General features: G+C 44.9%; 4 protein-coding genes across 6 annotated transcripts in view; all 4 read right to left on the reverse strand.

Annotated features, from left to right (window-relative positions):
* Nucleotides 1–18,048, reverse strand: part of LOC143955198 (uncharacterized) — a 23,630-nt gene extending 5,582 nt beyond the window's left edge. Inside the window, exons 1-7 of the mRNA XM_077465286.1 lie at nt 17,951–18,048; nt 17,165–17,263; nt 16,796–17,054; nt 16,584–16,681; nt 16,305–16,451; nt 16,040–16,181; nt 10,670–12,418 (exon numbers count right to left, since the gene is read on the reverse strand). Coding sequence (XP_077321412.1) covers nt 10,670–12,418; nt 16,040–16,181; nt 16,305–16,451; nt 16,584–16,681; nt 16,796–17,054; nt 17,165–17,230 — 2,461 coding nt within the window. The 5' untranslated portion in view covers nt 17,231–17,263; nt 17,951–18,048. The remainder of the gene's footprint in view (nt 1–10,669; nt 12,419–16,039; nt 16,182–16,304; nt 16,452–16,583; nt 16,682–16,795; nt 17,055–17,164; nt 17,264–17,950) is intronic.
* Nucleotides 18,049–29,390: 11,342 nt separating this feature from the next.
* Nucleotides 29,391–51,073, reverse strand: LOC143956407 (uncharacterized). The gene is made up of 9 exons (XM_077466620.1): nt 50,984–51,073; nt 49,194–49,364; nt 48,984–49,107; nt 48,770–48,867; nt 48,514–48,654; nt 48,256–48,391; nt 45,942–47,406; nt 45,803–45,893; nt 29,391–31,602 (listed from the first exon to the last, which is right to left on the reverse strand). The coding sequence occupies exons 3-9, from the start codon at nt 49,066–49,068 to the stop codon at nt 31,054–31,056; spliced, it is 2,565 nt and encodes an 854-aa protein (XP_077322746.1). The 5' UTR covers nt 49,069–49,107; nt 49,194–49,364; nt 50,984–51,073; the 3' UTR covers nt 29,391–31,053.
* A 6,359-nt stretch (nt 51,074–57,432) lies between these two features.
* On the reverse strand, nt 57,433–109,324 carry LOC143955199 (uncharacterized). Its single transcript, XM_077465287.1, has 19 exons — nt 109,087–109,324; nt 106,311–106,672; nt 106,097–106,194; nt 105,849–105,989; nt 105,587–105,722; nt 103,774–105,185; nt 91,892–92,128; nt 87,059–87,179; nt 86,857–86,942; nt 86,693–86,749; nt 86,433–86,568; nt 84,869–86,028; nt 70,640–70,777; nt 65,092–65,220; nt 64,882–65,005; nt 64,677–64,765; nt 64,430–64,570; nt 59,786–59,921; nt 57,433–59,018 (listed from the first exon to the last, which is right to left on the reverse strand). Exons 2-19 carry the CDS (start codon nt 106,393–106,395, stop codon nt 57,688–57,690), a joined length of 5,757 nt encoding a protein of 1,918 aa, XP_077321413.1. The 5' UTR covers nt 106,396–106,672; nt 109,087–109,324; the 3' UTR covers nt 57,433–57,687.
* A 3,337-nt stretch (nt 109,325–112,661) lies between these two features.
* On the reverse strand, nt 112,662–119,274 carry LOC143956268 (uncharacterized). 3 transcript variants are annotated; one of them, XM_077466475.1, is made up of 7 exons: nt 119,178–119,274; nt 116,241–116,410; nt 116,043–116,154; nt 115,831–115,901; nt 115,583–115,723; nt 115,329–115,458; nt 112,662–114,629 (listed from the first exon to the last, which is right to left on the reverse strand). In XM_077466475.1, exons 3-7 carry the CDS (start codon nt 116,113–116,115, stop codon nt 113,332–113,334), a joined length of 1,713 nt encoding a protein of 570 aa, XP_077322601.1. In that variant the 5' UTR covers nt 116,116–116,154; nt 116,241–116,410; nt 119,178–119,274; the 3' UTR covers nt 112,662–113,331. The 3 variants fall into 3 exon arrangements, with proteins under 3 accessions (XP_077322601.1, XP_077322600.1, XP_077322602.1); XM_077466474.1 differs by having other exon boundaries at nt 115,831–115,928; XM_077466476.1 differs by lacking the exons at nt 116,043–116,154; nt 116,241–116,410; nt 119,178–119,274 and having other exon boundaries at nt 115,583–115,729; nt 115,831–115,928.
* Between the last annotated feature and the right edge of the window lie 2,622 nt (nt 119,275–121,896).

The raw sequence follows: 121,896 nt of genomic DNA on the forward strand, positions 1-121,896 counted from the left end.
TCCTCCCCAGCAGCCGGAGGCATCCGATCGTGAATCGATGCTCCCGATTAGGGATGAGCTTCGTGTTCGAGTCGAACGTACGTTCGACTCGAACATTGGCTGTTCAGGCGTTCGGCGAAATCCGAACTCTTGGTCCGTTCGCGTCAAAATTCGTATGGCGCGCGCGGGCCACAATGCACTGCGATGGCGCAGTGCATTGCTGGCTCATGATTGGCCAAGCATGCACTGTGACCCTGCATGCTTGGCCAATCGCAGCGCCAGCAGCGAGGAGAGCCATGATTGGCCACAGGCATCCTGCCTGTGGCCAATCATAGCTCAGGCTGTGTAGTGCACGCCCCACACTATATAAGACCGCCTTTGAGGCGGCCTCGTGTAGTGTGTTGGCTTTTGAAGCAGTGGGTGTTCTGTGTACCTTCAACACAGTTACACACCAATCGTTTTTGGCTGATTTCCTATCTTGCTCTTGTGTAGTGGTTATTGTCTGTGCCCTGACCGCAGTATACACCACTATATTCACCTCACCTATATAGCTAGTGATCTAGCTTTAATAATAGAGCTTGCAGTCAGTAGTGTTAGGAGATAGTGCGTGCTGTCTGCGTGCTCTGTACCCAGTACATACCGCTATAATCCACCTACATAGCTGTTCTCTATTTGGGCCCAATTGCCATCTGCAGGAGTTATTGGAAGTTGTGTGTGCTTCCAGCACAGCACAGTATACATCTGTATATACCCCTTTAACTCTGCTGTTTTCTGGTTATTGTCTGCGTGCCCTGACCGCAGTATACACCGCAGGGGCGGACTGACCATTTGGCTACTCGGGCACTGCCCGAGGGCCCGGGCCACTAGGGGGCCCCATCAGGGTTGCCAGCCTCAGTAAAACCAGGGACAGCATGTAAAAATTTGTGGGTTTTTTTACATCTGTCTCTGAAATGTCCCTTAACGACATCCTTTTGGTCTAAAAATCCTGAGATTATAGCTGCCACAACTCTCCAGTACCTTCTCAGCCAATAAAAACATGTATTTGTATACTGTGTGATTGTCTACTGTGTGTGTATTCTGTGTGGCCCCATAATCTCTGATTGCCTGGGGGGGCCCATAATCTCCTATTGCCTGGGGGCCCCATAATCTCCTATTGCCCGGGGGCCCCATGAGTTGTCAGTCCGCCCCTGATACACCGTGATATTCACCTCACCTATATAGCTAGTGATCTAGCTTTAATAATAGAGCTTGCAGTCAGTAGTGTCAGGAGATAGTGCGTGCTGTCTGCGTGCTCTGTACCCAGTACATACCGCTATAATCCACCTACATAGCTGTTCTCTATTTGGGCCCAATTGCCATCTGCAGGAGTTATTGGAAGTTGTGTGTGCTTCCAGCACAGCACAGTATACATCTGTATATACCCGTTTAACTCTGCTGTTTTCTGGTTATTGTCTGCGTGCCCTGACCGCAGTATACACCGTGATATTCACCTCACCTATATAGCTAGTGATCTAGCTTTAATAATAGAGCTTGCAGTCAGTAGTGTCAGGAGATAGTGCGTGCTGTCTGCGTGCTCTGTACCCAGTACATACCGCTATAATCCACCTACATAGCTGTTCTCTATTTGGGCCCAATTGTCATCTGCAGGAGTTATTGGAAGTTGAGTGTGCTTCCAGCACAGCACAGTATACATCTGTATATACCCGTTTATCTCTGCTGTTCTATAAAAAAGGCATCTGCATGAGTTAGTGGGTGTTGTGTGCCTCCAGCACAATATAAACTACCCAACTACTGTTTTACCCAACTCCCTTCAGGCCATTACCATGTCTGGAAGGCCAGCAAGGAGAGGCAGACAGGTGCGAGCCGATAAAAGAGGGCAAGCAGGCTCTGTGTCTAGAGACAACAGTGCTGGTCGTGGATGCGGTGCATTGTCATCAGCACGTGGCCATGGGACATGCTTGTCCTTCTTTTCTGCAGCTGGACATGTTGAACCGCAACATGCCAACGACTTGGTAGAGTGGATGACCAAGCCCTCTTCATCCTCCTCATCCTCTCTCACCCAGTCTCAGGGTAGTAGCAAAGCAGCTGCCAACACATCGTCTTCCCTCCTCTCAATGTCATCATCAGTGACTCCTTCCCTAGACCCACCACGTCCTCCTGAGGAGTCTCCTGAACTCTTTGAGCACAGTGTTGGGTACATGCTCCAGGAGGATGCCCAGTGTTTGGTGGGCTCTGATGATGACACTCAGCTAGAGGAAGGCAGTAGCGTGAGCGCAGAGAGAGGGGATGCTCAAGAAGGACAGCAATCTGGCAGTCATGTTCCACAAGCTGCAGCATACTGCCAGGTTTGCTACAGCGATGAAGAGGGAGGGGATGATGAGGGCACTGACTCCACGTGGGTGCCTGGTAGGAGGGAGGAGGAGGCACATGTCCAACGAGGCAGGATGCCCTCCGGGGGCCAGCTTAGGGGCAGCACACCGACTGAATCACACCGCAGAGCTCCGCCTGCGCAGAGCGCTTCCTCTGCGCGTTATTCTAAAAGTTCTTTGGTGTGGGCCTTTTTTGAGACGAGTGCATCAGATCGCACCGCTGCTATTTGCAACATATGTCTCAAGCGTATCTCTCGTGGCCAAAACATCAGCCGCTTGGGCACCACATGCTTGACCAGACATATGTTGACCTGCCATGCAGCTCGTTGGCAAGCGTACCTCAAAGACCCACACCAAAGAACAAAGCGGACCTCTCCTTGCCCCTCATCAGCTGGCATCTCCAACCCCACTAGACCTTCAGTCCTCTCTGAAACCTGCTCTGAGAGGAATGAAGGTGTAGAATTAGGTGTGTCACAGCCAAGTGCTTCCGGGAACTCTGCTAGTGGTACATCCACATCCGATTATAGCAGGCAAATGTCCCTGCCCCAGCTGCTGGACCGGCGGAAGAAGTTTACTCCCAGCCATCCACATGCCCAGCGGTTGAATGCTAGCTTGGCTAAATTGCTAGCACTTCAACTGCTGCCTTTTCAGTTGGTAGACTCGGCCCCCTTCCGTGAGTTTGTACAATGTGCGGTTCCTCAGTGGCAGGTCCCCAAACGCCACTTTTTCTCACGGAAGGCGATTCCGGCTCTCTACCGGCATGTGGAAGGCAATGTCCTTGCCTCGCTAGACAGGGCGGTCAGCGGTAAGGTGCATATTACCGCTGACTCATGGTCCAGCAGGCATGGACAGGGACGTTACCTGTCTTTCACGGCCCATTGGGTCACTCGTCTGGCTGCTGGGAAGGATGCAGGACAAGGTGCAGTAGTGTTGGAGATTGTTCCGCCACCACGCCTCCAAAATGCTACTATTGGTTGTGACACACCTCTCTCCTCCACCCCCTCCTCTTCTTCTTCCTCCATGGCCTCTTCCAGTGCTCTGTCCTCAGAACCAGCGGTGCTCCGTAGGCGTTGCAGGGGCTACGCAAGTACGCAGGCAAAACGATGCCATGCCGTGCTTGCGCTGGTTTGTTTGGGGGACAGGAGCCACACTGGGGCGGATGTTTTGTCAGCTCTGCAGGGGCAGGCCAAGAGGTGGTTGACGCCACGCCAGCTTAAGCCAGGAATGGTGGTTTGCAACAATGGCACCAACCTCCTCTCCGCCCTCCGACAGGGACAACTGACCCATGTGCCCTGTGTAGCTCACGTCCTTAACCTGGTGGTGCAGCGGTTCTTGGGCAGGTACCCCGGCTTACATGATGTCCTGAAGCAGGCCAGGAAAGTCTGTGTGCATTTCCGCCGATCATTTAATGCCTGTGCTCGGCTGGCTGAGCTCCAAAAGGAGTTGAACCTGCCCAAGAACCGCCTTATATGTGACATGCCCACCAGATGGAACTCAACATTGGCCATGCTGCAGCGGCTGCACAAGCAGCAGAGGGCCATCAATGAGTACCTGTGCGACTACGGCACCAGGACAGGGTCAGGGGAGCTTGGTTTTTTCTCACCACGCCAGTGGGGCATGATCAGGGATGCATGCACTGTCCTGTCACCGTTTGAGGAGGCCACAAGGATGGTGAGCAGTGACAGTGCATGCATCAGTGACACTGTACCTCTTGTCCACCTCTTGGAGCATACGCTGCGTGGAATAATGGACAGGGCACTTGAGGCAGAACAGAGGCAGGAAGAGGAGGACTTCCTTGCCTCTCAAGGCCCCCTTTATCCAGACAGTGTTCCTGCTGTGCCACCCATCACACAGGAAGAGGGTGAGGAGGAGGAAGAGGAGGAGGAGGATGATTGTGTCAGCATGGAGGTGGAGGCTGGCACTCAGCATCAGCAGCAGCAGTCTTATAGGGATGATTTACAGTCCCAAGAAACACGTGGACTTGTACGTGGCTGGGAGGAGGTAGCTGCGGATCATGTCGTCCTTAGTGACCCAGAGGACTCCGGACCGAATGCCTCAGCTAACCTACGCTGCATGGCCTCCCTGATCCTGCAAAGCCTGCGGAAGGATCCTCGTATTCTTCGGATCAAGGAGAGGGACCATTACTGGCTGGCCACTCTCCTTGATCCACGGTACAAGGGTAAGGTTGCCGACCTTATCTTGCCATCGCAGAGGGAGCAGAGGATGAGACATCTCCGGGAGGCCTTGCAGAAAGCTCTGTGCAACGCGTTCCCAGAGACTGGGAGGTCACAAACTCCTGGTCCTGGACAACGTGTTGCTGAGGCATCAGTCAGAAGGAGCGGTGGAGAAGGTGGCCGTCTGACTGATGCTTTCAGACAATTTTTTAGTCCGCAGCCCCAAGGTATGATTGGTTCCAGCACCCATCGCCAGCGTCTAATTTACATGGTGCAGGAATACCTAGGGGCAAGATCAGACTTGGACACCTTTCCCACCGAAAATCCTCTGGCTTACTGGGTCTTGAGGATGGATCACTGGCCAGAGCTTGCACAGTATGCAATTGAGCTACTGGCCTGTCCTGCATCCAGCATTCTTTCGGAACGCACCTTCAGTGCTGCTGGTGGCTTTGTTACCGATCACAGGGTGCGCCTGTCCACCAAATCAGTTGATCGACTGACCTTCATCAAGATGAATCAGTCTTGGATCACCCACAGCTACCAAGCACCTGAAGCTGATGTAACCGAATAATTTTTTTTGAAATATCACATCCCTTCAAGACTGCCTATGCTGATGCTGAGTGACTGTCCTGTTATGTTGATTGTCTATCCTCTTCCTCCTCCGCTGATATGTTGGAAGAACATTTTTGGTTCTGGGTGATGCCAGCAGCCCAATTTTTCTGCCCCTGTTTAACAGGGGTGTTTAAATACAATTTTTGATGCAATGCTTTGCAGCAGGGCTAATTCCTGCAATAAAACTAGAGTATATGGCAGAGGTTGCAGTGTGATGGCACCAACACCAGTGCCTAAGGCCCAATTTTTCTGCCCCTGTTTAACAGGGGCGTTTAAGTACAATTTTTGATGCAATGCTTTGCAGCAGGGCTAATTCCTGCAATAAAACTAGAGTATATGGGAGAGGTTGCAGTGTGGTGGCACCAGCACCAGTGCCTAAGGCCCAATTTTTCTGCCCCTGTTTAACAGGGACATGTAATTACAATTCTTGATATAATATTTCACAGGAGGGCCCCTTCCTGTGCCCACCCAGAGTAACGGTGAGGACTTATAGTGTTGTGGCACCAGCACCACAACCACCAAAGGCCCAATTTTTCTACCACTGCTCAACAATGGCATGTAATTACAATTCTTGATATAATCGTTCACAGCAGGGCGCTCCAGCGCCCACCAAGAGTCACTTTCAGGGCTTACAATGTTGTGGCAAAACCAACACCTTGTTCCGCCATTTCTGCAGAGCATATAGGGCAGGCCCCTACTTTCAAACATCCAACTTACAAACATCTCCTACTTGCAAACGCAAGGAGACAGCAGAAAGTGAGATGAAAAAAGATGGACGACAAAACAAATTATACAGGGGTGATAACCCTTCCCTATGTTTTCCAAAAAGCTTAAAAATAGTTTTTTTGACTGGAGCTACACTAAATGTACCAGTTGAAAATTACAAACAGATTCAACTTAACACAACAAACCTACACAGTCCCTGTCTTGTTTGCACCGCCTGTATACTGCTGTTCTGAGTATATAGGGCCTGGGGGCCACACGCATTTCCTTTTTTTAATATGGGTACAGGGTTCCCCTTAATATGCGTACAAGACCCAAATAGGCTGGTAATGGGCAGGGAGGGCTACCCATGCCATTTTTCTGAATGATTTTCAACCATATTGCAGGAACCAGATATAACATTAAAACCGCAAGCAGTTTTAAATGGTGTTATTTCCGTTTAATGTCATTTTGTGCAGGGACTGTTCTAAACACGGGAAACACGTGGCACTTCACAGGCATACTACAGACACCCCCCAGGCACCATATTTAAAGGAATATTTCACTTTTTTTTTTCACTTTAATCGTCATTAAAATCAGTGCTCCCGCCAAAACGGCCGTTTTTAAAACTTTATTTTGCATTGACCCATGTCCCCTGAGGCAGGAGTCAGGTCCCCAAACCCTTTTTAGGACAATATCTTGCATATTAGCCGTTAAAATTAGCACTTTCCATTTCGAACGTTCGAGTCCCATAGACATCAATGGGGTTCTAACGTTCGTAACGAACGCGGGGTCCGTTCGAAAGTTCTGGTGCGAACCGAACCGGGGGGTGTTCGGCTCATCCCTACTCCCGATTGAGCGGGAGCACCGGTAACAATGGCAGGAGGCGGCAGGAAGGGGGGACGTCCACTCCCGCTCCTCCGGCATAACAGCTGAGCGGCTTTTAGCCGCTTCTGTTTTTATGGCTGGATAGCCAATCGTCCGCTGTAAAAAATGGTACCGGGATGATGCCTGCAGGTGCGGGCATCATCCCGGTATACCCCCCAGAAGCCGAGTACGCACATCTGCGTACGCTCGGCGGGAAGGGGATAATAATAATAATAATATACAGTATGTTGGTCTAACACTCTACAGTATCTCAGAGCTCTGGTATGGAATTGGGAATCATAACGTAAAATTTGAATACAAACCAATGAAAGCAAGGGTGCTCAACCTTTTTTGATGTTTGAGGGCCACCGATGTGATTTGATACCCGGTCACGGGCCACAAAAGATATGAAATGGTTCCAAATTTTGGAACTTTTTGTTTTGAAAATGGGAAATGCTCCCCAAAATGTTTTTTTTTTTTTTAGGCAGCAGAAATAGGGATTGAATCAACAGTGTGTAAATAAATCAAGATAGTTTTTATTAGTATGTAAAATAATTAATTAACATAGTAGTTAAAAAATTTGCTCCAGTAGGACAGTAATTATGTACAAAATGCGGATATACAGTTGCAGACCCAAATTTCATACAATTACAACAGAATTGTTCAAAATATGAAAAAAAATAGCTCTAAAGCGTTTCAACCCTCACAACGGGGGTCTTCTTCAGAGGGACAGTCTGCTGGGAAAAATACATCATAAATATATGTGTCAACTATTGTTTGTGCACAATATATGCAATTAGTGATATCATACAGTGCGAACATCTGATATATTTACCCAATGACGTATATCCAAAATGAGAACAGAGGGTTTTTTTGGTCCTGCATGGGGATCCTTTTAAAACAAAGCCTTTTTCAAGGGGTGGGGAGAAAAATGCTTTCCCTGATCATCCAAACCCAAAAGCATTACCCCTTGCATGCATAACCCAAACGACTGGCTGTCTATCCCGCCGCGCCTAACGTTCCACATCTGATATCACCTTGCTCCACCTCAACCCACATACTCTTAGCCAGGGAACACATGCCTCCCTCTTCTAGCTACCCAACTGTCTGCCAACCAGTCTCGCATCTGCTCTCCTGCCCCCCCAACAAACATACAGATGACAAATAAAATCCAGACAAGGCGTATAAGTTCTCCATCTGGACGAAAAAAAAACGCCAAACAAAGGCGGCACCAACTTTAAAGTAAACCAACATACCCCACACCACAAGCAACACAGCTTGTATGTACAGCCTGAGAATGGCATTGTTACGTAAGTGACAGCGTGGTGTGGTGTTGGCCGGTCCTTCGTCACGAGTTAGAAAGGAGGGCAGGGATCTGACACCCGCGCTCGTCACAGATGGCACTGCTGGTGAGTACCCCTGGTGGATGGTACTGCTGGTGAGTATCCCTGGTGGATGGTACTGCTGGTGGGTATCCCTGTTAGGCACTGCTAGCACTGTTGGCAGGTATCCCTGGTGGTTGCCATCCTAGATCATGGGGTTCCCAGCTCAACGAGCATCAGTGTGACAGGAGCTGGTGCTGTAGGGAGCATGCGGCTGCAGTAGAGAGCAGAGCCTATGATTCCTGTATAGCGCCGGCTCCTGTCACAGGCGGAATACATTTGGTATCACTCTGCCTGTGACAGAAATCAGCACTATACAGGAAGCATTGCGTATGCTTCCTCTAGCGCCGCCTCCATTCTTCACACTGATGCTTGGGTATGGTAAGTCGGAAACAACTGGGCTTGCTGACCCACCATCCCAGAGCAGGAGCTGGCAGGCCACATCAATGGTTGGGCACCCCTGAGCTAGATCTGCTGTACCCCCCATCTCCCGGGCCGTCTTTAATATTGATTGGACCCTGGGCAAAAAAATTCTTGGATCCCCCCCATGCAATTTCACTCTCCACCTGCTCTGAGACATACAATAAATAGCAACTAGACTTAAAATCAGTTTACTGTATCAAATCAGACGGCAATTGCGATTGGTTGCCAAAAAAAAAAAAAAAACTCACGGATCGGATCGTTCCTCGGATCAGAGTCACGGATCGGATCAGCAAATAATAATTAAATTTGCAAAAACCTGTGAAAATTCCACCACCATATAGTCCCCACTGTAATATCAACAATCTCCCCCACTGTAATATTGGCTGAGTATGGCTGGGTACGGCTGAGCTTAGCTGAGTATGGCTGGGTACGGCAGAGCATAGCTGAGTATGGCTGGGTATGGCAGAGCATAGCTAAGTATGGCTGGGTACGGCTGAGTATGGCTGGGCACGGCTGAGTATGGCTGGGCACGGTTGAGTATGGCTGGGCACGGTTGAGTAAGGCTGGGCATGGCTGGGTATCGCAGAGTATTGGCAGGCAGGGTATTGCTGAGTATTGGCAGGCAGGGTATTGCTGAGTATTGGCAGGGTATCGCAGAGTATTGGCAGGGTATCGCAGAGTATTGGCAGGGTATCGCAGAGTATCGATAGAGTATTGGCAGGGTATCGCAGAGTATTGCTAGAGTATTGGGGTATTGCAGAGTATTGCTAGAGTATTAGGGTGTTGCAGAGTATTAGGGTATTGCAGAGTATTGCGGTATTGCAGAGTATTGCTAGAGTATTGGGGTACTGCAGAGTATTGGCAGGGTATCGCAGAGTATTGCTAGAGTATTGGGGTACTGCAGAGTATTGGGGTATTGCAGAGTATTGGGGTATTGCAGAGTATTGGGGTATTGCAGAGTATTAGGGTATTGCAGAGTATTGCTAGAGTATTAGGGTATTGCAGAGTATTGGGGTATTGCAGAGTATTGCTAGAGTATTGGGATACTGCAGAGTATTGGCAGGGTATTGCTGGGTACTGCAGGGTATGGAGGGATGGCTGCTTCCATCTCAGCATCTCTCCCCTCCACTGTACAGGTTAGTACAGAGAGGGGAGAGAGGAACCGGCGTCATGACATGACGCCGGTTTGTTTACAAGTGATCGCTCCGTCGGAGCGATCAGTGTAAACAGCCTGGGTGTAGAAAGATGGCCGCCGCTTCGGAGCTAGGCCGAAAGCCGTGGCCTTTCCTAAGGCTGAGACCGCGGAGCGCTCTGCGGATCGCGGCATTTGTGCCAATCCGAGCGGGTTGACCCGTTCGGTTCACGGATCGGTGACGATCCGTTGCAACCCTAGTTGCCAGCAGTTACAGTATATCACTACTGCTTACTGGCTGGTTGCTAGAGGTTACAGCACACATTACGTCTCACTGATGAGTTGCTAGAGGTTACAGCAAATTATTTCTGCTTGTTAATTGGTTGCTAGAGATTACTGTACATCAATACTGCTCCCTGATTGGTTGCTAGAGGTTACAGCACATCATCTCCTCACTGCAGGGTAGCATGATCTACATATGAATGCCGCCTTTATTTACATATGAATGCCGCTGGCCACAGCTATTTACTTAGTAATGCCGCTGCTATTTACATATGAATGCCGGTTATGTACATATAAACACAGGGTCTACAGGTGAGTCATCTGTACACAACAATAGGGCAGAGCTGGGCAGCATTAGTAGCAGCACTTCACACTGAGATATCGGGACACAGCACAGGACTAAAACTTCAAGGGACAAGGGAATTTAAACTTGGATAGTTGGCAAGCATGAGGCAGCTGCTTTGGGCCCCTCAACAAAGACAGGACCCAGGGCAGCTGCCCCTTTTGCCCTGCCTCTATGAGTTGGTCTTATTCTATTCACCAAAAATGATGCTCATTTGTAAAAAGGGGCCTACAGGTAGAACAGAATATTATATGGCAATCAGCCAATAACAACCAATCAGAAGTATGTTTAAGCCAAACATTTTACACATCCTGAATATGAGGAAGGACACACATGATGTTCTCTGGTGGTAATTCTTGCCACATTCTTTATTTGTCTGTATGTCCAAACATAAAATAAGTGTTAGTCCATGTGACCTTTCTGGTGTCGATCAAGGGTACTTTTTTGAGTGAAAGATTTCCCGCACTCTGAACACGAATAAGGCCGCTCACCTGTGTGAACTCTCTGGTGATTAACAAGATCTCTTTTCTTACTGAAACCTTTCCCGCACTCTGAACATGAATGAGGACGCACAGCTATGTGACTTCCCTGGTGTATAAGAAGATTTTCTGCCTGATGGAACGATTTCCCACATTCTAAACATGAATAAGGACGCTCTGTGTGAATTTTCTGGTGGCGAAGGAGGCTTCTTCTATCCTTGAAACATTTCCAGCACTCTGAACATGAGAAAGGACGCTCACCCGTGTGAATTTTCTGGTGTTGACAAAAGTGTTCTTTCCGAACAAAACATTTCACGCACTCTGAACATGAAAAAGGACGCACGGCGTGAGCCTTCTGGTTTTGAAGAAGGAATACTTCATGACGGAAAGATTTTCCACCCTCTGGACATGAGTAAAGGCTCTCACTCTTGTGAGTTCTCTGGTGCTTAACAAGTTGTACTTTCTGAATGAAACCTTTCCCGCACGCTGAACATGAAAAAGGACGCTCACCCGTGTGAATTCTCTGGTGAATAACAAGGTCTCTTTTCACAACAAAACATGTCCCACACTCTGAACATGAAAAGGGACGCTCACCCGTGTGAAATCTGAGGTGTGTATCAAGCTCCCCCTTCTGAATGAATGATTTCCCGCACTCTGAACATGAAAAGGGACGTTCACCCGTGTGAATTCTCTGGTGTCTAAGAAGGTTCCCTCGGTCTCTAAAACATTTACTGCACTCGGAACATGAAAAGGGACGCTCGCCCGTGTGAACTCTCAGGTGTGTATTAAGCTCCCCCTTCTGAATGAATGATTTCCCGCACTCTGAACATGAAAAGGGACGCTCACCCGTGTGAATTCTCTGGTGTTTATGAAGGTTCCTTCGGTCTCTAAAACATTTCCCGCACTGTAAACATGAAAAGGGACGCTCACCTGTGTGAATTCTCAGGTGAATAACAAGGGCTCTTTTCAAAATAAAACATTTCCCGCACTCTGAACATGAAAAGGGACGCTCACCCGTGTGAATACTCAGGTGTTTATCAAGCTCCCTCTTCTGAATGAATGATTTCCCGCACTCTGAACATGAAAAGTGACGCTCGTTCGTGTGAATTCTCTTGTGTTTGAGAAGGTTCCTTCGGTCCCTAAAACATTTACCGCACGCCGAACATAAGAACGGGCGCTCGCCTGTGTGAATTCTCTGGTGATTAACTAGGTGTGCTTTCTGATTGAAACATTTCCCGCACTCTGAACATGAGAAAGGACGTTCACCTGTGTGAATTCTCTGGTGATCAAGACATTTTCCTTTTTGACCGAAACATTTCCCGCAGTCTGGACATGAGAAAGGACGTTTACGAAGTATTTTGGGAGTATTCCCACACACTGTAGATGACAAGGAATGTTCTCCTGTGTGAGATCCTTCATGGTTTAAAGAAGATCCCTCAAGATGAGATGGATCTGTTGATGGATCTATACAGTGAGAGCCCAGATTTGTTTCAGCAGTAATAGTATGTGGATCATCAGAAGATTCCTCGGGATTAGATGGATCCATTGGTCTTTCTGAAAGATAAGGTCTATGAAATATTTGTGTATTGGGGTCTTCTCCTGGAGAACGTTGCGTGGTGGGCTTTTCCTCTTCTTTATATTCTGAAGATACGTTATTCGAGACACAATGTTCACCTGTTGGAAATCAATGCTTAAATATTAGAAGAATTCAGAAAAGAGTATCCGACGGACCAAGTTTTCAAGGGGTGGGGAGAAAAAGGCTTTCTTTTAAAAGGATCCCCATGCAGGACCAAAAAAAACCCTCCCTTCTCATTTTGGATATACATCATTGGGTAAATATATCAGATGTTTAGCACTGTATGATATCACTAATTGCATATATTGTGCACAAACAATAGTTGACACATATATTTATGATGTATTTTTCCCAGCAGACTGTCCCTCTGAAGAAGACCACCGTTGTGAGGGTTGAAACGCGTCAGGGCTATTTTTTCATATTTTGGACAATTCTGTTGTAATTGTTTGTATGAAATTTCAGTCTGCAACTGTATATCCACATTTTGTACATAATTACTGTCCTACTGAAACTCATTTTTTAACTATGTTAATTAATTCTTTTACATACTAATAAAAACAATTTTGATGTATTTACACACTGATTCAATCCATATTTCTGCTGCCTAAAAAAAAACATTTTGGGGGAGCATTTCCCATTTTCTATATCTCGGGGGTGAGCAGCACTCTCTAACCAGTGTTGGTATGTGTCTTCCCTTTGTTGTCTTTTTGTTTTGAATAGCTTAATGAACATTTTCCTCCTGCAGCCGCTGAATTCTGGCGGGAGGCAGAGGAGGAGAAGCCGGCTTTCAGCGGGTTGCAGGAGGAAAATGGAGAGAATCAGTTCACGAATATGCCACCCCACTCTGCCCAAGTGTAAAACAGAATGTGACAGGGAGGCCACATGGGCCCCGGGAGCATGGGCGCAGGGCCGCCATTGTGACCACTGACGCTACACCAGTGGTTGAGGCGTTACCCCAAACCGCAAATTTAAACAAGCCCTTACATACCTTTTAGGTTCTAATATGCCCATTGCAAAAGTGAAAGTATGTGTATGTGATGTTTAACCACTTAAGGACCGCCTCATGCCGATGTACGTCGGCAGAATGGCACAGCTGGGCACAATCACGTAGATGTACGTGATTCTTTAAGTGCCCAGCTGTGGGTCGGGAGCGCGCCGCCGCCGGCGTGCTCCCGACCAGGTCCTGAGCTCTGTGACCGTGGCCGCGGGACCAGTGGACCCGACCGCCGCTGGTGTCCCGCGATCGGGTCACAGAGCTGAAGAACGAGGAGAGGTCTGTGTAAACAAACCTCTCCCTGTGCTTCCCTGTGTGGCTGTCACGATCGTCTCTTCCCTTTTATAGGGAAGGACGATCAGTGACGTCACATGCCAGGCCACGCCCCCTACGATAAAAAAAAACACATAACGTCATACATAACACTTCACTGCCCCCTAGTGGTTAACTCCTTCACTGCCAGTGTCATTTACACAGGAATCAATGCATTTAAATAGCATTGATTTCTGTATATCTGATAATGGTCCCAAAAATGTCTGATGTGTCCGTCATAATGTCGCAGTCACAATAAAAATCACTGATCGCCGCCATTACTAGTAAAAAAAAAAATATTAACAAAAAAGCTATAAAACTATCCCCCTATATTGTAAACGCTATAACTTTTGTGCAAACCAATCAATAATCGTTATTGCGATTTTTTTTTACCAAAAATATGTAGAAGAATACGTATCGGCCTAAACTGAGGGAAAAAATGTTTTTTTATATATTTTTTGGGGGATATTTATTATAGCAAAAAGTTAAAAATAATGTGTTTTTTTTTCAAAATTGCCGCTCTATTTTTGTTTATAGCGCAAAAAATAAAAACCGCAGGGGTGATCAAATACCACCAAAAGAAATCTCTATTTATGGGAAAAAAGGACGTCAATTTTGTTTTGGAGCCACGTTGTACGACCGCGCAATTGTCAGTTAACCACTTCCCGACCAGCGCACGACGATGTACGTCGACAGAATGGCACGGGCAGGCATATTGGCGTACATGTACGTCCAATATTCGTTGCCGCCGTGCCATCGGGAGCGCGCCGCCGGCGGCGCGCTCCCGCGCTGGTCGGGACCCCCGTGAGTCCGGTCGCGGGACCCGCGGACTCGATCGCCGCGGGCATCCCCGCGATCGTCTCACGGAGCGGCCGAATGGAGGAAATGCTGTATAAACAACATTTTCCCATTCTGCCTAGCAACTAGTGACGCTGATCTCTGCTCCATGTGATTGGAGCAGAGATCAGTGTACACTAAATGAAAGCCCAACCCCCCCACAGTTAGTAACACACCCCTAGGAACACTTAACCCCTACACTGCCACCCACTGGTTAACCCTTTCACTGCCAGTGTCATTTACACAGGAATCACTGCATTTATATAGCAGTAATTACTGTATAAATGACAATGGTCCCAAAAATGTGTCAAAAATGTCCGATGGGTCCCCGACAATGTCGCAGTCACAATAAAAATCGCAGATCGCCGCCATTACTAGTAAAAAAATAAATAATAAAAAATTATTAATAAAAATGCTATAAAACTATCCCTATTTTGTAAACGCTATAACTTTTGCGCAAACCAATCAATAATCGCTTATTGCGATTTTTTTTACCAAAAATATGTAGAAGAATACGTATCGGCCTAAATTGAGGGAAAAAAATGTTTTTTTATATATTTTTGGGGGATATTTATTATAACAAAAAGTAAAAAATGCGTTTTTTTCAAAACTGTCGCTCTATTTTTGTTTATAGCGCAAAAAATAAAAACCGCAGGGGTGATCAAATACCACCAAAAGAAAGCTCTATTTGTGGGAAAAAAAGGACGTCAATTTTGTTTGGGAGCCACGTCGCACGACCGCGCAATTGTCAGTTAAAGCGACGCAGTGCCGAATCGCAAAAAGTGGTCTGGTCTTTGACCAGCAAATTGGTCCGGTCTGAAAGTGGTTAAAGCAACGCAGTGCCGAATCGCAAAAAGGGGCCTGGTCCTTTGGCTGCAAAATTGGTCCGGGGCTTAAGTGGTTAATACAGTGACCTTCTTTTCCTCTTCCAGGTTCTGCTGTCATCGCTCTCCAGGATGCAAGAAAGGTCCCTAAAGGCGGGCATTTGGTATCAGTCCGCCTGGGACAGCAGCCAGCTACAGTGAAAACATCCGCTTATGCAGCTCCTGCTTCCTCTATGCTGGCTCGATACACTCTGATGCTCTGGGATGACGGGTCGGCAAGCCTAGATTGGGATCAACAGGTTGCCGACTCTGGACATGTGCTTTCCTGCTTTGATGTCAAAGGCCACATCAGAGTCCTCCAAGGGCCACAGGTTGAGCATCTCTGAGTTAAAGGATACATTACACCCAACTGCACAAGGTAACAGTGTTTTCAGTTGAGCCTTCCTCTATTTCATTTCTTAGAAACATGACAAAGTACTGAGGAACAGAGATTGATCTTTCATATAGTGTACAGTACAGTATCTCCACCTCATTTGTTGGGAACATGACATTATATTGAGGAATGGAGATGGACCTTTCATATGGTGTACAGTATCTCCGCCTCATTTGTGGGGTACATGATGTTATATGGGAAATTAAGGTGGACCTTTTTATATTTTTTTATCTCCACTTTGTAATTATTTAAATATTTTATACTCTTTAATAAAAAATGATAATATGAACTTTTTCTAACTTTACTGTTTATTACTTACTTGTGTCCATATGTAGAGAAGATTCCTCTTGTTTACTTTTCATAATCATCTCCCCCTCCTCCATAGACTGCTGATCTCCACTCACCAACCTCTCTTCTTCTTCCTGTTTAATCTCAGCTTTGATGTCTTTTAGTTCTTCATTCTGAACCACAAAAAATGATAAAATTGATAAAACTGTCAATAATAAAAGAATATACTGTATATGAGAATGTTATCTCATAATTTAGAATATAATATTTGAGTTCTATCTCACAGTCCCCTTTACCTGAATTTTGTGAGAGACGCTGGGAACTTCCTGTGTGAAATTCTGGGAATACAAAGGAATACACTGCTCCATAGAATACTGATCTCCACTAACAAGTATATTTTCTTCCTCTCCAGTTTCAGTTTTGATGTCTTTCAGTTCTTCCCCCTAAATCCCAAAGATGGCAGTAGAGATTTGTAAAAAAAAAAAAAAAAAAAAACGAACAAGAGATTACATAGAAGAATGTCACCTCATACCTTACAATGCATTCTTAAGTCTTCATGCTCAGTCCCCACCTACCTGGTCATGGTGTACATAGTTATGATCTTCCCATGGGGAATCCCGGGAATACAGAGGACGGGGACATCTCTCTGCTGGGTTCCCATTACTGGATCCATCTGTAGGAAACACACACACTGACTGAATACATTGTTTCTATGTGTATCAGATGATGGGGGATCTAGGTGGAGCCTCCGTACTGCTCTCTCCTTTACAATAAAGTCTCCTCTTACCCGGTGATGTGAGGGGCGGCTGATTCTCCATTATGACATCCTTGCAGCGATCCTTGCGTCCTTCTAAATCTGAATTGCCGGCATCCCTCACCTCTCCTGTCAGCAGCTCAATGATCTTGTTGGTCAGTTCCAGGATCTTTTTAACACTGTTTCTCTCAGAAGATATATGGGAAAGTGGAGGCCCTGTGATGGTGATCTGGGCTCTGCTTTGAGCTCCCAAAATTTGGTCCTCACCAGACTTCTTGACCACAACATAATCCTACAGAATAAGAGAAAGAAGAAGTAGTCAAAATTCAGCCAAAGAATGACTGCTAAAAACAGCACAATGATTACGGGTGATGTCATGTGACCTCCCAAAATCCTCCTCACCTCTCCGGTCAGCAGGTAGAGGATCTCCAGGGTGATACCTAATATATTGTTTTTGTTCTTCTCCATCTTAGCACATGCTGATACAACAGAACATCACATCTGAAAAGACAGAAAACCGACACATGTAGTCATGGCTCACCATATGTTTTCTTCGCTCTCCTGTGTAGAGAGAGAAAGCAATAATAGTCATTTCAAATTTCCCAGAATCCTCCTCACCTGTTCAGTCAGCTCTGTGTACCTGGAATGTACTGGGATGAGCTTATGGTTCGGTCCACACACTGAACCTTAATGAGAATTTATTCTGTCAGTGTAACGATTGCTAAATAATTCCCTCACTCTGGATGGACAGTTGGATAAACGGCACAATATTTAGGATGTATCTGGTCTATAAACCAGAGGCTTTGGATGGACAGTTGGATAAATGACTGTATATTTAGGATGTATCTGGTCTATAAATCAGAGGCCCTGGATGGACAGTTGGATAAATGGCACTATATTTAGGATGTATCCGGTCTATAAATCAGAGGCTCTGGATGGACAGTTGGATAAATGGCTCTATATTTAGGATGTATCCGGTCTATAAACCAGAGGCCCTGGATGGACAGTTGGATAAATGGCACTATATTGAGGATGTATCCGGTCTATAAACCAGAGGCTCTGGATGGACAGTTGGATAAATGGTTCTATATTTAGGATGTATCTGGTCTATAAATCAGAGGCCCTTGATGGACAGTTGGATAAATGGCTCTATATTTATGGCTATCAACCAAAATATCATGATATTACCTGATCTACCTCAAGATCCAGTAGCGTCTCCTCTTAATTTCCTACTAAATCACCTTTCATCCAGAACTTCCTGTCGTAACGCTACGTCACTTCCTGTCTGTACATGACATCACTTCCTTCTTTGCGTTCCATGCTTATAAGTGAGATCTCCATCTTGTGGAGAATGTTAGTACTGCAGCCTGTATTCTGTACCTCAGAACCAGGCATCACAGAGCATTTATCGTTTTTGTTGCTCATCCTAATCCTCAAGTACATTTAATGAGTATATTGAAATGTTTTATAGTTCTTTATGAAAGAAACTAGCATAGTGATAGAATACTTTCCAGATGAAAATGTGAGATTTTTGTAGTTCTATAGCCCAGTGCCTGAGTGAACAAATGTAACAAACAGGCACTAATGATTATTGATATAATGTGTACGGTGGACCAATGTGGTTGAGAGAATTAGAAGCATTTGTGTAGAGGGAATAAAACCTGTCAAGAGACAACCATACTAAGAAGATGAGGTTGTAGCAAACATGGTAAATCTTTCTCCATATAAAAAAAAAAAGCATAGTGTCAGGTCTCCAGGTGGTCATCTAATATCATCAACGTATCTCCAATGGCAGATATTTTGTGGCAGACAGATGTTTCTAGATGTGATGTCCATTCTCCTCTATGGAAGCACAAACTAGGAAGGTTGAGGACCAGAAACAGAGGTCAGCCATGGAAACATTGGCAACCACAGCTGCTTCTAGGTAGGTACTCCTTTCGCTACTAGGTAGGTACTCCTTTTCATTCAATTGTATATCGGTATCTTACCCTGCTCCCACTAGCTACACCTTCCCTGCATTTAGCCCATTGAGGGCTCCCTCTACAGTTTCCTTACCTATGACAACCCCTTAGAAATCTTCCTCTGCTACCTTTTCCTCTCTGCTTCTCATTGCTGTCGCTACTTCTCCGCCGGCAGCACGATCTGGTCGGCCCCCTGCAACCACTTCAGCCTGTTTAAATGCCAGCTGTTGCTGTCCTGCCAGTGTCAATCATTCCTGTTGAGTCTGTGCCAGCTACTCCTGTCCTGCCTGTCTCTGTGCCAGCTATCTTAGTTTGGCCAGTCGCAGTATCAATAGTAGGTCAGTCTGCTCCTGACCCAGCTGCAATTCTGACTGTTGCCATTTCATATTTTGGGCACTCAGTACCCCGGTCTCTCTATGGCATTAATACTTGCTCTTGGTTTTCTAAAAGGTTCTATCCATTCTTGAGACAGAATGTCCCACTCAGTCATGTGGGTCTTCCACCACTGTTTAAAGCCACTGTGCACCATGGCCATGTTCTAGCTCTCCTGCTGTTGTCTGATGAGACCGATCCATTGTCTACTGTCCAGCCTGATACCACTGATACATCATCTGCTGTCCAGCCTGATTCCGCCAAACCATTGCTTGCTGTCCAGTCGGACTTGGATGATCCATTAGCCATTGTTTGCTTTACAGCCTGACTCTGCTGGTATGCTACCTGCTATCTAGTCTGATACCACTGACCCAAGGGGCGATCGAGGAGTTAAACGTGTTCCCTTGGAGGTGTTTCTAACTGTGGGGGGATGGGACTGACTGGAAGTAAATAGAGATCACTGTTCCTAATCACTAGGAACAGAGGATCACTCTGTACTTTCCTGTCAGAACGGGGATCTGTTTCTTTACATTGACAGATCCCTGTTCTGGCTCTCTGTGGTGCGGTCGCGAGTGGCCAGCAGACATCACGGCCACTCGCATCGGCTCCGGCGTTGCACCATGGGCACATGCTCACCCCCAGCACCGTGCGCACGCCCACTGTATCTATTGCACAAAGAGTTGCACAGCTACGGCGATTCGCGCAATAGAGGCAACCTGGGGGCAAGTGCTTAAACCCACATCATAAAAAAAACTAGCAATACATGGTTTATTACATGCTGTTCATACTCACTCTGTCACTATGAGATTTGTTTTCTCTATCCTTCTCTCTATCTCCTCCTCTTGTCCATGTCCCCAATTCAGTTGGGGATTTTGCAAAGCAGTGTTGGCAGCTCTGCACATGCTCAGTTTTCAGTGATTTTTTATGCTGAGTATTTCCTCCCTTTAACATCTGAGCAGCCCATGTGACTATAGAGTCATCCTCTGTATCTGTGTGTCAGAAACTATGAATCAGGCCAAGACAGCAGTACAGTTAATCACACTTGTTTAATATTAATAAAAAGGTAAACAGAGTAAGCGTAGTCAATACATAGCCAGAGTTCAGTAACCGGATCGGGAAGTCAGCCAATGGCAATGTCAGAGAGCCAGAGATCAACGTAGTAGTACAGCAAGCAGGGTCAGGAGCCAGAAGGGACGTCAGTCGAGCAAGTCTTTAACAGGAACACAGGAGAAAAGTGTCTGAGATGTGGGCGAAGGCAGAGATGAAGTGAGCTGGACAGCTTTATGTAGGACTGACGAGCAGATCAACAACAGGTGAGTCACTGTGGAGAGATAGGAGCTGGCAATTAGCCGACAGCTGAGCAGCCAGCTTAGAGAAGGAAGGGCTGAGCCCAGCCCTGACACTGTGTTCTATGTCCTGGTGGCAGTCACTTGATTGTTTCAATAAACATTGTTGGATTGGCGGTGGTGTGCAGCCAAATTCTCCTCACAAGTGCCTCTTCATCAATGCCTACACATCAAAGCTGTCTCATCAGTGCCACCTACGGTATCAGTGCAGCTTCATCAGTGCCCCTTCATCAGTGCCTTCTCATCAGTCCAGCCTCATCAGTGACACTTATCAGTACAGCCTCATCAGTGCCTCCTCATCAGTGCAGCCTATTAGTGCCATCTATCAGTGCAGCCTCATCAGTGCCTTTACATCAATGCCACCTCATCAGTGCCCATCAGTGAAGAAGAAAAATTACTTATTTGTTAAATTTTCTTACACAAACTAAGAAAATTTGTCTTTCCTGACAGACTCCATGGCAGCCAACGTGTGGGTTTAGTCCCGCCTCCATTACCCTATAGGACGATACTCCCATAAATCTTTGCTCCCTGCCAGAGGCCATGTTCTTTTTTTTGTCCTCCTCCAAAGGACCTAGCATGTGTCTTTCTACCCTGAAGATTTGCGTTTTCTCCTGCGATGCGGACCGGCTGAGCGACTAAGCTCAGAGTATGGAAGGAGCATATGGAAGAGGCGCTGAAGAGGTGTATTCCTGATCACTGACAAGTTAAACCGCGTTCTGGTCGTTAGCCTAGCTACTAGCAGGTGACCATCACCCCTCAAAAGTCCGGCATGTATATTTGTGGCTTACCTTCGGCTGGTTACTGTGGGCGGGAATGGTGAGTTCTAAGTCTGTCAATGGCAGCTGTTCTCTGTTGTCTATTTGTTTGTCTTGTTTTTTCCTGTGCCCCTGTGTCCCCACACACCATTCGTACTGTGTGTCTGGCTAGCAGGGCGGCTGGTTTCCTTGCGTTCCAGCCGCTGAGCTACTTCCTCGTTCGCCGAATGGCGTTCTGCGCATGCGCGAGGCTGTAATGAGAAGGAGGCTTGGTTCCCGCATGCGCGTAGCGGTTTTCGCGCATGCGCACTAGCATTGTGATTGTCGCAATTGATGATGTCACTAAGGCAGCAGTTTTAAAAGGGGAAAACAGTTTACAAGCCTCTGGGATGCTTGTAAAGCCTGCAGTGTCATTCCTGAGTCCTGATTCCTTCAGCAAAAGGTATGAGTCTGTGGGGAAAGTTATGCTACCTGTTTTTCCTTGCTGTTCACTGTGTTTAATTGGGGCGTTTCTTATTTCAGCCCTGATGGACCCTTCCAGAATTCTGGATTCGTCACCGCCTGTGGGGGGATTCCCTTGGAATGCCTGCTGGGGGGGAGGGATAGTGGAACATCAGTGTATGTTGTTCCGCTAACACAGTCGGTTCTTTTCTTTCCAGCCCCTCTAGGTCTACCCAACACCAGAGTTCTCACAGAGGAAGTGATTTGTCAAAATCCCATCGCCGGCATTCCTCTTCCAGATCCAGACGCCATGGTTCTCCTGCAAGAACTAGTCACCATAGCCGGGAACCATCCCATCCTTCCATGGCTTGCTCCAGTCATGCAGCAGAAGGATTATGTTGGGGGTGTAGGACACATGTCCCTGCAGACAAGTCCCTTTGTGATGCCGGTTATGTTAAGGCAACTGGCGAAAGGAGTGACTCTGACCAACAACTGTAATCTCTGGTTGAGAAAATGGTCAAGCACAGTCTAAAGAAGTTGGAGGCCCACCATTTGTCTCCCGTAGAGTCTCCGAGGTCTCCAGGGAGGGATGTTCAGGCTCAGGACACTTGGGATTCCTCTTTGCCTAGCCATCCATCCGCTGTCCTCTCAGATAGTGAACCTGAGGAAGATGAGTCTGATTCCGGTTTTGATTTTTCTCTGCTCCCTCCTTTGGTTAAAGCCATCAAGGAAACGTTGAATTGGGAAGAGCCAGTAGCAGCTCCGGCAAAACAGAGACATTTTTTTAAACAACTGAAGAAGGAGAGTATTAGCTTCCCTTTTCTTTCAGAATTGGGGGAAGTGATCACAGATGAGTGGGGTAAAGTAGGGAAGAACGCTCTACTGTCCAAAATTCAGAGGCTTTACCCCTTCAAGGAGGAAGAAGTAAAGCAATTGGAATCTTCCCCTCTGGCGGATGCGGCAGTTATGAGATTGGTAAGACATGTGACCCTTCCTCTGGAGGATACAGTCTCTTTCAAGGACGCTCTGGATAGGAGGATAGATTCTGACCTGAAGCGGGTCTATCTTACGGCAGGCATGGCCTGTAAGCCAGCCTTGGCCTTGGCTGCCTTGTCTAGAGCAATGAAAGTCTGGTCTGACAATGTTGACGAGACGCTCAGAAATGTCTCGGAAGATCTTGCCAAGAGTTCACCCATCCAGGAATTGAGGCTGGCTTCAGCTTTCTTGGGAGAGGCCTCGATTGACATTATTTGGCTGGTGGCTCGAGTTATGCTTTGCTCCGTGACTGCCAAGCGTGCCCTGTGGCTCCGTCCTTGGCTAGCCGATCCTGCTTCAAAGCAGGTCTGGTGCCGAATTCCCTTTGACGGTTTGTCTCTTTTTGGCAATAAACTAGATAGTGCGAGATCGGGCCACTGAGGGTAAGTCGGGGTTTCTTCCCCAAGACAGGCGTCTGCAGAGCCAATGAAGATTGTTTCCAAGTAAGCAGAATCAAGACCGTGCCAGGGAGGCACGCAGTTATAGGCCTGGATGGGAATTTTCCAGATCCTGGAGGTCCAGACAATCGTCTCTCAAGAAGACCTCGAAGAGCAGTTCGACGGGGGAGAAGGAACCGACCAAGTCCTTTTGAGATCGGGCCCGCCCAGGCGGTCCAGGTAGGAGCTTGTTTGCTTAATTTTCGGGAAACATCTGGGCGGCCTCGATCCAGGATTTTTGAACCATCAAGATGGTCTCTTCTGGACACACTTGGACATTCAGCTGTGTCCCCAAGCTCAGGTGTGTTCCCACGCCCATTCCAGTGTCAGAAGGAAAAAGGCAAATACTTTCAGCCTACGTAAGATCTTTGTTGGATCAAGGTGCCGCTAGTCCCATTCCAGTCGACCAACATGGTATGGGAATGTATTCCCCTCTTTTCGTGGTCCAGAAGAAGAGCGGTGCTTGGAGACCCTTAATAGATTTGACGCATCTAAATCGCTTCATAAAAAAGGAGAGGTTCAAGATGGAGACCCTGTCCATGATCCAACAGTCAGTGCAGCCAGGGGACTGGCTTTCCTCAATAGATCTCAAAGACGCCTATTTTCATGTCCCTGTGGCAACAGATTTCCAACAATTTCTTCGGTTCTCCATAGGCCAGCTTCACTTACAATTTACATGCCTTCCCTTCGGTCTGTCAACTTCTCCACGCACCTTCTCGAAGGTCCTGCTGGCAATCGTGGCATTATTAAGAATCAGAAATATCCGGATTCATCACTACCTGGACGATCTGCTCCTTCTGGCTCAGGACAGAGATTGTCTCTTGGAACACAGGGATCAGACCATTTCAACCCTCAAGGAATTCGGGTGGCTCCTGAATCTGGAAAAAAGCCAGTTAGAGCCTGAGCAGTCTCTCGTGTTCCTCTGAGCCCTTTTCGACACAGTGAGAGGTACCATTTCTCTGCCCGAAGAGAAGGTCGCAATAGTTAGAGATAGGGTTCGTCTGGCTATCTCTTCTTCTCATCTCAGCGCTCTTCATTGTCTAAGGATAATAGGCACCATGGTGTCCACTATACCGATGGTGAAGTGGGCACAATGGAGGATGTGCCCCTTTCAGATGGGTTTCCTTCACCAGTGGTCAGGAGAAAAAATCCAGTCTATCTGTATCACTCAGGTCATGAGGGGTTCCCTCCTCTGGTGGCTTTGTCGGGAGAACCTAGTAAATTGCCATTCCATTCTTCTAATCAAGTGGATCACAGTAACGTCAAATGCCAGCAACAGAGGTTGGGGGGCTCATTGTCTGACGGAGGTGGCTCAGGGCATTTGGGACTTCCCCTCTCGGGGAATAGTGTCAAATGTTCTAGAGTTACGTGCAGCCTTTCTAGCATTACTGGCCTTTACACATCTAATAGTGGGAACATCTGTAGTCCTCAGGCTGGAAAATACGACAGCAGTAGCCTATATAAGGAAGCAAGGGGGCGCCAGAAGTCGATCTCTGCTGCTGGAGGTGGAACTGATCATGCGTTGGGCCCACAAGAATCTGGCCAACTTAACGGCAGCCTATGTGCCTGGAGTTCTCAATGTCCAAGCGGACTTTCTCTCACGAGTCCACTTGGACAACAACAAGTGGGCTCTTCACAAGGATGTTTTCAAGTGGATCTTAACCTTGGGGATTTCTCCAGAAGTGAATCTGTTCGCCTCCCAATACAACAGGAAGCTAACGAGGTACTATTCGAGGTTCAGGGATCCGTGAGCCTACGGGATAGACGCTCTAACAGAGCATTGGTGGTTCCACAGGGCATATAACTTCCCTCCAATTCTGATCATCTTTCAGTTCCTGAAGAGACTCAGATGGGAAGAGGTGGAGATAATAGCCATAATTCCTCACTGGCCCAACAGGCCTTGGTTCCCCCTCCTATCCCTTCTCAGCTTCCAGGATCCAGTCCCTCTTCCGTCCAGACGGGACCTGCTCTCCCAAGGTACGATTCTCCACCCGTGTTCAGCTCACCTACAGTTGAGGGCCTGGTTCTTGAGAGGGGAAGGTTGGAAGCACTAGGATGTCCCAAGGAAGCTACTCCCACTCTCTTAAGTGCTAGAAGACAGAGCACTAATAAAGTTTTTGAGCGGATTTGGGCTTAGTTTGAGACCCATATGTACTCCAGAACTAATTCATGCGGCTCGCCTGCAGTTCAAGACGTTTTGAGTTTTCTACAATCAGGCCTGGATTTGCCCTTGTCGGTTAGTTCCCTTCATGTTCAAGTGTCTGCTATCTCCGCCTTCACGGGAGTGTCGTGGGCCAAACATGCCCTTATTCAGCAATTCTTTAAAGGAGCAGTGAGACTGAGACCCCAGAGGAAACCCAGGTTCCCTAAATGGGACCTGCCACTAGTTTTGGACTTTTTTTACCATCTTGATAAATCTCTTTCCATCAGAGAGCTCACCATGAAAACTGCCTTTTTGGTGGCTGTCACCTCTGCGAAGAGGGTATCGGAAATTCAGGTTCTAGGAGCCAAAGAACCTTTCTTAACCTGTTTCCCGGACAGGGTGGTCCTGGTTCCAATGTTGGGTTAAGGTTACCTTGATTTTTCATGAGAATCAGGAGATCTCACTCCCCACCTTCAGGTCCACTGGATCCTCAGATGTTCATCCTCTCGATGTTGGTGGCTCCTTAAAGCAATACCTGGAAGTTACAGCTCCATATCATTAGTCGGATTATCTGTTCGTTCTGTTCTATGGGAAGAACAAGGGCTTCCGTGCATCAGTTAGATCAATTGCTACATGGATAGTTCAAGCAATTCAGTGGGCTTATAGAGAGAAGGGCTTGGCTCCTCCTCAGGCGGTAACGGCACATTCAACCAGAAGTCTTTCAACCTCGTGGGCGGCCTCGTGTCATGTGGCTCCTGATGTAATCTGCAGGGCAGCATCTTGGTCATCGATCCACACCTTCATGACTCATTATTGTGTTGAGCCGGCGGCTCTATCTTCAGTTGATTTTGGTGTTAAAGTTTTGTCGGTTGACAGTGTCAAATAAATCTTTGTTTATTCAGCATTTTTTTCCCACCCGGGTCTGTATGGTGCGTTATTTCCCACACGTTGGCTGCTATGGAGTCTGTCAGGAAAATGGAAAATTTCTGTCAAAATACTTACCGTAATTTTCCTTTCGTGATGGACTTCATGGCAGCAGGAGTTCCCTCCCAAATAGCTGGAGTAGGATAGTTACCGAACACGGCCTCTGGCAGGGAGCAAAGATTTATGGGAGTATCGTCCTATAGGGTAATGGAGGCGGGACTAAACCCACACCTTGGCTGCCATAGAGTCCATCAGGAAAGGAAATTTACGGTAAGTATTTTGACAGTTTTTTTCAGTTTTTTTCATTTGTTTTGCAAAAAATAAAAACGCCAGTGGTGATTAAATACCGCCAATACAAAGCTCTATCTGCCTAAAAAAATTATAAAAATATAATTTGGGCACAGTGTTGCATGACCGCGCAATTGTCATTTAAAGTGTGACAGTGCTCTGTTCTCTGGTGCGCGTGCACACTCACCCGCCGCGTCACTTAGGAGCCAATGCACGTGCCCGGCAGCTGCAATGTCCGCCAGACACCTGCGATGTCCGCAAGGCACACGCGATCGCTCCTGACAGATCCAGAGCAGGGATTTGTGTGTGTAAACACACAAATCCACGTTCTGTCAGGGGTGAGGAGAGAGATCTGTTGTTCCTAATGCTCCAACGTCTCCTCCCCAGTCAGCCCCCCCCCCCCCCCACAGTTGTAACACACACACACCTAGGGAACACATTTAACCCCTTGATCGCCACCTAGTGTTAACCCCTTCCCTGCCAGTGACATTTATACAGTAAGCAGTGGCTATTTATAGCTCTGCTCGCTGTATAAACGTCAATGGTCCCAAAAAAAGTGGCTGATGTGTCCGCCGCAATGTCGCAGTCCTGATAAAAATCACTGATCGCCGCCATTACTAGTAAAAAAAAAAAAAATGCCATAAATCTATCACTTATAGATGCCATAATTTTTGCGCAAATCAATCAATATACGCTTATTTCGATTTTTTTTACCAAAAATATGTAGAAGAATACATGTTGCCCTAAACTGATGAAGACATTTTTTATTTTTATTTGGGGATATTTATTATAGCAAAAATTTAAAAAAAAAGTGTTTTTTTTCAAAATTGTTGCTCTTCTTTTGTTTATAGCGCAAAAAACAAAAAACGCAGAGGTGATCAAATACCACCAAAAGAAAGCTCTATTTGTGGGAAAAAAAAGAGATGTAAAATTTTGTTTGGGTGCCATGTCACACGAAAGCGCAATTGTCAGTTGAAGCAACGCAGTGCCGTATTGCAAAAAAGGGCCTGGTCAGGAAGGGGGTAAATTCTTCCAGGGCTGAAGTGGTTTGATATAGTAAGAGCGCTACCCCATGCTTGTGCACTGCACTAGCATCATCTAGTTAACAAAGTAGAAATCCATCAATGTGGTGATATTAATGAACAATAATCTTCCAAATAGAGACGGCAATATCTAAATATTAAAATATCTAAATCATTAACATAAAAACATAATAAATTGACATAACCATAATCAATATACAATATTTAAGTCCATGAAAATTCAAAAAAGAAAAAGTTTGTGGACTTTGCAGCACAGCTTTAAATTATTCAAATTCCTTTTTTTTATTGCATAAAACCAACATTTTCCAGAATTTTACACTCACATGTAAAAACGTTAAAAAAAACTGGATTAAAACTGAAACCGGAAGTAGCCAATGGCTTGTGTCTCATTGGCTGCGAATGACATCACCACCCGTGCTCATCTGATGCTTTTTGTATCACTGGGTGATGGGATATGTCAATATATATATATATATATATATAGATATATAGATATATAGAGCGACTCCTCCCAACCACACCTATTCTGAATGACTCTGTGGTTAGGAGTGACATCACATCCTCTTCCTATATCTGGTTACAAGGTGTAGCTGACTTCACCTCCACCAGTTCATCTATATTGGTACACCCAAATTTTATAAAACTAAAGTAAATGACTAAACTATCCTATCAATTAAGGGAAATATATAACAAAGGTAGATGTATAAGTGAATTCATAAATTATATTGAAATTAACCGGTTCCCGACCAGCGCACACCGATGTACAGTGTTCACTAAATGAAAGCCCAACCCCCCACAGTTAGTAACACACCCCTAGGAACACTTAACCCCTACACTGCCACCCACTGGTTAACCCCTTCACTGCCAGTGTCATTTACACAGGAATCACTGCAGTGATTGCTGTATAACTGACAATGGTCCCAAAAATGTGTCAAAAATGTTCGATGTGTCCGCCATAATGTCGCAGTCACAATAAAAATCGATGATCACCGCCATTACTAGTAAAAAAAAAATAATAATAAAAAAATTATTAATAAAAATGCCATAAAACTATCCCTATTTTGTAAACGCTATAACTTTTGTGCAAACCAATCAATCGCTTATTGCGATTTTTTTTTTTTACCAAAAATATGTAGAAGAATACGTATCGGCCTAAACTGAGGGAAAAAAACATTTTTTTTATATATTTTTGGGGGATATTTATTATAACAAAAAGTAAAAAATAATGCGTTTTTTTTCAAAATTGTCGTTCTATTTTTGTTTATAGCGCAAAAAATAAAAACCGCAGAGGTGATCAAATACCACCAAAAGAAAGCTCTATTTGTGGGGAAAAAAGGACGTCAATTTTGTTTGGGAGCCACGTCGCACAACCGCGCAATTGTCAGTTAAAGCGATGCAGTGCCGAATCGCAAAAAGTGGTCTGGTCTTTGACCAGCAAAATGGTCCGGTCTGTAAGTGGTTAAATAAGTAAGGTTCCTTTATGACTGAAACATGTCCCGCACTCTGAGCATGAGATAGTATGCACACTCTTGTGATATTTCTGATGTTTAGAAGGCTTTCTGGTTTCTTTGAAAGATTTACCAAACTCTCCTGTGTGAGAGCCTTCATGGTTTAAAGATGAGATGGATCTGTACTGTGAGATCCCAGATTTGTTTCAGCGGTAATAGTATGTGGTTTATCAGAAGATTCCCCAGGATTAGAGGGATCCATTGGTCTTTCCGAATGATCAGGTCTATGATGTATTATTTGTGTAATGGGATTTTCTCCCAGAGAACGTTGTGTATGGGATTGTATGATTTTTTTCCCCCCCTTTTTTTGGTTGAACTAGTTACATAGTTATGGAACAGAGAAGCTTCGGATCCGCAGCACACCCACACAGAAAGTAAAGTGTAAAGTCTTTATTGAAGCATGAATATTAAAAGCACTGGATGTGTACAGACAGGGGAAATGCAGGTAGGTTGAGACACTATAGAAGTGTTTTGTCAAAACCGTAGAGGTTGCAAAAACGACAAGCACATTTATAACACATAAATCACACGACAGCACAAGTGCATTTCATTAAAATTAGACTTGGGTGTTGCAACTTCAGACCAATAAAACCTCCTGTTCAGAAAATTGTTTAAAAACAAAAATGGAAGCACAAAAAAAAGAAAGAGAATCTATTCCATATAGTAACCTAAAAGAGTGGATGAAAAAGAAAAGGAAACTGCATCCCCCATCTCGAAAGGTTACACACTACTCAAAAAAGTGAATGTTCCCTAATACAAAAGGAATGAGATGCCAGATACACAGAAAAACTCGAAACATTTTTTCTCTGCTGGTCCTTTTTTCTAGTTTTTCTGTGTATCTGGCACCTCATTCCTTTGGTGGAAGGTATGAATTTAGTTTTTGTTGCAGACGACGCCTTTGCATTAGGATAACACCTATTGAAGCCCTTCCCCATGTGCGACTTGTCCCCAGATCAGAGGCTCTGTAATTATAGGATTTCCAGGGCACGCAGGGTGGTTGAGAATGCATTTGGAATCCTGGCCAACAGATTTCACATTTTCCAAACCTCAATTAACCCGGCCATGTACAAAATAGACACAATAGTTTTGGCATGCTGTGTCCCTCACAACTACCTATGTTGACATGCACAGAGGTACATTGCTGCAGCGCCAGATCAGGAAGCCGAGAGTCTTGGCAGAAATATACAAGTGGAAGGGCAGGAGCACCTTGCTGGACTCACATCTCTTGACAGAGGATATACTCTTTAAGCCACTGATGGGTGACTTATTTGGAAGTGTGACGTATAATGGAGTTTTTTGGGTGTGATGTGATAGATTTAGGTCTGCAGGAATTCTATTAATATGGTCCTTTATACACAGAGTGCTGACTTGGTCCCATATCGCACAGAACGCATTCTGAACATGAATAGGGATGCTCACCTATGTGATATCACTGGTGGTCTCTTTTCTGAATGAAACATTTCCTGCACTCTAAACACATGAAGGGATGCACACCCGTGTGAATTCCCTGGTTTTCAGGAAGGTTTCCTTTGAAACCTTTGCCACTCTCTGAACATGAACAAAACAGTCACCTGTGTGAGTTCTCTGGTAAACAACACGTTCTCTTTTCTAGTGTTTAAGAAGGTATCCTTTCTGACTGAAACATTTACCACACTCTGGAAACAAGAAAAGGACGCTCACGCTTGTGAATTCTCTGGTGTATAATAAGTTTTCCATTGTTAATGAAAGATTTCCTGCAATAAGGAAGCTCGCCGTGTGAATTCTCTGGTGAACAACAAGGTCTCTATTCTGAAAGAAACATTTCCCACACTCTGAACAGGAAAAGGGATGCTCACCCGTGTGAGTTCTCCAGTGTTGAACAAGGTTTCCTTTGCCACTAAAATATTTACCAGTCTGAACACGAGAAAGGATGCTCTCCTATATGAACTCTGATGGTTAAGGTGTCCTTTCTGAATGAAACATTTCCTGCACTCTGAACCGGAGAAAGGACGCTCACCTGTGTGAATTTTCAGTTGTTCAAGTAAGTTTCCCTTTCGACTTAAACATTTCCCGCACACGGAACATGAAAATAAATGCTCATTTGTGTGACTTCTCCTGTGAATAAGTAAGGTTCCTGTATGACTGAAATATTTCCCACATTGGAAACAAGAAAACTACGCTCAACCTTGTGAATTCTCTGGTGTACAACAAGTTTTCCTTTGTTAATGAAAGATTTCCCGCACTCTGAACACGAAAAAGGTCGCTCTCCTGTGTGAATTCTCTGGTGGACAACAAGGTCTCTATTCTGAAAGAAACATTTTCCGCACTCTGAACAGGAAAAGGGACGCTCACCCGTGTGAGTTCTCCGGTGTTGAACAAGGTTTCCTTTGTCACTAAAATATTTACCACAGTCTGAACACGAGAAAGGACGCTCTCCTGTATGAACTCTCTGATGGGTAAGAAGGTGTCCTCTCCGAATGAAACATTTCCCGCACTCTGAACAGGAGAAAGGACGCTCACCTGTGTGAATTTTCTGGTGATCAAGTAAGTTTCCTTTTCGACGGAAACGTTTCCCGCACTCGGAACATGAAAATAAACGATCATTTGCGTGTATTATTTGTGTATTGGGATTTTCTCCTGGAGAACGTTGTTTGGTGGGATCTTCTTCTGCTTTATATTCTGAAGATACGTTATTCGGGACATAGTGTCCACCTGTTGGAAATCAATTTTTAAATGTTAGAAGAATTCTTAATTTCTTTTATTCAGAAGTCATATACAGTACGTTGGTCTAACAATCTACAGTATCTCAGAGCTCTGGCATAGAATGAAGTGCATAACATAAAATATGGATACAAACCAGATAAAGAATGACATACACAAAAAACACACACACTAGGTAACATTGTTTGTTTGACTATGATGTTACTGTGGGAACAGAGTTGGACCTATTTTTTTTGTTAACATGGCAATGTACTGAAAAATAGAGATGGACCTTTCATATGGTGCACCGCAGTTATGGACAATTTACTAGATAAAGGGGTCTCACATGTGACTCTTGACATCCCCAAAGGGCAGCCCATAATACTGATTGTATGTGATGATATAGAACATTGTAAGAGACTGTGGAAATGATATGAGATCATCTTTACAGTTTCTTCAGCTCATCAGTTAGAAAACCACTAAGGAATGGAGATGGACCTTTCATATGGTGTACAGAATCTCCTTATTTGTTGGGAACATGACGTTATATTGAGGAATGGAGATGGACCTTTCATATGGTGTACAGTATCTCCTCCTCATTTGTTAGGAACATGACGTTATATTGAGGAATGGAGATGGACCTTTCATATGGTGTACAGTATATCCTCATTTGTTGGGAACATGGCGTTATATTGAGGAATGGAGATGGACCTTTCATATGGTGTACAGTATCTCCTCATTTGTTGGGAACATGACGTTATATTGAGGAATGGAGATGGACCTTTCATATGGTGTACAGGATCTCCACCTCATTTGTTGGGAACATGACGTTATATTGAGGAACGGAGATGGACCTTTCATATGATGTACAGTATCTCCTCCTCATTTGTTGGGAACATGACGTTATATATTGAGGAATGGAGATGGACCTTTCATATGGTGTACAGTATCTCCTCCTCATTTGTTGGGAACATGACGTTATATTGAGGAATGGAGATGGACCTTTCATATGGTGTACAGTATCTCCTCCTCATTTGTTGGCAACATGATGTTATATGAGAAATTAGAGTGGGTCTTTCATTTTGTTCTGATTATATCCACCATGTAATTATTTAGATATTTTATACTCAAAGAAAAATTATTTGAATTTAATATGTATTACTTACTTGTGTCCATATGTAGAGAAGATTCCTCCTGTTTACTTTTCATCTTCTCCTCCTCCATAGACTGCTGATCTCCACTCACCAACCTCTCTTCTTCTTCCTCTTTAAGCTCAGCTTTGATGTCTTTTAGTTCCTCATTCTGTAATAATAGTAAAATACCGTATATGAGAATGTTACCTAATAATTTGGAATTCTTTTTGAGTTCTATTTCCCAGTCCCCCTTTACCTGAATTTGGTGAGAGATGCTGGGATCTTCCAGTGAAAAATTCTGGGAATACAAACGACTAAACATCTCCATAGATCGCTGATCTCCACTAACAAGTATCTTTTCTTCCTCTTCAGTTTCGACTTTGATGTCTTTCAGTTCTTCTTCCTAAATCACGAAGATGATAGTAGAGATTTGTAAAAAAAAAGAACAAGAGATTACTGTATATAGAAAAATGCCATCTCATCCCTTCTCTGTTCCTGGATAATGCCCCAGAATTCCCAGACCCGCTCACCTCTCCTGTCAGCAGCTCAATCATCTTGTTGGCCAGTTCCAGGATCTTTTGATCACTACTTCTCTCAGTAGACATGAAGGAAGGTGGAGGCCCTGTGATGGTGATCTGGGCTCTGCTTTGAGGTCCCAAAATTTGGTCCTCACCAGACCTCTTGACCACAACATAATTCTACCAAATAAAAGAAGTAGACAAAATTCAGCCAAATAATGCCTGATAAAAACAGCACAATGATTAAGGGAGATGTCATGTGGGCTCCCAGAATCCTTCTCACCTCTCCAGTCAACAGGTAGAGGATCTCTAGGGTGATACCTAATATCTTGTTTCTGTCCTTCTCCATCTTAGCACATGCTGATACAACTGAACATCACCGCTGAAAAGACAGCAAACCAATGCATGTAGTCATGGCTCACCACAAGAGAAAATTACAATTATCCAACAGACTTTCCAGAATAATTCTCGCCTCTCCAGTCAGGTCTATGTTTTTATTACAGAGATAGGAGTGATGTCATGTGACCTCCCAGAATCCTCCTCATCTACTCTTGAATCATCTGGACTATACTGGGATGGATAATGTCCACAGCAGGGATAAGATTAAGGTTTGGACTAAACACAAGTTTGGAGTGAACCTTGGCTTTTCAGGCATTTCGACTAATTCCCAAACATTTCCATGTTCAGTGGGAAACAACCATTATATATAATAGTGGTAATACTTTCACATATATACATGACAGCTTCCTGCTGTAAATGGTTAAGGAGCGCCAGCTGGTGCAGGCACCACCAAGGAAAAAGTAAACTCTGCTGATTCTTTTTTTTTGATTTTTTTTACCTGCAAAGTAAAGGGATAATGTGCACTAGCACATTATGTGACACTTACCTGCAAACGAAGCCTCGTCATCCCCGCTGCAGGCCACATCCATCTTCGCTCCTCTTCCTTCTGCGTCCATGGACTCCGGCTCTGTGACTGGCCGGAGCTGCATAAAGTGACTCCTGTGCATGAACAGCACAGGGCTATGAAGAAATGCCACCAGCAGCCATTTCTTCAGGGTGCATGCGCCGATGATTTAATCAGGACAGTATACAGTAAATATCTCCTAAACAGTGCAAGTTTAGGAGATATAGTACAGTACCTATAGCAAAGCCTTATTATAGGCTTACCTACAGTATAGGTACAAATGTTAGAGGGAGGTTTACTTTCTCTTTAACAACTCTTAATGATAGCACTGGCCCCATTCACTTACATGGCTGAAAATTTCTGCCTATGTAAGCAAATGGGGCAGGGAGACTTAAAAAAAAAGAAAAAAAAGAAAACAGCATTGGGTTCCCCCCAATTCATACCAGGATGTGTAGGTCTGGTATGGATTTTTTTTTTTTAAACTGACATTTTATTGAGTTTCACATTTTCCAATACAAAAAAAAAAACAAAGAAGAGAAAAATAGACAAATAACTGTACAGGGTCGTCACATCGTAAAATCCCATAGCATGGTTTGCAGTAAATAGCCAGCAATTCACCAATATACCATCTCGGTTGTAAAACAATGCCTTCCAGGCTACAGATGCCTATGAAGAGCAAGACGGAAACTTAGGAAAAACCTTATGTATCCCAGTAGGATTATTCTGGTATGGATTTCAAGGGAAAATCCCATACATAAATCAAGAACAAAAGTGTGAGGCCTTTTCTTCCATCCTTTCATACATCCCTTAGACCTTGTACACACGGTCGGACATTCTGACAACCAAATCTGTTGGATTTTGTCCGACGGATTTTGTCCGAAACTGTTGCATACACACGGTCGGACAAAGTTGTCGGAAAATCCGATTGTACATAACGTGATGACGTTATTTCGTTGCGACGGGACTACGATCAGGCTAGTAGCCAATAGCTTTGGTCTAGGAATTTGATCTGAGCATGCGTGGCACTTTGTCCGTCGGAGTAGGCTACACATGATTCCGGCAAGTTGGAAAAGTTGGTCCGACGGATACTCCGACGGAAACAGTCCGATGCAAACCACACACAGTTGGAATATCCGACAAAACGCTCCGATAGGAAACATTCTGACGGAATCTCCGACCGTGTGTACAAGTTCTTAGGGTCTATCTGTACTAAAAACCAGAAGCCCTGGATAGACAGTTCGCTAGAGGCGATTCAGTTCGCATTGTGCGCTATACAAGTATTTCATTCATTCATTCATTCATTCACAGTTGGATAAATGGGTCTATATTTAGGATGTATCCAGTCTATAAACCAGAGGCTCTGGATGGATAGTTGAATAAATAATTCTATATTTAGGACGCATCTGATCTATAAACCAGAGGCTCTGGATGGACAGTTGGATAAATGGCTCTATATTTAGGATGTATCCAGTCTATAAACCAGAGGCTCTGGATGGACAGTTGGATAAATGGTTCTATATTTAGGATGTATCTGGTCTATAAACCAGAGGCTCTGGATGGACAGTTAGATAAATGGTTCTATATTTAGGATGTATCTGGTCTATAAACCAGAGGCTCTGGATGGACAGTTGGATAAATGGTTCTATATTTAGGATGTATCTGGTCTATAAACCAAAATAACATATTACCTCATCTGCCTCAATAACCAGTAATGCCTCCTCGTAACATCTTGCTTAAAACAACTTTATCTGGAACTTCCTGTCTTCACCTTTCATCACTTCCTGTTTGTACATGACATCACTTCCTTCTATGTGTTTCACACTATTAAGTGAGCTTACCATCCTATGAAGAACTGAAACTTACTTTGTTCTTTTGTACATCAAAATTGGCTTCAAAGTGCATTGATCATTTTTGTTGCTCAAGTTCAACCAATTATTAAATAAAAATAATGAAAATTAACCATTATAGTTTTAGTGCTCTAATATAATGTATATATAAAACATATACTTCATATACAGTACTTATATAGTTCTTAAAAAAAATTGGAATAGTTTTTTTTAATTTTTTTTTAATTTAGTGTGGCAATAAAAAAAAATGTATGTTGGAGGTCTTCATGAAGGAGTTTGCAACTGAAATAACCTTTGCTCCAATGTAATAACAAAGCCAAATAGCTGACTGACACGCAGAGATTTTGGATTTAGTAAAATGGTTGTAGGTGTTGTGGACTGATGTATAAAATTGTATTGGGTTTACCGGAAGGCAGTTTGTCCACTGAAGGTCTGAAGAATGGTAATACCTGCAGCTAACTGTACAGCAAAACGCAGGTTCCCTGCAACATTTTCCCAAATATTTTGTGAAATTACCCACGCGAAGATGTGCTAGAAAACAAAAGGGTTGCTGCTAATATGGGTTTTATAACCAAGTATGAGAAGTGCAACTACAGAATGGTTATTACCCATCATACAGTCCCATGTGGGAGGTGTCTGATCTGTCTCAAATTCATTTTGCAGCATGGCAATCCAACACATGGACAAAAATATCTACACCAGGGTTAGGCAACCTTTCAGAGGTTGAGATCTACCAGGACAACATGGAGGAAATTAAACATTTCCGGGGGATCCGACACCCCCCCTCCCCACAGTTGTGTTCTCTGCCCCCTTAAAAACTCCACCCCACAATTATGTACTCTGCTCACCCACTGTAGTGTTCTTTAACACACACACACACAGTAGTGTCCTCTGCCCTCCCATGTGGTAATGTGGTAATGTCTTCTGCCCCCCCACAGAAGTGTCCTGTGCCCCCCACTATAGCAGTGTCATCTGTTACCCCCCCAGTAGTGTCCTCTTCGTACACCATTGCACCGCCCTCTACACCCCCCCTCCCCCCACCTCTCACACACACACACAGTAGTGTGCTCTGCCCCTCTATCGCCTTTTCCTACTACTTAGTTGTATGACAAGTTGCCTCCGCAGTATCATGAGTTCTAGGACATTTGTGATAAAAAGAATGACGATCAGTTGGGCCACGTTCACACCTGCGGTTTAGCCTCATAGCGTGCAGATATGAGAAAATCAGTGGGGGATGGCGGGGATTAGCTGTGGAGGTAGCCCGGGTAGCAAGGGGAGGCCGATGGCTCCTGCAGCTAATTGCAGCCACTTGCAGGTAAAGGGATTACCTATGAGAGGCAACAATTAGCTGCGGGAGGTGGTAGCCTCCCATTGCTTTCAGTGGGGCTTCCTCCCATAACTAATCTCCAGGACCAAAAACAAAATTGGCCTTAATATGTGTGTATGTGTATGTCAATGTTGTATGTGTTTGTAAGCATGTCAGGACCTTACGGGGTAAAGGACCATGCAAAGCCGCAGATGGACTCTGGTGGCAAGAAAGTGCCCTAAAGCGATTCAGTTCGCATAGGTAGCACTATACAAGTCATTCATTCATTCATGAATATTGATTAAAAAAAAAAAGGACCCCTGCTGATTTTCTCACATTTGCACACTGTGAGGCTAAAATGCAGGTGTAAATGTGACCCAACTGATCGTCATTCTTTTATCACAAATGTCCTGGGGAACTCATGATACTGTGGAGGCAACTTGCCGTACAACTGGGTAGCTATCACTGTTTTGAATCCTTGGCCGGTGGAGGACTTGTTTTACAAGATTCCTTACAATGTTCTAAGCAATGGTGGTGTGAGCACCCTTTACCTTTGTACAACAGGCACATTTCCATGCATTGTCTGAAGGTCCTCGTGTGGTAGGTTGTTCCAGGATCTTTGTAGAACTTTTGTCGTTGCAATCCCAGACTGGCTCTATAATGGTCAGATCAGGGCTCTGTGAAGTACATACCACATGATAGCAATGGGCTCGGGCATGTTCGGGATCCCGCTAATCACAGGCAGCAAGACATTTCCCAATCCGTAGCTGCACAGATCGGGAAATGTCTCACTGCCTGTGATTAGCCGTGTGCAGTGTCAGCTTCCTGGCGGGATTGGGCAGTTGGGATGCAAAACACGCCCAAGCCTATCTCTACCATACGACTGTCTCACATCTGCACACTCTTGGGCAGAAATGCAGGTTTGACTGTATTTTATTGCAAGGCAATGGTTAAAAACACTTACAGGATTACAGGGTAAACAGGCTCATCAATGTATGAGGTCCCCCTGAGAAGGTCTTTCCTGTCACGGTGCTGCCCAGCAGCTGCATGAACCGAGAGTCTGAACACAGGGGGGCTGCAGTGACGTCAGCAAGGTGGAGGGGACTTGTTTTGGAGCAGGCTCAAATGCTCCTTCTTCAAAACCTTAGTTGCCTTTAACCACTTGCCGACCGCCGCACGACGATATACGTCGGCAGAATGGCACGGGCAGGCATATGGGCGTATATATAAGTCCCTGCCTGCCCGCGGGTGGGGGGCCCGATCGGGCCCCCCCCCGGTGCCTGCGGCGGTCGGCATTCCGTCGAGAGCGATCCGGGATGAGGGGGCGGCCATTCATTCATGGCCACCCCCTCGCGATCGCTCTCGACGAATGGAAATCCCCGGTGACATCACTTCCTCTCCTGTAATGTAAACACAGGAGAGGAAGTGATGTATTCTCTCCTCCGTGTCGGTAGTTTTCGTTCCGACACGGAGGAGAGCGGATCGGTGAGTTGCACCAACACTCTACACACACAGTAGAACATGCCAGGCACACTCACACCCCCCCTTTACCCCCCGATCACCCCCCCAATTACCCCTGCCCCCCAGTCACAGTGACACCAATGTCATTTTTTTTTTTTTTTTTTTTGCATTGGTGTCATTTGTGACTGTAATAACTGTTAGGGCAGTTAGAGTTAGCCCCCTTTAGTTCTAATGTGCCCCCCTAACCCCCCCCAATAAAGGTTTAACCCCGTGATCACCCCCCGTCGCCAGTGTCACTAAGGCTGGGTTCACATTGCAGCGGTTTATGAGAACGAATGTGATTCGCACCGCACTGCAGTGCAAATCACATCCGATCTCTGTGCGATTCGAGTTCAGCCATTCGCCGCACCCGCCACACCCGCCGCACCCGCCGCAAATTCGCACGGGACCCTTTTTTTGGCCCGCAGCAGAATCGGATCGCATGGGTGTTCACACCATGCGATCCGAGTTTGCAGATCGCACTGCGATATGCGAACTGATCTGGGGGTGTCAGTAACATTTCACTGACACTCCCAGCAGTTCGCATAGGGCAGTGTGAACTGCCGCCGGGAGGCATGCGATGCGGGAACCCGCCGCGGATTCGCGGCGTTTCCGCATCGCTCCAGTGTGAACCCAGCCTAATAAGCGATCATTTTTCTGATCGCCGTATTAGTGTCACAGGTGACGCTAGTTAGGCAGCTAGGTATTTAGGTTCGCCGCAGCTTTTTATAGCGCCAGGGACCCCCATATACTACCGCATAAAGCCCCCTGATTGCCCCCTAGTTAACCCTTTCACCTGTGATCACCATATAACTGTTACAGGTGACGCTGGTTGGTTAGTTATTTTTTTATAGTTTCAGGGCACCCGCCATTTATTACCTAATAAAGGTTTAACCCCCTGATCACCCGGCGGGTGTCATTTGTGACTAATAACTGTTAGGGCAGTTAGGGTTAGCCCCCTTTAGTTCTAAGGTACCCCCCTAACCCCCCCAATAAAGGTTTAACCCCGTGATCACCCCCCGTCGCCAGTGTCACTAAGGCTGGGTTCACATTGCAGCGGTTTGAGAACGGATGTGATTCGCACCGCACTGCAGTGCAAATCACATCCGATCTCTGTGCGATTCGAGTTCAGCCATTCGCCGCACCCGCCGCACCCGCCGCAAATTCGCACGGGACCCTTTTTTTGGCCCGCAGCAGAATCGGATCGCATGGGTGTTCACACCATGCGATCCGAGTTTGCAGATCGCACTGCGATATGCGAACTGATCTGGGGGTGTCAGTAACATTTCACTGACACTCCCAGCAGTTCGCATAGGGCAGTGTGAACTGCCGCCGGGAGGCATGCGATGCGGGAACCCGCCGCGCATTCGTGGCGTTCCCGCATCGCTCCAGTGTGAACCCAGCCTAATAAGCGATCGTTTTTCTGATCGCTGTATTAGTGTCACAGGTGACGCTAGTTAGGCAGGTAGGTATTTAGGTTCGCCGCAGCTTTTTATAGCGCCAGGGACCCCCATATACTACCGCATAAAGCCCCCTGATTGCCCCCTAGTTAACCCTTTCACCAGTGATCACCATATAACTGTTACAGGTGACGCTGGTTGGTTAGTTATTTTTTTATAGTTTCAGGGCACCCGCCATTTATTACCTAGTCTCACTAGTGTACCCCTAAATTTAGGGGTGTCTACTTTCCAAAATGGGGTCATTTGGGGGGGGTTTGTGCCATCTTGGCATTTTATGGCCTTCAAAACTGTAACGCCCTTAGAAAGCCTGAAGGCGGTGCTTGGTTTTCGGGGCCCCGTACGCGGCTAGGCTCCCAAAAAGTCCCACATATGTGGTATCCCCGTACTCAGGAGAAGCAGCAGAATTTATTTTGGGGTGTCATTTCACATATGCCCATGGCATGCGTGAGCAATATATCATTTAGTGACAACTTTGTGAAAAAAAAAAAAAAAAAAAAAAGTTTGTAATTTTCCCGCAACTTGTGGCAAAATATAAAATATTCCATGGACTCAACATGCCTCTCAGCAAATAGCTTGGGGTGTCTACTTTCTAAAATGGGGTCATTTGTGGGGGTTTTGTGCCATCTTGGCATTTTATGGCCTTCAAAACTGTGATAGGTAGTGAGAAGTGAACTCAAAAATTTACGCCCTTAGAAAGCCTGAAGGCGGTGCTTGGTTTTCGGGGCCCCGTACGCGGCTAGGCTCCCAAAAAGTCCCACATATGTGGTATCCCCGTACTCAGGAGAAGCAGCAGAATTTATTTTGGGGTGTCATTTCACATACGCCCATAGCATGTGTGAGCAATATATCATTTAGTGACAACTTTGTGTAAAAAAAAAAAAAAAATTTTTTTTTGTCATTATTCAATCGCTTGAGGCAAAAAAATAAAATATTCAATGGGCTCAACATGCCTCTTATCAATTTCCTTAGGGGGTCTACTTTCCAAAATGGGGTCATTTGGGGGGGTTTTGTACTGCCCTGCCATTTTAGCACCTCAAGAAATGAGATAGGCAGTCGTAAACTAAAAGCTGCGTAAATTCCAGAAAACGTACCTTAGTTTGTAGATGTGACAACTTTTGCGCAAACCAATAAATATACAATTATTGACTTTTTTTTTACCAAAGACATGTGGCTGAATACATTTTGGCCTAAATGTATGACTAAAATTGAGTTTATTGGATTTTTCTAATAACAAAAAGTAGAAAATATCATTTTTTTTCAAAATTTGCGGTCTTTTTACGTTTATATCGCAAAAAATAAAAATCGCAGAGGCAATCAAATACCATCAAAAGAAAGCTCTATTTGTGGGAAGAAAAGGACGCAAATTTTGTTTGGGTACAACATTGCATGACCGCGCAATTACCAGTTAAAGCAGCGCAGTGCCAAAGTGTAAAAAGACCTCTGGTCATTTACCAGCAAAATGGTCCGGTCTGAAAGTGGTTAAATAAAATTGCTGACATACTGCACTTAGAAGCACCTTTCTCTGCATATCTTTGTCTATCCAGAGCATGCTTCTCTCCTGTAAGTTGAGTTGAGAGGTATCTTGATATAGTGCGGTCTTACCCCAAAGGGTCCCGACACGCTTGGCGGAGTCCCTGGTAAAAAAAAGCCCAGGGACTAGGAGGAGACAACAGCAGGGAAGCAGCATGGAAGATGGAACCAGAAAGGCTACGCAGGAAAGGCTTGTGTGGAGAGCCAAGTCTTCAATTTCATGCGAAAGACCAGGATGGTAGGGGCCTCCTGGAGTCAGGAAGGGAGGCTATTCCACAGCACGGCACCCTGGTGGGAGAAAGCTTGACCACCACGCCGGGTCTTCTTAGGCACAGAGATGTGGAGGAGGTCTCTTGTGCTCGTTCTAAGTGATCTGCCCAGAACTCGTTTGTGGAAGTATGAACAGAAGTAACTCGGAGAAAGGCTTCTCATGATTTTAAACATGCTTTAAACAAAGTGCGATGGCAGACTGGCAGCTAGTGCAAGGCACAAAGAACGGGGGTGATATGATCCCTCAAAGGGACACCCATAAGTAGCTTCGCAGCAACATTCTGTATGAGTTGAAGCCTCTGCACTATTTTCTTTGGCAGTTCCAGATATAATGAGTTGCAATAGTCTAGGCCAGCCCTCAAAATTTCCACTCGCCTACTCGCATTTTGCGAATGTAAAAAAGGGGGCCTGCGAGCTGGGCTGCCTGCCTGGGGGGAGCACCGCCGGCGGGGTTGATCGGGAGCCGTTCTCCCGGCGATCGCCCCGGGGAGGAAGAGGAGAGCCGTGGGATAGCACGCTTTTACCGGCGCTTACATTATAATTGTTGTAGCTCTGCTCGACACAGCCCCGCCTCCTCCTGACCTGTGCCTATGATTGATAGAACGCATCACAGCATTGGACCGACATTATATCATGAGGTTGTTATTTCGTATCACCCTCAGTCAAAGAATGACAAGGCCTTATGATGGCTGTTCTCAGTCCTCTCCCAAAAGCCACTCAAAAGACCTTTCCATAGGCCACAAGTTCTAAGATCTTTTTGAATCTTCTAAAAGAGGGGTATAAATGACCCACTTCTCAATCATCCACCTAAGGACATTAACCTTGATTGTAAAGATGGTTTTGGACTCAAGGGCATCTTCTTTATGAACCTGAATCTGCTTGGGTTAGAAGCCTTCAGGTTAGTTCATGACCTGCTGGGAATTTTGGGGTTTCTAAGACAGAAGAACTTTTATCATGTTCCTTTTGGTGGTCCAGTTACAAGAAAGATGCTAAAAGCTATGTGGCCTCGTTCCTGACCCTTGCATGCAAAATGTCACCCCAATCTTCTACATTGGGGTTGCTTTAGCCACTCCCTGTTCCATCAAGACCATGGGGGGTCAATTTCTATGGACTTTGTGGCCGATCTTCCTCCCTCAAAATAATTTTTTTTTTTATCTTGGTAGTTGTTGACTGTCTCACTTTTTTTTACCAATTAAGGGATACCTACCGCTGAACCAACTGCGGAAGTGATGTTTTGGGAATTTTTTTAACTTCATGGAATGCCTGGTGGTGTAGTGTCTGACAGAGGAGAACAGTTTATTTCAAAATTCTGAAAAAGTTTTTGCTCAACTAAAGGTGTAACAATGAATCTGCCTTTCATCCTCAGTCTAATGGTCAGATTGAGAAGACCAATCAAACTATAGAGCAGTACATTCAATGTTTTGTCAGTTAATTTCAGGATGATTGGGAGGACTACCTTCATACAGCAGAACTTGCTTATAACAATTCTAAACATAGCTCCACTTCTTAAAGTCCTTTTTTCTTTAAAATTGGGTACCCAATCCATTTTTATTCCTGATCTAACTATATAAAAGGCAGTAAACGTAGAAAAAAGAGAAAGGCATAATGTGCATTGCATACTAACACATTATGAAATACTTACTTTGAAACAAAGGCTTCCATCTTTACCTGCTCTTTTTTTTAGGTTTGCAGGCTGTGGCCAGAAGGTCTCAACCAGGGGTCAGAGCCCCAGCCAGTAGGTCTCATTCCAGGAGTCAGGTCGGCTCCTATCGGGGGATCAGGAGAACCCCTATCCAGAGGCCAGGAGAGAACTGTGCACTAAACTCTAAGTCAGTGTTTCTCAATTCCAGTCCTCATGGCCCACTAACAGGTCATGTTTTCAGGATTTCCCTCAGATGAAACAGCTGGGGTAATTACTAAGGCAGTGAAACTGATCAAATCACCTGTGCAAAATAATGGAAAGCCTGAAAACATGACCTGTTAGTGGGCCATGAGGACTGGAATTGAGAAACACTGCTCTAAGTGAACCAAACGAACCAGGAGAGTTGAACAGTAGAGTCAGAGGGACTGGTAAGAAGAGAAGCAGTGTATTTTCAGTTGATGTTGAATACCCCTGTGTAAGCAACTGATGTATATATGAACTTTCCATTTTATGTAATAAAAATGGTCTGATACGCCTTAAAGTACAGTTTGCTCTGGCACAACTCATTGGAAAAGCACCTACCACACGAGTGTAATCACCCCAATACCACAAAGGGGATACACAGATGACATGACACTGACATGCTCTCTGAGCCACTGATGCATATGACCTCTGTATCACTGATGATGAACATAATAACTGGGAAATAATGGAGCTGATCACTGAGAACACGAGGAGCATAACCAAGATGGGAGTGATGGAAATATTCTATATGGCATTTGTAGTGGCTCCATGTATACTTAGACTATTAGCTGACACACATTTGGAACTGGATCATCTTGAACTGGACCTTCTGGACTCTCTGAAAATGGACCTTCTAAATCCACTGGAACTAGACCTTTTGGACTCTCTGAAACTGAACCTCATGGATCCTCTGAAACTGGAAATTCAGGATCCTCTGGAACTGGACCTTCTGGATCCTTTGGAACTGGACCTTCTGGATCCTCTGGAACTGGACTTTCTGGATTCTCTGGAATCAGACCTTCTGGGCTTTCTGGAATCGGACCTTCTGTGCTCTCTGGAAATTGATCTCCTGGGTTCTCTGGGATGGGACCTTCTGGATCCTCTGGAACTGGAACTTTTGGATCCTTTGGAAATGGACTTTCAGGATCCTCTGGAAATGGACCTTCTGGACTCCCTGTGACTGGGCCTCCTGGACCCTTTGGAACTAGAGCTTCTGGACTTTCTGGAACTGCACCCCCTGAGCTCTCTGGAAATGGACCTTCGAGACTCTCAGGAACTGGACCTTTGAGACTCTCTGGAACTGGACCATCTAGACTCTCACATCTCACTAATAAAACATCAATGAAAGACTCTCTATGAACTGAACACATTTCCGATCAACAAACATCCTAAAATAATGTTCATTTGTAAATAATGACTCGGAACAGAATATTGTAGAGATTTCTTGTTTATTCTAGAAAATCGGATTACCTTATTGACACACAATAAAGAATCTAAATGAAATCTTGCATAGCGGAAGTAAAATAAAAATCCAATTTAAAAATAATTATACTGCAATAAAAAATTAGTTCCTTCAGTAAAGCAAAAAAGATGTACAGTATATTGGCTAATAGCAACCAATAAAAAGGTATGGTCCATGGGATGTCGTATTCCATGGTGGGGCCTGTGTGAGTGCGGGACCAAGTCAGCATTGTTTAGAGGACCGGATTACTATAATTCAATCCCTTCAGACCTATAACTATCACATCATTCCCAAAAAATCCCATTGTACTTTGGCCACGCCTCCAAATAAGCCAATATGAACACAAAAACTTTATTAGCCTTTGTGAATATTCTGGGGTCCAAGAAGTGATTTTCTTTAACAGAAACATTTTATACATTCTGACTATAAGGAAGGACACCCGTTCTCTGGAGGTTATTCTTGCCACACTCCCAAGTTGGTCCGTCTGAACATTATAAAGGTGATTAGTCCATGTGAATTCCCTGGTGTCGATCATGGGCACTTTTTTGACTGAAGCATTTCCCGCACTTTGAACACGGATAGGGACGTTCCCCCGTGTGAACTCTCTGGTGTCTAAGAAGTTTATCTTTCCGGACAAAACATTTCTCGCACTCTGAACATGAATAAGGACGCTCCCCCGTGTGACTTCTCTGGTGTATAAGAAGTTTTTCTCTCTGAGGGAAAGATTTCCTGCATTCTACACAATAATAAGGACGCTCACCTGTGTGAATTTTCAAGTGTTGGAGAAGGTTTCCTTTGTCCTTGAAACATTTGCCGCACTCTGAGCATGAATAGGGACGTTCATCCGTGTGAACTCTCTGGTGTAGCAGAAGTCCTTCTTTCTGAATGAAAGATTTCCTGCATTCGGAACATGAATAAGGATACTCACCCGTATGAATTCTTTGGTGTTTAAGAAGGTGCTCTTTCCGAACGAAACATTTACCGCACTCTGAACATGGAAAAGGACGCTCGCCGGTGTGAATTCTCTGGTGATTGTTAAGTTCGCCTTTCTGAACAAAAGTTTTCCCACACTCTGAACATGAATAGGGACGTTTGCCCGTGTGAATTCTCTGGTGTTTAAGAAGATTTCCTTTTTCGTGGAAACATTTCCCACACTCTGAACATGAATAGGGACGCTCGCCCGTGTGACTTCTCTGATGATTAACAAGATTTCCTTTCTGATTGAAACTTTTCCCGCACTCTGAACAAGAATAAGGACGCTCGCTCTTGTGAATTCTCTGGTGGATAACAAGTTGTCTTTTCTGAGTGAAAGATTTCCCACACTCTGAACATGAAAAAGGACGTTCCCCCGTGTGACTTCTCTGGTGAACAACAAGGTCTCTTTTCTGAATGAAACCTTTCCCGCACTCTGAACATGAAAAAGGACGCACACCTGTGTGACTTCTCTCATGTTTAAGAAGGTTTCCTTTCTGAATGAAACCTTTACCACAGTGCGAACACGAGAATGGACGCTCGCCTGTGTGAATTCTTTGGTGATTAACAAGTTCTACTTTCTGTATAAAACATCTCCCGCACTCTGAACATGAAAAGGGACGCTCACCCGTGTGAATTCTGATGTGTTTAAGAAGGTTTCCTTTGTCCGTAAAACGTTTGCCGCACTCTGAACATGGGAAAGGACGCTCGCCTGTGTGAACTCTCTGGTGATTGAGAAAGTTTCCTTTCAAATTGAAACATCTCCCACACTCTGGACATGGGAAAGTACGCACAATCTTATGACTTTTCTGGTGTGTAGGAGGCTCTCTGGTCCCTTTGGAAGAATTCCCAGACACTGTAGATGACAAGGAACGCTCTCCTGTGTGAGCTCCTTCATGGTTCAAGGAAGATTCTTCGGGATTAGACGGTTCTGTTGATTTATCTGTACTGTGAGATTCAAACATAATAGTATGTAGATCATCAGAAGATTCCTCAGGATCAGAGAAATCCCATGATCTCTCTATATGATAGGTTTTATGATGTATTATTTGTGTAATGCGATTCACTCCTGAAGAACGTTGTGTGGTGGGATTTTCTTCTGCTTTATATTCTGAAGTTACGTTATTCAGGCCATAGTGTCCACCTGTTGGAAATCAATGTTTAAATGTTATAATAATTCTTCATGTCTTTCATTCAGAAGTCATATACAGTATGTTGGTCTAACACTCTACAGTATCTCAGAGCTCTGGCATGGAATTGGGTGCAACAATAACATAAAATAGCAATACAAACCAGATAAAGATACAGAATCTCCTCCTCATTTGTTGGGAACATGACGTTATATTGAGGAATGGAGATGGACCTTTCATATGGTGTACAGTATCTCCTCCTCATTTGTTGGGAACATGACATTATATTGAGGAATGGAGATGGACCTTTCATATGGTGTACAGTATCTCCTCCTCATTTGTTGGGAACATGACATTATATTGAGGAATGGAGATGGACCTTTCATATGGTGTACAGTATCTCCTCATTTGTAGGGAACATGACGTTATATTGAGGAATGGAGATGGACCTTTCATATGATGTACAGTATCTCCTCCTCATTTGTTGGGAACATGACATTATATTGAGGAATGGAGATGGACCTTTCATATGGTGTACAGTATCTCCTCCTCATTTGTTGGGAACATGACATTATATTGAGGAATGGAGATGGACCTTTCATATGGTGTACAGTATCTCCTCCTCATTTGTTGGGAACATGACGTTATATTGAGGAATGGAGATGGACCTTTCATATAATGAAATCTCCTCCTCATCTGTATCTCTTCATTTGTTGGGAACATGACATTACATTGAAGAATGGACAAGGACCTTTCATATGGTGTACAGTATCTTTACTTTGCAATTATTTAAATTAATCTTTTATACTCGTAGAAGAAAAAGGAAAATGTGAACATTTCTGCATTTGGTGATTATTACTTACTTCTGTTGATATAAAGAGAAGATTCCTCCTGTTCACTTTTCATGGTCATCTCCTTCATAGACTGCTGATCTCCACTCGCCAACGTCTCTTCTTCTTCCTCTTTAGCCTCAAGTTTGATTTTCTTTCCTAATTTATCCTGAACCCCAAAACAAAAAAATTAGATATCTGGAAAATTAAGTTCAATATTAAAAAAATATATATCTATAAGAAAGTTATCTCATAGTTTAGAATAAATTTTGAGTTCTATAGCTCTTATACCTGATGATGGTGAGGGATGTTTTGATCATCCTGTGTGGAATCCTGAAGACTATCCGCCTCCATAGACTGCTGAGCTCCACTCACCAGAGTCTCCTCTTCTTCCTTTTTAATCTCAGCTTTGATGTCTTTCAATTCTTCACCCTAAACCCCAAAGATGACAGAATACATTTATAAAAAGGAACAAGAAGTTACTTTGAAGAATGTGGCCTCCTAGTTTAGAATTTATTTTACATTTTAGTTGCTCAGTCCCACCTACCTGATCATGGTGGGGGATGGTGGGACCTTCCTGTGTGGAATCCCGGGAATACAGAGGACGGGGACATCTCTCTGGTGGGTTCCCATTACTGGATCCATCTGTAGGAAACACACACACTGACTGAATACATTGTTTCTATGTGTTTATCAGATGATGGGGGATCTAGGTGGAGCCTCCGTACTGCTCTCTCCTTTACAATAAAGTCTCCTCTTACCCGGTGATGTGAGGGGTGGCTGATTGTCCATCATGACGTCCTTGTAGAGATCCTTGTGTCCTTCTAAATACTCCCACTCCTCCATGGAGAAATAGACAGTGACATCCTGACACCTTATAGGAACCTGACACACACAATGATACAGTCACCATCCAGACACATCCCTTGTCTGTTACTGGATAATGTCCCAGAATTCCCGACACCGCTCACCTCTCCTGTCAGCTGCTCAACAATGCTGTTAGTGACTTCTAGAATCTTCTTGGCACTGGTTACCTCTGTTGTCAGGCAGTGAGGTGGAGGCACTGTGATGGGTGATGTCCTGTGAAGACGGCTGCTCAGTGTTCATGGATCTCCAGATGTTTCCTTCACTATTTTATAATTCTGTGTATAGAGAGAAAGGAATTATCAATGTTCTCTATAGAGAGAACAATGTTTTCATTATAGAGATAAGGGTGAAGTCATGTGACCTTCCCAGAATCCTCCTCACCTCCTACTGATCTAAATAGGACACTCTTCTCTGTCGATAGACAATAAACTGAGAATTATTTGGACTATACCAGGATGTGTAATGTCTATACTAGGGATGACCTCAAGATTCAGTCCAAAAAAAGTTTGGACCAAACCATGACTGTTCAGATGAATAACCAAACAGTTACAGTTTACATTTACAGAACATCATTTACAGTTTTTCACAAAAGTAAGTACACCCCGCACACTTTTGTCAATATTTTATTATATATTTTCATGTGACAACACTGAAGAAATGACACTTTGCTACAATGTAAAGTAGTGAGTGTACAGCTTGTATAACAGTGTAAATTTGCTGTCCCCTCAAAATAACTCAACACACAGCCATTAATGTCTAAATTGCTGGCAACAAAAGTGAGTACACCCCTAAGTGAAAATGTCCAGATTGGGCCCAAATTGTCAATATTTTGTGTGGCCGTTATTATTTTCCAGCACAGCCCTAACCCTCTTGGGCATGGAGTTCACCAGAGCTTCACAGGTTACCACTGGAGTCCTCTTCCACTCCTCCATGATGACATCACAGAGCTGGTGGATGTTGGAGACCTCCCGCTCTTCCACCTTCCGTTTGAGGATGCCCCACAGATGTTCAATAGGGTTTAGATCTGGAGACATGCTTGGCAAGTCCATCACCTTTACCATCAGCTTCTTTAGCAAGGCAGTGGTCATCTTGGAGGTGTGTTTGGGGTGGTTATCATGTTGGAATACTGACCTGCGGCCAAATCTCCGAAGGGAGGGGATCATGCTCGGCTTCAGTATGTCACAGTACATGTTGGCATTCATGGTTCCCTCAATGAACTGTAGCTCCCCAGTGCCAGCAGCACTAATGCAGCTCCAGACCATGACACTCCCACCACCATGCTTGACTGTAGGCAAGACACACTTGTCTTTGTACTTCACACCTGGTTGCCGCCAAACACACTTGACACCATCTGAACCAAATAAGTTTATCTTGGTCACATCAGACCACAGTACAGGGGTCCAGTAATCCATGTCCTTAGTCTGCTTGTCTTCAGCAAACTGTTTGCAGGCTTTCTTGTGCATCATCTTTAGAAGAGGCTTCCTTCTGGGATGGGGGGCTTCATGGAGTCTTGAAGCCCCCTTTAACAAAAAGGGGAAACCAAGATACCAGTTCCCTCATGTGAACAATTAAAGGGTACATGATATCCCTACTCATTCACAAAAAAAGTAAGGTGTAAACAAGCCACAGTTTTTACCAAGTCCTTTAGCTCTCCCTCCTCTCTGTACTTCGCTTTCCTCCAGCACTCCAATGATATGCTGGTAGGTTATTGGCTCTAATCTAAATTGTCCCTAGTCTGTGGATGTATGAATGTGAGTTAGGGACCTTAGATTGTAAGCTCCTTGGGGACAGGAACTGATGTGAATGTACAATATTAATATTTTTCGGAAAGTGCTGCGTAAATTGACAACGCTATACAAGTACCTTTAACAAATAAATAATAAAATAAATGCACCTTAAGATCCAGTGATGTCTGTACGCTATTTTTTTAACAAGTCCCCTCTCCTCTGGAACTTCCTGTCTTTACCGTACATCACTTCCTGTCTGTACATGACATCACTTCCTTTTGTTTGCGTTTCACGCTCAGGAGTGAGATCACCATCTTGTGGAGAATTTAAATGCCGCAGTCTTCATTCATAAATACCGCAGTCTTCATTCATACATTAAAACTCGGCACATTGACATTTTCGGTACATTTATTATTTCTTGTTGCTTATCTTTATCCTCATGTACAAACCAAATAACGATAATAACAAAATAATAATTTTCCTTTTAGTGCTATTAAACATACACACTTTATATAATTGTATATATACAGTGCCTTGATAAAGTATTCACACACCTTGAAATTTTCTACATTTTTCATGTTACAACCAAAAACCTAGCTGCTTTGTCATCCATTCATTTTGGTTTACAAGTATTGTCGGTTGACAATGTTAAATCAAATTTGGTTTCTTTTCTCAACATTTTGGGTATGGTGAGTTATTTCCCACACGTGCTGCCATGGAGTCTGTCAGGAAAATGGAAAATTTATATAAAATACTTACCGGAATTTTCCTGGCATGGCAGCGGGTGTTCCCTCCCAAATGTCTGGAGTAGGCTAGTTAGGCTAGTTACGGAACATGGATAGCAGCCTAGAGCAAAGATTTATGGGAGAGGGGTCCTATTGGGTAGTTATGGAGGCGGGGCTAACCCACACGTGCTGCCATGGAGTCTATCAGGAAAGGAAAATTACGGTAAGTATTTGATATCAATTTTCCATTTTATTGGGATTTTATGTGATACACCAACACAAAGTGGCACATAATTGTGAAGTGGAAGGAAAATTATAAATGTTTTTCAACATTTTTTACAAATAAATATGTGAAAAGTGTGGGGGGGTACATTTGTATGGCACCCCCCAGAGTCAATAGTTTGTAGAACCGCCTTTCTCTGCAATTACAACTGCGAGTCTTTTTGGGGGATGTCTCTACCAGCTTTGCACAGAGAGAGTGACATTTTTGCCCATTTTTCTTTGCAAAAGAGCTCAAGCTCTGTCAGATTGGATGGAGAGCGTCTGTGAACAGCAATTTCAACTCTTGCCACAGATTCTCAATTGGATTTAGGTCTGTGACTGGGCCATTATAACACATGAATATGCTTTGATCTAAACCATTCCATTGTAGCTCTGGCTGTATGTTTAGGGTCATTGTCCTGCTAGAAGGTGAACCTCCGTCCCAGTCTCAAGTCTTTTGCAGACTCTAATGCCACGTACACACGATCGGAATTCCAGCCAGAAAAAGACCGATGAGAGCTTTTCATTGGAAAATGAGACCGTGTGTATGCTCCATCGAAATTTAGCTGTCTCAATTTCCGCCAGCCAAAAATTGATAGCATGTTCTCAATTTTCCTGACGGAAAAACTTTCTATCGGTAATTCTGATCGTGTGTATGCAATTCCGACATGCCAAAAATCACGCATGCTCAGATTCAACTACGAGACAGAAGCTATTGGCTACTGGCTATTGAACTTCCCTTTTCTAGTCCCGTCGTACGTGTTGTACATCACCGCGTTATAAACGATCTGAATTTGATGTCACCGTGTGTAGGCAAGACAGCTTGAACCGAATTCCGTTGGGAAAACCATCAGAGCTTTTTCCAACGAGAATTCTGATCGTGTGTGCGCGGCATAACAGGTTTTCTTCTAAGATAGCCCTGTATTTGGCTCCATCCATCTCCCTCTCAACTCTGACTAGCTTCCCTGTCCCTGCTGGAGAAAAGCACCCCCACAACGTGATGCTGCCACCACCATGTTTCACAGTGGGCATGGTGTGTTTAGGGTGATGTGCAGTGTTCGTTTTCCGCCACACATAGCATTTTGCTTTTAGGCCAAAAAGTTAAATTTCGATCTCATATGACAAGAACACCTTCTTCCACATATTTGCTGTGTCCCCCACTTGGCTTCTCCCAAACTGCAAATGGGACTTCTTATGTCTTTCTTTCAGCAATGGCTTTCTTCTTATACCTTCTAGACCACTGGTTCTCAACCTGGGGGTCGGGACCCCCTTGAGGGTCGAATAATGATTTGCCAGGGGTCACCAAATCCTGGGCTGTTCCTGAAGCCTGCACCGCTCTCCCAGTCTTTTTTGTGGCCACCCAGCAGGGCTGTCTCTGGAACCCACGGCCGCCCACTCAGCCTCTTCGCTGCTGCCCATTCAGATCATGGCATGGCTGGGGGGCAGAGACTAGAGGTTAGCTGACTGGTGAGGAATGTGAAGTGGGAGGGGCCAGAGGGGACCCCATCTCCTGATATCGGCATTGGTGTCACTGCTACGAGACACCACCAAGTCGGAGACACAGTGAAGCCGGAGACAATACCTGTGATTATAGTTGCCATTAAAAGTCCCCACTACAGTTCTCAGATCAGCAGATGACCTTGATCAAGAGCACCTAAGTTGGCTGATCAGAACCCCCCCCAGCACTGCCACTCATCCCTTTCCCTCCACCCCCGCACCAAGGAGTAAGAGAAGGAATACAAATAGAGAATACATGGAAGGGAGAGGAAAATAGGGGGGGGTACTAAGAAAAAGGGAGAGAAAGAATAAGAGAAAGAACAAGAAAGACATCTAGAGAGAGGGATGGGGAAAAAAATAAGAAATTAGGATAGAGAGATACAAGGGAAATAAAAGAGAACAAAGAGAAAGAGTGGCACATCCTAAAATACTGTGCAAGTGGAAGGGACTCAGGGAGCGCTAAATGTCCGTGGGTTAGGAGCGCAAATTACTTGTCTTGCCTTGGGTGCTGACAACCCAATGCTACGAAAATAATTTTACTGTTAGGGGCCCCCACAACTTGGGAAAGTTTATCAAGGGGTCACGGTACTAGAGAGGTCAAAAACCACTGCTCTAGACTTTCACATCTCACCAATAAAACACCAATGGAAGACTCTCTATGAACCGAGCCCATTCCAATCAATCATCTAAAAATGATGTTCGTTTGTAAAAAATGAACATTGTAATATAGAATAGAATATTCTAGAATATTGTAGAGTAGAGCTTTCTTGTTTATTCTAGCAAATTGGATTACGTTATTAACACACAATAAAGAATCTAAATTCAATCTTGCGTAGCTGATTTAAAAAAAAAATCTAATTAAAAAAAAAAATACCGTATATACTCGAGTATAAGCCGAGTTTTTCAGCACTTTTTTTTGTGCTGAAATGGCCCCCTCTGCTTATACTCGAGTCAAGCACTTTTCTGCAGCAGAGAATGAAATTTTGTAAACCGACTTTGGGGCCCCACATCTCGGGGGGCCACTTGGTGCTAGGAACCCCAAATTTGGTGTGCAAACCCAGTGGAACTAGAACTACAGCATAGCCAATATCCAATCCATAGCTGGTGTTCCTAGCACCAAGTGGCCCAGAGTTACGGGGCCTCAAAGTCAGTTTGAAAATTTAATTCTCTGCTACAGAAAAGTGCTTGACATTTTCCGAACCGACTTTGGATATGTTGTAGTTCTAGTTCCACTGGGTTTGCACACCAAATTTGGGGTTCCTAGCACCAATTGGCCTTGAGATACGGGGCCTCTAATTCGGTCAACTGTGTCCATTTGCAGCAATGTCATTATGGGACCCTTTGGGTTCAGAGACCCCAAATTGGCTGCAGCTAGGGAGCATCTAGGATCCCTTAACTACAGAGTTTGAAGTTCGGGGGACCTATGGCTGCAAATGGGCACAGTGAGGCTGCAAATGGGCACAGTTGGGCATGCAAATGGCCACTGCTGACCCTCTTTTCCACTTACAGTAGCTGCGCATTTGTCACCCTAGGCTTATACTCGAGTCAATATGTTTTCCCAGTTTTTTGTGGTAAAATTAGGTGCCTCTGCTTATATTCGGGTCGGCTTATACTCGAGTATATACGGTATACTTTAGTCGGTCCAATAAAAAGTTAGTTCCTTCAGTAAAGCAAAAAAGATGTACCAATAGCAACCAATAAAAAGGTATGGTCCATGAGTTGTCGTATTCCATGGTGGGGCCTGTGTGAGTTCGAGACCAAGTCAGTATTGTTTAGAGGACTGTATAATACTATAATTCCTGCAGACCTATAACTATCACATCATTCCAAAAAAATCCCATTGTACTTTGGCCACGCCTCCAAACAAGCCAATATGAATACAAAAACTTTTTTAGCCTTTGTGAATATTCTGGGGTCCAAGAAGTGATTTTCTTTAACAGAAACATTTTATACATTCTGACTATAAGGAAGGACACACGTTCTATGGAGGTTATTCTTGCCACACTCCCCTGAACATAATAAGGTTGTTAATCCATGTGAATTCCCTGGTGTCGATCATGGGCACTTTTTTTTACAGAAGAATTTCCCACACTTTGAACACGAAATAAAACTGGTCTATCTATGAAAGACACATGTTGTTATATATTAATCAATATCACATAAAACGATTATCTATATGGATACAGGGATAATTCTGATAAATCCAATGAGTATGTGTTAATCTAAACATAGGTTCAATTCCTACATGATTATAATCACGATGATTAATTTCTCGATGTTTTCCGCAACACTCCCGTTCCCAACCCCAATTCCTTTTTCAAGAAACTAGACCAAATAATTGTTGCCTTCATCTGGGGGGGTGGGGGGGGGAGGGGGCGTCTCCTAGAGTTGAAAAGACTACCCTATAGCTCCCTCTTTCGCTAGGGGCCCTGACACTTCCCTGCTTTAAGCAATATTATTGGGCAGTGGTCACTGTTACAGTCCGGTGGTGGTTCTCCCAACCAAAATCCAACCCTTCAGTCAATCTAGAGGTGGCTATCTTGCGGTCATACTCAGCACTAAGTAACCTTGTGTTCAGGGGCCCCAAAGCACACCCTGAGACTACAACCCCCAATGCGAACAACTGTCAGTGTTTGGGGAACAAATGTCGGTCAAACTCAGCAGCCCAAAGGCGATCTCCCCATATATACCACTGTGGGGCAACCCTAAACTAAATCACCTACAAATGGTTCCAGACCCGGCATTGTGGGCTAGCTATGAAATTAAAGTGATACAGCAGATCATGTCGGAAGGTAAAGTACTCCCTTATGACATACTTAAAATTAATTCCCAACTTCCCTCAAAAATCTTTTTTCAGATATCTACAATTACGACACGCAGTACAGGCGCAGTTTCCAGAGGGGGCTACACTGAGATCCCATGGGGTAGAGAAGCTCCTGATTTCTAAAAACATTGACCGCATCTCCTCTCCTCCCTGTATCTTAGGATATCATGTAAGGGAACTGATGGAGGCACTGGACTGTATGCTAGGTGGAAGGAGGACTTGCCTGCCCTCGCTGATGATGATTGGGAAGAAGGGGTCCAACAGTATATCCCCCGATGGTCTCAGCGAAGGACAGATATATCCAGCTTAAATTTCTCCACTTAAATATACACCACAGAGATTCTCTAGAATCTACCCGACTCAATCGGATAGATGCCCCAAATGTAACACTGAGTTAGGCACCTTTATACATGTGGTCTGGTCCTGCCCTGTTATACAACAATTCTGGTCGCAAGTAGTGGACACAATTAACCCAGTAGGCCACCTACAGATAGACATGAACCCAATCGTTCTCCTCTTGGGAGTCTGCAATAACATCACACCCAGCACTCATAAGAGATTATTTGTGTTTTACGCTTCATTCTACGATAGGAAAGCTATCCTGATTAAGTGGAAACAACCTGACCCTCCCACGGTCTCCCAATGGAAAGCCTTATGCCGTATACACACGATCGTATTGTCTGGTGGAATTGGTCCGGCAAACAATCCGGCGGACTTTATAACGAACGGACTTGGCCACACACGGACGCTCCGAAAGTCCGGCGATTTCTAACGCGGTGACGTACAGCACGTACGACGGGACTAGAAAAAGGAAGTTCAATAGGCAGTAGCCAATAGCTTCCTTCTCGTACTTGCTTCAGAGCATACGTCATTCTTAGTCCACCGGACTAGCATACTGACGAACGGATTGTCCGCTGAAAGCCAAGACCGGAGGACAAATTTTGAGTCAAAACTACTTTCAAAGTCCGCCGGACTTTACGCTGAAAAAGTCCGCTGGAGCCCACACACTTATATACGCGGCATTAGTGAACGCCACACTTCCTCTCTATAAAGCTTACCTATTGAAACCACAAATGCCCAAAGAAATTTGGGAAGGTATGGGGTGGTGCATGGATTAAGCAATAACGCCCCGTGCAATGTAGTGATGCTCCTGGTGGCTCCTCCTCCCCTCTCTTTTCTGTTTTATCCTCTGCCCAAAGGCTCTTTGCCCCCCCCCCATAGTTAGGATAGATGGATGTTGGAAAGGATCCTTTTACAAACTCTATACACAGGAATACAACTAGTAAATAGTAATAATAATAATACGTAACACTGTAAGCAATAAAGACTTTATTTAAGTGATATAATCATATCTGTTATATAATTCATGCACAACCTTGTACAAGATCTTTTCATTTTGTAATTATGGACTTATCCACTGTACCTTTCCTGTATAATAAACACAACCGCAGAATGTTTTATTGTATGTATAACCTTCTCCATTTGGAGACAAAGAAAAAAGTTTCTGTTAAAAATAAATAAAAAAAATACAAATAAAATATATATATATAATTGTATTATTTCTTCATAAATCCACAACAGGACGTTCCCCCGCGTGATCTCTCTGGTGTCTACGAAGTTTATATTTCTGGTCGAAACTCGCCCCGCACTCTGAACATGAATGAGGACGCTCTCCCGTGTGAACTCTCTGGTGAACAACGAGGTCGCTATTCTGAATGAAACCTTTCCCGCACTCTGAACACGAAAAAGGACGTTCCCCCGTGTGAAGTCTCTGGTGAACAACAAAATTGCCTTTATGAATGAAACCTTTCCCGCACTCCGAGCATGAATAAGGACGTTCTCCTGTGTGAACTCTCTGGTGAACAACAAGGGTGCATTTATGATTGAAACGTTTCCCGCACTGTGAACATGAAAAAGGACGTTCCCCTGTGTGAACTCTCTGGTGAGCAACAAGGGCGCATTTATGATTGAAACCTTTCCCGCACTCTGAACATGAAAAAGGACGTTCCCCTGTGTGAACTCTCTGGTGAACAACAAGTTTGCATTTATGAATGCAACCTTTCCCACACTCCGAACATGAATAAGGGCGCTCACCTGTGTGAGTTCTCTGATGTATAAGAAGGCTTCCTTTACAAATGAAACCTTTACCACAGTGCGAACACGAGAACGGACGCTCACCTGTGTGAATTCTCTGGTGAACAACAAGGTTGCATTTATGAAAGAAACCTTTCGGGCACTCCGAACATGAATAAGGACGCTCACCTGTGTGAGTGCTCTGGTGTTTAAGAAGGTTTCCTTTCTGAGTGAAACCTTTACCACAGTGCGAACACGAGAATGGACGCTCGCCAGTATGAATTCTTTGGTGAGCAACAAGTACTCCTTTATGACTAAAACATCTCCTGCACTCTGAACATGAAAAGGGACGCTCACCCGTGTGAATTCTGATGTGTTTAAGAAGGCTTCCTTTTTCAGTAAAACGTTTTCCGCACTCTGAACATGGGAAACGACGCTCGCCTGTGTGAGCTCTCTGGTGACTGAGAAAGTTTCTTTTCAGACTTTTCTGGTGTGTAGGAGGCTCTCTGGTTCCTTTGGAAGAATTCCCAGACACTGTAGATGACAAGGAACGCTCTCCTGTGTGAGCTCCTTCATGGTTTAAGGAAGATTCTTCGGGATTAGACGGATCTGTTGATTTATCTGTACTGTGAGATTCAAAAATAATAGTATGTAGATCATCAGAAGATTCCTCAGGATCAGAGAAATCCCATGATCTCTCCATTTGATAGGTTTTATGGTGTATTATTTGTGTAATGCGATTCACTCCTGAAGAACGTTGTGTGGTGGGATTTTCTTCTGCTTTATATTCTGAAGATACGTTATTCGGGACATAGTGTCCACCTGTTGGAAACCAATGTTTAAATGTTATAATAATTCCTCATGTCCCATTCATAAGTCATATACAGTATGTTGGTCTAACGCTCTACAGTATCTCAGAGCTCTGGCATGGAATTGGGTGCAACAATAACATAAAATAGCAATACAAACCAGATAAAGATACAGCATCTCCACCTCATTTGTTGGGTACATGACATTATATTGAGGAATGGAAATGGACCTTTCATATGGTGTACAGTATCTCCTCCTCATTTGTTGGGAACATGACGTTATATTGAGGAATGGAGATGGACCTTTCATATAGTGTACAGTATCTCCTCCTCATTTGTTGGGTACATGACATTATATTGAGGAATGGAGATGGACCTTCCATATGGTGTACAGTATCTCCTCCTCATTTGTTGGGAACATGACATTATATTGAGGAATGGAAATGGACCTTCCATATGGTGTACAGTATCTCCTCCTCATTTGTTGGGAACATGACATTATATTGAGGAATGGAAATGGACCTTTCATATGGTGTACAGTATCTCCTCCTCATTTGTTGGGAACATGACGTTATATTGAGGAATGGAGATGGACCTTTCATATGGTGTACAGTATCTCCTCCTCATTTGTTGGGAACATGACATTATATTGAGGAATGGAGATGAACCTTTCATATGGTGTACAGTATCTTCACGTTGCTATTATTTAAATTCATCTTTTATACTCGTAGAAGAAAAAGGAAAATGTGAACATTTCTGCATTTGGTGATTATTACTTACTTCTGTTGATATAAAGAGAAGATTCCTCCTGTTCACTTTTCATGGTCATCTCCTTCATAGACTGCTGATCTCCACTCACCAACGTCTCTTCTTCTTCCTCTTTAGCCTCAAGTTTGATTTCCTTTCCTAATTTATCCTGAACCCCAAAACAAAAAAGCTGAGTTAGGCTTACCATCATGCGTTAATCTATGATTCTCCGATAACCACAAATTAAACTTTTTACAAACCTTAGAATAAATGGCTCTGGTGACTGGTTTTCTGCAGTCTACCAGAGTCCTGACTACCTTGTCAGAGAATCCCTGGGCGCTTAGTATCTTCTCTTCAGATACCAAACCGACAATCTTAGTGAAATCACCTGGGGGTGAGATACTGGACCCTGCAACAAGAAGTCTTCCCTCTTTGGAAGACTCAGTGGAGGGTCTGAAACTAAAGTCTGTAGCAGGGAAAACCATGGCCTCTTGGGCCAAAATGGTGCAATTAGAATGAGGTCCGTTTCTTCTAGAAGAAACTTCCGGAATAAGTCTGATTGGCGGGAAGGCATAACATAGGCTGAAAGGCCATGGGTTTGCCAGCGCATCAATCCCCAAGGATTGGTCTGCTGGGTTCATGGAAAAGAACATTTCCATCTTGCGGTTGTTCTGGTTTGTGAACAGATCCACTACTGTGCATCCCCATCTGCTGGTGAGGTCTGCAAAGACTTCAGAATGAAGGGACCAGTTGTCTCGATCTACCCGGTGGCAGCTGAGGTAATCTGCTAGACAATTGTGTGTGCCCTTCAGGTGAACAGCTGAAATTGAAGCCAGATTCCCCTCTGCTCATGCTAGGATCTGCTGGGCAATTGACTGGAATATCCGGCTACTCGTGCCACCCTGCTTGTTGAGGTACACGACTATCGCGATATTGTCCGACAGAATTTGAAGATTGTCAACCCTATCTCTGTCTGAAATGACTGCAGGGCTCTTTGAACTGCTAGCAGCTCTCTTTTTTTTTTTTATAAATTCTTTATTTTCATAATATAGTGATACAGTCTTTCATTTCTAGACACATACACATCTACATCTTATATTTAAACCAAGCCGTTCATAATTTCATCGTGCTAGATTTCTCCTATTACGTTATCTATTTCCTTATATTCACTATTATTATTTTTATTTTTTTTCCCCCCTTAACCTGGTATAGCCCTGGTTATTTATCTTTGAAGAAAAAGAAGCAAATAATAAAACAACAGAAAATAAGAAAACGAAGAGAGAGAAAAATAAATAAATAAATAAATAATAAAATGTTCTCCTTTCACCTCCTCCCCCTCTCTCATCCCCCTCCTCCCCCACCCCTCCCCAAGAAAGAAAAAGAAAAAAAACCGAAAACAAACAGGGATCAGCATCTACTGGTTTTGTTCCCTATATAAAATATAGGGTTTCCATACTTCATGATACCTATCTTCTTGCTCTTTCAGTATCATAGTCAGATTTTCCATTTGTTGAATCTCCGATACCCTGCTCATCCATTGTGATTTGGTTGGAGCCAGCGTCGTTTTCCATAAAACTGGGATGCATGCTTTTGCTGCTGTAAGCAAATGCCTTAAGAGAGATTTTTTATATTTTTCTATAGATAACGGAACATCGTGCAATAGAAAAGCCGCCGGATTTTCCCCAAGAGACACATCTGTTATTTCCTTTACTGTTTCCGATACCATCTTCCAGAAATCTTTTACCCCGGTACACTCCCAGAATATATGTAATAAGGTTCCCTCGGCTCTCTGGCAGCGCCAGCATGAATTTGATACTTGTGGGTATATCCGGTGCAATACTTCTGGGGTCCTATACCATCTAGACAAAATTTTGTAGCCCCCTTCTTGGTATCTAGTTGCTATCGACGCCTTATGTGTGAACATGAAGATCTTATTTTTCTGTAAGTCTGAGAAAGTGACTCCCAGGTCCCTCTCCCATGCTCGTATAAAAGCTAGGTCTTGTGAAGCTTCTTGTTCCATCCGCAATACGTACATTGATGAGAGGGAATGTTTCAGTGGTTCACCTTTTAAGCATATCTGTTCAAACTCAGATAGTGTCCTGATCACCGGTATTCTCTGCCTACTTATTCGCAGAAACGCATTTAACTGTACTCGCCTAAATGGGTCCAAGTCCTCCCAAAATTCTTGTTCGATCTCTTCCTTATACATTACATGATTATCAATTGAGAAATGTATAATCCTACTGATTCCCTTTCATCTTAAATCCCTAAAAACCTTATCTGTTAAACCTGGCTGAAAACCAGGAGTGCCCAGTACTGGTATCATAGGGCTTGGATGTTCTGATATCCTGGTTTTCTTAAATAGCTTTTGGACTACCTGTAGTGTGGCACCCACTGTCGGATGTCTCCGTACTTCCTGTGGTATTTCTACATCTGAGAGCCACACTATTCCTTCCAATGGTATCGGGATTATTGCTTGTTCCATATCGATCCAAGGTTTTTCTTTTTGGATTCTACACCAATCTATTACCCGTGTTAGATGTGATGCCTCATAGTAGCCTACTGGATCTGGGAATCCTACCCCTCCTCTCTCTTTAGGTAATATCAGAATATCCCTACGTATTCTCGCTTTTTTACCTGCCCATATAAATTTTATGAATCTTGATCTCAAATCTCTCAGATATCTTCCCGGGAGCTTTATCGGTAGAGTTTGGAACAAATATAACAACCTCGGCATTACGTTCATTTTGATTATATTGATTCTCCCAAACCATGTAAAAACCGTTTTGTCCCAACGTTCTAGATCTAGCTTAATCTGACGTATTAATGGGATAAAGTTTAGTTCCAACAGTCTGTTCAACTTGTTTGATATTTTAGTCCCTAAATAACATATGTGGGAATCCGTCCATCTAAACGCGAAATGCGCCGCTAGCTGAGATTTAATTTCATTATTCATTTCTAGTCCCATCGCTTCCGATTTGCTATAATTTACTTTAAAGTTAGATATCTCTCCATATATGCGAAGCTCCAGTAACAAAGAAGGTAAAGAAATCCCTGGGGAGGTTATAAAAAACATCAGATCGTCCGCATATGCGGCCAATTTATGTTCATCATTTTTTCTTATTGAAATGCCCTGAATATCCGGGTTAGCCCGGATTGTTCTCAAAAAGGGTTCTAATGTAAGAATAAATATGATAGCAGCTCTCTTTGATTGGATGAAGCCCTTGCCTCCCTCGAGGACCACTCTCCCTGTGCCACTGCATTGTTGAGATGGGCCCCCCATCCCCAGGAACTTGCATCCGTAATAATCCTTTGGGAAATGGGAATGGACCATAGGAGACCTCCTGCTAGGTGCTGGCTTGTTCTCCACCACCACAGGGTTCTCTTTACCCTGGTAGGAAGCCAGACCCTTGACTCCAGGGACCATGCGTCCCCGTTCCAGCTTCTTAACAGGAACTGTTGTAATGGACGTTGATGAAGTCTCGCCCATGGGACTGCAGGAAAACATGAGGTCATCAGACCCACTGCACTCCAAACCTGTCTTAGAGAGACCGACTGGTTGGTCTGCAACGCTGACATAGTTTGGATCATTTTCGTAATCTTCTCCTGAGGAAGAAAGACCCTTTGATCCACCGAGCAAAAGTCATAACCCAGGTAAGTCACCTTCTGGGCCGGAATTAAAGACAACTTTTTTAGGTTTATCAACCAGCCTAAGGACTGTAGGAAGTCCCGTACAGCCTGGAGATCCTCCAACAGCTTCTGGTATGACTCTGCCACCACCAGGAGGTAGTCTAAGTAAGGGATAATAGTTATCGCCTTCAGCCTCAGTGGAAACCAGGGCTTCCCCCGACACCTTTGTTAAAATGCGTGGGGCTGAGGAAAGACCGAAGGGGAGGACCTGAAATTGGAAGTGTCGGGTCCCTGTATTCATCTTCACTGCTAATCTTAAATATTTCTGGAAGGCTGGATGGATAGGGATTTGAAGATAAGCATCCCTCAAGTCCAAAGTGGCCATGTAGCAGGTTGGGTAGAGCAGGCTTTTAATAGTGAAAACCGTCTCCATACAGAAATGTTTGTATCTGATTGATTTGTTTAAAGTACGGAGATTCAGGATAAGTCAAAACTTTCCTGAAGGCTTTTTGACAACAAATACATGATAATAGAACCCCTTGCCCTGATCTGACTGGGGAACAGGAATCAGGACCTTCTGATCCAATAACTCTCTGATCTGGAGACCCAGGGCCTTCGCTTTCTCCCAATCCTGGGGAGGAAAGGTGACCAAAAAATGCTCTGGTGGTTGGTGGGCAAATTCCAGCCTGTACCCATTGGTCACAAGGTCTAGAATAAAGGGACTTGAAGTGACTGCTGCCCACTGTGGGAAGAAGGCCCTCAATCTTATAGAGCCCCTGCTCATGAGACCTAGGAGACCAGGTTCCAGGAACATGTTACCCCCTGTCTGGAGGAAACACTAATAACTGACACAGGGCCTGGAGGACCGCCCTTTTATCTGGTGGGGGTAACATGTTTCCTGTGCTGGTAGGAGGAGCCCTAGGTCTCATAGGCTGTCCTGGAAGACGTTTTGAGAAAAATAAAATATCTGGAAATTAAGCTCACGATCAAGAAAGTTATCTCATAGTTTAGAATAACTTTTGTGTTCTATAGCTCAGTTATTTATACCTGATGATGGTGATAGATGCTTTGATCTTCCTGTGTGGAATCCTGAAGACTATCCGCCTCCGTAGACTGCTGAGCTCCACTCACCAGAGTCTCTTCTTCTTCCTCTTTAATCTCAGCTTTGATGTCTTTCAATTTTTCACCCTAAACCCCAAAGATGACAGAATACATTTATAAAAAGGAACAAGAAGTTACTTTGACAATGTGGTTTCGAATTCTTTTTAAATTTTAGTTGCTCACTCCCACCTACCTGATGATGGTGGGGGATGGTGTGATCTTCCTGTGTGGAATACAGAGGACGGGGACATCTCTCTGGTGGGTTCCCATTACTGGATCCATCTGTAGGAAACACACACACTGACTGAATACATTGTTTCTATGTGTTTATCAGATGATGGGGGATCTAGGTGGAGCCTCCATACTGCTCTCTCCTTTACAATAAAGTCTCCTCTTACCCGGTGATGTGAGGGGCGGCTGATTCTCCATCATGACGTCCTTGTAGAGATCCTTGTGTCCTTCTAAATACTCCCACTCCTCCATGGAGAAATAGACAGTGACATCCTGACACCTTATAGGAACCTGACACACACAATGATACAGTCACCATCCAGACACATCCCTTGTCTGTTACTGGATAATGTCCCAGAATTCCCGGCACCGCTCACCTCTCCTGTCAGAAGATCAATGATCTTCTTGGTGACTTCTAGAATCTTCTTGGCACTGGTTACCTCTGTTGTCAGGCAGTGAGGTGGAGGCACTGTGATGGGTGATGTCCTGTGAAGACGGCTGCTGGGTGTTCATAGATCTCCAGATGTTTCCTTCACTATTTTATAATTCTGTGTATAGAGAGAAAGTAATTATCAATGAATTAAAACAATGTTTTAAGTATAGAGATATGGATGAAGTCACGTGACCCTCCCAGAATCCTCCTCACCTCCTACTGATCTAAATAGGACACTCTTCTTTGTCGATAGACAATAAACTGAGAATTATTTGGACTATACCAGGATGTGTAATGTCTATACTAGGGATGACCTCAAGATTCAGTCCAAAAAAAAGTTTGGACCAAACCTTCACTGTTTTGATGAACAACCGAACATTTACCCTTTCGGCGGGAGAAGAACATCATGTATAATAACTGCATTACTTCTGCTATTATACATGAAAACTTCCTGTTGTGAATGGATGCCAGTGGGTGAAAACATCACTGAGTCCTTAAAGTGGTTGTACACCCTTTACAACCACGTTCACCTACAAGTAAGCCTAGATTAGGGTTTACCTGTAAGTGCTATAAATATATCCTAAACCTCCACGGTTTAGGAGATATTTACAATCCCCCATACGGTAATTTCTACTGCGCATGCGCAGATGAATTTAGCGCATGCGCACTCTAGAAAGACGTCACACGACTCCGGAAAGTCACAGAGCCAGAGTCCGTGGCCCCGGAAAGAACAGGAGTGAAGAATGGACACTTCCAGCCAGCGAGAAAATCGGGGACATTGCAGGCTTCGGTTTCAGGTAAGTGACACATAATGGTCTACTATGTGATGCAGAGTAGCCCATTATGCCTTACCTTTGCAGGGAAACAAAGAGAAAGTAAAATTCATCAGGGTTTACTTCCTCTTTAACCAATGACATCACCACCCTATTCACTTACATGGCAGAGATTTCCCAGCCATGTGAGCAAAGGGGCAGGAATAGCTTAAAGAAATGGCATGGGGTTCCCTTCCTAATTCATCCCCATAATTCATTAGGATCACATTTTGACATGTGACTGTGTCTGGCTGTGCCCATGCAGCCACTGTGTCTGGATTTACCTTTATAGACTGCCTGTGTGCAGTTTGAGGTGGATGCCGGTCCAGTAACAAACACTGCCTGCCAGTACTGGGACAGGATCCAGAATTGTGCCCATCTCCCGCACTGTAATACATGCTATAGAATGCATCCATTCTTTGCACCCTTGCTTCGCTGCACCTGGGGCAGCTTCCCTTTGTGCCCACCCCATTTCCCGTCTCGGCTGTCTGCATGCAGAATGGGGGTCAATGCCCATTTGAATGAAGCGTTAAGAGTGAGCTTGTGCAGAAAACAAAATGTGTGAGGTCCTTAAAAACCTTATACCAGACCACTCAGATCTGGTATAGATTTTAAGAGGGAACCCCAAACAAAAATCACAAAAAAAAGAGCAAGGCCCCTGAAAAAAAAAAACATACTGGACCCTTGACTGATCATACAGCCTGGCTGGCAAGGAAAGGAGGAGGATGAGCGTGCACCCCCCACCCCACCCCTCTCCAGAATCATACCAGGCCACTTGCCCTCAATATGAGTAAGTGCCTTGCCAAAGGGAGGACCCGTCGGCAAAGCACCTTATCCCCATGTTGATCACCCCAGGGTTGTGGGGGTCTGTAGGCAGGGGTGCTTAATGAAATCTTGAAGTCCCCTTTAACAATAAGGGGGAACCCAGATACCAGCTCCCTCATGTGAACTATTAAAGGGTACATAATATCCCTACTCATTCACAAAAAAAGTAAAGTGTAAACAAGCCACAGTTTTTACCAATTCTTTAGTTAAAACAAAAAATAAAAAAGCCCCATGATGTCCATCCGCCATCAATCACATCACCCAGTGATATAGAGAAGTGCTCTTCAACCTTTTAGAAGTCAAGGCATCCTTTAGAATTGCCACAATCTCCAGGCACTCCAGTCTGAGGGCTCGTTGTAAAAAGGTGGTGCGTTCGAGCCCGTGTGTGTTTGGTGCGTTCTTTTTGCATTAGGCTGCTATATGCTCGCAAAATGGGTGCTGCCATGATTTTTAAATTGAGCCCCACCAAAATACATGGTCCTAGCACAAACCCCCCCTGGTAGACACAAATCGCCCTCCTAACACACACCCCACTTCCTAAATCCCCCCTTCTAGCACAAACCCAACCCCCAACAGTTTTGACTTTTGACAAAAAAGTACAGATAACAACACAAAGGGGTAGAGAACCCGGAGGAGGAACGGGATGTGCTCTCCCTCCTCTCTGTACTCCTCTTTCCTCTAATACTCCAATGATATGCTGGTAGCTTATTGGCTCCGGTTTAACCACTTCCCGACCGGCGCACGCCGATGTACGTCGGCAGGATGGCACGGGCAGGCATATTGGCGTACAGGTACGTCCATTTCTATATGCTGCCCTGCCATCGCGTGCACGCCACCGGCGGCACGCTTGCGTGCTGGCCGGGACCCCCGTGAGTCCGGTCGCGGGTACTGCGGACTCGATCACTGCGGGGATACCCGCGATCGTCTCACGGGGCGGCTGAACGGGGAGATGACGTTGTAAACAGCATCTCCCTGTTCTGCCTAGCAACAAGTGACACTGATCTCTGCTCCATATGATTGGAGCAGAGATCAGTGTTCACTAACACACAGCCCAGCCCCCCCACAGTTAGTAACACGCCCCTAGGAACACTTAACCGCTTCACTGCCAGTGTCATTTACACAGGAATCACTGCATTTGTATAGCACTGATTGCTGTATAAATGACAATGGTCCCAAAAATGTGTCAGAAATGTCCGACGTGTCCGTCATAAAGTCGCAGTCACAATAAAAATTGCTGAGCGCCGTCATTACTAGTAAAAAAAAAAATTAATAAAAATGCCATAAAACTATCCCCTATTTTGTAAACGCTATACGTTTTGCGCAATCCAATCAATAATCGCTTATTGCGATTTTTTTACCAAAAATATGTAGAAGAATACGTATCGGCCTAAACTGAGGGAAAAAAAATTAGATGTTTTTTAGATATTTTTGGGGGATATTTATTATAACAAAAAGTAAAAAATAATGTGTTTTTTTCAAAATTGTCGCTCTATTTTTGTTTATAGCGCAAAAAATAAAACCGCAGGGGTGATCAAATACCACCGAAAGAAAGCTCTATTTCTGGGAAAAAAAAGGATGTCAATTTTGTTTGGGAGCCACGTCACACGACCGCGCGATTGTCAGTTAAAGCGACGCAGTGCCGAATCGCAAAAAGTGGTCTGGTCTTAAAGTGCTTGTATAGTCAATTTTGGGACTTTTACATACAGGAAAGCCTATAATAAGGCTTACCCGTAGGTAAAAATAATCTCCTAAACCTGTACAGTTTAGGAGATATTCCCCTTCGCAATGTGCCACTCCAGCGGCGCATGCGCACAGGGGATTCTCGGCTGAAAGACCGGCAGACGCCGGACCCTGCCGGAAAGAAAAATCGGAGCCGCGATACCCAGAAGAAACGCTGAGGGAACATGTCAGCTCCCTTGGCGTGGATCGGGCCAGATGTCAGGGCCTCGTTCTAAGGTATTTCATAATGAGCTAGTATGCGGTGCATACTAGCTCATTATGCCTTTTCCTTTGCAGGCGAGTAAAAAAAAACTTCAGCGGGTATACAACCACTTTAAGCCAGCAAAATGGTCCGGTCTGAAAGTGGTTAAATTATCCCCAGTATGTGTATGTATGAATGTGAGTTAGGGGACCTTAGATTGTAAGCTCCTTGAAGGCAGGGACTGATGATGTATATTAGGCAGTGCTTTACAATATATATATATATATAAAGCACTGCCTAAATTGACAACGCTATACAAGTACCTGTAACAAATAAATAATAAAATAAATGTACCTTAAGATCCAGTAATGTATGTACGCTATTTCCTAACAAGTCATCTCTCCTGTGAAACTTCCTGTCTTTACCCTACATCACTTCCTGTCTTTACCCTACATCACTTCCTGTCCATACATGACATTACTTCCTTCTTTGCATTCCACGCTCAGGAGTGAGATTGCCATCTTGTGGAGAAATACTACACTATACTAAATACTATAGCCTAAGTTCTTCATTCATACATTAAAATTGGCACATTTGCATCTTCTGTACATTTACAGTGATACCTCGGTTCACAAACTTAATTTGTTCTACAAACCGAATTGGTCGTAAACCGAGTCAAATTTTTCCCATAGGGTTCAATGTAAATAAGGTTAATCCGTTCTGAACTTTTTTTTGTTTTTAACCAAAAAAATGAAACAAAGTACATTATAGTATGAAGAGAGAACACTAAGCTTGCCTTAGACGGCTTCTGGCATGGAGGAACATTCTTGTCACCTTCATTACCGCTCTGCACTCTCGTGTCACCTTCATTACCACTCTGCACTTTCGTGTCACCTTCATTGCCGCTCTGCACATTCTTTTCACCTTCATTACCGCTCTGCACATTCTTTCAACTTCATTACTGCTCTGCACTTTCTTGTCAACTTCATTAACGCGCTGCACTTTCATGTAACCTGCATTACCGCTCTGCACTTTCTTTTTACCTTAAAGTCCATTTTTCTTTAACACTGGGTACCAATCAGTTTTTATTCCTGATCTCCCTATGTTAAAGTGGCAGTAAACATAGAATTAAGGGAGAAAAAAATTAACTCTCCCTGCAAGGTAAAGGCATAATGTGCTAGTATGCATTGCATACTAACACTTTATGAAAGACTTACTTTGAAACAAAGCCCTCCAACGGTGAACTGTCACTGCTGCAGAGGCTTCCATCTTCACTTGCTCTTTATTCCAGGTTTGCAGGCTGCGGCCAGAAGGTCTCAACCAGGGGTCAGAGCCCCAGCCAGCAGGTCTCGTTCCAGGAGTCAGGTCTTCTCCTATCGGGGTATCATGGAGAACCCCTATCCAGAGGCCAGGAGAGAGCTGTGCAGCTGGGCACTGCGACTAAAGGCTAAGTGAGCCAAATGAACCAGGAGAGTTGGACAGTACAGTCAGAGGGACTAGTAAGAACAGCAGCAGTGCTGCTGACAAAAGAGCCAGATGGCTCAGTATTTTCGGTTGATGTTGGAAACCCCTGCATGGGCATCTGATGTCTATATGAACTTTCGATTTTATGTAATAAAAATGGGCTGATATGCTTTAAAATACAGTTTGCTCTGGCCTAACTCCTTGGAAAAGCACCTATCACATGAGCGTAATCACCCCAATACCACAAAGGGGATACACAGATTACATGACACTGACATACTCTCTTAGCCACTGATGGGTATGACCTCTGTATCACTGATGATGAAGATAATAACTGGGAAATAATGGAGCTGATCACTGCAAGCATGAGGAGCATAACCAAGATGGCAGCGATGGAAATATTCTATGTGGCATTTGTAGTGGCTCTATGTATCCTTAGAATATTAGCTGGCACACATTTGGAACAGGACCTTATGAAACTGGGCCTTCTGGACTCTCTGAAACAGGACCTTCTGGACTCTCTGAAACAGGACCTTCTGGACTCTCTGGAACAGGTCCTTCTGGAGTCTCTGGTACTGGACCTTCTGGACTCTCTGGAACTGGACATTCTAGACCATTGGTTCTCAATCTGGCGGTCAGGACCCCCTTGAGGGTCGAATAATGATTTGCCAGGGGTCACAGAATCCTGGGCTGTTGCTGAAGCCTGCACCGCTCTCCCAGCCTTTTTGTGGCCGCACATCAGGGCTGTCCCTGGAACCCGCGGCCTCCCACTCAGCCTCTTCGCAGCTGCCCATTCAGTTCACGGCATGGCTGGAGGGTAGAGACTAGAGGTTGGTTGACTGGTGAGGAATGTGAAGTGGGAGGGGCTGGAGGAGACCATATTTTATGATTTCAGCATAGGTGTCACTGCTATGAGACACCACCAAGTCGGAGACACAGTGAAGCCAGAGACACTACCTGTGATTATAGTTGCCATTAAAAGTCCCCACTACAGTTCTCAGATCAGCAGATGACCTTGATCAAGAGCACCTAAGTTGGCTCATTAGAACTCCCCCAAGCACTGCCACTCATCCCTCCCCCCCCCCCACCCCCCACCAAGGAGTAAGAGAAGGAATAAAAATAGAGAATACATGGAAGGGGAGGAAAAGAGGAGGAGGTAGTAAGAAAAAGGGAGAGAAAGAATAAGAGAAAGAACAAGAAAGATATCTAGAGAGAGGGATGGGGAAAAAAATAAGAAATTAGGATTGAGAGATACAAGGGAAATAAAAGAGAACAAAGAGAAAGAGTGGTACATCCTAAAATACTGTACAAGTGTAAGGGAGCGCTAAATGTCTGTGGGTTAGGGGTGCAAATTACTTGTCTTGCCTTGGGTGCTGACAACCCACACTACGAAAATAATTTTACTGTTAGGGGTCCCCACAACTTGGGAAATTTTATCAGGGGGTCACGGCACTAGAAATGTCGAGAACCACTGCTCTAGACTCTCACATCTCACTAATAAAACACCAATGGAAGACTCTCTATGAACTGAGCACATTCCAATCACCAATCATCTAAAAATTATGTTCATTTGTAAAAAAAATGACTCAGAACAGAATATTGTAGAGTAGAGCTTTCTTGTTTATTCTAGAAAATCGGATTACATTATTAACACACAATAAAGAATTTAAATTCAATCTTGCATAGCCGAGAAAGGGAGCCTCAAATTCGGTTCGAAAATGTCATTCTCTGCTGCAGAAAAGTGCTTGATATTTTCCGAACCGTCTTTGGGGCCCCATATTTCAGGGAACCCCAGCTTTGTATATGTTGTAGATCTAGTTCCACTGGGTTTGCACACCAAATTTGGGGTTCCTAACACCAAGTGGCCTCGAGATACGGGGCCTCAAATTCGGTCAACTGTGTCCATCTGCAGCAATGTCATTTTGGGTCCCTTTGGGTCCAGAGACCCCAATTGGCTGCAGCTAGGGAGCATCTAGGAACCCTTAACTACCGAGTTTGAAGTTATGGCTGCAAATGGGCACAGTGAGACATGCAAATGGGCACAGTGAGGCTGCAAATGGGCATTGTTGACCGTCTTTTCCAGTTACAGTAGCTGCACATTTCTCAACCTAGGCTTATACTTGAGTCAATAAGTTTTCCCAGTTTTTTGTGGTAAATTTAGGTGCCTTATATTCGGGTTTACTTATACTCGAGTATATACGGTATAGTTTAGTCGGTCCAATAAAAAGTTAGTTCCTTCAGTAAAGCAAAAAAGATATACTAATAGCAACCAATAAAAAAAGGTATGGTCCATGGGTTGTTGTATTCTATGGTGGGGCCTGTGTGAGTGCGGGACCAAGTCAGCATTGTTTAGAGGATGGTATTACTATAATTCAATCCCTGCAGACCTATAACTATCACATCATTCCAAAAAAATCCCATTGTACTTTGGCCACGACTCCAAATAAGCCAATATGAACACAAAAACTTTATTAGCCTTTGCGAATATTCTGGGGTCCAAGAAGTGATTTTCTTTAAAGAAACATTTTATACATTCTGACTATAAGGAAGAACACACGTTCTCTGGAGGTTATTCTTGCCACACTCCCCTGAACATAAAAAAGGTTGTTAATCCATGTGAATTTCCTGGTGTCGATCATGGGCACTTTTTTACAGAACAATTTCCCGAACTTTGAACACGAATAAGGACTGTTGTGCTTTTTAAGGACAGTTTTCCCGCAGTATTTATTATTAAGTAATTTTTAAGATACAAAATCAATCTATATCACACTGTCTATACATATGAAACTTATTCACAGAGACATGTGATTATACAAAATAGTTACATTTATTGGTTGACAACAACAAATATTTACATAAAATTAAAATAATGATTGCATCACATGAACATCTTGAAAATTAATGGAAACACCCGGAAAATGGGATTATAGTACCTTTGACGTAATATCACCATGATAACTTCTCGGTAGAATCAATAACCTTATGAAAATGACAATTAAACAGAACGTCTGTATTTCACACATCCAACCATTACTATACTGCAGGTAAGTAAGTGGTTAACAATGTCAAATAAATTAGACATTAGTTTTTGTCAATAAAAGTGGCAACTATGCAAAAAGAAAAATATAATCAAAAATTTAATCTTTAGAGGAAAAAATCTACAAGGCGGTTATTGATTCGGGAGAACGATTATCAAAAGTTGAATATTCAATACATCAATATTTGAGAGAGCATACAAGATAAAATCAACATGACATAATTACCCATTCCAAGATGGCTATTGTTCCTAATGGCTGGTTAGATGGCTGCCGTAGATTTCAAAAATGGATACTATTAAAGAGGATTTACTTCTTGCAACCTCCGAGTTCCAAGGATCAGAGTTCAGGAATTTTCATGACTGTCAAAATATGTATTCATGCATGGTGCATGAATGTCAGTCTGTCTGGGAGTGTGTGTATATCCTAGTGTCCCCCCTCAGGGTGTGTCCCTGAGTGTCTCTGTCAGGGTGGGTCCCTGAGCCTTTTTCCGTCTCTTCCATGGCCTCCTTCTTGCTTCTGAATACCATCTCAGACAATGAGATCACAAAAATTATAATAAGCTCTGCCCAAAAGGTATGTGTTCCTTTTTCATTGGTAGGCAAGACTTAATCATTTACTTTCCAGGGAATTCAGTGAGTTTTAGGTAATATCACCTTCAACCACTAGGCATGTCTGAGAGCAGAAAATGTGTTCTGAACTAACTTTTAAATAAAAAATAGGATTTTTATAACAGCTTACCTGTAAAATCTTTTTCATTTGAGGTACATCACGGGACACAGAGACTCAGTAATTACTGATGGGTTATAGGGTATCACTAGGTGATTGGACACTGGCACACCCTAGACAGGAAGTTCAATCCCCCATATAACCCCTCCCCCTACTGGAGGTACCTCAGTTTTGTAGCAAAGCAATATAAGTGTATTAGAAGAGGGGAGGGACCTCTGTGTCCCGTGATGTACTTCAAAAGAAAAGGATTGTACAGGTAAGCTATTATAAAAATCCTATTTTCTTTCTTGTAAATCAAGGGACACAGAGACTCAGTAATTACTGATGGGATGTCCCAGAGCAATGCTATCTGAGGGGAGGTGAACCACACAACATAGGGTGTAATCAGACCTGAGGACCCTGTACCGCTGCCTGCAGCACACTACGCCCAAAAGGTGAATATCCTCATGCCTTCTCACATCCACCTGATAAAATTTGGTGAATGTATGGACTGATGACCAGGTTGCGGCCTTGCAGATTTGAGCCATGGAGGCCCGGTGATGCCCTGCCCACAAAGCACTAATAGCCCTAGTGGAGTGCGGCTTGATTTGAAAAGGCGGAATCTTTTGCTTCAAACCATAAGCTTGAACAATTACTTGTCAAATCCATTCAGCAATGGTAGATTTCAACGCTGCCTGTCCTCTCTTAGAACCCTCTGGCAATACGAACAAAACATCTGTTTTGCAAACCTGAGCAGTCGCTTCTAGATGGGCTTTGACTGCTCTCACTACATCCAAAGAATGTAGTGACTTCTCTTCCATAGAGCAGGGATTTGGAAAAAAGGAAGGCAGAACAATTTCTTGGTTTAGATAAAAACCTGAGACCACCTTTGGTAGAAAACTAGGATGAGGGCGTAACACCTCTCTATCCTTGTGCATTATCAGATACGGTTCTTTACAATAGAGGGCCGCTAATTCTGATACTCTTCTGGCAGAAGGAATGGCTACCAGAAAAATAAATTTTCTTGTCAACAGAACTAAGGGAATTTGATGTATCGGTTCAAAAGGCTGCTTCTGTAAAGCTGACAGAACCAAATTCAAATCCCAGGGGTTCAGAGGCGCCCTAACTGGAGTATTAAGGCGCGTTACCCCTTGTATAAAGCTTCGGACCAAAGAATGCAAAGCAAGTGGACGTTGAAACAGAACCGATAAGGCAGAGACTTGGCCCTTGATGGTACTCAAGGCCAGTTTCATCTCTAACCCATTTTGCAGAAATTCGAGGATTCTGCTTATGACATATATTTCTGGGGTGCCAACACCTGGATTCACACCAGGAGACATATGCTTTCCAGACTCAGTGATAAATCATTCTGGAAGCTGTCTTTCTTGCATTAATCAAGGTAGATATCACAGGGCCCAAAAGCCCATGATTCTTCAGAATGTGGGTTTCAATAGCCAAACTGTTAAATTTAGCGTTTGTAAGGTAGGATGGAATACTGGTCCCTGGGATAGCAGGTCTGGACAGGATGGTAGGGTCCAAGAGGGGCCTACCGCCATCTTCACTATTTCTGTATACCAAGCTCTTCTGGGCCATCAGACGCACTGACTTCTTTTCCTGCCTGATCCTGCAAAGAAGTCTTGGCAGTAGCAGAATAGGACGGAATGCATAAATCAGAGAGAACTGATGCCACGGAGTTACCAACGCATCTGTCCTGCATGCAAGAGGATCCCTCGTTCTTGACACAAAGTTGTTGACCTTGTTGTTGAACCTGGACGCAAAGAGATCTACATCCGGAACCCCCCATCTCTGGCATATGGCCAAGAAGACATCGGGGCGAAGAGACCATTCCCCTGGGACTAACTGCTGGCGGCTCAAGTAGTCCGTCTGCCAGTTCTCTACCCCCAGAATGAAGACTGCCAATATGCATGGCACATGTCTTTCTGCCCAGATTAAGATCTGGTTTACATCTCTCTGAGTTGCACGACTCTTGGTGCCCCCTTGCTGATTGATATAAGCCACTGCTGTGGCATTGTCAGACTGGATCCTGACAGGGCAACCCTGCAACCTGAGTTTCCAGGCTTTTAGGGCTAGATACGCCACACGGATCTCCAGAATGTTGATGGGTAAGGCCCTCTCGGTCTTGGACCATCTCCCTTGGACAGTCGACTGTTCCAGGACTGCCCCCCAACCAGAAAGACTGGCATCTGTTGTTACCACTGTCCAGCTAACTGGTAAAAAGGATTTTTCTTTCCGCAGATTTTCGGGTATCAACCACCAGCTGAGGCTCCGACGCGTTGTAGGGGACAGATGCATCGGAAAATCTAACGCCTGAACCTTCTTGTTCCAGGCCGATAGGATAATGTTTTGCAGCAGCCTTGAATGAAACTGAGCGTAGGGAACTGCTTCGAATGAAGCCACCATCTTCCCCAACAACCTCATACAAAGACAAATAGAAGGACCCTTCTTTGCCCTGACCACCTGAATCAGTTCTCTTATAGCACTGATCTTTGCTTGGGGTAGGAATACCCTCTGCTGGGCTATATCTATGACCAGACCCAAATACTCTAGTCTTCTTACTGGTTTTAAAGAAGACTTCTCTAAGTTGAGGACCCAACCTAGGCATTCCAGGTAGTTGATTGTGGTGACCAAATTTTGGTCCAAGCGGGCTACCGACCAGTCTATCAAGAGCAAGTCGTCTAGGTATGCTATTATTGTTATACCTTGGGCCCTTAATCTGGCCAGAGGAGGGGGCCAAGATCTTTGTAAACACCCGAGGTACAGTAGCTACCCCGAAAGGCAGAGCTAAAAACTGAAACTGACATTTTTCTACTTCAAAACGCAGGAATTTTTGATGAGCAGGGAAAATAGGCACATGTAGGTACGCATCCTTGATGTCTAATGATGCCAGAAGTTCTCCTCGTAGGATGGATACTACCGATCGGATCAATTCCATGCGAAAGGACCATATCTTTAGAAATCGGTTTAGATCTTTGAGATCTAGAATGGGTCTGACATCTCCGTTTGGCTTTGGTACCGTGAAAAGGTTTAAATAAAACCCCATTCCCTGCTCTTGCATGGGAACTACCATGATAACTTTTTGCGACAATAGTCGCTCCAACGCTAGAAGGAGAGACTTCTTTTTCTCTGGGTCTATGGGTACATTTGATCTGAGGAAATGAGAAGGGAATTCTCGGAAATTCTAGTTTGTAACCTAGAGTTATTGTGGAGACCACCCATTTGTCCCGAAATTCCTCCTGCCAGAGCCCTGAGAACTTTAGTAGTCTTCCCCCACTCGAGTGAGCGGGGGCGCCCTTTCATAAGGAGGCCTTAGCGTTTTGTCTTGAAGACCTTCTCCCCCAGGACTTCTTTTGTCCCTGGAGTTGACTCTGAGTTTTAACCTTTGAGCCTGACGGAGGAGGCCGTCGTGACTGCCTGGAGGCTGATCACCCTGGCACTGGAGAAAGCGCCCGTTTAAAGGAGGGACGTTTACTCCTTTTCTTGACTGGTAAAAAGGTGCTCTTCCCACTAGAGATCCTTTGGATATAATTGTCCAAATCCTCTCCAAACAGTTTTGCACCACGAAAAGAAAATCCCGCCAGGAGTTTCTTACATGGTGATTCGGCTGGCCAATTTTTCAGCCATAAGATTCTACGCATGTGTACCAATCCAAGCATAAGGTGAGAGGTCTGAAGGATAGAATCTCTGATAGCATCAACAGCAAAACACAAAGCCGCTAGTAGGTTAGCTAACCCCTGGGCTTGCTGTTCAGGTAAAGCTTTAAGCACCTGTTTAACAAGGTCTCTCAAATATTGACAGACTCCAATTGCTGCCACTGCAGATTGAGATACTGAACCTGCCAAAGAGAAAACATTTTTTAATAGGAATTCCATTTTCTTATCAGTTGGATCCCTAAGCATCTGAGCGTTGTCAACAGGACAAGTCTGGCTTTTGTTTATGGAGGAAATAGCGGCGTCAACTGCCGGTATACCCCACATCTTAGTAAATTTTTCCTCCATAGGATAAAGTGTCGAAAACTTTTTAGGAGGAAAAAATTTTTTATCTGGGTGATCCCACTCAGAATAGATAAGCTTTTCCAGTAAACCATGAACAGGAAAGGCATGTGCAGTTTGAGGAGGTTTCAGTGAACCCAGACAAGTGGGTTCTTTAACTGACTCAGGTACGGGTAACTTAAATGTGGAACAGACCAATCCAGCAAGAATTTGCACCAACATCTTCTCATCTTGAGAAGCTTAAGAGGGCCCTTCTCCACTAGATTCCTCAGAAGTGGAATCGTCAGTCTCCTCCTGATCCTCTGAGGGGGATTCTTCTCCTTTATCCCAGAGTTCCTCACTCTGAGGGACCTTGGTGACAGAGAGGGGCCTAGATGCGATTAAGGCCACTAATATTTCCTCTAAACCATTTATGGCTGAGGGAAAAAACCTCCTGTGTAATGTATACAGGGGCTGAAGTTCCAGAAGCAGCTGCAGCCTCTGACCCCAACGGATCTCCCTGGCCAGCCTCCCCCGGGTCCTGCAGGGGGGGAAGGTGCTGCAGAGGGGGGTCCTCAGAGCCTGAAGGGGACCCCTTTGAACCCCTATTATTTGGGGTACTTGTACCTCTTCTACCCATAGTGCAAAGCAACAAAAGGTAGAGGTACCACAAAAAAGGCACTGACTGCTGAGCACTGTAGTTCAGCAACTGCTGCTGCTACCAAGACCCAGTCTGGTGCCTAAGTAAATGCTGCCTGGTAATGCCTGTGTCCTCCACACTCACATGCGCCTGTCAGCTCTGTGTCCCTCCATAGGCCGTGTGCACCTGAAAAAGAGTGCACTTTAAAGCCTGTGTAGCCTAGTGCTCCGCCCCCCCCTCCTCCGACCACGTCCGCCCCCCCCCCCCCCCGCACTTTTTTAAAAACGAGCGTTTCCCATGTGAGCAGAGGCTTTAACCCTGCTGACAAGCATGGAGGGGAGGCTGGAGCAGAGGAGAGGGAAGGGTCGGTGGACGTAAAGCCGCTGTAATGGCAGCGGCAGGAGGTGGGGTATGTTACCGCTCTCTGCCCAGGCCTGTGTCAGTCCCCTAATCCTTGGAGGGAGAATCCCAGAAGGAAAAAACCCCCTTACCTTCATCCTTCCTGGAGCATGTCTGGAAGAGCATAGAGCGTGGACACCAAGCAGACAGAACAGGCATGAAAGGTATGTGCTCTTGGCAGCCCCCGGTGGCGACTATAGGCATAGCATACATTTACTTAAAAGGAGAAAACCTACTAGAATTAGAAAAATTCTTGATGAGTCTCCCTTACCTTATCCAGCTGCAGGGTTTGAATAACAGGTGGGCTTGCGGTGGGCTCAGTTAGGAGAAAAACCTTCAGAGACTGGGGCCCCCTTGAATAGGAGGATCCGCAGTTCTGGGCCCGTAAAGCACCCTGCCAGGAATATGGCTGAAAAAAACAAATACTGGGTCCCAGGGTCCAGCTCTCTAAAAAGAGAAGCGTTACAGGTAAAACCTTGTTTCTTCGGACATGAGGCCCGGGTACCATCCAATTCAGTCTGGAAAAGACACTTTGAATGGATCTGGTTGCATAGCTGGACCTAGTAAGGATATTCCAGCAGAGCTCAGCACAGCACATCTTTATTTGTGACCAACACCTAAGACACTGGCGAAAAAACTGAGGTACCTCCAGTAGGTGGAGGGGTTATATGGGGGATTGAACTTCCTGTCTAGGGTGTGCCAGTGTCCAATCACCTAGCGATACCCTATAACCCATCAGTAATTACTGAGTCTCTGTGTCCCGTGATGTACGAGAAACAAAGTTACATTTTCACAATATGTATTTGTTTGTATCTTGGAGAGAAGAATATATACCTTTAAGTATTCTGGTAACCGGTCTAATATAAAATACACTCAGTATAATTTTGATTAATCACTATTACATAAAATGGTTATATAGGAAAAAAAAAATACTCCCTTGGGAGCTGCTAGGTAGTTCATTACAGTACTGCTGGTTTAACCCCTGCTCTTCCACCCCTCTTTAGTAATCACAAACACAGTTCAACAGTTGAATAAGAAACATTTATTCCTTGTGCTGCAGCGTGTAAGGTGTAGGTGATGCAAGAAAGTATAAGCTGCCTCTCTTATTGTTCCATATAAGTAGATAGAAGCCTTTCCCTTAGCGAACCGGCCAATGCCCCTCTGAAAGAGATTTGGTACTGTTGAAATGCTAGAAGTCCCAGGCCTCACCTGCCTATCTCACCTCCTGCGATTTCTTCCCGGGCCAGTCCAGGCGCTCCCGGTCTACTTTGTCCATTTAGCAGCTACTTCCCGTTTCTTGAATAGTGGTCCATCCCAGCCGGGATGCCTGGTTCTGTTCCCCAGGGTTTTAGTGCAACTTGCTGTAATGAACCTTACAGCCCTGAGGTCTCTGAACCCTCAGGCCTTCCGGTGGGATTCCTTTGCTGTCCAGCACTGGGATCTCTGAACCCCCAGGCCTTCCAACGGGTTCCACAGAGGACTTACTTGTGACCGGCTCTTCCGGGAGATTCCGTGGGGACTGCCTATCAACCTTGCAGCCTCCGGTACCCTAGCCAGGCCACAAGCCTCCCCTTCTGATCCTACCTTGACCTCCGGTATTTGAATGTCGGTCTGGATCTCCTCTACAAGCGCTTCAGGTGGTGTGAAGCCCTCCGGATGATCCGAGCTTGAGGCAAGCAGACTCCGGTGGTGCTGCTGGCATAAAAGTGTCTCTCCTCCTGCTGTTCAGGTCCCAGCCGCATCAGCTGTGCACTGCAATGGCCGCTCCGGGCCCAGGCGTTCACTCCCAGAGTAGGCCTCTGACAGCCGGGACAGATCAGGCAAAGTCTCTCAACTCCATCCAGTACTCCGAGCGCCAGCCCCCCGGTGAGGTCCAACTGGATACCGGTGTCGACAAGTATCAGGTCCTGCTTCAGTGTGTAGCTGGATGGCGGGTGTCCAGTGGATGGCGGGTGTCCAGTGTGTAGCTGGATGGCGGGTGTGCGTTGTGCGCAGGACGCTGGATGATGCCTTTCCTCCTGGGCACAGTCCCGCCCCTTGTCTCGTGGGTCCGGCGTGCGAGGAACTGTAACAGTACATTTCAGCAGTACGTGCCAGCCACCCCTGGTGGCAGGCACTGTGGACTTACATGTTAAGCAGCAGTCACTGAAAAGACAGTTGAAAATGTAACTTTGCAATGCCTTACTGTAAGAAACCAACATCTCCCTGGTTCCCAGCCGCAACCTCTCTTGGTGTCCATGTTTTATCCATGAGTTATAGCGACACACACAACTCCCAGTGCATTTTCATCTGTTTTCAGGAAAATAAAAATGTTCTCTTCTTGCAGTTGCTAGGGGTAACAGGTCAGCAGTACCATAAAATATCTTGGTGGGACCTCCATGAAGCGCACTACTCCCTTGGGATCTGCTAGGTAGTTCATTACAGTACTGCTGTTTAACACCCACTTCTTCCACCCCTCTTTAGTAATCACAAACACAGTTCAACAGTTGAATAAGAAACATTTATTCCTTGTGCTGCAGCGTGTAAGGTGAAGGTGATGCCAGAAAGTATAAGCTGTCTCTCATATTGTTCCATATAAGATAGAACCCTTTCCCTTAGCGAACCAGCCAATGCCCCTTTGAAAGACATTTGGTACTGTTGAAATGCTGGAAGTCCCAGGCCTCACCTGCCTTTCTCACCTCCTGCGATTTCTTCCCAGGCCAGTTCAGGCCAGTCCAGGTGCCCCTACTTTGTCCGTTTAGCAGATACTTCCCGTTTCTTGAATAGTGGCCCATCCCAGCCGGGATTCCTGGTTCTGTTCCCCAGGATTTTAGTGCAACTTGCTGTAATGAACCTTCCAGCTCTGGGAAAGGTTCATTACAGCAAGTTGCACTAAAAAAAACTGGTCTATGAAAGACACATGTTGTTATATACAGTGGTGTGAAAAAGTGTTTGCCCCCTTCCTCATTTCCTGTTCCTTTGCATGTTTGTCACACTTAAGTGTTTCGGAACATCAAACCAATTTAAACAATAGTCAAGGACAACACAAGTAAACACAAAATGCAATTTGTAAATGAAGGTGTTTATTATTAAAGGTGAAAAAAAATCCAAACCATCATGGCCCTGTGTGAAAAAGTGATTGTTAAAACATACTATAACTGTGGTTGTCCACACCTGAGTTCAATTTCTCTAGCCACACCCAGGCCTGATTATTGCCACACCTGTTCACAATCAAGGCATCACTTAAATAGGAGCTGCTTGACACAGTAAGGTCCACCAGAAGATCCTTAAAAGCTACACATCATGCCGAGACCCAAAGAAATTCAGGAACAATTGAGAAAGAAAGTAATTGAGATCTATCAGTCTGGAAAGGGTTATAAAGCCATTTCCAAAGCTTTGGGAATCCAGCGAACCACAGTGAGAGCCATTATCCACAAATGGCGAAGACATGGAACAGTGGTGAACCTTCCCAGGAGTGGCCGGCCGCCCAAAATTACCCCAAGAGCGCAGCGACGACTCATCCAAGAGGTCACAAAAGACCCCACAACAACGTCCAAGGAACTGCAGGCCTCACTTGCCTCAGTTAAGGTCAGCGTTCATGCCTCCACCATCAGGAAAAGACTGGGCAAAAATGGCCTGCATGGCAGAGTTCCAAGGAGAAAACCACTGCTGAACAAAAAGAACATCAAAGCTCGTCTCAATTTCTCCACAACACATCTTGATGATCCCCAAGACTTTTGGGACAACATTCTGTGGACCGATGAGACAAAAGTGGAACTCTTTGGAAGGTGTGTGTCCAAGTATATCTGGCATAGAAGGAACACTGCATTTCATAAAAAGAACATTATACCAACAGTAAAATATGGTGGTGGTAGTGTGATGGTCTGGGGCTGTTTTGCTGCTTCAGGACCTGGAAGACTTGCCGTGATAAAAGGAACTATGAATTCTGCTGTCTACCAAGAGATCCTGAAGGAGAATGTCCGACCACCTGTTAGTGTACTCAAGCTGAAACGAACTTGGGTTCTGCAGCAGGACAATGATCCTAAACACACCAGCAAGTCCACCACCGAATGGCTGAAGAAAAACAAAATGAAGACTTTGGAGTGGCCTAGCCAAAGTCCTGACCTGAATCCTATTGAGATGTTGTGGTATGACCTTAAAAAGGCCGTTCATGCTCGAAAACCCTCTAATGTAACTGAATTAGGACAATTCTGCAAAGATGAGTGGGCCAAAATTCCTCCAGGACGCTGTAAAAGCCTCATTGCACGTTATCACAAACGCTTGGTTGCAGTTGTTGCTGCTAAGGGTGGCCCAACCAGTTATTAGGTTTAGGGGGCAATCACTTTTTCACACAGGGCCATGATGGTTTGGATTTTTTTTCACCTTTAATAATAAACACCTTCATTTACAAATTGCATTTTGTGTTTACTTGTGTTGTCCTTGACTATTGTTTAAATTGGTTTGATGTTCCGAAACACTTAAGTGTGACAAACATGCAAAGGAACAGGAAATGAGGAAGGGGGCAAACACTTTTTCACACCACTGTATATTAATCAAGATCACATCAAATGATTTTCTATATGGATACAGGGATAATTCTGATATATCCAATGAGTACCGTATATATTCGAGTATAAGCCGAGTTTTTCAGCACAATTTTTTGTGCTGAAAATGGCCCCCTCGGCTTATACTCGAGTCAAGCACTTTTTTTGCAGCAGAGAATGACATTTTGCAAACTGATTTTGGGGCCCCGTATCTCGGGGGCCACTTAGTGCTAGGAACCCCAGCTTTGGATATGTTGTCGTCCTAATTCTACTGGGTTTGCACACCAAATTTCGTTCCTAGCACCAAGTGGCCTCGAGATACGTGGCCTCAAAATCGGTCAACTGTGTCCATCTGCAGCAGTGTAATTTTCCAGAAACCCCAAATTGGCTGCAGCTAGGGAGCATCTAGGAACCCTTAACTACCGAGTTTGAAGTTCGGGGGACCTATGGCTGCAAATGGGCACAGTGAGGCATGCAAATGGTCACAGTGGAGGCATGTAAATGGGCATTGTTGACCCTCTTTTCCACTTACAGTATCTGCGCATTTCTCACCCTAGGCTTATACTCGAGTCAATAAGTTTTCCCAGTTTTTTGTGGTAAAATTAGGTGCCTTGGCTTATATTCGGGTCGGCTTATACTCGAGTATATACGGTATGTGTTAATCTAAACATAGGCTAAATTCTTATATGGTTATAATCACGATTAGGTGTCTCTCCCAATGCTAATTAGCTTTTTTAAATACTTCTACTTATAATCACAGATTTTATAAATATTTTATTTATACCAAGGTTCTTAGATCATCAGATACTAATTATAATCATCTCTGTGACCTACAATATCATACATAATTCAAATGACTTATAATCACCATATAGGTACTTTTAAAATGTTTCTGACTTCGCACGAACTTCAAATCTTTTCCACCATGTGTTGAATTGGACTTTGAACAGTTTCATTGGATGTTTAGAGATGGGTTGGCAATTCACACAGTTCCTAACTCTAACACATTGGGTTATGTTAGCCAAGGTACAATTTAAACAGTTCCTCACTCGGACACAATGGTTTAGGCCACGTGAATGTGAGAACAGTCTAGTCACGTATTCGTGTAACTTTTTTCTATGGCTGTGTTTGTGGCTGTTATTTATCCACTAAAGCCAGGTACACGTCTTCTTTGTTTTGTGAAATGGGACCTTACTGTTCCCGCAAGTCTCGGTCTCAATGCCGGCTTGTAAAAGTTTTCAATATTTGAAGTAGAAACAACTTGGAAAACTTGAGATCATCTATTTTGCTTTAAAGGTCTCCAAGAGGGTAACAGTTCAATGATGGCAAAATCTAGGTTCATCCGTTTTGAGGCCTAAACAAATCTCACATTTCTTCCAGTAAATATAAATGTATTATTTCTTCATGAATCCACAACAGGACGTTCCCCCGCGTGAACTCTCTGGTGTCTAAGAAGTTTATATTTCTGGTCAAAACATGTCCCACACTCTGAACATGAATAAGGACGCTCCCCCGTGTGAACTATCTGGTGAACAACAAGGTCGCCTTTCTGAATGAAACCTTTCCCGCACTCTGAACATGAAAAAGGACGTTCCCCTGTGTGAAGTCTCTGGTGAACAACAAGCTTGCATTTATGAATGAAACCTTTCCCGCACTCCGAACATGAATAAGGACGTTCCCCCGTGTGAACCCTCTGGTGAATAACAAGGGTGCTTTTATGATTGAAACGTTTCCCGCACTGTAAACATGAAAAAGGACGTTCCTCCGTGTGAACTCTCTGGTGAATAACAAGGGTGGATTTATGAATGAAACCTTTCCCACACTCTGAACATGAATAAGGATGCTCACCTGTGTGAATGCTCATGTGTTTACGAATGTTTCCTTTCTGAGTGAAACCTTTACCACAGTGTGAACACGAGAATGGACGCTCGCCAGTATGAATTCTTTGGTGAACAACAAATTCTCCTTTCTGACTAAAACATCTCCCGCACTCTGAACATGAAAAGGGGCGATCACCCGTGTGAATTCTGATATGTTTAAGAAGGCTTCCTTTTTCAGTAAAATGTTTGCCGCACTCTGAACATGAAAAGGGACGCTCGCCTGTGTGAATTCTGATGTGTCTAAGAAGGCTTCCTTTTGCAGTAAAACGTTTGCCGCACTCTGAACATGGGAAACGACGCTCGACTGTGTGAACTCTCTGGTGAATGAGAAAGTTTCTTTTCAGACTTTTCTGGTGTGTAGGAGGCTCTCTGGTCCCTTTGGAAGAATTCCCAGACACTGTAGATGACAAGGAACGCTCTCCTGTGTGAGCTCCTTCATGGTTTAAGGAAGATTCTTCAGGAATAGATGGATCTGTTGATTTATCTGTACTGTGAGATTCAAAAATAATAGTATGTAGATCATCAGAAGATTCCTCAGGATCAGAGAAATCCCATGATCTCTCTATATGATAAGTTCTATGATGTATTATTTGTGTAATGCGATTCACTCCTTGAGAACGTTGTGTGGTGGGATTTTCTTCTGCTTTATATTCTGAAGATACGTTATTCAGGCCATAATGTCCACCTGTTGGAAATCAATGTTTAAATGTTATAATAATTCTTCATGTCTTTCATTCAGAAGTCATATACAGTATGTTGGTCTAACACTCTACAGTATCTCAGAGCTCTGGCATGAAATTGGGTGCAACAATAACATAAAATAGCAATACAAACTACATAAAGATACAGCATCTCCACCTCATTTGTTGGGAACATGACGTTATATTGAGGAATGGAGATGGACCTTTCATATGGTGTACAGTATCTCCTCCTCATTTGTTGGGAACATGACGTTATATTGAGGAATGGAGATGGACCTTTCATATGGTGTACAGTATCTTCACGTTGCTATTATTTAAATTAATCTTTTATACTCATAGAAGAAACAGGAAAATGTAAACATTTCTGCATTTGGTGATTATTACTTACTCCTGTTGATACAAAGAGAAGATTTCTCTTGTTCACTTTTCATGGTCATCTCCTCCATAGACTGCTGATCTCCACTCACCAACGTCTCTTCTTCTTCCTCTTTAACCTCAAGTTTGATGTCTTTTCCTAAGGTATCCTGAACCCCAAAACAAAAAATTAAATATCTGGAAAATTAAGTTCAATATTTAAAAAAAATCTCTATAAGAAAGTTATCTCATAGTTTAGAATACATTTTGAGTTCTATAGCTCAGTCCACTCACCAGAGTCTCCTCTTCTTCCTTTTTAATCTCAACTTTGATGTCTTTCAATTCTTCACCCTAAACCCCAAAGATGGCAGAATACATTTATAAAAAGGAACAAGACGTCACTTTGAAGAATGTGGTTTAGAATTCTTTTAAAATTTTAGTTGCTCACTCCCACCTACCTGATGATGGTGGGGGATGGTGGGATCTTCCTGTGTGGAATCCCAGGAATACAGAGGACGGGGACATCTCTCATTACTAGATCCATCTGTAGGAAACACACACACTGACTGAATACATTGTTTCTATGTGTTTATCAGATGATGGGGGATCTAGGTGGAGCCTCCATACTGCTCTCTCCTTTACAATAAAGTCTCCTCTTACCCGGTGATGTGAGGGGCAGCTGATTGTCCATCATGACGTCCTTGTAGAGATCCTTGTGTCCTTCTAAATACTCCCACTCCTCCATGGAGAAATAGACAGTGACATCCTGACACCTTATAGGAACCTGACACACACAATGATACAGTCACCATCCAGACACATCCCTTGTCTGTTACTGGATAATGTCCCAGAATTCCCACCACCGCTCACCTCTCCTGTCAGCAGCTCAATGATCTTGTTGGTGACTTCTAGAATCTTCTTGGCACTGGTTACCTCTGTTGTCAGGCAGTGAGGTGGAGGCACTGTGATGGGTGATGTCCTGTGAAGACGGCTGCTGGGTGTTCATGGATCTCCAGATGTTTCCTTCACTATTTTATAATTCTGTGTAGAGAGAGAAAGTAATTATCAATTAATTAAAACAATGTTTTAACTAACTATAGAGATATGGATGAAGTTACGTGAATCCTCTTCACCTCCTACTAATCTAAATAGGGCACTCTTCTTTGTTGATAGACAATAAACTGAGAATTATTTGGACTATACCAGGATGTGTAATGTCTATACTAGGGATGACCTCAAGATTCAGTCCAAAAAAAAGTTTGGACCAAACCTTCACTGTTTGGATGAACAACCGAACATTTACCCTTTTGGCGGGAGAAGAACATCATGTATAATAACAGCATTACTTCTGCTATTATACATGAAAACTTCCTGTTGTGAATGGTTGTTAACGACGCCAGTGGGGGCAAACATCACTGAGTCCTTAAAGTGGTTGTACACCCTTTACAACCACGTTCACCTACAGGTAAGCCTAGATTAAGGCTTACTGGTAGGTGCTGTTAATATCTCCTAAACCTCCATGATTTAGGAGATATTTACAATTCCCCGTACGGTAATTTCTACTGCGCATGCGCCGATGAATTTGGCACGTGCACACTCTAGAAAGGGCACGCCATGCCGTTTCTAGGTGGGGTCATGCCGTGACTGGTGGGTCCCGCGCGCATGCACTGGAGTGACGTCACGCGACTCTGGCCAGTCACAGAGCCAGAATCCTTGGCCCCGGAAGGAAGAGGGGTGGACGCTTCCAGCCAGAGAGGAAAACGGGGACATCGCAGACTTCGGTTTAAAGTAAGTGACACATAATGGGCTACTATGTGATGCATAGTAGCCAATTATGCTTTACCTTTGCAGGGAAACAGAGAGGAAGTAAAATCCATTATGGTTTACTTCCTCTTTAACCAATGACATCACCACCCTATTCACTTACATGGCAGAGAATCCCCAGCCATGTGAGCAAAGGGGCAGGGATAGCTTAAAGAAATGTCACGGGGTTCCCCTCCTAATTCATCCCAGGCCCATTAGGATCACATTTTGAAATGTGACTGTGTCTGGCTGTGCCCATGCAGCCACTGTGTCTGCATTTACCTTTATAGACTGCCTGTGTGCAGTTTGAGGTGGATGCAGGTGCAGTAACAAACACTGCCTGCCAGTACTGGGAAAGGGTCGCCCAGTTCCCAGGCAAAGGATCCAGAATTGTGCCCATCTCCTGCACTGTAATACATGCTATAGACTGGGTGTACCACCCTGCATCCATTCTTTGCCCCCTTGCTGCGCTGCACCTGGGGCAGCTTCCCCATGTGCCCACCCCTTGTCCCGGCTCTGCTGCCTGAATGCAGAATGGGGGTCAAGGCCCATTTGAATGAAGCTTTAAGAGTGACCCGTACAGAAAAAAAAAATGTGTGAGGTCCTGACAAAACTTATACCAGACCACTCAGATCTGGTGTAGATTTTAAGAGGGAAGACCACACAAAAATCACAAAAAAAGAGCAAGGCCCCTGAAAAAAACATACTGGACCCTTATTTGATCATACAGCCTGGCTGGCAAGGAAAGGAGGAGGACGAGCATGCACCCCCTCCCCCCACTGAATCATACCAGGCCACATGCCTTCGACATGAGTAAGTGCCTTGCCAAAGGGAGGACCCTCTGGCAAAGCACCTTATCCCTATCTTGATCTGGATAAGGGCCTCTTCTCCACAACCCTGGCCTGGTAATTGTGGGGGTCTGTAGCCAGGGGGGCTTAATGGAATCTTAAAGCACCCTTTAACAATAAGGAAGAACCCAGATACCAGCTCCCTCATGTGAACAATTAAAGGGTACATAATATCCCAACTCATTCACAAAAAAGTAAAGTGTAAACAAGCCACAGTTTTTACCAGTTCTTTAGTTGAAAAAAAATGCCCCATGATGTCCATCCGCCATCGATCACTTCACCCATTGATATAGAGAAGTGCTCATCAACCTTTTTGAAGTTAAGGCACCCTTTAGAATTGCCCACAATCTCCAGGCACTCCAGTCTGAGGGCTCGTGGTAAAAAGGTAGTGCGTTCGAGCCTGTGTGTTTTTGTCACGTTCTTTTTGCATTAGGCTGCTCTATGCTCGCAAAAAGGGTGCTGGCATGATTTTTAAATTGAGCCCCACCAAAATACATGGTCCTAGCACAAAACCCCCCCTGCTAGACACAAATCCCCCTCCTAACACACACCCCCTTCCTAAATCCCCCTTCTAGCACAACCCCAACCCCCAACAGTTTTGACTTTTGATAAAAAAGTACAGATAACAACACAAAGGGGGAGAGAACCCGGAGGAGGAACGGGATGTGCTCTCCCTCCTCTCTGTACTCCTCTTTCCTCCAATACTCCAATGATATGCTGGTAGCTTATTGGCTCCGATTTAAATTATCCCCAGTATTTGTATGTATGAATGTGAGTTAGGAGACCTTAGATTGTAAGCTCCTTGAGGGCAGGAACTGATGATGTATATTAGGCAGTGCTTTACAATATAGATATATATATATATATATATATATATATATATATATATATATATATAAAGCACTGCCTAAATTGACAACACTATACAAGTACCTGTAATAAATAGATAATAAAATAAATGTACCTCAAGATTCAGTAATATCTGTACGCTATTTCCTAACAAGTCACCTCTCCTATGAAACTTCCTGTCTTTACCATACATCACTTCCTGTCTTTACCCTACATCACTTCCTGTCCGTACATGACATCACTTCCTTCTTTGCATTCCACGCTCAGGAGTGAGATCACCATCTTGAGAAAAATTTAAATACTACCGCCTAAGTTCACATTTACATTTTCTCTACATTTACAGTGATACCTCGGTTCACGAACTTAATTTGTTCCATGAACCGAATTGGTCGCGGACCAAAGCAAGTTTTTCCCATAGGGTTCAATGTAAACCAGGTTAATCCGTTCTGAAAGTTTTTTTTGTTTTTGGACTACAAAAATATGAAACAAAGTACAGTATAGTATGAAGAAAGAGAACACTAAGCTTGCTTGAGATGACTTCTGGCATGGAGGAACATTCTTGTCACCTTCATTACCGCTCTGCACTTTCTTGTCACCTTCATTACCGCTCTGCACATTCTTGTCACCTTCATTACCGCTCTGCACTTTCTTGTCACCTTCATTACCGCTCTGCACATTCTTGTCACCTGCATTACCGCTCTGCACTTTCTCGTCATCTTCATTACTGCTCTGCACTTTCTCGTCATCTTCATTACCGCTCTGCACTTTCTTGTCACCTTCATTACCGCTCAGCACTTTGTCACCTTCATCACCACTCTGCACATTCTTGTCACCTTCATTGCTGCTCTGCACTTTCTTGTCACCTTCCTTACTGCTCTGCACATTCTTATCACCTTCATTACCGCTCTGCACTTTTGTGTCACCTTCATTACCGCTCTGCACATTCTTGTCACCTTCATTACCACTCTGCACATTTTTGTCAACTTCATTACCGCTGTGCACTTTCTTGTCACCTTCATTACCGCTCTGCACTTTCGTGTCACCTTCATTACCGCTCTGCACTTTCCTCTCACCTTCATTACCGCTCTGCACTTTTTTGTCACCTTAAAGTCATTTTTTCTTTAACACTGGGTACCAATCAGTTTTTATTCTTGATCTCCCTATGTTAAAGTGGCAGTAAACATAGAACAAAGAGAGAAAAAATAAACTCTCCCTGCAAGGTAAAGGCATAATGTGCTAGTATGCATTGTATACTAACACATTATGAAAGACTTTCTTTGAAACAAAGCCCTCCAGCGGCGAATTGTCACTGCTGCAGAGGCTTCCATCTTCACCTGCTCTTTCTTTCAGGTTTGCAGGCTGCAGCCAGAAGGTCTCAACCAGGGGTCAGAGCCTCAGCCAGCAGGTCTCGTTCCAGGAGTCAGGTCTGCTCCTATCGGGGTATCATGGAGAACTCCTATCCAGAGGCCAGGAGAGAGCTGTGCAGCTGGGCACTGCGACTAAAGGCTAAGTGAGCCAAGTGAACCAGGAGAGTTGGACAGTACAGTCAGAGGGACTGGTAAGAACAGCAGCAGTGCTGCTGACAAAGGAGCCAGATGGCTCGGTATTTTCAGTTGATGTTGGAAACCCCTGCGTGGGCAACTGATGTCTATATGGACTTTCTATTTTATGTATTAAAAATGGGCTGATAACATTTAAAATACAGTTTGCTCTGGCCCAACTCATTGGAAAAGCACCTATCACATGAGCGTAATCACCCCAATACCACAAAGGGGATACATAGATGACATGACACTGACATACTCTCTGAGCCACTGATGGGTATGACCTCTGTATCACTGATGATGAAGATAATAACTGGGAAATAATAGAGCTGATCACTGCGAGCCTGGGGAGCATGATCAAAATGGCAGCAATGGAATTATTCTATGTGGCATTTGTAGTGGCTCTATGTATCCTTAGAATATTAGCTGGCACACATTTGGAACAGGACCTTCTGGACTCTCTGAAACAGGACTTTCTGGACTCTCTGGAACAGGACTTTCTGAACTCTCTGGAACAGGACCTTCTGGACTCTCTGGAACAGGACCCTCCGGAACTGGACCTTCTGGACTCTATGAGGCTGGACCTTCTGGACTCTTTGGAACTGGACCTTCTGGACTCTCTGGAACTGGACCCCTTGGCTCTCTGGAACTGGACCTTCTAGACCATTGGTTCTCAATCTGGGGGTCTGGACCCCCTCGAGGGTTGAATAATGATTTGCCAGGGGTCACCAAATCCTAGGCTGTTCCTGAAGCCTGCACCACTCTCCCAGCCTTTTTGTGGCCACCCAGCAGGGCTGTCCCTGGAACCCACGGCCGCCCACTCAGCCTCTTCGCAGACGCCCATTCAGTTCACGGCATGGCTGGGGGGCAGAGACTAGAGGTTAGCTGACTGGTGAGGAATGTGAAGTGGGAGGGGTTGGAGGAGACCCCATCTCCTGATTTTGGCATAGGTGTCACTGCTATGAGACACCACCAAGTCGGAGACACAGTGAAGCCGGAGACACTACCTGTGATTATAGTTGCCATTAAAAGTCCCCACTACAGTTCTCAGATCAGCAGATGACCTTGATCAAGAGCACCTAAGTTGGCTGATCAGAACTCCACCCAGCACTGCCACTCATCCCTCCCCCCCCCCCACCCCCCACCAAGGAGTAAAAGAAGGAATAAAAATAGAGAATACATGGAAGGGAGAGGAAAAGAGGGGGAGGTAGTAAGAAAAGGGGAGAAAATTAATAAGAGAAAGAACAAGAAAGACATCTAGAGAGAGGGATGGGGGAAAAAAATAAGAAATTAGGATAGAGAGATAAAAGGGAAAGAAAAGAGAACAAAGAGAAAGAGTGGTACATCCTAAAATACTGTGCAAGTGGAAGGGACTCAGGGGGCGCTAAATGTCAGTGGGTTAGGGGCACAAATTACTTGTCTTGCTTTGGGTGCTGACAACCCACACTACGAAAATAATTTTACTGTTAGGGGTCCCCACAACTTGGGAAATTTTATCAAGGGGTCACGGCACTAGAAAGGTCAAAAACCACTGCTCTAGACTCTAACATCTCACTAATAAAACACCAATGGAAGACTCTCTATGAACCGAGCACATTCCAATCACCAATCATCTAACAAATGATGTTCATTTGTAAAAAATTACTCAGAACAGAATATTGTAGAGTAGAGCTTTCTTGTTCATGCTAGAAAATCGGATTACATTATTAACACACAATAAAGAATCTAAATTCAATCTTGCATAGCTGATTAAAAAAAATCGAATTTAAAAATAATTACCATATATACTCGAGTATAAACCAAGTTTTTCAGCACATTTTTTGTGTTCCTAGCACCAAGTGGCCCGAGATACGGGGCCTCAAAGTCGGTTCGAAAATGTCATTCTCTGCTGCAGAAAAGTGCTTGACATTTGAGGCCCCTTATTTCGGAGCAACCCCAGCTTTGTATATGTTGTAGTTCTAGTTCCATTGGGTTAGCACACCAAATTTGGGTTTCCTAGCACCAAATGGCCTCGAGATACTGGGCCTCAAATTCAGTCAACTGTGTCCATCTGCAGCAATGTCATTTTGGGACCCTTTGGGTCCAGAGACCCCAAATTGGCTGCAGCTAGGGAGCATCTAGGAACCCTTACCTACAGAGTTTGAAGTTCGGGGGACCTATGGCTGCAAATGGGCACAGTGAGGCTGCAAATGGGGATTGTTGACCCTCTTTTCCAGTTACAGTAGCTGCGCATTTCTCACCTTAGGCTTATACTCGAGTCAATACCTTTTCCCAGTTTTTTTGTGGTAAAACTAGGTGCCTTGGCTTATATTTGGGTTGGCTTATACTCCTGTATATACGGTATACTTTAGTCGGTACAATAAAAAGTTAGTTCCTTCAGTAAAGCAAAAAAGATATACTAATAGCAACCCATAAAAAGGTATGGTCCATGGGTTGAGTGCGGGACCAAGTCAGCATTGTTTAGAGGACCCTATTACTGTAATTCAATCCCTGCCAACCTATAACTATCACATCATTCCAAAAAAATCCCATTGTACTTTGGTCACGCCTCAAAATAAGCCAATATGAACACAAAAACTTTATTAGCCTTTGTGAATATTCTGGGGTCCAAGAAGTAATTTTCTTTAACAGAATTTTATACATTCTGACTATAAGGAAGGACACACGTTCTCTGGAGGTTATTCTTGCCACGCTCCCTTGAACATAAAAAAGGTTGTTAATCCATGTGAATTTCCTGGTGTCGATCATGGCCACTTTTTTTACAGAACAATTTCCCGCACTTTGAACACGAATAAGGACTGTTGTGCTTTTTAAGGACAGTTTTCCCGCAGTATTTATTATTAAGTAATTTTTAAGATAGAAAATCAATCTATATGACACTGTCTATACATATGAAACTTATTCACGGAGACATGTGATTATACAAAATAGTTACATTTATTGGCTGACAACAACAAATATTTACATGAAATTAAAATACAGATTGTGTCACATGAACATCTTGAAAATGAATGGAAACACCCAAAAAATGGGATTGTAGTACCTTTGACGTAATACCACCATGATAACTTCTCGGTAGAATCAATAACCTTGTGAAAATGACAATGAAACAGAATGTCTGTGTAGCACTGACCCCCGAAGGAGCGGCTGATTTTCTTGGGCTAACCGTTACCTTCTCTACCTCGTGTGCGTTTAGGGGTTTCCCGAGGTTGATGGCCCAATAAACTGTAGAGACTGACACCTGAATCAACTTTAGGGATTTTTATTTGCAAAACGTTAAACAGAACACAGTCTTTCAGTAGGGAATAGAGGGTATGGGTAGTAAAGCTCAGGTACTCTTGAAACTGCTGACACTTGAATGTCTCTCTCCAAGTGATCCAGGGAATAGCCATTCACAACTGGATATTACAGCTATCGGATAAATCCCTTTTTTTGTGGATTTAGCAACTGACAGGTAATTCAAATAAAGCAAAGTCTCTGCCACAGAATTGGTTGTAGAATTTTAGAATGAGCAAAGTCTCTGCCACAGACTTGGTTGTAACTGAAGGATGAAACTAGAAACTCTCACATGGTACCAGTATCTTGCAGCCGGTCCGGCGATACCGTAAGAGTGTGGATTCGCCCAGTGTCCTTTCCAGCTGAGCTTCCAGGCTCTTACCGAGCAGGCAGCCCTGTGTCTTTCCCTCTTCTGAAGAGTCCTCCCCTGGTTGCGTTTTCAGTTGCTGGGCCTCTCCAAAACGGAGATGGCACCGGACCACCTTGGAACCCTCCTTCCAGTTACTGTGCCTTGGGCTAGCCAGCCCCAAGACTCGGAAAATGGATGGATCCGCACCCCATGCCACAAGGGCCTCTGGGGGCTGGTCAGGAGGACCAGGACCAGGGAGTCAGAACATACTTCTGGACTGAAACCCAGAATCACGTGACTTCAGCACCTTAAGTACCCTCTCCCAGAATAAACAACGAGACAACGCACCCACTGATTGGCTCAGAGAGAGAGATTGGTACCCAATGCATCCAACCAAACTGCGTTCCAATGCCTGGCAAAGGTGACACCCACACCTATGACCAGGTAGAACACATTACAGTCCAGCCAAACCGATACTGAGACCATAATTTACTGAAATTAACCCTAAAACCCAACTATGGTCTTAGGAACATTTAAATTGACAAAAAACATATGTGTGCTCTTCAGGAGCCCGGTGCTACATCTGTATTTCACACGTCCAACCGTGCAACTGCTGTTAAGTAAGTGGTTAACAAAATAAATTAGACTTTTTTTTGTCAATAAAAGTGGCAACTATGCAAAAAGAAAAATATAATGAAAAATGTAATCTTTAGAGGAAAAAATCTACAAGGCGGTTATTGATTCTGGAGAACGATTATCAAAGGTTGAATATTCAATACATCAATATTTGAGAGAACATACAAGATAAAATCAACATGACATAATTACCCATTCCAAGATGGCTACTGTTCCTAATGGCTGGTTACCAGAGTTAAGATGGCTGCCGTAGCTTTCAAAAATGGATACTATTAAAGAAGATTTACTTGTTGCGACCATTAGGGCAGACAGTACAATTACGATACAATTCAATACATGGGGGAATCAGAGGCCCCTGCTCGTTAGAGATTACAATCTAGGAGGGAGGGTCAAGATATGCAAAAGGGTAATAGCTGTGGAGGATGAGCTAATGGAGAAAATAGTACAGTTGTCAAGAGCTTTGTGGTTTCCTTGGTTAAAAAGGGACGTAGCTTGGAGATGTTGTGGAGGTTGAGGCGGCAAGCTTTGGAAAGTGATTGGATATGGGACCAAAAGGACAGTTCAGAGTCCAGGATAACACCTAGAACCTTGGCATGTGGGGATGGGTGGATGGTTGTGCCATTGCTCTTGACAGAGAAGTCAGGGGAAGATTCACATGGGGGAAGAAATATTATGAGCTCGGTTTTGGACAAGTTGAGTTGGAGGAAGTGTTGTGACATCCATACAGATATGTCTGTTAGCAAATTAGTGATGCGTGAGAAGAGTGATGGAGTGAGTTGAGGGGTGGAGAGATAGATTTGTGTGTCGTCAGCATAGAAATTATATTGAAAGCCATGAGAGGCTATCAGCTGACCCAGGGCAGAGGTGTAGATTGAAAATAAAAGAGGTCCAAGAACAGAACCTTGGGGAACCCTGACGGAGAAGGGAAGAGGAGTGGAGGAAGTAGAATTGTAAGTGACACTTAAGGTGCGTTGGGATAGGTAGGATGAGAGCCACTGAAGAGCACAGTCACAGAGACCAAGGGAGTAACGTTTTTTGAGGAGGAGGGGGTGGTCAACTGTGTCAAAGGCAGCTGAAAGATCCAGAAGTAGGAGTACAGAATAGTGTCCGTTGGTTTTTGCAGTTAGTAAGTCATTTGTGAGTTTTAAAAGAGCAGTTTCTGTGGAGTGTTGAGGGCGAAATCCAGATTGAAGTGGATCAAGAAGGTTATTCTTAATGAGGTGGTCACTCAGTTGGTTGTAGACCAAGCGGTCAAGGAGTTTAGAGGAAAAGGGGAGCAAGGAGATAGGGCATAGGTTGTTAAAATTGGTAGGGTCCAAGGATGGCTTTTTAAGTATGGGGATGACCAGTGCATCTTTTAGAGCATTGGGGAAAATGCCAGAGGTGAGGGAGAGATTGAAGATGTGGGTTAAAGAGTGTAGGATAGAGTCAGAGGGCAACCATAGTGTTTGAGAGGGAATAGGGTCCAGGGGCAGGTGGAAAGGTGGGCGTTATAGGGATGAGCTTCGTGTTCGAGTCGAACGTACGTTCGAGTCGAACATTGGCTGTTCATCCGTTCGGCGAAATCCGAACATTTTGGTCTGTTCGCGTCAAATTCGTGTGGCGCTCACGGCCCACAATGCACTGCGATGGCGCAGTGCATTGCTGGCTCATGATTGGCCAAGCATGCACTGTGACCCCGCATGCTTGGCCAATCGCAGCGCCAGCAGCGAGGAGAGCCATGATTGGCCACAGGCAGGATGCCTGTGGCCAATCATAGCTCAGGCTGTGTAGTGCACGCCCCACACTATATAAGGCCGCCATCGCGGTGGCCTCCTGTAGTGTGTTGGCGTCTGAAGCAGTGGGTGTTCTGTGTACCTTCAACACAGTACACACCGATCGTTTTCGGCCGATTTTCTATCTTGCTGTTGTGTAGTGGTTATTGTCTGCGTGCCCTGACCGCAGTATACACCGCTATATTCACCTCACCTATATAGCTAGTAGTAGTGATCTATCTTTTATAATAGAGCTTGCAGTCAGTAGTGTTAGGAGATAGTGCGTGCTGTCTGCGTGCTCTGTACCCAGTACATACCGCTATATCCACCTACATAGCTGTTCTCTATTTGAGCCCACTTGCCATCTGCAGGAGTTATTGGAAGTTGTGTGTGCCTCCAGCACAGCACAGTATACATCTGTATATACCCCTTTATCTCTGGTGTTCTATAATAAAGGCATCTGCAGGAGTTAGTGGGTGTTGTGTGCCTCCAGCACAATATACACTACCCAACTGCTGTTTTACCCAACTCCCTTCAGGCCATTACCATGTCTGGAAGGCCAGCAAGGAGAGGCAGACAGGCGCGAGCCGATAAAAGAGGGCAAGCAGGCTCTGTGTCTAGAGACAACAGTGCTGGTCGTGGACGCGGTGCATTGTCATCAGCACGTGGCCATGGGACATGCTTGTCCTTCTTTTCGGCAGCTGGACATGTTGAACCGCAACATGCCAACGACTTGGTAGAGTGGATAACCAAGCCCTCTTCATCCTCCTCATCCTCTCTCACCCAGTCTCAGGGTAGTAGCAAAGCAGCTGCCAACGCATCGTCTTCCCTCCTCTCAATGTCATCATCAGTGACTCCTTCCCTAGACCCACCACGTCCTCCTGAGGAGTCTCCTGAACTCTTTGAGCACAGTGTTGGGTACATGCTCCAGGGGGATGCCCAGTGTTTTGTGGGCTCTGATGATGACACTCAGCTAGAGGAAGGCAGTAGCGTGAGCGCAGAGAGAGGGGATGCTCAAGAAGGACAGCAATCTGGCAGTCATGTTCCACAAGCTGCAGCATACTGCCAGGTTTGCTACAGCGATGAAGAGGGAGGGGATGATGAGGGCACTGACTCCACGTGGGTGCCTGGAAGGAGGGAGGAGGAGGAGGAGGAGGCACATGTCCAACGAGGCAGGATGCCCTCTGGGGGCCAGCTTAGGGGCAGCACACCGACTGAATCACACCGCAGAGCTCCGCCTGTGCAGAGCGCTGCCTCTGCGCGTTATTCTAAAAGTTTTTTGGTGTGGGCCTTTTTTGAGACGAGTGCATCAGATCACACCGCTGATATTTGCAACATATGTCTCAAGCGTATCTCACGTGGCCAAAACATCAGCCGCTTGGGCACCACATGCTTGACCAGACATATGTTGACCTGCCATGCAGCTCGTTGGCAAGCGTACCTCATAGACCCACACCAAAGAACAAAGCGGACCTCTCCTTGCTCCTCATCAGCTGGCATCTCCAACCCCACTAGACCTTCAGTCCTCTCTGAAACCTGCTCTGAGAGGAATGAAGGTGTAGAATTAGGTGTGTCACAGCCAAGTGCTTCCGGGAACTCTGCTAGAGTTCCACGTCCGATTATAGCAGGCAAATGTCCCTGCCCCAGCTGCTGGACCGGCGGAAGAAGTTTACTCCCAGCCATCCACATGCCCAGCGGTTGAATGCTAGCTTGGCTAAATTGCTAGCACTTCAACTGCTGCCTTTTCAGTTGGTAGACTCGGCCCCCTTCAGTGAGTTTGTACAATGTGCGGTTCCTCAGTGGCAGGTCCCCAAACGCCACTTTTTCTCACTGAAGGCGATTCCGCATCTCTACCGGCATGTGGAAGGCAATGTCCTTGCCTCGCTGGACAGGGCGGTCAGCGGTAAGGTGCATATTACTGCTGACTCATGGTCCAGCAGGCATGGACAGGGACGTTACCTGTCTTGCACGGCCCATTGGGTCACTCTTCTGGCAGCTGGGAAGGATGCAGGACAAGGTGCAGTAGTGTTGGAGGTTGTTCCGCCACCACGCCTCCAAAATGCTACTATTGGTTGTGACACACCTCTCTCCTCCACCCCCTCCTCTTCTTCTTCCTCCATGGCCTCTTCCAGTGCTCTGTCCTCAGAACCAGCGGTGCTCCGTAGGCGTTGCAGGGGCTACGCAAGTAAGCAGGCAAAACGATGCCATGCCGTGCTTGCGCTGGTTTGTTTGGGGGACAGGAGCCACACTGGGGCGGATGTTTTGTCAGCTCTGCAGGGGCAGGCCGAGAGGTGGTTGACGCCACGCCAGCTTAAGCCAGGAATGGTGGTTTGCGACAATGGCACCAACCTCCTCTCCGCCCTCCGACAGGGACAACTGACCCATGTGCCCTGTGTAGCTCACGTCCTTAACCTGGTGGTGCAGCGGTTCTTGGGCAGGTACCCCGGCTTACAGGATGTCCTGAAGCAGGCCAGGAAAGTCTGTGTGCATTTCCGCCGATCATTTAATGCCTGTGCTCGGCTGGCTGAGCTCCAAAAGGAGTTGAACCTGCCCAAGAACCGCCTTATATGTGACATGCCCACCAGATGGAACTCAACATTGGCCATGCTGGTCATTTTTTGTGCAGAAAATGGCCCCCTCAGCTTATACTCCAGTCAAGCACTTTTCTGCAGCAGAGAATGACATTTTGCGAACCGATTTTGGGGCCCCGTATCTCAGGGCCACTTAGTGCTAGGAACCCCAGCTTTGGATATGTTGTAGTCCTAATTCCACTGGGTTTACACATCAAATTTCATTCCTAGCACCAAGTGGCCTCGAGATACAAGGCCTCAAAATCTGTCAACGGTGTCCATCTGCAGCAATGTAATTTTGGGACCCTTTGGGTCCAGAAACCCCAAATTGGCTGCAGCTAGGGAGCATCTAGGAACCCTTTTGAAGTTCGGGGTACCTATGGCTACAAATGAGCACAGTGAGGCATGCAAATGGGCATTGTTGACCCTCTTTTCCACTTACAGTAGCTGCGCATTTCTCACCCTAGGCTTATACTCGAGTCAATACGTTTTCCCAGTTTTTTGTGGTAAAATTAGGTGCCTCGGCTTATATTGGGGTCGGCTTATACTCAAGTATATACGGTATGTGTTAATCTAAACATAGGCTAAATTCTTATATGGTTATAATCACGATTAGGTATCTCTCACAATGCTAATTAGCTTTTTTAAACACTTCTACTTATAATCACAGATTTTATAAATATTTTATTTATAACAAGGTTCTTAGATCATCAAATACTAATTATAATCATCTCTGTGACCTTCAGTATCATACATAATTCGAATGACTTATAATAACCATATAGGTACTTTTAAAATATTTTTGACTTTGCACGAACTTCAAATCTTTTCCACCATGTGTTGAATTGGACTTTGAACAGTTTCAATGGATGTTTAGAGATGGGTTGGCAATTCGCACAGTTCCTAACTCTAAGGCCGCGTACACACGGGCGGACTGTTCGCCCAACCTTGTCCGCTGAACAGTGTTTGGGCGGACAGTCCGCTCGTGTGTGGGCTTTCAGCGGACAGTTTCAGCGGACAGTTGGACGGACAAAGTCTTTCGGAAATTCCGAAAAACTGTCCGCTGAAACTGTGTTTGAGCGAACAGTCCGCCCGTGTGTGGGCCTGTCCGCTGTACTTTCGAAATGAGCGGACTGTTCCCGCTCGGAAAGTCCGCCCATTTCGAGCGCGTGTACAGGTAGGCGGGGCCCGCGAAGGAGACGTCGCGGGCTCCGCCGCCTGGAATGGGCTTAAAGGGGAACCCCAACGCCGAAAAAAATCGGCGTGGGGGTTCCCCCCAAGTCCACACCAGACCCTTGTCCGAGCACGCTACCCGGCCGGCCAGGAAAGGGGGGCGAGCGAGCGCGCCCCCCCTCCTGAGCCGTACCAGGCCGCGTGCCCTCAACATGGGGGGGTGCCTTGGGGAAGGGGGGGGGCCGCGCGGCCCCACCACCCCAAAGCACCTTGTCCCCATGTTGATGAGGACAAGGGCCTCTTCCCGACAACCCTGGCCGTTGGTTGTCGGGGTCTGCGGGCGGGGGGCTTATCGGAATCCGGGAGCCCCCTTTAAGAAGGGGGCCCCCGGATACCGGCCCCCCACCCTATGTGAATGAGTATGGGGTACAATGTACCCCTACCCATTCACCTGTGAAATAAAGTACAAATAAAAACACAACACAGGGGAAAAAAATATTTTATTGCACAGCCGGGGGTCTTCCGTCTTCGGGGGTCTTCTCGCCAGACTCCTCCGCTATGTGTGTGTAGCTCTTTTGCTAGCGGAGGAGTCCGGCTTTCTTCCTCCCCGCCGCCGGCCTCTTCTCCCGACTTCGGGGGTCTTGTCCCCCTCTTCGGTTCTTCTGCCGGGCCACCGCGCCTGGTCCGGTGGCCCGGTCTTCTGTCGCCGTCTTCCGTTCTTCTGTCGCCGCCTTCGGTTCTTCTGCCGGGCCACCGCGCCTTCTTGTAGCTCTTTTACAGGCGGTGGCCCGGTCTTCTGTCGCCGCCGACTTCCGTTCGTGTTCTTCTTCTTGTTCTTCTCCAGGAGATGTTGACACGTCGCTCCCTCCGGCCGGAATGCCAGAGCCGCGCTGTGCGGTCACTTATATAGTGACAATGGGGCGGGGTCACATGGTATATGTCACATGGGTTGGTCACATGGGTTGATGTCACATGGGGACTATGACATCGTAAGGGGGCGGGGTCACCATGTGACCAACCCATGTGACATATACCATGTGACACCGCCCCATTGTCACTATATAAGTGGCAGCACAGCGCGGCTCTGGCATTCCGGCCGGAGGGAGCGACGTGTCAACATCTCCTGGAGAAGAACAAGAAGAAGAACACGAACGGAAGTCGGCGGCGACAGAAGACCGGGCCACCGCCTGTAAAAGAGCTACAAGAAGGCGCGGTGGCCCGGCAGAAGAACCGAAGGCGGCGACAGAAGAACGGAAGACGGCGACAGAAGACCGGGCCACCGGACCAGGCGCGGTGGCCCGGCAGAAGAACCGAAGAGGGGGACAAGACCCCCGAAGTCGGGAGAAGAGGCCGGCGGCGGGGAGGAAGAAAGCCGGACTCCTCCGCTAGCAAAAGAGCTACACACACATAGCGGAGGAGTCCGGCGAGAAGACCCCCGAAGACGGAAGACCCCCGGCTGTGCAATAAAATATTTTTTTCCCCTGTGTTGTGTTTTTATTTGTACTTTATTTCACAGGTGAATGGGTAGGGGTACATTGTACCCCATACTCATTCACATAGGGTGGGGGGCCGGTATCCGGGGGCCCCCTTCTTAAAGGGGGCTCCCGGATTCCGATAAGCCCCCCGCCCGCAGACCCCGACAACCAACGGCCAGGGTTGTCGGGAAGAGGCCCTTGTCCTCATCAACATGGGGACAAGGTGCTTTGGGGTGGGGGGGCCGCGCGGCCCCCCCCTTCCCCAAGGCACCCCCCCATGTTGAGGGCACGCGGCCTGGTACGGCTCAGGAGGGGGGGCGCGCTCGCTCGCCCCCCTTTCCTGGCCGGCCGGGTAGCGTGCTCGGACAAGGGTCTGGTGTGGACTTGGGGGGAACCCCCACGCCGATTTTTTTCGGCGTTGGGGTTCCCCTTTAAGCCCATTCCAGGCGGCGGAGCCCGCGACGTCTCCTTCGCGGGCCCCGCCTACCTGTACACGCGCTCGAAATGGGCGGATTTGCCTCCTCCTTACGTGGGCGAGTCCGTTCATTTCAAAAGTTGAGCGAACTGTTTGCCCAACCTTGTTCGTCAAACAGTCCGCTCGTGTGTGGGCAAGTCCGCTCATGCAAATTTTGAGCGGACTGTTTGCCCAAACTGTTTGACGAACAAGGTTGGGCAAACAGTCCGCGCGTGTGTACGCGGCCTAACACATTGGGTTATGTTAGCCAAGGTGCTATTTAAACAGTTCCTCACTGGAACACAATGGTTTAGGCCAGGTGAATGTGAGAACAGTCTAGTCACGTATTCGTGTAACTTTTTTTCTATGGCTGTATTTGTGGCTGTTATTTATCCACTAAAGCCAGGTACACGTCTTCTTTGTTTTGTGAAATGGAACCTTACTGTTCCCGCAAGTCTCTGTCTCAATGCAGGCTTGTAAAAGTTTTCAATATTTGATGTAGTAACAACTTGAGATCATCTATTTTGCTTTAAAGGTCTCCAAGAGGGTAACAGTTCAATGATGGCAAAATCTAGGTTCATCCGTTTTGAGGCCTAAACAAATCTCACATTTCTGCCAGTAAATATAAATATATTATTTCTTCATGAATCCACAACAGGACGTTCCCCCACATGAACTCTCTGGTGTCTAAGAAGTTTATATTTCTGGTCGAAACATGTCCCACACTCTGAACATGAATAAGGACGCTCCCCTGTGTGAACTCTCTGGTGAGCAACAAGGTCGCCTTTCTGAATGAAACCTTTCCCGCACTCTGAACATGAAAAAGGACGTTCCCCCGTGTGAAGTCTCTGGTGAACAACAAGCTTGCATTTATGAATGAAACCTTTCCCGCACTCCGAACACGAATAAGGACGTTCCCCCGTGTGAACCCTCTGGTGAATAACAAGGGTGCTTTTATGATTGAAACGTTTCCCGCACTGTGAACATGAAAAAGGACGTTCCTCCGTGTGAACTCTCTGGTGAATAACAAGGGTTGATTTATGAATGAAACCTTTCCCGCACTCTGAACATGAAAAAGGACGTTCCCCCGTGTGAACTCTCTGGTGAACAACAAGCTTGCATTTATGAATGCAACCTTTCCCGCACTCCGAACATGAATAAGGACGCTCATCTGTGTGAGTTCTCTCATGTACAAGAAGGCTTCCTTTATGAATGAAACCTTTACCACAGTGCGAACACGAGAACGGACGCTCGCCAGTGTGAATTCTCTGGTGAACAACAAGGTTCCATTTATGAAAGAAACCTTTCGGACACTCCGAACATGAATAAGGACGCTCACCTGTGTGAGTGCTCATATGTTTAAGAAGGTTTCCTTTCTGAGTGAAACCTTTACCACAGTGTGAACAGGAGAATGGACGCTCGCCAGTATGAATTCTTTGGTGAGCAACAAATTCTCCTTTCTGACTAAAACATCTCCCGCACTCTGAACATGAAAAGGGACGATCACCCGTGTGAATTCTGATGTGTTTAAGAAGGCTTCCTTTTTCAGTAAAACGTTTGCCGCACTCTGAACATGAAAAGGGACGCTCACCCGTGTGAATTCTGATGTGTCTAAGAAGGCTTCCTTTTGAAGCAAAAAATTTGCCGCACTCTGAACATGGGAAACGACGCTCGCCTGTGTGAACTCTCTGGTGACTGAGAAAGTTTCTTATTAGACTTTTCTGGTGTGTAGGAGGCTCTCTGGTTCCTTTGGAAGAATTCCCAGACACTGTAGATGACAAGGAACGCTCTCCTGTGTGAGCTCCTTCATGGTTTAAGGAAGATTCTTCGGGATTAGATGGATCTGTTGATTTATCTGTACTGTGAGATTCAAAAATAATAGTATGTAGATCATCAGAAGATTCCTCAGGATCAGAGAAATCCCATGATCTCTCTATATGATAAGTTCTATGATGTATTATTTGTGTAATGCGATTCACTCCTTGAGAACGTTGTATGGTGGGATTTTCTTCTGCTTTATATTCTGAAGATACGTTATTCGGGACATAGTGTCCACCTGTTGGAAATCAATGTTTAAATGTTATAATAATTCTTCATGTCTTTCATTCAGAAGTCATATACAGTATGTTGGTCTAACACTCTACAGTATCTCAGAGCTCTGGTATTGAATTGGGTGCAGCAATAACATAAAATAGCAATACAAACCAGATAAAGATACAGAATCTCCTCATTTGTTGGGAACATGACGTTATATTGAGGAATGGAGATGGACCTTTCATATGGTGTACAGTATCTCCTCCTCATTTGTTGGGAACATGACGTTATATTGAGGAATGGAGATGGACCTTTCATATGGTGTACAGTATCTTCACGCTGCTGTTATTTAAATTCATCTTTTATACTCGTAGAAGAAAAAGGAAATTGTGAACATTTCTGCATTTGGTGATTATTACTTACTTCTGTTGATATAAAGAGAAGATTCCTCCGGTTCACTTTTCATGGTCATCTCCTTCATAGACTGCTGATCTCCACTCACCAACGTCTCTTCTTCTTCCTCTTTAACCTCAAGTTTGATTTCCTTTTGTAATTTATCCTGAACCCAAAAACAAAAAAATAAAATATCTGGAAAATTAAGTTCAATATTAAAAAAAAATATCTATAAGAAAGTTATCTCATAGTTTAGAATAACTTTTGAGTTCTATAGCTCAGTTATTTATACCTGATGATGGTGAGGGATGCTTTGATCTTCCTGTGTGGAATCCTGAAGACTATCCGCCTCCATAGACTGCTGAGCTCCACTCACCAGAGTCTCCTCTTCTTCCTTTTTAATCTTAGGTTTGATGTCTTTCAATTCTTCACCCTAAACCCCAAAGTTGGCAGAATACATTTATAAAAAGGAACAAGAAGTTACTTTGAAGAATGTGGTTTAGAATGAATTTTAAATTTTAGTTGCTCAGTCCCACCTACCTGATGACGGTGGGGGATGGTGTGATCTTCCTGTGTGGAATCCCGGGAATACAGAGGATGGGGACATCTCTCTGGTGGGTTCCCATTACTGGATCCATCTGTAGGAAACACACACACTGACTGAATACATTGTTTCTATGTGTTTATCAGATGATGGGGGATCTAGGTGGAGCCTCCGTACTGCTCTCTCCTTTACAATAAAGTCTCCTCTTACCCGGTGATGTGAGGGGCGGCTGATTGTCCATCATGACGTCCTTGTAGAGATCTTTGTGTCCTTCTAAATACTCCCACTCCTCCATGGAGAAATAGACAGTGACATCCTGACACCTTATAGGAACCTGACACACACAATGATACAGTCACCATCCAGACACATCCCTTGTCTGTTACTGGATAATGTCCCAGAATTCCTGTCAGCAGACCAATGATTTTCTTGGTGACTTCTAGAATCTTCTTGGCACTGGTTACCTCTGTTGTCAGGCAGTGAGGTGGAGGCACTGTGATGGGTGATGTCCTGTGAAGACGGCTGCTGGGTGTTCATGGATCTCCAGATGTTTCCTTCACTATTTTATAATTCTGTGTAGAGAGAGAAAGTAATTATCAATGAATTAAAACAATGTTTTAACTATAGAGATATGGATGAAGTCACGTGACCCTCCCAGAATCCTCCTCACCTCCTACTGATCTAAATGGGACACTCTTCTTTGTCGATAGACAATAAACTGAGAATTATTTGGACTATACCAGGATGTGTAATGTCTATACTAGGGATGACCTCAAGATTCAATCCAAAAAAAAAGTTTGGACCAAACCTTCACTGTTTGGATGAACAACCGAACATTTACCCTTTTGGCAGGAGAAGAACATCATGTATAATAACGGCATTACTTCTGCTATTATACATGAAAACTTCCTGTTGTGAATGGTTGTTAAGGACGCCATTGGGTGCAAACATCACCGAGTCCTTAAAGTGGTTGTACACCCTTTACAACCACGTTCACCTACAGGTAAGCCTAGATTAAGGCTTACCTATAGGTGCTGTAAATATCTCCTAAACCGCCACGATTTAGGAGATATTTACAATTCCCCGTACGGCAATTTCTACTGTGCATGCACCGATGAATTCGGGCATGCACACTCTAGAAAGGGCACGCCGTGCCGTTTCTAGATGGGGTCATGCCGTGACTTGAGGGTCCCGCTACCCCGGCCAGTCACAGAGTCTGTGGCCCCGGAAGGAATAGGAGTGAAGAATGGACGCTTCCAGCCAGAGAGGAAAATCGGGGACATTGCAGGGTTCGGTTTCAGGAAAGTGACACATAATGGTCTACTATGCGATGCATAGTAGCCCATTATGCTTTACCTTTACACGGAAACAAAGAGGAAGTAAAACCCATCAGGGTTTACTTCCTCTTTAACCAATGACATCACCACCCTATTCACTTACATGGCAGAGCTTTCCCAGCCATGTGAGCAAAGGGGCGGTGATAGCTTCTAATTCATCCCAGGCCCATTAGGATCACATTTTGACAGTTGACTGTGTCTGGCTGTGCCCATGCAGCCACTGTGTCTGCATTTACCTTTATAGACTGCCTGTGTGCAGTTTGAGGTGGATGCAGGTGAAGTAACAAACACTGCCTGCCAGTACTGGGACAGGGTCACCCAGTTCCCAGGCAAAGGATCCAGAATTGTGCCCCCCTCCTGCACTGTAATACATACTATAGAATGGGTGTACCACCCTGCATCCATTCTTTGCCCCCTTGCTTCCCTGCTTCTGGGGAAGCTCCTCCTTGTGCCCACCCCTTGTCCTGGCTCTGCTGCCTGCATGCAGAAGGGGGGTCAATGCCCATTTGAATGAAGCATTAAGAGTGACCCTGTGCAGAAAAACGCAGATCTGGTGTAGATTTTAAGAGGGAACCCCACACAAAAATCACAAAAAAAGAGCAAGGCCCCAGAAAAAAAAAACATACTGGACCCTCATCTGATCATACAGCCTGGCTGGCCAGGAAAGGAGGAGGACGAGTGTGCACCCCCCCTCCTGAATCATACCAGGCCACTTGCCCTCGACATGAGTAAGTGCCTTGCGACCCTCTGGCAAAGTACCTTATTCCTATGTTGATCAGGACAAGAGCCTCTTCTCCACAACCCTGGCCTGGTGATTGTGGGGGTCTGTAGCCAGGGGGGCTTAATGGAATCTTGAAATCCCCTTTAACAATAAGGGGGAACCCAGATACCAGCTCCCTCATGTGAACAATTAAAGGGTACATAGTATCCCTACTCATTCACAAAAAAAGTAAAGTGTAAACAAGCCACAGTTTTTACCAATTCTTTAGTTGAAAAAAAAATGCCCCATGATGTCCATCCGCCATCGGCCACAATCTCCAGGCACTCCAGTCTGAGGGCTTGCAGTAACAAAAAGGTGCGTTCGTTCGAGCCCGTGTGTTTTTGTCACGTTCTTTTTGCATTAGGCTGCTCCTCGCAAAAAAAGGTGCTGGTGATGATTTTTAAATTGAGCCACCAAAATACATGGTCTTAGCACAACCCCCCTCCCCCCCCCCCGCTACACACAAATCCCCCTCCTAACACACCCCCTTCCTAAATCCCCCCTTCTAGCACAAACCCAACCCCCAACAGTTTTCACTTTTGACATATAACAACACAAAGGGGAGAGAGCCCGGAGGAGGAACAGGATGTGCTCTCCCTCCTCTCTGTACTCCTCTTTCCTCCAACACTCCAATGATATGCTGGTAGCTTATTGGCTCAGATTAAAATTATCCCCAGTATGTGTATGTATGAATGTGAGTTAGGGGACCTTAGATTGTAAGCTCCTTGAGGGCAGGAACTGATGATGTATATTAGGCAGTGCTTTACAATATATATATATATATATATATATATATATATATATATATATATATATATATAAAGCACTGCCTAAATTGACAACGCTATACAAGTACCTATGTAATAAATAGATAATAAAATAAATGTACCTCAAGATCCAATAATAAGCTATTTCCAAACAAGTCACCTCTCCTGTGAAACTTCCTGTCTTTACCCGGAATCACTTCCTGTCCGTACATGACATCACTTCCTTCTTTGCGTTCCACGCTCAGGAGTGAGATCGCCATCTTGTGAAGAATTTAAATACTACAGCCTAAGTTATTCATTCTACATTAAAATTGGCTGATTTACATTTTAGGTACATTTACAGTGATACCTCGGTTCACAAACTTAATTTGTTCCACGAACCGAATTGGTCACAGACCAAGGCAAGTTTTTCCCATAGGGTTCAATGTAAATCAGATCAATCCGTTCTGAACTTTTTTTGTTTTTGAACCACAAAAATATGAAACAAAGTACAGTATAGTATGAAGAGAGAGAACACTAAGCTTGCTTGAGACGACTTCTGGCATGGAGGAACATTCTTGTCACCTTCATTACCGCTCTGCACTTTCTTCTCACCTTCATTACCGCTCTGCACTTCCTTGTCACCTTCATTACCGCTCTGCACTTTCTTGTCACCTTCATTACCGCTCTGCACATTCTTGCCACCTTCATTACCGCTCTGCACTTCCTTGTCACCTTCATTACCGCTCTGCACTTTCTTGTCACCTTCATTACCGCTCTGCACATTCTTGTCACTTTTGTTACCGCTCTGCACTTTCTTATCACCTTAAAAGTGGTTGTAAACCCTTACAAACCACTTTGACCTACAGGTAAGCCTAGATTAAGGCTTACCTGTAGGTCCAAGAAATATCTCCCAAACCTATACGCGCCGTAGACATTGGCACGCAGGCGCACTGAGCGTGGCATCGTCGATGACGAAGATGCCGCGCGTCTCGGCTCCCGTGCGCATGCGCGGGAGTGACGTCATCGCTGCTCCGGCGAATCACAGCGCCGGAGCAGCAAGACCCACGGAGACCCACCAAGAAGATGGACGCTCGGAACTACAGGGGACAGCGGTGACTTCGCTGGCTCCTGTGTCAGGTAAGTGACACATAATGGGCTACTATGCGATGCATAGTAGTCCATTATGCTTTGCCTTTGCAGGGATTGAAAGAGGTAGTAAACTCATCAGGGTTTACTTCCTCTTAAAGTCCTTTTTTCTTTAACACTGGGTACCTATCAGTTTTATTCCTGATCTCCCTATCTTAAAGTGGCAGTAAACATAGAACAAAGAGAGAAAAAATAAACTCTCCCTGCAAGGTAAAAGGCATAATGTGCATTGCATACTAACAAATTATGAAAGACTTACTTTGAAACAAAGCCCTCCAGTTGCGAACTGTCACTGCTGCAGAGGCTTCCATCTTCACTTGGTCTTTCTTCATGGGTTTGCAGGCTGCGGCCAGAAGGTCTCAGGTCAGAGCCCCAGCCAGCAGGTCTTGTTCCAGGAGTCAGGTCGGCTCCTATTGGGGTATCAGGAGAACCCCTATCCAGAGGCCAGGAGAGGGCTGTGCAGCTGGGCACTGCCACTAAAGGCTAAGTGAGCGGAATGAACCAGGAGAGTTGAACAGTACAGTCAGAGGGACTGGTAAGAACAGCAGCAGTGCTGCCGACAAAGGAGCCAGATGGAGCCTATTTTCAGTGGATGTTGGAAACCCCTGCATGAGCAATTGATGTCTATATGAACTTTGGATTTTATGTAATAAAAATGGGCTGATACGCTTTAAAGAGGAAGTAAACCCTGATGAGTTTACTTCCTCTTTTTTTCCCTGCAAAGGTAAAGCATAATGGACTACTATGCATCGCATAGTAGCCCATTATGTGTCACTTACCTGACACAGGTGCCAGCAAAGTCGCCGCTGTCCCCTGTAGTCCGCCGCATCCATCTTGCTGGTGGCGTCTCGCAGCTCCGTCGCTGTCATTCGGCGAAGCCGCGATGACGTCACTCCCGCGCATGCGCACGGGAGTCGACAAATGCGGCAGCTCCATTCTTGGAACTGCCGCGCTCAGTGCGCCTGCGCGCCGCTGTCTACGGCGCATGCGCCGTAGACAGCGGTGCCCGTTTTCGGCCAAATATCTCCTAAACCATATAGGTTTAGGAGATATTGCTTGGACCTACAGGTAAGCCTTAATCTAGGCTTACCTGTAGGTCAAAGTGGTTTGTAAGGGTTTACAACCACTTTAAAATACAGTTTGCTCTGGCACAACTCGTTGGAAAAGCACCTATCACATGAGTGTAATCACCCCATTACCACAAAGGGGATACACAGATGACATGACACTGAAATACTTTCTTAGCCACTGATGGGTATGACCTCTGTATCACTGATGATGAAGATAATAACTGGGAAATAATGGAGCTGAGCATGGGGAGCATAACCAAGATGGCAGCGATAGAAATATTCTATGTGGCATTTGTAGTGGCTCCTTGTATCCTTAGAATATTAGCTGGCACACATTTGGAACAGGACCTTCTGGACTCTCGGGAACTCGACCTCCTGGACTCTCGTGAACTCGACCTCCTGGACTCTCGTGAACTCGACCTCCTGGACTCTCGTGAACTCGACCTCCTGGACTCTCGTGAACTCGACCTCCTGGATCCTCTGGAACAGGACCTCCTGGATCCTCTGGAACTGGACCCCCCCGGGCTCTCCATTGAACTGGACCCCCTGGGATCTCTATGGAAATGGACCCCCTGGGCTCTCTATGGAACCGGACCCCCTGGGCTCTCTATGGAACTGGACCCCTTGGGCTCTCTGGAACTGCACATACTGGGCTCTTTGAAACTGGACCTTCTAGGCCATTGGTTATCAACCTGGGGGTTGGGACCCCCTCAAGGGTCGAATAATGATTTGCCAGGGGTCACCGAATCCTGGGCTGTTTTTGAAGCCCGCGCCGCTGTCTCAGCCTTTTTGTGGCCGCCCAGCAGGGCTGTCCCTGGAGCCCGCAGCCGCCCATTTAGTTCAGGGCATGGCTGGGGGCAGAGGCTAGAGGTCAGAGGACAGGTGAGAAATGTGAAGTGGGAGGGGTTGGAGGAGACCTTAGATCCTGATTTTGGCATAGATGTCACTGCTACGAGACACCACCAAGTCGGAGACACAGTGAAGCCAGAGATACTACCTGTGATTATAGTTGCCATTAAAAGACATCTAGAGAGAGGGATGGGGAAAAAGAATAAGAAATTGGGATAGAGAGATAAAAGGGAAAGAAAAGAGAACGAGTGGTACATCCTAAAATACTGTACAAGTGGAAGGGACTCAGGGAGCGCTAAGTGTCCGTGGGTTAGGGGCGCAAATTACTTGTCTTGCCTTGGGTGCTGACAACCCACACTACGAAAATAATTTTACTGTTAGGGGCCTCCAAAACTTGGGAAATTTTATCAGGGGGTCACGGTACTATAAATGTCGAGAACCACTGCTCTAGACTCTCACATCTCACTAATAAAACGCCAATGGAAGACTCTCTATGAACCGAGCACATTCCAATCACCAATCATCTAAAAATTATGTTCATTGGTAAAAAATGACTCAGAATATTGTAGAGTTTATTTTATTATTTTATTCTAGAAAATTGTATTACATCATTAACACACAATAAAGAATCTAAATTCAATCTTGCATAGCTGATTTAAAAAAAAAAATAATTACTATATATACTCGAGTATAAGCCAAGTTTTTCAGCACATTTATTTGAGCTTATACTCGAATCAAGCACTTTTCTGCAGCAGAGAATGACATTTTGCGAACCAACATTGCGGCCCCGTATCTCTGGGCCACTTGGTGCTAGGAACCCCAAATTGGGTGTGCAAACCCAGTGGAACTAGAACTACACCAAGTGGCCCAGAGATACGGGGCCTCAAAGTTGAATTGAAAATGTCATTCTCTGCTTCAGAAAGGTGCTTGATATTTTCCGAACCTACTTATCTCGGGGAACCCCAGCTTTGTAGATCTAGTTCCACTGGGTTTGCACACCAAATTTGGAGTTCCTAGCACCAAGTGGCCTTGAGATACTGGGGCCTCAAATTGAGTCAATTGTGTCCATCTGCAGCAATGCCATTTTGGGACCCTTTGGGTCCAGAGACCCCAAATTGGCTGCAGCTAGGGAGCATCTAGGAACCCTTAACTACCGAGTTTGCGGTTCGGGGGACCTATGACAGCAAATGGGCACAGTGAGGCTGCAAATGGGCACAGTGAGGCTGCAAATGGGCACAGTGAGACATGCAGATGGGCATTGTTGGCCCTCTTTTCCACTTACAGTAGCTGCGCATTTCTCACCCTAGGCTTATACTCGAGTCAATACATTTTCCCAGTTTTAGGACGTTCCCCCGTGTGAACTCTCTGGTGTCTAAGAAGTTTATATTTCTGAATGAAACCTTTCCCGCACTCTGAACATGAATAAGGACGCTCCCCCGTGTGAAATCTCTGGTGAACAACAAGGTGGCCTTTATGAATGAAACCTTTCCCACACTTTGAACATGAAAAAGGACGTTCCCCCGTGTGAACTCTCTGGTGAACAACAAGGTCGCTTTTCAGAATGAAACCTTTCCCGCACTCTGAACATGAAAAAGGACGTTCCCCCGTGTGAATTCTCTGGTGAACAACAAGGTTGCCTTTTTGAATAAAACTTTTCCCGCACTCCGAGCATGAATAAGAACGTTCCCACGTGTGAATTCTCTGGTGAACAACAAGGTGGCTTTTGTGAATGAAACTTTTCCCGCACTGTGAACATGAAAAAGGACGTTCCCCCGTGTGAATTCTCTGGTGAACCACAAGGTTGCATTTATGAATGCAACGTTTCCCGCACTCCGAACATGAATAAGTACGTTCACCTGTGTGACTTCTCTGATGTATAAGAAGGCTTCCTTTATGAATGAAACCTTTACCACAGTGCGAACACGAGAATGGACGCTCACCAGTGTGAATTCTTTGGTGAGCAACAAGTGTGCATTTATGAATGAAACATTTCCCGCACTCCGAACATGAATAAGGACGCTCACCTGTGTGAGTGCTCTGGTGTTTAAGAAGGTTTCCTTTCTGAATGAAACCTTTACCACAGTGCGAACACGAGAATGGACGCTCATCAGTGTGAGTTCTTTGGTGAGCAACAAGTTCTACTTTCTGACTAAAACATCTCCCGCACTCTGAACATAAAAATGGACGCTCACCCGTGTGAATCTTGTGGTGTTTAAGAAGGTTCCCTTTGGTAGTAAAATGTTTGCCACACTCTGAACATGGGAAAGTATGCACACTCTTATGACTTTTCTGGTGTGTAGGAGGCTCTCTGGTTCCTTTGGAAGAATTCCCAGACACTGTAGATGACAAGGAACGCTCTCCTGTGTGAGCTCCTTCATGGTTTAAGGAAGATTCTTCGGGATTAGATGGATCTGTTGATTTATCTGTACTGTGAGATTCAAAAATAATAGTATGTAGATCATCAGAAGATTCCTCAGGATCAGAGAAATCCCATGATCTCTCCATTTGATAGGTTTTATGATGTATTATTTGTGTAATGCGATTCACTCCTGAAGAACGTTGTGTGGTGGGATTTTCTTTATATTCTGAAGATACGTTATTCGGGACATGGTGTCCACCTGTTTGAAATCAATGTTTGAATGTTATAATAATTCTTCATGTCTTTCATTCAGAAGTCATATACAGTATGTTGGTCTAACGCTCTACAGTATCTCAGAGCTCTGGTATGGAATTGGGTGCAACAATAACATAAAATAGCAATACAAACCAGATAAAGATACAGAATCTCCACCTCATTTGTTGGGAACATGACATTATATTGAGGAATGGAGATGGACCTTTCATATGGTGTACAGTATCTCCTCCTCATTTGTTGGGAACATGACATCATATTGAGGAATGGAGATGGACCTTTCATATGGTGTACAGTATCTCCTCCTAATTTTTTGGGAACATGACATTATACAGAGGAATGGAGATGGACCTTTCATATGGTGTACAGTATCTCCTCCTCATTTGTTGGGAACATGACATTATATTGAGGAATGGAGATGGACCTTTCATATGGTGTACAGTATCTCCTTCTCATTTGTTGGGAACATGATGTTATATTGAGGAATGGAGATGGACCTTTCATATGGTGTACAGTATCTCCTCCTCATTTGTTGGGAACATGACGTTATATTGAGGAATGGAGATGGACCTTTCATATGGTGTACAGTATCTTCACGTTGCAACTATTTAAATTCATCTTTTATACTCAAAGAAGAAAAAAAAGGAAAATGTGAACATTTCTGCATTTGGTGATTATTACTTACTTCTGTTGATATAAAGAGAAGATTCCTCCTGTTCACTTTTCATGGTCATCTCCTTCATAGACTGCTGATCTCCACTCACCAACGTCTCTTCTTCTTTAACCTCAAGTTGGATTTCCTTTCCACATTTATCCTGAACCCCAAAACAAAAAATAAAATATCTGGAAAATTAAGTTCAATATTAAAAAAAATATCTATAAGAAAATTATCTCCTAGTTAAGAATAACTTTTGAGTTGTATAGCTCAGTTATTTATACCTGATGATGGTGAGGGATGCTTTGATATTCCTGTGTGGAATCCTGAAGACTATCCGCCTCCATAGACTGCTGAGCTCCACTCACCAGAGTCTCCTCTTCTTCCTTTTTAATCTCAGCTTTGATGTCTTTTAATTCTTCACCCTAAACCTCAAAGATGGCAGAATACATTTATAAAAAGGAACAAGAATTTACTTTGAAGAATGTGGTTTAGAATTATTTTTAAATCTTAGTTGCTCACTCCCACCTACCTGATGATGGTGAGGGATGGTGTGACCTTCCTGTGTGGAATCCCAGGAATACAGAGGACGGGGACATCTCTCTGGTGGGTTCCCATTACTGGATCCATCTGTAGGAAACACACACACTGACTGAATACATTGTTTCTATGTGTTTATCAGATGATGGGGGATCTAGGTGGAGCCTCCGTACTGCTCTCTTTTACAATAAAGTCTCCTCTTACCCGGTGATGTGAGGGGCGGCTGGTCCTCCATCTTGATGTCCTTGTGTCCCTCTAAATACTCCCACTCCTCCATGGAGAAATAGACAGTGATATCCTGACACCTTATAGGAACCTGACACACACAATGATACAGTCACCATCCAGACACATCCCTTGTCTGTTACTGGATAATGTCCCAGAATTCCCACCACCGCTCACCTCTCCTGTCAGCTAGTTAATGATCTTCTTGGTGACTTATAGAATCTTCTTGGCACTGGTTACCTCTGTTGTCAGGCGGTGAGGTGGAGGCACTGTGATGGGTGATGTCCTGTGAAGACGGCTACTCGTGTTCATGGATCTCCAGATGTTTCCTTTACTATTTTATAATTCTGTGTATAGAGAGAAAGTAATTATCAATGAATTAAAACAATGTTTTAAGTATAGAGATATGGATGAAGTAATGTGACCCTCCCAAAATCCTCCTCATCTCCTACTGATCTAAATAGGACACTCTTCTTTGTTGATAGACAATAAACTGAGAATTATTTGGACTATACCAGGATGTGTAATGTCTATACTAGGGATGACCTCAAGATTCAGTCCAAAAAAAAGTTTGGACCAAACCTTCACTGTTTGGATGAACAACCGAACATTTACCCTTTTGGCGGGAGAAGAACATCATGTATAATAACGGCATTACTTCTGCTATTATACATTAAAACTTCCTGTTGTGAATGGTTGTTAAGGACGCCAGTGGGTGCAAACATCACTGAGTCCTTAAAGTGGTTGTACACCCTTTACAACCATGTTCACCTACAGGTAAGCCTAGATCAGTGATTCTCAACCTGGGTTCCATGGAACCCTAGGGTTCCTCCAGAGGCAGCTAGGGGTTCCTTTTGCATTGGGCCATTTCTACCTCTTAATAAGAGGTAAGTTAAGGTAAGGTAAGAGGATAAGTTCCCACCAACACCATTGATCTTTTTAGCCATCTGTAAGGACCATTCTTCCCACTGACCATCACACTAATGTATCATGAGTTGTAGATTTCTCATTTTTAGCAGGGGTTCCCCGAGACTGGAGAACTATTTCAAGGGTTCCTCTGTGTTGAAAGGTTGAGAAAGACTGGCTTAGATTAAGGCTTACCTGTAGGTGCTGTAAATATCTCCTAAACCTCCACGATTTAGCAGTATTTTCTACTGTTCATGCGCTGATGAATTTGGCACATGTGCACTATAGAAAGGGCACGCTGTGCCGTTTCTAGATGGGGTCATGCCGTGACTGGAGGCTCCCGCGTGCATGCGACTCCGGCCAGTCACAGAACCAGAGTCCGTGGCCCTGAAAGGAAGAGGGGTGAAGAATGGACGCTTCCAGCCAGAAGGAAATCGGGGACATCGCAGGCTTCGGTTTCAGGTAAGTGACACATGCTTTACCCTTGCAGGGAAGCAAAGAGGAAGTAAAACCCATCTTGGTTTACTTCCTCTAACCAATGACATCAACACCCTATTCACTTACATGACACTGAATCTCCAGCCATGTGAGCAAAGGGGTGGGGATAGCTTAAAGAAATGGCATGGGGTTCCCCTCCTAATTCATCCCAGGCCCATTAGGCTCACATTTGACATGTGACTGTGCCTGGCTGTCCCCATGCAGCCACTGTGTCTGCATTAACCTTTATAGGCTTCCTGTGTGCCATTTGAGGTGGATGCAGGTGAAGTAACAAACTCTGCCTGCCAGTACCGGGACAGGGTCGCCCAGTTCCCAGGCAAAGGATCCAGAATTGTGCCCATCGCCCGCACTGTAATACATGCTATACAATGGGTGTACCACCCTGCATCCATTCTTTGCCCCCTTGCTTTGCTGCACCTGGGGCAGCTTCCCCTTGTGCCCACCCCTTGTCCCGGCTCTGTTACCTGTGTGCCCGTGCAGAAAAAAAAATGGATGAGGTCCCGAAAAAACTTATAGCAGACCACTCAGATCTGGTATAGATTTTAAGAGGGAACCCCACACAAAAATCACAGAAAAAGAGCAAGGCCCCTGGAAAAACAAAAAACAAACTGGACCCTTATCTGATCATACAGCCTGGCTGGCAAGGAAAGGAGGAGGATGAGCATGCACCCCCCCCCACCCTCCTCCTGAATCATACCAGGCCACATGCCCTGGACATGAGTAAGTGCCTTGCCAAAGGGAGGACCCTCCGGCAAAGCACCTTATCCCCATGTTGATCAGGACAAGGGACTCTTCCCCATAACCCTGGCCTGGTGATTGTGGGGGTCTGTAGCCAGAGGGGGCTTAATGGAATCTTGAAGTCCCCTTTAACAATAAAGGGGGAACCCAGATACCAGCTCCCTCATGTGAACAATTAAAGGGTACATAGTATTCCTACTCATTCACAAAAAAAGTAAAGTGTAAACAAGCCACAGTTTTTACCAAGTCCTTTAGTTAAAAAAAAAAAAAAAAAAAAATGCCCCATAATGTCCATCCGCCATCAATCACATCACCCAGTGATATAGATAAGGGCTCTTCAGCCTTTTTCAAGTCAAGGCACTCTTTAGAATTGCCCACAATCTCCAGGCACTCCAGTCTGAGGGCTCGTTGTAACAAGAAGGTGCGTTCGAGCCGGTGGGTTTTTGTTGCATTCTTTTTCTATTAGGCTGCTCTATGCTCGCGAAAAAGGTGCTGGCACATTTTGTAAATTGAGCCACCAAAATACATGGTCCTAGCACAAACCCCCCCCCCCCCCCCTGCTAGACACAAATCCCCCTCCTAACACACCCCCCCTTCCTAAATCCCCCCTTCTAGCACAAACACAACCCCCAACAGTTTTCACTTTTGACAAAAAAGTACAGATAACAACACAAAGGGTGAGAGAACCCGGAGGAGGAACGGGATGTGCTCTCCCTCCTCTCTGTACTCCTCTTTCCTCCAACACTCCAATGATATGATATGCTGGTAGCTTATTGGCTCCGATTTAAATTATCCCCAGTATGTGTATGTATGAATGTGAGTTTGGGGACCTTAGATTGTAAGCTCCATGAGGGCAGGGACTGATGATGTATATTATGCAGTGCTTTACAATATTATATATATATAAAGCACTGCCTAAACTGACAACGCTATACAAGTACCTGTAATAAATAAATAATAAAATAAATGTACCTCAAGATCCAATAATATCTGTACGCTATTTCCGAACAAGTCACCTCTCCTATGAAACTTCCTGTCTTTACCATACACTTCCTGTCGTTACCCTACGTCACTTCCTGTCCGTACATGACATCACTTCCTTCTTTGCGTTCCACGCTCAGGAGTGAGATTGCCATCTAGTGGAGAATTTAAATACTACAGCCTAAGTTCTTCATTCATACATTAAAATCGTCACATTTACATTTTAGGTACATTTACAGTGATACCTCAGTTCACAAACTTAATTTGCTCCAGGAACCGAATTGGTCGCGGACCGAGGCAAATTTTTCCCATAGGGTTCAATGTATATCAGGTCAATCCGTTCTGAACTTTTTTTGTTTTTAAACCACAAAAATATGAAACAAAGTACAGTACAGTATGAAGAGAGAGAACACTAAGCTTGCTTGAGACGACTTCTGGCATGGAGGAACATTCTTGTCACCTTCATTACCGCTCTGCACTTTCTTGTCACCTTCATTACCGCTCTGCACTTTCCTGTCACCTTCATTACCGCTCTGCACTTTCTTATCACCTTCATTACCGCTCTGCACATTCTTGTCACCTGCATCACCACTCTGCACATTCTTGTCACCTTCATTACCGCTCTGCACATTCTTGTCACTTTCGTTACCGCTCTGCGCTTTCTTATCACCTTAAAGTCCTTTTTTCTTGAACACTGGGTACCTATCAGTTTTATTCCTGATTTCCCTATCTTAAAGTGGCAGTAAACATAGAACAAAGAGAGAAAAAATAAACTCTCCCTGCAAGGTAAAAGGCATAATGTGCATTGCATACTAACACATTATGAAAGACTTACTTTGAAACAAAGCCCTCCAGTTGCGAACTGTCACTGCTGCAGAGGCTTCCATCTTCACTTGCTCTTTCTTCCAGGTTTGCAGGCTGTGGCCAGAAGGTCTCAGGTCAGAGCCCCAGCCAGCAGGTCTTGTTCCAGGAGTCAGGTCGGCTCCTATCGGGGTATCAGGAGAACCCCTATCCAGAGGCCAGGAGAGGGCTGTGCAGCTGGGCACTGCCACTAAAGGCTAAATGAGCCAAATGAACCAGGAGAGTTGGAAAGTACAGTCAGAGAGACTGGTAAGAACAGCAGCAGTGCTGCTGACAAAGCAGCCAGATGGATCCTATTTTCTTTTCAAATCTTTTATTTATATCAAGGACAAGGACACACGAAATACAACATCCATAAGAAATAGGCACACAAGCCATCATGGTATGCAATGAACTGAGAAAACCCCCGTAACCCATATGAGGTGTGCAAATATCATTAAAGAACATTTAGTCTCTGAGGCGTCCCCCAAGCTCACCTGGGGCCCTGGGTTTCACCAAAGCGAGAAAATATAACAATTTCTATGGGTCTCAACCATGCTGTAGTAGGAGGTATCTTTCAGCCCAGGGGCTTCCTGTACCACTGGATGGTTCCGCGAGTCTCGTTCCTTATTTTTGTGTAAAAGCAGAGCAGCCTAGGCTATGAGGTTCTCAATAGGATCCCCCACATCCAAGCTGCGTGCCACAGTTAGAAGAAGCAGAGAGGGAAAGGAAAAGAAAAAAAGGGAAGGAGGGAGAGCACGAAAGAGGGGGGGGAGGGGACGTCAGAGGGAGAGTAAGGGAGGGGGGGGGACCAGGGGCGCAGCCAATGCGTCCAGCTCTAGTCATGGGTGCAGGTCAGTACCTCCCGCCATCGAACACCCTCCAGTTCCAGTAACAAACTGTCCCAAAAGAGATGTTCTAATCCGACGGGTCATTCTCCAAAAGGGCCCGTCCTTCACCTGAGAAGATAAACATGTTCCAGGCGGACCATGTTTTGGTAAACTGTTCGCTTTGATGGCGGGCCGTTAGGATTAAATCTTCCATTTTTTTGATCTCCTCCACCTTCTTAAGCCACAAGCTAGTAGTTGGAGGTTGCGTAGACTTCCAGCACAAGGGGATGCAGGCTTTGGCCGCATCCAGTAAGTGGGGAATCAAGATGGATCCTATTTTCAGTGGATGTTGGAAACCCCTGCATGAGCAATTGATGTCTATATGAACTTTGGATTTTATGTAATAAAAATGGGCTTATACGCTTTAAAATACAGTTTGCTCTGTCCCAACTCGTTGGAAAAGCACCTATCACATGAGTGTAATCACCCCATTACCACAAAGGGGATACACAGATGACATGACACTGACATACTCTCTGAGCCACTGATGGGTATGACCTCTGTATCACTGATGATGAAGATAATAACTGGGAAATAATGGAGCTGAGCATGGGGAGCATAACCAAGATGGTAGCGATGGAAATATTCTATGTGGCATTTGTAGTGGCTCCTTGTATCCTTAGAATATTAGCTGGCACACATTTGGAACAGGACCTTCTGGGCTCTCGTGAACTCGACCTTCTGGGCTCTCGTGAACTCGACCTTCTGGACTCTCGTGAACTCGACCTTCTGGACTCTCGTGAACTCGACCTTCTGGACTCTCGTGAACTCGACCTTCTGGACTCTCGTGAACTCGACCTCCTGGATCCTCTGGCACAGGACCTCCTGGATCCTCTGGAACTGGACCCCTGGGCTCTCTATTGAACTGGACCCCCTGGGCTCTCTATGGAACTGGACCCCCTGGGCTCTCTATGGAACTGGACCCCCTGGGCTCTCTATGGAACTGGACCCCCTGGGCTCTCTATGGAACTGGACCCCCT

Source organism: Lithobates pipiens, unplaced genomic scaffold (assembly GCF_037356315.1).
Source record: "Lithobates pipiens isolate NorthernLeopardFrog02 unplaced genomic scaffold, aLitPip1_a1.2 Scaffold_35, whole genome shotgun sequence".
NCBI classification, from domain to species: Eukaryota; Metazoa; Chordata; class Amphibia; order Anura; family Ranidae; genus Lithobates; species Lithobates pipiens.

What these genes read in the sequence shown, in the direction of transcription:
- LOC143956407 (XM_077466620.1), bottom strand. Translation starts at nt 49,068, where the DNA reads ATGGAGGAGTGGGAGTATTTAGAAGGACACAAGGATCTCTACAAGGAC. An exon ending in ACATCCCTCACCATCATCAG is followed by an intron (nt 48,392 to 48,513) that starts GTATAAGAGCTA and finishes TTTGGGGTTCAG; the next exon opens with GATAAATTAGGAAAGAAAAT. An exon ending in CGTCCTTATTCATGTTCAGA is followed by an intron (nt 45,894 to 45,941) that starts GTGCGAGAAATG and finishes TAGACACCAGAG; the next exon opens with AGTTCACACGGGGGAACGTC.
- LOC143955199 (XM_077465287.1), bottom strand. Translation starts at nt 106,395, where the DNA reads ATGGAGGAGTGGGAGTATTTAGAAGGACACAAAGATCTCTACAAGGAC. An exon ending in CCATCCCCCACCATCATCAG is followed by an intron (nt 86,750 to 86,856) that starts GTAGGTGGGAGT and finishes TTTGGGGTTTAG; the next exon opens with GGTGAAGAATTGAAAGACAT. An exon ending in CCATCCCCCACCATCATCAG is followed by an intron (nt 64,571 to 64,676) that starts GTAGGTGGGAGT and finishes TTTGGGGTTTAG; the next exon opens with GGTGAAAAATTGAAAGACAT.
- LOC143956268 (XM_077466474.1), bottom strand. Translation starts at nt 116,115, where the DNA reads ATGGAGGAGTGGGAGTATTTAGAGGGACACAAGGACATCAAGATGGAG. An exon ending in GCCGCCCCTCACATCACCGG is followed by an intron (nt 115,929 to 116,042) that starts GTAAGAGGAGAC and finishes TGTTTCCTACAG; the next exon opens with ATGGATCCAGTAATGGGAAC. An exon ending in GCATCCCTCACCATCATCAG is followed by an intron (nt 115,459 to 115,582) that starts GTATAAATAACT and finishes TTTGGGGTTCAG; the next exon opens with GATAAATGTGGAAAGGAAAT.